Source organism: Hydractinia symbiolongicarpus, chromosome 3 (genome assembly GCF_029227915.1).
Source record: "Hydractinia symbiolongicarpus strain clone_291-10 chromosome 3, HSymV2.1, whole genome shotgun sequence".
Taxonomy (NCBI): Eukaryota; Metazoa; Cnidaria; class Hydrozoa; order Anthoathecata; family Hydractiniidae; genus Hydractinia; species Hydractinia symbiolongicarpus.
Genome location: NC_079877.1, coordinates 13,250,468 through 13,381,827, shown reverse-complemented (window position 1 = coordinate 13,381,827; position 131,360 = coordinate 13,250,468). Strand labels below are relative to the sequence as shown.

General features: G+C 33.6%; 8 protein-coding genes across 11 annotated transcripts; 3 read left to right on the top strand and 5 right to left on the bottom strand.

The window, feature by feature from the left end:
• The first annotated feature begins 11,337 nt into the window (after positions 1–11,337).
• On the top strand, positions 11,338–18,442 carry LOC130635832 (uncharacterized). 2 transcript variants are annotated; one of them, XM_057445321.1, is made up of 5 exons: positions 11,338–11,468; positions 11,635–11,664; positions 15,855–16,491; positions 16,812–16,958; positions 17,594–18,442. In XM_057445321.1, exons 2-5 carry the CDS (start codon positions 11,648–11,650, stop codon positions 18,047–18,049), a joined length of 1,257 nt encoding a protein of 418 aa, XP_057301304.1. In that variant the 5' UTR covers positions 11,338–11,468; positions 11,635–11,647; the 3' UTR covers positions 18,050–18,442. The 2 variants fall into 2 exon arrangements, with proteins under 2 accessions (XP_057301304.1, XP_057301303.1); XM_057445320.1 differs by lacking the exons at positions 11,338–11,468; positions 11,635–11,664 and adding an exon at positions 11,967–12,043.
• Positions 18,443–22,948: 4,506 nt separating this feature from the next.
• Positions 22,949–31,796, top strand: LOC130635829 (midasin-like). Of its 2 annotated transcripts, none has more exons than XM_057445317.1 (2): positions 22,949–23,395; positions 30,303–31,796. In XM_057445317.1, the coding sequence occupies exons 1-2, from the start codon at positions 23,245–23,247 to the stop codon at positions 31,742–31,744; spliced, it is 1,593 nt and encodes a 530-aa protein (XP_057301300.1). In that variant the 5' UTR covers positions 22,949–23,244; the 3' UTR covers positions 31,745–31,796. The 2 variants fall into 2 exon arrangements, with proteins under 2 accessions (XP_057301300.1, XP_057301301.1); XM_057445318.1 differs by lacking the exon at positions 22,949–23,395 and adding an exon at positions 28,607–29,064.
• A 3,183-nt stretch (positions 31,797–34,979) lies between these two features.
• LOC130635830 (ferritin heavy chain B-like) lies at positions 34,980–37,927 on the bottom strand. Its single transcript, XM_057445319.1, has 7 exons — positions 37,772–37,927; positions 37,217–37,312; positions 37,065–37,110; positions 36,483–36,583; positions 36,072–36,221; positions 35,574–35,699; positions 34,980–35,210 (listed from the first exon to the last, which is right to left on the bottom strand). The coding sequence occupies exons 2-7, from the start codon at positions 37,301–37,303 to the stop codon at positions 35,028–35,030; spliced, it is 693 nt and encodes a 230-aa protein (XP_057301302.1). The 5' UTR covers positions 37,304–37,312; positions 37,772–37,927; the 3' UTR covers positions 34,980–35,027.
• Positions 37,928–39,321: 1,394 nt separating this feature from the next.
• Positions 39,322–49,006, bottom strand: LOC130635828 (H/ACA ribonucleoprotein complex subunit DKC1-like). The gene is made up of 18 exons (XM_057445316.1): positions 48,869–49,006; positions 48,713–48,736; positions 45,150–45,166; positions 44,569–44,643; positions 44,243–44,334; positions 44,107–44,155; positions 43,899–44,034; positions 43,727–43,791; positions 43,231–43,357; positions 42,980–43,110; positions 42,750–42,813; positions 42,540–42,619; positions 42,259–42,379; positions 41,934–42,052; positions 41,361–41,461; positions 41,199–41,265; positions 40,156–40,296; positions 39,322–40,077 (listed from the first exon to the last, which is right to left on the bottom strand). The coding sequence occupies exons 1-18, from the start codon at positions 48,888–48,890 to the stop codon at positions 40,018–40,020; spliced, it is 1,491 nt and encodes a 496-aa protein (XP_057301299.1). The 5' UTR covers positions 48,891–49,006; the 3' UTR covers positions 39,322–40,017.
• Positions 49,007–52,304: 3,298 nt separating this feature from the next.
• On the top strand, positions 52,305–77,116 carry LOC130635826 (4'-phosphopantetheine phosphatase-like). Of its 2 annotated transcripts, none has more exons than XM_057445314.1 (22): positions 52,305–52,570; positions 54,659–54,787; positions 54,920–55,032; positions 55,246–55,381; positions 56,147–56,198; positions 61,780–61,972; positions 62,087–62,179; positions 62,841–62,900; positions 67,040–67,148; positions 67,260–67,324; positions 67,669–67,788; positions 69,582–69,654; positions 69,748–69,827; positions 70,441–70,596; positions 71,206–71,406; positions 72,813–72,964; positions 73,394–73,446; positions 73,583–73,737; positions 74,075–74,175; positions 75,087–75,155; positions 75,758–75,826; positions 76,216–77,116. In XM_057445314.1, exons 2-22 carry the CDS (start codon positions 54,673–54,675, stop codon positions 76,352–76,354), a joined length of 2,304 nt encoding a protein of 767 aa, XP_057301297.1. In that variant the 5' UTR covers positions 52,305–52,570; positions 54,659–54,672; the 3' UTR covers positions 76,355–77,116. The 2 variants fall into 2 exon arrangements, with proteins under 2 accessions (XP_057301297.1, XP_057301296.1); XM_057445313.1 differs by having other exon boundaries at positions 55,243–55,381.
• Positions 77,117–78,374: 1,258 nt separating this feature from the next.
• Positions 78,375–90,999, bottom strand: LOC130635827 (UV radiation resistance-associated protein-like). The gene is made up of 17 exons (XM_057445315.1): positions 90,838–90,999; positions 88,514–88,649; positions 88,032–88,066; positions 86,909–86,972; positions 86,719–86,822; positions 85,035–85,121; positions 84,662–84,727; positions 84,430–84,570; positions 83,752–83,833; positions 83,233–83,277; positions 82,930–83,014; positions 82,629–82,716; positions 82,351–82,426; positions 81,579–81,744; positions 81,237–81,315; positions 80,285–80,376; positions 78,375–79,350 (listed from the first exon to the last, which is right to left on the bottom strand). The coding sequence occupies exons 1-17, from the start codon at positions 90,910–90,912 to the stop codon at positions 78,762–78,764; spliced, it is 2,010 nt and encodes a 669-aa protein (XP_057301298.1). The 5' UTR covers positions 90,913–90,999; the 3' UTR covers positions 78,375–78,761.
• Positions 91,000–101,025: 10,026 nt separating this feature from the next.
• On the bottom strand, positions 101,026–104,176 carry LOC130635824 (uncharacterized). Its single transcript, XM_057445312.1, has 5 exons — positions 103,969–104,176; positions 103,526–103,582; positions 102,440–102,614; positions 101,922–102,049; positions 101,026–101,841 (listed from the first exon to the last, which is right to left on the bottom strand). The coding sequence occupies exons 1-5, from the start codon at positions 104,122–104,124 to the stop codon at positions 101,746–101,748; spliced, it is 612 nt and encodes a 203-aa protein (XP_057301295.1). The 5' UTR covers positions 104,125–104,176; the 3' UTR covers positions 101,026–101,745.
• Positions 104,177–119,240: 15,064 nt separating this feature from the next.
• On the bottom strand, positions 119,241–122,463 carry LOC130635823 (membrane-spanning 4-domains subfamily A member 4D-like). The gene is made up of 5 exons (XM_057445311.1): positions 122,224–122,463; positions 121,171–121,227; positions 120,586–120,760; positions 120,219–120,346; positions 119,241–119,521 (listed from the first exon to the last, which is right to left on the bottom strand). Exons 1-5 carry the CDS (start codon positions 122,377–122,379, stop codon positions 119,438–119,440), a joined length of 600 nt encoding a protein of 199 aa, XP_057301294.1. The 5' UTR covers positions 122,380–122,463; the 3' UTR covers positions 119,241–119,437.
• Between the last annotated feature and the right edge of the window lie 8,897 nt (positions 122,464–131,360).

The window sequence follows — 131,360 nt, the reverse complement described above, 5'->3', positions numbered from 1 at the left end:
TTCTCAGCGATGCATCCAATGTCCTGGGTGTCGTATTTTTCACCTAATTCTCGGATAAACAGTTGTGCATCGTACCCCAAGAAATTGTGGAATATCACAGGTATATGGCTAGGTATCTTGTACTTGAGGTTATAGCTATGCGCCGCACCTCTATACAGCCCCGTATAGTGACAATAGTCTCGAACTTTGCGGTTATTTTCACAGCCATCAAACGGCTTTTGGCAGATGTGGCAGTGCGTGGCCTCGTCATGTTCCCTTTTCAACACCCCTGTCAGTTCAGCCATGGGTTGCTGCGGGTAGGTATAGAAAAGTATAGGCGCTTCACCTCGTCCTCCAGGTGGTCAACGAACGTCGTCACGCAGTCCTTACCGCGGTACACTGTTAGTGGGTCCGGTACATCCCCATAGGCAAATGTACTATAGGTACACCATCCAGATGGTACATGCTTACTCATCTTTTTCGTGTTGGTGTTAGTTTCGTGTTAACAGCCTCGTGGTCCTTGCAGTACCCATAGTGCTTGTTCCACGATTCAACTGTAGGAAAGGCCTTTAGGCAGTTCAGGCAGAAGTGCATCGCATTCCTATTCTTGCAGGTCTCCTTGCCTAGGAGTCTAGATAGACTTTTGACGGCTGTGTAGTGGGTCTTTTTATCATCGGTGATAAGCAAAAGGTTTACCTGCCTGCTACGTATAATATTGTACTCCGATCGACGCAGGCTATTGATCTTCTTTCTCGTCACGTACAAGACGTTTACTGCAATGTCCTTATTATTATTCTAGAATTTGGATATATCTTTGATGCTTGTAGGGAACTCTATATCCTCCCAATTGTACAGGTCTACGTAGGACCTCATCTGGGATATTCGATTCGGGTTCCTTCCTATCTCTTCATGATGTAGGTATGCGATGACGCCCCACTTGAAACACTCCTTATCTTCTTTCACTGGGTTAATAACACCCTTCTTTGATGCTATCCAATTAGGTAGTTCTATGTATGATAAACCTCTTGTTAGACAGAACTTATGGAAGTCTACATCAAGGTGTATGATTCGACTAATCATGAATCCGCTTTGGGGTATTGCCGGGTGTTCCACATGTGTTTTGATTTGAGAGAACATCCTATCCAGCACGTCGTCTACGTCGCTACCCTGGAAGACTAAGGCCATACTACTATTGAAGGCCTTCATCACATCAATGTATTTGTCGTTAGCTTCCTGCGAGTTTGTTTTCTTCTTCCACATGATCCATAGGGACAACTGTACCTTCGCTGATCCCATATCTTCTACTTGCTCCTTAACCAATGTTTTCATGTTAGTTTGCACTATCCCCATATACCCCTCTACGTCGGCTCCCCCTATACCCGGAATGCAGAAACTTCGAAAGGTCCTGAGGTGAGCATGCTGATGTTCTTGAGGTGTATAGTCTTGCTCTGGCTGATCATATAGTTTTTGGATGTCCTCGAGGTGGTCTTCCTCGGCCTCTTTTTCTACCTCGTCATGAAGTGTAGGTCTCGTGTTGGCTGTTCTATTATAGAGCCCCATCATATTACGCTTGAAAGATGCATAGGTTCTCTTGACTCCCTCTTTTATAGGCTATGGAACAACGTCTACAAGCCAATTATACCACCTTTTCATCTTATCCCCACAGCCGAACGATTTTTCGACAGTTCCTGTATCTCGAAGAGGTCCATCTCGGATAGGGTAATACCCAGCTGTGCCATTCCCAGATTTTACTCCCCATGGTTGGACGGGTCTTCGCCATTTCCTGTCTCTCGAAGAGGTCCATATCCTCGGACGTTATAGGTTTAACTGTCTTTCGTACATTCTCCAACATATCCACTAATTCGACCTTGCGTAGCCTATAATACCCCGTAAATCCACGGCTTTTAGCGATATCTCGTAATTGTTTCACGGTATTCGTGATCATTCTTTATTGTATGAATTATCCGTGAATTTCATCTTGCTCTACTAACAGAGTTGTTTTGACGACGTCATCACTCTATAGGGGAATTCTCCTTTTACTCATTTTCTGTATGATAGGGACTTTACCTTGAACTACATGACTCAACACAGTATATTAGGGACTTACCCCACTAGTTCTTGGATGATCAGGACTTTGTTGGGTTTAACCATGCGTGTGCGCGATGTGCGTGCGCGACTGTGCTAGAAGGAACATTTCTCTATCTCTAGCTTTGTAATATGAAGCTTCGTTTGCCTCTTTTATTGTGCTTAAATGTCGGTACAGCCCACGTGAATTTATCTTCAAGAGTATATTTGTTCTGTTCTGCCCAATCTTGGGACAGTGCCCAATCTTTGACATAAAAATGCCCAATCTTAAGACTGGCTGGCCAGTCTTAAGACTGGGCAGGGCGTCACAAGATTGGTCAGGAGACCATGTTAGGCTCATCTTTAGACGCCTTTTAGATTTTAAAGAAGGGATGTGCCACACAAGTTATGTTGTTTGCAAGGCCCAACAAACATTTTCAGGCACATTAAAAAATCATATTCGGAGTATCTACACAAAAAACGAATTTAAAGGTACTGTTGAAACAGTTGAAATGACCAGGCCAGTTTTTGGACACCGTAAAAATTGTAGTTAAGCTGTAGCTGGCACATATATTATACATTTAGCTAGCATTTATATACAGTTTGCAAGTTTTAAAAATAAAATGTTTATATATGAAGAATCAGATAGATCGTATTCAATCATATTGTTAGTTAGCTAGCTAGCTAGCTGGTAACTTTATAACTTCGTTGGATGAGAAGTTTAGCTAGCTAGCTAGCTAGCATAGTCAGTCAATATGCTTAAATAGTTTACATGGTTTATCGATATGGTCCACAACAAATTCGCTATGTGTTAATTCTGCCAAAACTAAATACATGATGTGTTCATCGAGTAGATTGTCGGCATTGCACAATTTAGATGAATATTCATCTAACATATTGTTCAACAATTCAACTTTACAAAGAGCACGAACTTTTAATCTTCTTGGAATTACAATTGACGAACACCTTACATGGGAGAGCCACCTAAACAATATTATTTCATCATGCTACGGGACTTTGTCATGCCTACGTAAACTGAAAAACTACACTCATTTTGTTCTTCGAAAACAGCTGGTTGAGAGCTTAGTCATGTCAAAAATCGATTTCAACGACTATGTATATACACCTTCTAAAAACAGCTGAAAAAACTACTATTCAGAAAGTAGCATGCGGGTTTGTTTTTGGTAGATTTTGCAAATTGGAAGATATTAATAAATTAAAATGGTTACCAATTACAAAACGTAGAAATTTTAACTTGTTGAAAACTACACATAAGGCGTTAAACTCAGTATACTGGCCTTCTACATGTCATTTAGATGTTAAAGTGCACACAAGAACATTGTGGAACTCTGATACCCGTATTAAACCATCGGTTGTATCAGGAACTTTCCAAGATTTTGCTAGTAAGTTGTTCAATAAGCCTCCATCAAAACTAAAAAACGAAACCGCTTATTCCACCTTTTGCAAGAACGTTAAAGGCTACTTGTTAGATGTTGCAATGGAAAGATCCTTCTAAGATTGGACATGTACGTCCAAAGATTGGGCAGTCCAGTCTTAAGACTGGCCATTTAATTGTAACTGTCAGAAGATTGGCCTGGCCAGTCTTAAGACGGGACGCATTCCTAGATTCGGCAGAATAAATCCATTTCAACAAAATAAATCCTGTATTCTCAACAGGTTTGAAAATCATGTATCACCTGCTTAATAGGTTACTTGTTTAACAATGATATCAAAAGCCATCTTGATTAAATTTATATGCATGTATTTATCTATATAGTAATACGCCAGTTCTGTGTCTCTGTAACAGGCAAAGTGGATGTGTACATTTTTCTTTGATGTTGCCGAAAAATGCATGTCTAATATGTTACGTTTTCTGACGTTACGGCGCGACGTCAATAACACTACTTTAACGTCAATATCCTATATTAAATTAATGAAGCCATTACAGTGCACTTAAAACTTTGAGGCCAAATAACTTGAAAACGAGGGGGTGACGTCAATGTTTTTTCACCACGTGGGTAACTAGGGACCACCTGGGACCAATTTGGGTAAGTTTTCCAAACCTAGGTCCTCAAATCCGTTTCGGACTGGACGGGTTGATGACGTCATCAAAAAATCTTCAAACTCTAATATCTCTGCAACCATTTCAGTACATGATCCTATACATTTTCTTGATCATCATTTCAAGATCTATGGGATGACAGCAACAGGTATAAAAATTTCTGAAAATAAATTTTAAGGTTTTGACGGGTCTTTGCTGACGTCAGCAAAATGTTTTAAAACCCTTATATCTCATTAACCGCTCATTAAAACCACACGATCATATACATTTTCTTGATCAGCAGTTTAAGCTCTATACAATAGAGGCAACGTGAAAACAATGTACTAATTTTTGTGAATGGGTTGCTGACGTCATCAAAATTCAAATGGCGCTTCTTTCTCATTTTTATCCTGCCTCAGTGGATTTCTCCACGGGCCTTATCGACTAGTATATATATAATATACTTGTGCATCTCATGGCATTGGTTTGTATCTTTTTAATGGTAAAATTGTATTCTTGTTTCTTATTTTTAAATGTACTTTCTTTTTCAGATCAATTGTTATCAAACCATGCACGATCAGCATTTTAGAAAAATCTTTAACAAGAGAGTAAATTTTGAAGGATTTTATTGGCAAATAATTGAGTAATAATTCCTTGAAATTAAGCTTGTTCTCGAATCGTCAAGTTCATACATAACAATCGTGTATCCTAGAATTTCAAGAATTTTTCTGATCAGTTATTAAAATATCCAGTAAAATATATATATATGTAATAAAATTATTTCTAATTTTTTATTTATTACGTTGTATTTTAGGTTAGTGACAATAATAATTGAGAATTAGGATACTTATGATTTGTTTACCCCATTGTTCTCCTTTTTCAAAGTCTATACTTCAAATTGCAGAATCTTTCAGGCTAATGACGGAAATCTTCATGCCGCAGGGCTTTTTATTAATAATTTCTCCCCTGGGCAATAAGCTTATCCACAAGTCTTTTGGATTCCGCAGTTACATAAAACATCCATTATTTTCCATATTAAATTTCGATCCCGTTTTAAATTCGTATTTTTTAAATCGTTATTAGCAATTCGGGGCGCATTAGTGGTAACTATAGCTAGTTTATATTACTCACCTCATCGAAAACATCATCGTTTTCTTGTTGTACGAAGAATCAAGATTATTTACATTTGTGTGAAAATTTAGCATTGCTTCTTCAACAAGTTCACCGAATGGTTCGCGGATTCTTTCGTTTGTATTTAAAGTTTTTAATACACCGTTCCCAATAAATTTTTTGAGTAAGTACCTGAGTTTTTGCTTAGCAATTCTACTTTCTGGCGAAAAAGGATAAAACAAATAATGTGCATACCCTTCCGGATTTTTTTCTCGACTAGGTACATGGTATCTTAGAATATTTTGTTCTCTTCGTAAAGACAACATTTCTTTTGTGGAAGAGGTTGAGTTTTTGAATAAGAAGATTCCATGTGAATATCAGCTGTTAATTTTTCAAGTAATTTAAGTACTTCTTTCTATATTGTAAAAATGATAATTGCTTTCTTTATTTAGCTTTATGTTATCCACAAAGGCGATATATTCTTCCTTATTCTCGCCACGTAAAATTGTTGCTTAACAACCCGTAATATAAAGAGTGGATGTATGGACTCCTTTTGACATGAAACTCAATTCTGATGGCGTAGTAGTTTACTTTGCCTAACGTATGTTGACAATTAAAAAAACGTCTTAACTCTATTGGTCGAGATTAATTTTTAATACAGAGTTGGGACGTTTTATTCTACTGCAAAGTCGATGTTGCTTTTATTTTTACAGTCTTTAGATTCTGTTCAGATGTCATGTAATACACCGTTCCACTATAAAAGGATACAAAGAAGACTTGAGTGTAATTATAATATGTGGTGTCATACTTATTGTCATATAATTCTTTCGAAAGCAGTGATCGCGCAAATCTTTTTAGAGATGATTTACTTGAAGTGTTAAAAATGCAAGGTCAAACTGTGTTACTATTTTTATCTTTGACCTTTTTCTGCCCTCGATCCCTGTATCCTATTTATGTTTTAAAAATATCGTCAGTATTAGAAGATTTCCAAAAAGGAAAAAAAGTGTCGACGTTTTTTAATAAACTAAGCAAATTTCTACAGGAAAATATGTATCTACAGTTGACTCTCTCTAATTCGAATCCACAAGCATTGTAGAGAGATTCGGATAGTAGAAAGTCCCTCTTATTTGAATTTCAGGTTTGAAGGGTGAAAATTCGGATTAGAGAGAAAAATCGAAATTTTTTTGAAAAGTTTTTAGATTTTTTTCTTTTCCAAAACTTTGTGATACGATCTATACAGCGCTGAGAAAGTATTCAATCTTTGATTGTTTTAATCTTTGATAATATGTCCAAATTACGGACACGACCTGCGTCGCTAAGGGTTTTCCTCAAATCGACTCTAAGATAGAAATGGCATTCATGGCATGTTTAAAATCTTGCTTGGTCAATATTTCAGTTGATTTTTTGTTGTCCACGTTCACCCACTTAGGCAATAATGTTTGCATCAGATACGATACCAGATACGTTGATCTCGAAGTCAATATCAACGAGCTCGTCTGCGGTTATTTGAAGTCCACATTGAACTTTTCTTTATTCACTTATTTAATCTTCTTCTTCATTCAAACTAGCAAAAGGGTCATCATCATCATTTAGAGCCTTCTCGACAGACTCTTCGGAAATACCCGTTAGATTTTTTTGAATCGGTTCAAGAAGGTTTCATCAGGAATAGAACTCCACGTTTTGTTGTCTACATGGAGTCGCTTAACCATTTTGAACAAAAATGCACATAACACTTCATAAAATGGACGTGCATTTGCACAAACGTTTAACAGAAAATCGAATTTCGAAAAAAAACATTCTAAAGTGTTAACACCGCCTTGTTTCTACTCCGAAAATTCGAAGTACAGAAAGGATTTAGCGGAGGAAACCTTAAAATTTGTACAGATTATAGAGGATTTCGGATTACAGAGATTCGAATAATAGAAAGAAAATATAAAAGAGTTTCTTAACAAAATCTCCACGGTGACTTTGAATTCGTTCGAATAAAGATTCGAATAATAGAGATTCGGATTAGAGATAGAGATTAGAGACTCAACTGTATATGTGTTAATAAAGGATAATGTTACAGTTGCTTCGATTAAGCGCCCCCCTCAAACAAGGGCCCCGCTTCGAATAAGCGCCCACCCCTCGATCTTTAGAAATGGGCGCTTATTCGAATTTTTCGACAAAAATGAACTGGAAGGGTCGATTAGGGATTAAACGACACTTGTTTTAGTTTTCTTTATTGTCTATTTCTTCTTGAATTTCAATTTCCTTTTTCCTTTTCATCATGATCATAGATATAACTAGGATATTTTTCCATAAAAACAAACTTGATGTCGTTGGTCATTGTTGTGTACTTGGCTGGAACCATTAAACCAATCTATGGGAAAAGCTTTCAAAAGAAATGATCCGAGATTCGTTCGTTTCTTGCGCGGTTACTTGCAACACCGATGGCAGCGAAGATGATAAAATCACTTGCTTTAAAGAAAAAAAACCATGTCATGATGGACGCAAAATGTTGAAGGAACAGTTTGAATACATCAATTCAGACGAGACAAACCCGTTCGAAGTCTCGATTTATTACTCATTAATGATGACAAGGAGGACGACGAAGAAGTAGATTTAGAAATAGATATTCTTTAAAAGAAAAAGAAAAGTCTTTCAACTATTGATATTTGTTTTTTTGTTTTCCCAAATCCTCTTTTTTTGTAATAAGCACCTCCCTCGATTAAGCTCCCCCCTCGATTAAGCCCACCCTAGTAAAGGCTCAAAAATTTTATGAGCGCCCGGGTGCTTAATCGAAGCTTTATGGTATTATATTGTTTAAGGCTTTCAACAAGGAGAATATGCATTTGTTATGTACCAAAAAAGGGAGTATTCTTAGGGCTATGTCGAATATTATGGCTCATTATATTAGTTAATGCCTACCAAGGAATTATTATGTTTGTGTTTTGTCAGGTGTCGAATAAGTGGTTTATGTGTCGGGGTCCAATTGATTATTCGGTTGCCGTGTGTCGGACTTTCGGTTGTACGTCATGTGTTTGGTTGGTGCTAAATGGAGTCGTCGCCTTGTTTTTGCATAAACACAAATTTGTAATCAAGGAGCTGACGAGATGCAAGAAAACTTTTGCCTTGTGTGCTTGCGTATTTTGTGTGGATTTTTTTAATATATATTTTTAATTTTAAGTGAATTTACATTTGACTTCTGTGGTGTGCGGAAATCAAAACGTACGTATTTTGCACGAAAAGTGACCTGCTGGATTCAGACGTATCCAGACTTTGAAAATATATTAAACCTTTGGATATCTCAACCTCTTTTGTATGAACTCGACTTGTTTTTAGGTAGGCAGTTAACTAGGGTCCCAATCAGGCCAGACAGCCATCTCCAATTTCGAAACTTTCTGAAGTAAAATATCATAATGACTTAAAGATACAGCTAGCTAGCTAGCTAATAGCTAGGAAGCTTGTTATATTTTTTTATTCAAAGCTGTAATTCACTCCCCATCAAAATCAAAAAAATAAATTTCTCAGATAGTTTGCAGTTAGCTAGCTATATTTGAGGTATGGGTTGAGGTTAGTGTTATGGGTTGGTTGGAAATTATGGCATGCTTCCAGTTAAATTTTGTGCTCCGGTACCAAATTTGATGACATATACAACACTGTAATGACTTCTGACAAAGAACTAATGACTTTTGACGGAAGAAGTCATGACAAAGGACTATCATAATAAAAGCGAGCACCTAGTGTTACACCATTAACAGGTAAGAAATTGTTGTCAACGCAACAATCTGCTATTAAAGACAACAACTATGTTCCGTCTCTTGACAATTTTAGCATTCTTGCGCATGGGAATAGCCTTTACTCACTTGAAATCAAAGAGAGCATTTTCATCTTGCATGGCAATCTTGTACTTAGTAATAACATCAGGTCAGCACCGTTGTATTTATTTAATTAAGCGTAATTTTCCATTGTTTACGTTTTAATACATTTTGTATTAAAACGTAACCGAAATGTTGTCAATACGTTCTATTTATTTTTTTTTTGTTCGAATAATTTTTTTTTGAAATGATCTCTATACGAATTTGAAACGATTTTAAAATATTTTTTTGCCCAAAAAATTGCTTTAAATTTGTTTAAAATCGTTTCAAAATAGTTTAAAACCATTGAAAATCGTTTTGCATTCATTTCATAATCGTCCTAAAATATCAACATCAACTCTTTTCAACAATTAGTTAAATTCGTTTCAGTTCAAATTGTTTCAAAATGTCTTCAAATTTAACACCATTATTATTATTACAGTACCGCCTGAATTTAATGTTACATGTGTACGATAGTTATCACCGTTACATAAGCTTTTGGTAGCGTCAGAACTTTCGTTTTTATTATATATCCATTGTTAAATACATGATCTATTTTTGCATGTCAAAAACAATAGAGTTCATGTCTCACACATGAAATTTAACGATGGCATGAAATTTTCGTGTGGCTTATTGTTTTTTATAATTACCGCAGCTGCTAAGGGATTAACCCAAAAAAATGTTTAATTTTAGGTGCTTCCCCCTAGAAAAATGATACTTCAGAACAGTGAAAACCCTATTTTATATAACCCTTACATAGGTCAAAGGATCTCATCGGTTTGCTTGCACAAATATGGATACCAGTGGAACATATTTAAATCATTCACTTGATATACTATTAATATGTTTTAGTTTTTAGATATGTTAATATATAGGATATTACACTCTGATATACAGTGTAACAATTTCTTCAGCTTTGTTTACATCACTGCCATTTCTTTAAATAATAGTAACATAAATCACACAATTTCCGCTAAAGCTATTCATAATGATAGACAAGTAACAAAATGCAGAGTGTCATGAAGAATTGTCAGTAACCATTTAACAGCTTTTTCCTAATCGAAATTTATCCCTGAATCTCCCAATCCAATAAGAAAATGAAAGGAATTTTACATATACTAAAAAGAAGCCACCATCTTGGTCAGCAATCAGTTAAGGGCTATTTCCAGGATATCCTAAAAAACGGTCCCAATAGGGGCAGTAAGGTCCCAATTGGAAATTTCAAGATAACTCTGAAATGTAAATTGGTATCACACTCCTACCTTCTTTACACCGTATGTGCATTAAAAATGGACCTAAGGTGTCATACTAACGTTTAGAAAATTTCCATGATAAAAACGTAAAAGGAATCAAAATATTTTTGGAATATTAAAAAAAAGTTTGTTTTTCAGTTTGTTTGAAAGTCACACAAGGGTAACTTTCTAATGAAAATTTTCTTCACACTTTTCTTGGTTGACACAGAATTGGTAAAAAAATCTTTCCCGTTTAGAAAGTGTTGAATAATCTTCCAGACCACAAATTGTAATAGAGATCACTTTTTAATTTTTATTTGTGGTTCTTTTTTTTTTCTTTTAATTTTCACAGATCATCGTCATCGTCATCGTCATCATCATTCTCAGCTTAACGTTACTCTTCCAATCTGATCTAGACTGTGTTAGATCTAAACTCAACTTCCTCTGTATCAAGGCTGCCTCTGGGCTTTGCCCTGGGAACTATTAAGTCTCTACACTTTCTTACCCAATTATCCCCCTTCATTCTTTCCAAGTGCCCCAGCCAATTCAACCTTCTTAACTGGATAACATCTTCAATTCTACGGATACTTAGCCTGCTTCTTAGCTCATCTGAACTATTTCTGTCTCTCAGACTGGCGTTACACATCAACCCAACCATTTTCTCATATCATTCCTTTCTAAACGGTCAAGATCTTCCTGCTTCACTGTCCATGTCTCACTACCGTACAACATAACACTTCTTTCACAGGCCTCATACCTACTTTTTAACTCAATTGACAAGACTCTGCTAGTCAACAAAGGAAGTAACTCTCTTAACTTTTCCCAAGCAGAACATATCCTGCAAATAACACTTCTTCCAACACCCCATTCACTGCCCAACATATCGTAAACTTCAATAATTTAACAAGAAACCTAAAAGAGATTTTTAGAAAATTAAAATGCTTGTTATCATGAATATTAATATTAACCTTTGAAAGCAAGTTTAAAGCTTTAAAATTAAAAAAAAACACAAGAATATTATCTTGTGCCAAAAAACTATCACAAAACAGATGGCTTAGCATGAATACTTAATTGGGTGATATCACCAATTTTTTTTGATCACCTATTCCTTTTGTTTAAGCCTTATAACAATGTATTATATGTTAAAGAATAAATAGTGAGAATGGTTTTGGCTAAGAGCCATTTTCTCTAGCCGTGGTAAAGGTAAGGAACTTTTATTCCTTTTTGTTGCTTAACATTCTTCTCTCTATACTTTTTTTGTAAGTGTTGTTTTATGTTGAAACTAGTTTGAACTAAAATAGTTTCTGAAATTTGAATTTTATTTATTTATATATATATATTAATATTTATTTATTGTTCGTTCATGTAGAAAGCTGAGCAGGATGTTAATCAACATAATGTGAGATATATGTTTTTTTATATACTTGCATGCACTTGAATTGATTGTTGGGAATCTGTTGCTGGATTTCTAATTAATATAAAAAAGGATACACCTATCTTACTGAAATCGGTTGTTGTGCTTATAATATATAATATGCATTATTAAAAATTAAGAATGTTTAAAACTATGTCATTAATTATTGGAAATCCAGCTTTAGGGACTCCCGTTTTCTTGTATACATCGCATACAAACTACAACTATTGTGATAAGAACATGTTTTCTTGATATGTATGTGTCTAGTAAATTATAAAAGAATTGCTTTTTAGAATGTAAAAAAATAAAAAAATAGAAATAATTTGAAGTATAAAGAAAACATGGGTAAATGGAATTCTTCAAGGTAACTACAGGTACCTTAGAGTGGGGTGACTTGCTACATACAGGTGACTCAGGGCAGAAATTTTCACGCTGATTACTTCGAAAGTAGCACATGAAACACTGCAAAACATTTTGTTTATGTAGAACAAAAATTTATGTTTAAGACATAATTCCTTTCAAAAATGATCAAAATTTTTACTTTTTTTATTTTCCTTAGTTTTCATGGCCAAAAAATTTCGGTATCCTAGTATAAATTAACTTAGACACATAATTTTATTTTAAGTTTTCTAGTTTTGTTTTGACGATTGGTTTATAACTAGGCTTAAATTTGAACAAAACTGAAGTAATAAATAATAACACCAATATGAGTGTTTCTATCACATAAAGATTATCTAAACAGTAGGATATTTTTGTTGTTGTATTTGTATTCACAAAAGTTTTGAAATAATGCTCATTGAATAAGTTTTCGAATTACCTTTTGTATTTTTAAAAAAGTCATTGTGCCAAGACACTCAGCTATGCACTTGTTCCAAAATCATTGCTTTTCAATGTTGTCCCTCTTCACTCCATACTGGAGTGTTTTTGGGACAAGCATATGTTTTTTTTACAAAAATATTTATTATGAAGATAATCCTTCTAATTGCAAAAATAACCATTTTAAAGGCACAAAACAAAAAGGTGTTTTTGTCTATATATTTCTATGAATGTTCTAAAGCTGTTCACCCCAAGTAACCCCACTCTGCAGTATATTTTAACGTCAGTCACCAAATAATAAAATGTAGAACTTTGGCGATGCAATCCTTGTTGATAAACTCTTTGAATTATCAAGGATAGAATTTACATTGTTGTTTATCATTAAACAAAGTGCATAAACAGGCTCAGCTTATCAATGTGTGTGGTTACCAGGTGGTAACCAAGTTGTTGCTAAGGAGATCAATGAGTATTAGAGATAAAATATAGACCAGATTCAAATGAAATATTGTACCAGCGAAATGGGGTCATTTGTGATCCCAGTGACATCATTATATCGTTTTCCTTACCTCGACCATCTTTAAATGCTATATTCGTACGAAATTAAATGGCATGACCACCAATATTTGTTGAAAACACGATTTTTTTTTGTCTTTGTCTTTGTCATTATATTGAGAAACTTTTCTGTGAGTATGATGTCTTTTTCGATCCCAATGAGGCCACTAAGATCATTTTTTCATATGAAATAATTTTTTTGCTATTCAGTCTGCATTTCTACTAAGCATTAAGGCAGCAGCATCGATAACGAGTGAGTAATTTGGAAAATGGCCTATTTTAGGTGTGTGGTAGGTATTTTTTTTACATTGATTCTAGTTGTACTAGAAAATTGTTCAAGCCTGCTTTTATAACTTCTATAAATAGCTCCAGATTTATATGTTGTTGAATATATTAGCTCCTCACTTGTTACAGGTTTCTTGTCTACTGATACAAACTAGTACACCCACAGACCATACTTGGACTCTTTATCCTACAACTAAAGGAGAGTCTTGACTACAGCCCAGGTGGTCAGGGTAAAGTTAAGAACAGAACACCAAAGCAGGCGCTTTATGACACTGGTGTTACACTAGACATAAAGAGCCCAATGTTATTAGAATTGAGGTTTAAATATCGATTTGCCCCCACATTTTTCAGCACAATTCATGTAGTCACCTAGTCCTCGAAATTAACCAGTTTAATTTTATTTGGCTTTTTTTAAGTTTGTCTCTTGTTTTTAGACAATTAAAGTAATAGTTTTACACAAATTTTTATTCACTTAAATTTATTGTTTCAAATATCACAATTTGTTTTAAATCAGTAAAATGCATAACAAGATAAAACGTGATTTTCCTTACATGGTTCTTATCTGCGATTTCAAACCCCCCAAAATCTCTTCCCTACTAGCTGTTGGTAGTTTTTCATTGAGGAAACTGCGGTCTAAGTGATAACGCTATGCATGTTTTTACAACCTCTTCTGTGGTTTTGAGTGAGATTTCGTGACTAATACGTCAATACATTGAGAATACGTCAATAAAATTTACTGTCAAACCCTCTTCGTGAATTAACATATTATATATTACCACAAACGTGTTTTACACTTAATGCATTATAGCAGGGGCGGTTATTTCCAAATTTTTTCCTAACCTCAATGCGCTTATTAGGCACGGGGCGCCTAATCCGTGATTTACGGAATGCAACTCTGAGCGACCAAAAATCAAACAAATTTAATGAAGTCATAGAGATTTTCAGGTGTAAAAAACCCTTTTTCAACAAAGGATTTGAACAATACCAGATACCATTTTTTACTGCCCAATGCAACCACACGCAATTATGAAAATTATTATTTCAGTTTTTATTTTAATTGTGTTTTAAAAATACCAGATTAAAATAAATTAACCTCTTGGAAGGACGTTCATATTTACACGAAAAAATCCACTCCATGAATTTTGTGGAGAAGGACAAATAACTGGGAAAGCATGTGACCACCAACATAGCGTTCCACTATTTTGCACAAAAACATTCGGTTACAAACAAAAATATAGATTTTCTCTTTATAATTAGGGAGGATAATTATTTTCGGAAAATAAGAAATAATATCGTTGCTGCATATAAAAGAAATTATTTTTGTTGTTAATTAGTTGTTTGTAGTTTTCAAACCTTTCGAATTATGTGTGCTATTATAGCGAAGACGGATCGAGGGAGGGGGCGGACAGAGAGAGAGGCGAATGGATGAAAACTCTAAGTTAATGTTTGCATTCACAAAGCTCATTGGGAATTTGAACCTGGTCTAAAATAGCTTTAATTGTGATTTCTAGAGTCTGATTAGTTGATTAAACCTTCTTTCGCTTTAAACTGAAATTTGAAATCACTTAAACCTTTTTTGCGGATAGGAGCGAAAAAAAATAACAAGACAAAATAATAACTAGCATTAGCCAATAAAATTTAAGTATTTCTTTTGTTTCGTTCCGTTTCATTAATTGTAATTAATCTTGTTTTGACGTCATTTTAATTCCACTATCATGTGTGTGTGCATGTTATCTTATTCGTAGATGACAAACGAACAAGGGGAGATTCCCTCTTAAGTCCAAAATTGCGCAAATAATTTACTGAACAATACAAGTAACATACAACTGATTGCAATATTTTTTATGATTTATTGCTTCCGTGTGCCATGTTTTTTATTCAAATTAGTATCTAATAATTAGAATGCAGTTCCGTAGGAATTTATTTTGTTTTTTCGAGCGGAGAGCTTAAACTCAGCGTCGAAGATTTTGACAATTGACACTTCTAGATTGACGGAAAACGCATTAAAATCCATTTTTTCAAATCGTCTTTTTTAATTTTTCTTATTACATTATGCCAAGAGATTGCTGTCATTCGTTCTAAGCATTCAATATTTCTGTTTTCCCTGATTACTCTTTTCTGCTGTTGTTAATGTTAATCATATCCTTTTCCTCTTCAACATTCCACTGCAATGAAATCTACAAATTCACGATTGACTTGAATTGTTGTATTAAAAGAAAAGTTGTAATAAAAAAGCCAGAGTCGTCAACACAGTTAAACTTGAGTTGAATTAAACTAGGCTTATTCGCGCTGTATAAAATATTCGCGCGCTACTAAATATTCGCGCGGTACTAAATACTAAACTTGCACGTGAATGGAATTCATTCACGCGAAAATGTTAAGTTTTTCGATGCGCAATGACGGATTTGCTACATAAAGTAATTGTCGCGCCTTTTTTATTTATTGATTTATTTTTTGTCATAACTTATTTTTGTGTTTTAGCCATCGCAAATAATTTAATACAGAGGTTGTTTCCTCTTTAGACGTTCCCACCAGGGTTATATCGATCGTCAAATGACGAGTCGTCCTCTGCTGACAATGATGACGAAGATAAGAGCAGCACAAACTCTAGGAGCAGCTCTTTCTGATAAAGGTAGGCATACATGTGCCTATGATCTTTATCTTAAAACCATAAACCAAATGCTCGATAGTGACATGCAAACCAATTTTTCTATCCCACACATCATGAAGTTGGAGAACGCTATTAGGTTGGCGGAAAATGAAACTCAGAAGGAAAACAAGACGTGGTTACTTCGTAGTAATTTGGATAGTGTGTATGATGAATGCATCAGTATGTACAATGCTGTTGACAGTCAGAAGCCACCTAACTTGCAAGAAAAGATAAAAGACACGATCAATTCTGTCCTACCTGACGTCGATGCTGGTGACTATAAAGCAAGTCTTCAGAAATACACCGCCCTACTGAAACATATTCAAAATGAGAAAAGATACCGCAATCTTATGTCAGCAGAAGCCTTGAAATTGTTGGACGAATCCATTGAAAAAGCAGAGGCGTCAGATGATATGGAGCATTCAGTGAGTCAAGTTCGTGAAAGCCTCGACCGAATATACAACGAAGTTCGGCTGCCTAATGTTTATTCGCCTGAGAAATTCCGTCAGGTAAACTCGTATGTTATTTTGAGCATGACATTCTGATATACACAATAGAATTAACAGCGTTTGTGAGAAAAATAACATTTGTGATGTATTGGAAAAGGTGATTTTGTAGTGAATGTTGTAGAGTATCTTTATGTGAAAAGCTTTGTGTGTGCTTTTAAAACAAGTATACAGACTGAACGAAGATTCTATTATGATGATAGCCATCATCTCAGTATTCAAAATGTCTGCGGAAAGATTTTTCCCAGACATCCCACATGGTAATTCATACTGACGGAAGAATTCGTGGATTGAAGAAATTTTTTGTTTGTTTTTAATTTTAGGTTAATCGTCCGAAAGCAAAAACACAGAATGCAATGATGATGATAAACTTTCAGAAGAAAGATGATTCGCTTTTTGAGTATAACATTCAAGGTTTGGACGATAGAGTGATGAATGGAGAAAGTGAATCGAACGTTGAATTTCTGGAAGTAAGTATTTGTATTGTTCTCAGGTAAATCTTGCATCTTCAGAAATCTAGTACTCATCTTAACGCTGCTTTTGTATCGTTTTGAAATCCTGCAAAAATGTTTCAGATTGAAATTTATTGTATAGTGGGCCGTGCAAGTTTGGGTATTTTCGCTATCTTATTTATTGCTACACGACGACCCTGGTCACAAAGAGAATACAATTTTAGGATACGTTTTTTTTATAAATACATAGAATGAATGTTTGTTATTATTATTATTGTTCCGAATATTCATACAGGATAGCAACTTCAGTGTGTGTGAAACACTGTTATCAATGTGGGTCCTGTGTTCTAAATGTATACATTAGGGATACACCGGCATTGCCTACCTAATTTTCCTCACATGGCATGGGTAGACCCATAGCTATGGTAAAGAAGTTTGCTAAACATGCAGCCTTGTGGACCGAACCAAGGACCTCGTGATTACGGAGCGAACTCCATAACCACTAGGTCACGCGTGATTGTAGGAGATGAGTAATTTTGACTAATTAGTATAGATCTGTTTATTCGGACTTGTTAAATTCCGCTTTCAGAAATGTTCTACACACAAGTGTGGTTTTACCACCTGTATAATCGTCCACTTTTTTAATCTTTTAGAATGAAGCGTATGTTAAATTTGTCGGTACGATTTCGAGAGCTAACCGTGGTGGATTTGCTAGTTTCAGGGTGGTGCCGTCCCAAAAGGCAGAAATGTGTAAAGTACTAACGGGTACTCGAAAAATAATTATCGAAGTAAAAAATCTAGCTAAGACAAACAGTCGATACAAATTCCAATTGGCCAATGAAGCGCATTTGAAGTCATTTAATTGGCAAAGCGAATTTTTTGCGGAACCGAATGAAGATTTTAAAAAAATATCCCTTGATGTGCAGTCTTTTTGGCCCACCATGTTTGGTCACGTGCTGTCATCACCGGGTGATGTAGATTTTACTAAAGTTGATTGTTTGGGGATAATATTAAGTCATGTTACTGTTGATGGCAATAATAATCCTGATTTAGTTGAAGGCGAATTCGGCTTGGCGGTGCGTTCGATAAGTATCGTTAAAGACAGTTAAACACACACCATGCTATAGTGGTATATACTTGAATTTTGTGTATATTAACTTGAAGTAGATATAATCTCTTGCCTCTTTTTTTATTTCGCGAAATTTTTTCCATATTTATTTTATTTTTGTTTGTTTGTTTTTATTTACCATTTTCGAAGGATTTTCAGTGGGTTGGGAGAATTTCTATCAGCGATCAAAGATAAAGCTGTTAGGTTTATAGATTATTTGCTATCATATTAAGCACGAAAATTATTGGTGTCTCCGCACAAAAACATCTCAAGATTGCTAACTCCTTTTTTTTATTGTAATATTTTTTTTTGGCATATTCTTAAAATTAAACAATTTTTGTGTAAATTATTTTAGTAAATATGTACTGTATAGAAGAAGAGTACTTAATTGTTACCAGCGTGAAAAACTCATTTCAAGTTCGCCCCATGCCCAATGAAGTATAATGTAAAAAATTTTTGCAAAAGATTCAGATTTTATTAGTTCATAAACACTTATTAAAATGCAAAGAAACGTTTCTAAATATTTCAAAAGCAGTCAACTTTTCCAGACTGTTTGTTTTAGTATTTTCTTTATGCAACAGAAGATAATTATTCTAAGTCACAATTGTGAATCCTATAAAGTAGCAGAGTGGCTACAATCTTAAACCTCTTAAATAAACTAAAAGTTAACCCAAAATATTTCCTCGAACCAAAATTGTTTAATATGTGTATTATGTTACAACCAGAATTTGTGTTAGAAAAGGCCTCATTATTTTTAACTTTTTATTGCCTGCTTCAATTTTTGTCATAATGTGAAAATTTAAATCTGGGTCCACGCAAGATCTTCATATTTATACGACAAGGTTCCACAGTTAGATTTTATTCTGATATGGTGGAACATCGCGTATCTTATTTTTCAGCGCGAAACTAAAATATATTTAATTGTAGACAACCTCTTTTATACTTTAAAAGGTACGGTTGAAAATTGAAATGTACTATAGTCAAGAAAATGGGCTAAAAAAGTCTAAGAACTTAGAAATATAAATAATATTTAAATTCTTAAGTTCTCAGGTTTTTTACCAGTAATGTGTCCCACACTCTTGACAAAATGTTGGACGCATGGAATCTTCAGTATTATATTAAAGTAATATTCTTTTCTACCATCTTGTTTGTGAGAGATTTCAAGATAAAAACTGACCCCTTGCTGTGCTTACTACAATATGTATAATTTTTGCACGCTTCAACAATTATATTTCTTTGCAAGGTGGCTTCACAGTGTGTCAGCAAATTTCAATACGCACCAATGATTTTTTTTATATCAGAAAACTTTTTTTATTATTTACGAAGATTTTCTTCAAACACAGAATGTATTTAATCTATATTAGTTGCGTGTCTCTTCTGTTGCTGAGTGAGGCTCAATCTCTTGATCATGAAGATTCGGATGACGGGTCTGGTGGTGCTGAGTCGGGTGAAGAAAGCGGGGATAATGAAGAAATTAGCAAAAGAAATCAAATAAGTCAAGGCTATGCGGTAATACCTCTAATAAGATCTATAAATCCTACCTATCCTGAAATATTGAATGCTTCCGTGAGACTGTTCCTCACAGATACAACAGACGAAGCCGAGATTAAAGATTTACTCCAAAAATATTATTTTACGGAAAAGAAAGCAATGTCGATATGGCCAAAAGCGATTGAGGAGACAGTTAAAACGCTTAATTCTGAATTTTCCGAACGAGAGCTTTTTGAAATGGAGAATGATATTAAAAGTATCTATCGTCGAATGCTCGAATGTGATCTACTTGTAGAAAACAAAAGGAGAAAGAAATTATCGACGAAGTTACGACGCCGTTACGCGAAATGTTACCTAACTTTGCGCGATTATATCGATGATGGGTTTACGGATTTCGGATTTCCGCGTGGAACCATCGAAGGTCAGGCTCATATTCTACAAATGAGTTTAGCATACAATGTCATGTCTTTACTTGTGTTAAGAATGAGCCAAGTTATTGCTGAAAAAGCCAACGTACAACCAATGAAAGCTGCCAAGGCAATTTTCGATATTGCCGAAAATCTCGTAACCTCTGTTAAAACCGTAACAAAAGACACAATCGATGCAAGAATTCAAGCGATATCGCAAATAGAGATATGTTTAATGCAAGATGTTTTATGGCAAGAATTTCAAGTTTCGTGTGAATTTCGCATGAAAAGAGATGTGGAAACAGCGGCCGGTATTGGGGGCCCTGCAGATAAATTCCAACGAAAATACCGCGCCAAAGTCACAGACGAAGTCACAAAAAAAGAAGTTTGTAACATGGCCTTAACTACAGATGCAACAAATGATAAAGATGCCATTAAAGCCAAGTTAACAAAATCTTGCGCAAAATTGCGAGATTCTTACGCTCGCACAGTCAAGAAAGACATTCAAGACTTCTATGCAAAGAGAACTTTACTTGTAGTAGAAGAATTGCCAAAACTTTGGAGCTCAGACAGAAAAAAATTAGATGAGATTAAAGCCAGCCTGAGAAGAAAGAATTGATGATATGGTTGACAATGTCTGTTTAATGATTGACAGCTAAAAAAATCCTTGCTCTTGCTTGAGTCCTCATCTAAAATACTTTTCTGAAGAACACCGCACATATAGGCACATGGATTAACTTCCAGTCAAAGGAAATGCCAAGAGCAAAAAACTACTCTTCACTCATATGATGTAATGAATTTATATCCTAAGAATATCTTATAGTTAATACTTTTCTTAAGTTTTTTTCTGGGATTCTAATGCAACAAATTGCGATTAAAAGTTAGCATGATCCTCTCCTATGTTTAAATCATCATTCAAAAGTGTTTTAAGATAAAGATAAAAATAATTTAACAATTTCTCTCCAGGATCTTTCTCTATTAGTTTCCAGGATTCTAAACAAAGCATCTGCATGCCAAAACTCAATCTCACCCCAAGAGCTTCTTTTTAACCTTTTGGAGCGCTTGCTGGCGAGTTAGCCATCGGAAAGAAAAAAAACAACAACATATGAAGACATAAGATTGTGCTAAAAATAGCTTAAATATCAAAAATCCGATTTTGAGGAATATTCTGAAAATCAATTTTCCCTCTCAAAAATTCTATTTTGCCATATACTCGCTAAAATTTTATATTGTCTGCATAAACCTGTTGGAAAGGGTAGGAAGTAAAAGATATCACACAAACCCAGGGTCTTGTGGCTGCTATCAACTTCATCAACAAGGCAAAATGCCCTGGTTTGCACTGTTTAGTCTATTACACTTTTGGTATTAAATTCCGTTGCATTTGGCTTGCCAGCCATTCTCGACACAAAAGCTCTGGCTCTAGGAACGCAACTTCGACCCCAGGGCTTCTTTTTCTCCTTTTGATATAAGTCACAGCGGAAAGGAATCTGGGATCGAGATTGCTGGGAACGAGAATGCTTGTTGTATTTGTATTATTAGTCAATTTTCTTTCGTCTTGTTTGCAAAAAATAACTCTCGCTCTTGTTAACAACTGATTTGTAAAGATTTCATTTTTCCGTGAATGGGGAAAAAGGAATATTTATAAAAAATTCGCAAAAATTTCTTCAAGTAATAATGAAAACAACACAGCAGGAAAGCTGGATAAACATGAGAGAAAAGAAATAATATTATCTTGAGACTTGCTCTGAAGATAATTATTTTCTTGGCAGCTTTACAATGAGCGTCTTCGTCGTCCGTAACATTAACTAAGTAATAGTTCACAGTCTTTTTTCTGTGTTACACAACAGCGACGACACATCATCGTTGAACTGACTTATATCCAATACTTATAACCTATTTTCTTTTTTTTATGCAGGAGCAAAAGAACCACAAGTGGAGAAAAATCAGCATCTTTGACGAACGCAGAACAGATACTTCGACCATCACGGTTTTTCTAGCTGGAAAATAGTAAACGCACTCCGATTTGGCTCATGGAGAACAACTGCTTTTTTTAGCCCAGGTGGTTGTTAGTACTGTTCACCATATGGGGAGCTGATATTAAAATTACGAACTACGTATTTTGTCCGCGTGTAATACTGAAAACCAACGCGTGCCGCGTGTTATACAGAATACCCGCGTGTAAAACTCCGCGTGTGTGTAATACCTCCGCGTGTAATACAGAATACTAACTCTGCGTGTAATACAGAATACCAATCCACGTATAATACAGAATACCCACCTATAACAGAATAGTTTGTTTTTATTGTTACTTATTCCCTATGTTGTATCATGAATAATAAGAGACAAAGAAGAGAAGGTTCTGTAGCACACTGAGGACAAGTCAACTTCGTCCCCCCAGGGCATCTTGTATCTTTTCTGATATCAAAAAAGATACAAGGATGCCTGAGAACGAGGTTGGTGAGATATGGTTTATAATTATACAGGTTGCGTCAAAAAATTATATGTTAATGCACAAGGTCATGCAATTTAAATTTTACAAGGTAACAACAGCACAACCTCGTCAGGGCTCTTTTTTTCTTTCTGACGATCTTGATCTCAGGACCAGAAATAGGCCGCCTCAACCTTGTCCCCGGGGCCCTTTTCTACTTTAGCAATGAAATTTTCATTAAAAACAACGTCTGCTCCTCTGAACAGAATAATCTACCCGGTAAAAAACCGGCTTGGTGTCACCCTCATTCATCCTTAGGATTTTTGCCTTTTCTGTGATGAATCTAGTTGAATTTATGCTTTAGTAGTATTGAGCTAACATATATCCCAGTGGTAAAGTAAACTACTTTTCCCAATCTTGTTCTTTAAAGCCACCACAATATCGACATAATGTTTCTGGGGACGAGGTCCGGGCTTTAGCTGTGTCCCGACGCGGGGTATGAAAAGAAAATGACCCTGACCCCCCCGGACTGTACGCGGTTTCACGAACAAACCGTGCTACTATAATATGCTATGGAAACCGTTTCTATAAGCAATGGAAACATGGCGGTAGAAATTGTGTCAACATCAATTTTTCGTCATAAAACATCGTGCCTTGAATTGTAGTCACATTAAACGTCATTGCTTATGCAATCTACAGTTTACTGCAACTCACATACAAACAAGACACAACACACAAGAAGATAGCAACCGTAAGAACCTTAATTCATCTTACGGTCAGTAGCTACTAAACCAAGGAGATAAAAAAATCTTCATTCACGGCTAACATCTACAAAAGTTAACACTATCTATACACACACACACGTTCGTCATGTCAGTTAAATATGCTCCTTCGAAGCTAAGAGTACCCGAAGGGTTTCAAAATATTCTTGAAGGTTTGGCAAGAGAAGTTCTGAGAGAGCAGCCAGAAGATATCATTCTGTTTGCTGCCAACTATTTCAAAAATCAACTTGCTTTACAAGGTAAGATTTGTAGCTAGATCCTTTTATCCTAATTTAAAACTGTAGCTACCCATATTAGTATTGATATGCTAGGGTTCTTCTTAAAAAAAACTGATAGCTAGCTAGTTGCTAGCTAGCTTATTAGCTAACACCTAACCATTGTTAAATATTATTATGTGATTAACTAAACAATAGCTCTGTCAACCATATAGCAACTTTGTCTGCTAACATATACTATCCGTATTATGTGATTAAGATATAGCGTTTGATGAGAAGATCTAGGAACTTCGCTTGCTTCATAACTTTATGGTCTTAGATAGATAACTAGATGTCAATATTTTACATTACTAACCTCACATATGTTAAGGAATATACACTGTCTATTATTTTCATGTCTATTAGTTATGACTATAAACCATGCCTTAAAATAACTTTGCAAAAATTCTGGTCAACAGTGTTTGTGGGGCAGGTATTTGCGTTTTAGCTAAAACATTCACATGAATACTTATCAATTCCATGACGTGTATATTTCAATGTGAGTCCCCCTCTGCAAATCGTAACAATTGGTAAAATATGTTTTTTGCAGATGGTATAGTAGAATGGCTTCTAAAAGGGTTGTGATTCTTGCCAGTTTGTCTCAATGGCTGCTCTAAGCATTACTATGTAACTTTTTCTATTGCTTAAAATGTAAAAATAGCATTAGGAAAACTTGGTAAACCTGATTAACAAAGATGATCAGATTAATTTTACTATACCAGCTGTGAGAAAGCATATTTAATGTATTGTTTGCTACGACGCTATGATTGTTATATTTGCTATATTGCTGCAATGCCACAAATGCTATAATTGTTATCACTTAAAAGAATGAAGGCATTGCATTGTTGATCGAAGTGTCATAGAAATCGTAGCAAATGCGTATACCAAACATGTATATCAGTTTTTATCACAACACTGAATTTTGTACTTTCAACAATTTGGATTCAGACAAAAACACTCCACTCCACAAGCTCTTCAAAATATATGCCAAAAAATAATGGATGCCCTTGATAATGGTCAGTTTGCTCGTGGTGTTTTTGTTGATCTCCAGAAGGCCTTTGACACTGTTGATCACAAGATTCTCCTGAAAAAACTTTTTCATTATGGTATCACAGAAACTCCTCTTAATCTGTTTCGTTCTAATTTATCTGGCAGACAACAATTTGTATCAATTAATGGAACTGAATCTGAGCACAAACTTGTTAGACATGGTGTACCACAAGGATCTGTTTTAGGCTCTCTTCTGTTTCTTATTTATATAAATGATTTAAATTGTGCCATAAAATTTTCCATGGTTCATCACTTTGCTGATGATCCCAACCTAATGTGTTTTGATAAGTCTTTAAAATCTCTTCCTAAAAGAATCAACCTGGATCTGAAATTTCTTTTCCAATGGCTCAACGCCAGCAAAATCTCTCTGAATACAAGTAAAACTGAATATATCCTGTTTACACAAGCTTAAACCAACAAACAATAACTTCAAATTTTTCATCAACGGCAAGAAACTCTTCCCCATTAACTGCATTAAGTACCTTGGTATTCACTTAGATCTGATCTCAACTTGAAATCTCAGATCAATGTGATTGCGGTTAAACTCAAGAGGGCTAATGGAGCTATAGCTAAACTCCAACACCTTGTTCCACAAATTGTTCTGAAAACTGTGTACCATGCCATCTGTGGTAGCCATCTTTGTTACTGCAATGAAATTTGGGCCCAACCTGGTCATCACTATATTGATCGTATTTACTGTTTACAACGTTGTGTATTTAGACTAATTTCTTTTGCACAATGCAGAATGACTTCTACCCCTCTTTTCTCTAATCTTAATATTTTAAAACTTGCTGATTTGGTTTACATGAAAAATGTAATTTCTCTGTACAATTTATATCATGGATAACTCCCAGACGCACTTCTTGATACTAACAAAGTTGACTTGTGGATCTATTCTTGGTTTGATAACTGTGTCACATAAAACCTTCGGCTCAAACTCAATTTTATGTCAGTCCATTTATTCATAGAATTTTATACAAAACTCCTTTCCTTCAACTCGACTAGTCTCTCTCACCTCTACTAGACTAACTTTTCTCTGATCCAGTTCTTTTTCTCATTGTACAGCTGAGTTTGTCATCATTTGTTTTTCCTTTAATATGTTGCTGCGTTTTGCATATGTTTTTTTGTTTGTTTGTTTGTTTGTCGTTTTGTTGTTTTGTTTTTGTATATTTAGGGTGGCCAGCATCTTGTCATAGCTGTAGGCTAATAATGCTGGTCTCCTTACAGTGATAGCCTATTTTTTTTGTAAATTGATATTTATTTGACTTCTACCTTATGTATGCTATTACTGTAGAATAAATACTTCTTCTCTTCTTCTCCCTCTCTACATTGAACATTTTTGAATGGGTGAAATTGTAAAGTTTAACTGAGGTGCAGTGCAGTAAAAAAAATTTTCTTATAAATATTCTCCAGCCTGTCAAGTGTCATAATAATGTGATGGGTTTGTTTTGTATTCAATGATAGATTACAAAGATAACAATGGATTAAAAGGTCATGCCCCTTCACTCACAAATTTTATTATTGGAGAGCTACCCCAGTGTTGTTTGGGCTGCATATTCTGTAAGCAACACAAGTTTTGATATAAAATTTTCATTATTGTAGATGCTAGACTTAATGCTAAGGATGTCAAGTCATAACCATGCAGTGTTACCAGTAGAAAAAGAAAGTAAGCGTAATACGAACAATATACGCTACAATTAGCAAAGGAAATAAAAATGAAAAACCAGAGGGTAACTCTTTTGTTCAATCAGGAAAAGCACTAAGTGCAGAATCTGAATAACACGGTGTGTCGAGCACAGCAAATTCCATCAGATATTAAATGAAAGTTTTTGAATTTGTCTTCCAATTCTTTATAAAGTAGGTCTGCTAAAAGTTTTATTGAAAGACAAGACAAGTGTTCGTTCTTTCATCTTTATCAACAGAAATTAGTAAAAATGGTGTGACTTTAAAAGTATAAACTTTTTTAACCTTGCATATAGGTACCTTGTTTTTACCTTCTTTAATAGTCCCATATTTAGGTTTGTCCCAAATGGCAGCTGATATCTGACTGTTTAACACCTAACCTCTTCGTGAAAAATATCTGCTAAGAATGACAAAAGCGTTTTTGACTAAAATATCATGGAGAATCTTCTTATTTTGTCCCTTGATTAGTCACTTACTTCTTTTAAACTTAAAACCTTGTAATCTTCTAGTTGCCCTTGATCACAAAGCACCATCTTCCTCGTGCAGGCCAAAAAGAAGAACTTTCAAGGTAAAAGATCACACCCCATTTGTTACAGATGGACAGACAGACATATTAGTGCATAAGAGATACGCAAAATACAATTGTCGGGAATGGTAATCCAGAAATATAAACCCCTTGTTCAATGTTGATTGACAAAAAACCTCTTTTCCCTGCATCATTATTTTCTGTTTCTCTCTACTAACATAACGCAAAGAATTTGAACCTAAAGTTATTAAGGTTAATAAATTGGAAGTATTTTCTCCTCAGCAAATTAAAAGTTTTAGTGTTTGATGTGCACTTGGAATGTTTTAATAATTCCTTTCTACCTCTTTTTTGTTACAATTTATAAATTTGTTATTTATTCTATTTGAAATGTGAAATCGGATTCTTTTAACATCTCTAGAGGTTGAATTGAAAGTAGTGATTTTTTTGTAGAAAATGACATAGCGTATAGTTTGTTTTGACAAGTATCGCAAAACTTATCATGAAAACATTTTATTACATTTATTTTTAAATAATATTAGGATGGGAATATACAAATGTTTTGTTTTAATTATTAAATTTTCAAAGAAAAGTTTGTATAGAAAAGTAGTCGTTTTACTCATCAATAATTCATGTTACCATTACAGCAAAAACATAACAAATTCTATTTTAACAAAATTGAATTTAACAGCACCTGACATGGCCACAATTGGCGAACAAAATAATAACCTGGATGTAGATTTAAAAAACCGATATTTGTTCCGATGATGACTTTATGTCTTCAGCATAAAAAAATATAATAAAAACAAACATTGAAAAACTTTTTCTTCATTTTTTCTTTATTTCTGTTTTATTATTATTATAATTATTATTATTATCAGCCTATGCATGCAAAAAGTAGCGATTTTGCAGCCGTTTTAAATAAAAAACCAGCTATTTTATAAAGAGATAAAATAATCTCACTTATGGCTATACAGAAGGGTGAAAGACTGGTCAAATATTTTGTCTTGAATAAAAATAATATTTTTTTCTGCAAGAAGATAATTATTGGCCATCTAAAAATTTTTTAGATTGTACAGAACTTCAACATTTTAAACTGGACCTTGACTATACATGGTCTTTCAATATGCTCTGCAAATCCAGTGACCTTTGCAACAGCTCAATCAGTAATTCTCTGAGAAGTTGTGATGTATTTAGACATTGCACTGACATTAAAAGCAAATTGCTATTCGATATATTTACGGCATTGCACCACGGTTTTAAAACATCTTGTTGCTTTTAGTTGGCGAAGATTTCCATCTCTACTGTTTTAATTATAATAGCGACGCTTTTTTAAAAACGTAAGGTTATACCAGCAAATGAAATAAAGCATTCACAGTTTTTTTTATTTAAACATAGCCTGGAAACCCTCCCCAAGCATTACAAGGGGAGAATATCCATGTTATGTTTAAACTAAAAAAAACAGTGAATGCTTGAGTCACATTTTATCAACAAGTGAAAAGTAATTAGCTCTTTTCGTTGTAGATCATTTATAATGACAAAACCACCTGTTAAAAGTCGTTTAAAAATAATATACTGACGCATTCTTCTGACACACCATGGATCGTGTTTCTCTATCAAAACACGCAACTGTTTTAGAAAGCACGATGGAGAGCGGAATACTAGTCATCAAAATCTCCAGCGTGGTTATTTTAATACACAACAAAGATAGCCTTTTTCTGTTAGTCAATTTCATTGTTTGAGAAAAATAATAATCCATGTTGGAATAGGACCCCTTTCTGTCATGTATTAAAATTTTTTTGTGTTTAAAATAATGGTAAGCTACTTGATGAAATAAAACATTCGCTAAATAAATTTAACATTCATTTTTCTTTGTGTGGAAAATTAATGAACTTCGTTATTGCGTTCATTAATCTCTGCTTGCTAAAAAAAAGGGTGTACAGATTGGGTGTGATTTTATACAAAAGAAAAACATTTCGTGAACCATTAAAATTTTAATGTTGTTTTCACGACTGTTAAGTTCGTAGCTATATTAAAATTGGTCTTTTGCTGAAAGTATTGTGGGTCACCTTAGCCAGAATTAATCTGAAGTGATTATTCAGGAATTTTCATCAACAGATGTTAGTGTGAATGGAATTAGCGCTGCAATTATTTTGATCAGCATTTAACGAGCTCAAATAATTTATAACCGCTTTGGAGGTGCATCTATTTAACCTTAATAACGATTGCATACGTTTAAAAGAATTCTTGACGCGTCAATGTTGTGTTAGGAATATGGGAAAAGTTGCAAGCAAGTTTAGCAAAAGTTCTTTGCGAAATTCATTTCGGAGGTCAAAGCATAAATCTAAAAAGGATGAAAAGTTAGAATCAATATCAGCTCAAACTTCGGATCTCAAAGGTAGAGAAGTGAATTTTAATGTAAAGTGTTGTTTGTTTGTTTGTTTGTTTGTTTGTTTGATTGTATGTTTGTTTGTTTGTTTGTTTGTTTGTTTGATTGTATGTTTGTTTGATTGTATGTTTTACTCTATTTATATGCAAATTTACAGATCATACAGTATGGAAAAATCGTGTTTCTTTTTTTAACATTGTCTAAACACTAAACAAATATTATCACAATACTTTTTTATTTTAATTTTGTTGTTATTACCTTATTTGAACAAACATTTTGCGGGGAAAATTTTTTGTGGAACTTATGTTTGCGGATTTGACCCGAACCCAAAATTTAAATTTCAAGAAATATTTTTTCTCAAAATTTCTTTCATCTGCAACAATTTCTCTCGCAATTTATTTTATTTCCTTCGAACTTCAATTTTCTGTTGGACCCAAGCTAATTAGTTCTTTGATGTTGATTTAAAATCTTTAATTTTTTAAGGCTATGTTAGACAAAGTACCAATTTTCTGTTTGCTAAAATGACCGAATCCGCGGAATTTACAGAAAAAATGCAGTCAGCTGCAAAAATATATTCTGCAAAATAAAGCATATTGGTACCACTTATCTGCAAAAATATAATCCCCAAAAAATTATTTTGCAAATCATTTGTTTCCTTAAAAGTAAAAATGTAAGAAAAACTATTTATAATACTATTTTTGTTTTTTGTTTACATGTTGGATCATACTACATTTTTGTCCTCCATTTTTTGTTTGTAAATTTTCAGCTGTTGAAGCTTTAGAAAATTCTCACTACACGCAGTGTGCATTTCTATTTCTATTTGTATTTATTTATTTATTTATTTATTTTTTCATTTTTCATTATTTTTTTCTTCATTTTATGCAAACACGTTTGTACTATTTGAACTAAAATGGAATTTTTTATTTTTCGAGAAGTCGTGGTTTTATACCGATGACACGCTGGGTGTAAATATTGTTAAAAAATTTACGCGCGCGTCTTATATATCTAGGAGTCCTTATTTTGTACGTTTTAGCAGTTGCTTTCACAAGTGTTGTTTTTTGTTAGTTTCTTATACAGTCTTTGGTAGCAAGACGTTGTTTAAGGAAAACTTCGCATTTTTATTTTCTTGTTGTAATAAAGTAACCAAGAAAAATAGATTTTTTACATTCGCTTATATCGTCATTATAAATGTACATACAAGCGAAAAAAGGTGAAAAAAACTGCAAAAAATTATTCATTTTCTTTAGAGAATGGTAATGCAGAACCAGTCGACCAACCTGTAAAATCAGAAGCTTCTATTGCGTCAAAGAAAGATTCCGTTGCATCGAAAAAAGACTCCGTCGCGTCGAAGAAAGATTCCGTCGCGTCGAAAAAAGATTCTGTTGCTTCCAAAAAGACGTCAGTGGTTGCTCAGGAGACTGACGTGCAATCTGAAGCTGGCGAAGATGTTACGAGCGCCGATGCAACAGTGGAACCAAATGCGGTAGAGGAGGATTCATCTCCAGCAGAGGACGAACCAAAACAGACAGATGTAGAAGAAACAAGTGAGCCGCAGCCAAGCATGAGTGAAGAGGATGCTGCTCTTAAAATTCAGTCCGTTATTCGTGGTAACAAAGCGCGCGAGGAAGTAAATGCTTTAAAAGCTGCATCAGAAACACATGTAGCCACTGAACTTGCAGCGGGCGAGGAGACTGAAAAACAAGATACACAAAATGAAGATGCAGTAGAATCGACTACTGAAGAAACTGCAGTTGAGAGCACTATTGAAGAGCAAGAAGCTGCAGCATTAAAAATACAAGCAAGTTTCCGCGGACACCAAGCGCGTAAGGAAGTCGATAACATGAAAGCAGAATCCAAAACGCATGTGAGCGATGCAGAGAACGTAGATGCAGATAAACCAGATGCACAGAACGCAGATGCAGATAAACCAGTCGAAGAAAAAATAGAAGAAACTGAAGCTGAACCAGAAAATCAATCAAATGCTGAAGAAAAAGACAAATCTGCAGTAGTCGATGGAGAGGCTGGTGATTCTCCAGCCACAAATAGCGGGGAACCGCAAATGCAAGAAGAGCCCAAAGAGACCGGTCAGGATGACTCTAACCAAGAATTTGGTGCTAAAGGTGAAACAAAATCAGAGGGGAATGAAACTCAGGCTGATGCTGAAACAGATAAGACTCCTGTAGAAACTAGTAACCCGGAAGCTGAGACCACAGATGATACTCCTGTCGCTGCAGATGAAACAAACACTGAGGACCAAGCAGCTGGTGAGGTTGCTGTTGAAGATGCTAAACCCGAAGATGAAACGCCCAAAGATTCCGAACCTACGAATGCAAATGACAATACCGAAGTACCAAACGCTGAAGATGGTAATCAAGATAGTGATAAAAATGATGAAACTAACAAAGACGAAAGTGATGATCCCGCAAAGGTTAGTAAGAACCAAGATGAGGCTGAACCCACCAAAGATAATGAAAAACAAAATGATGTGGAAGCAACTAGCGTGGAACAAGATAATGGTGAGCCAGCCATGGACAGCGAGAAACAAGATGATTCTGAACAAGCCAAAGACAGCGAGACACAAGATGATTCTGAACAAGCCAAAGTCGATAGTGATCCAGTAAGTAATGGTGAGGCAGAGGCGAGTAAAGAGGCTAAGAACTCAGACAATGATACTAAGGAGACATCTTAAAAGTTCACCCGCCTTTTGTAAATATTATAATTTGTAACATTTTCATCGCTCATATTAATTTTGTTTTTTCCCCTACATACATTTTGATCGATTATGATGATATAGTGTTATTTCATAATTGATATGATTTCGAAGCAGTGTAAATATATACTTTATTCCAGAAATGATATATATGTATAGATAGATAAACAATCCATGTTGCCACACCATTTACATAAAGGTTTTTGTTTGTTTATATTGGCGTCATCTGAGCAGGTCTGTGGACAGGTCTTTCAATCTATTCATACTTCAGAACATTTCGACGGAGTGTACTATTTAAAATGGTTGTGTAGTTCTTGCCGCTAACCTTTCTTATTCGTAACTTGTAATAGTTACTATAGCAACCACCCCTTAACTCGAACTTTCAAAGAAAACGAAAATTTTTCGAGACAATAGAAGTTTGACTATCAGCGTTCGATTACTCCAAAAGATTTTGAGATGAAAGTTCAAGAAATGGATAGTTTTTATCTGCGCACCTGGAGCGGTTAAAGGATGGACGTAATCTAAGGACTGTAGAATTCGTGATCCATTGGCAAAAACATTTAGGCTGCGCTTTAAAATCAGGAATTTTCGCGAGCAGAAATTTTCGCCAATCATGTGCATCACAAAATTTTATGGAATTTGCGAGAATATATTTTTACGAATCAATCGATTTTTGACATTTCCCGTGTGTTTATTTTAGTAAATGCTCCTTTTCCATAAGTCAGGAAATAAAATTTTCAACTAAAAACATTTTTACTTCTATTTACATAACATAGGGTACTGATGTTCGCGATTGAACAGATTTCGATATTTCGCGGGGAATTTTTGGGATTGCTTATACAATGTAAATTTTTTATTATTTTTTACGTTCATATATTACGATATGGACTTAACATTAGTATGACCTATGACAGAAATTTTGCTCCACAAAAGGTATACTAACTAGGAATAATTAGTAGACAGAAAAGTTTTGTTAGTCCATTCTTGTCCCCAAAGCTCTTTGAGATAAACCGTTTATCTCAACAAAGAGCTCTGGAAACGAAAATGTCTTTGGCCGTAAATTCATACTTAGACAATAAAATTTAGGATGATAAGGTTTTCAACGAAAATAGTTGTAGGCGAATAAAAAGGTGTTTTAAACGTTCGATGCGCTGCTAAATAAATTTTAGTCATTTGTTGGGTTGCAGTGAACAGTTCCCAACATATCGTGACTTCAAGGCTTTTATTAAATTTAGAGGAGAATCGATGTTAAAATAATTGGTTCATTAACAAATATTATCGAAGAAGTTCAATTAATTGCAAAACAAAACACATTCCCAAACTAAGGAAGTGTAACACAAAAAGCCGAGAAAAAAATAACGTATTTTATATTTTTCAAGAATCGATCAATATTACTTAAAATAACTTCCTTACCCACAAAAAATTTCTTAAAAAGGCCAGTGACGTCATTGTGACAATAATAGCTAAAAAATCTAGGAAAGGGTACCTAAAAGTATGTGACTAATATTTTGATAAACGGAAATAAAAATAACAAATCAAATGATAAACCTGTCTGTCTGAGCGTTGTATCGGTTTTAATCAACCTCGATCCCAGGAGCTGTTGCCTCTTTTTTCATATCGAAAAGCAAAAGGAACATTTCGTTAGACCTGTCAATAAGTGCAGCACCGATGAGAGACAAAAAGACCTGGGGACAAGGTTAGGTTTTAATAAGCCAACAATCGGTGAGAATTTAATAAAGGGAGGATTGGAGATTAATTGCCGTTAAGGAAGTCAGAAGATGGGAATAAGGCTAATCCTCATACAAAATCTGTACATTTTTAGCCTGGTTATCTAAGCTTTCTTCAAGGACATTCAGGTTCTCTCATGGAAAAGCTTAGACGCAAACGAATATGTCGGAGCAATCCCTAAAACTTAAATCCACCGATTAACACAAAAATTATTTCTCAGAGCAAATCCCAAATTAAAATGAAATAAGAAGCACAAAGCCAGCGTGATCACATATAACCAGAGAATTAATTATAGTTGTTTGGGTAACCGAGGCCATTTGCGCTTAAAACAAAAAGATATTTCGATACTGATCACGTGAGTAAATAACAATGACAAATTAAAAAGCGCAGCCACGGCGACAAGTAATCTTTCTCACCTTAACTGTTCCGATTTCCCGATGGTTAGAAAAAATATGCTGGGTCTTCTGACTAGTATCTTTTAACAAAAAAACTATTTACATCAAATAAGAATGAAAGTATCTTAAGCGTAAACTTAAAAAAATTACTTCTTTGAAACGCGATCCATAAAGACCAAAACTAGGAATACAGTTGTGTTTGTCATTGAAAGCTTAAAGCTAAACGATTACGGATTCTTAGAAATCAAAGAACATAGATTTTATTGTTGAATATACTCTTGGAAGGAAGGATTAGGTAGGATCAGACTTACAAAATTTTATTTAATCTTTTATTTAATCTTTTTTTACTGTTACAAAGTTTGTTCAAAACAAATTTGAAATGTAACAAACGTTACTTTGGGGCAAGATTTATCTCGTATATTGTACCCAACCTCGTTCCCAGAAAGCTCTTTTTCTCTTTTTGACATTCTCGGACATTATAGCGTCCCTTAATCACTGATTAAAAATTTGAAATACAATGATCTTAATATGAATTTAAAAATGGTAGATAATAATAGAAAAGAAAGTTATTTGCAAAAATTGTCGATATTATATGGAAAAATACATTTGTTTATATATAAGAATATATTTTATATAAGAACTTGGAGGCTGAGAGTCTGGCAAATTCTAAGAATCAGCGTCTGATGGGTGCGTTGGTATAAAATTTTTTTGCATAAATAATGTTGATTTCATACTTTGAAGTTAAAAGTTATAACTTTTCAGGACCTTAAGCATTTCACAAATCTTAAATTGGGTGCTACGACCCTACTTGTGTTATTTGCACTTAAAACCTTAGGACATTTGTTGTTGCTGTTGTCATGTTTTTGTTTTTGTTGTTTTTGTCGTTGTTGTTGTTTTCGTCGTTGTTGTTGTTGTGTTTTTGTTGTTGTGCGGAATTTTTTATATATACTTGTCTAAATATATTTCTTTCGTTTGACGATTTCTAACAATATACTTGCTTGAAAAGATGTTAGTTTTGAGAAAATCAGAATGTGTTAAAAACATATTTATTTTTAAAACCAAAGTAAATAAATCCTTTAAAAATATTAGGCTACGCAAAATTATAATGTATTCTTGAATAAAAACGTTATAGTTTACAATTATTTGCTTGCTTTTAACAATTGATCAAAATGAAATTCAGCAATTCCATAATTTTTGAAGTCTTCTTTTCCCTTCGACGATTTTGATGATGACATTCTGGTCAATGTTTTGATTTTACTTGCCAGCTCTTTCATACCGGAATACTGCTCTGGTATAATTTCACCTTCCAAGAAATTGGTCAACTAAAAAAGTCAAGAGATTTTTTGTGCGCCGATATCTCCACAGTAATCAGAGCCTTTTGTCGTAATATTTGATCGCATGAAGAAATTTTTTACCCATAGTTTTTAAAATATTACTAGTGAAAAAAATAGTATATATTTTAGGGGCGCAATTTTGGAACTATACGATAAAGCGCGTTGAAGTAGTAGAGAGGGGCGTACTTTAAAAGGGGCGGCCATCAACTATCGTTCAAAATAAGCAGTAAAGTATAAACTGCTGTTTAAATATACGCCCACTTATGGGAATATTTGAGGTGTGTATTCACGAGATAAAGGCACTCATGTAAGCCTAAAAGAATGCAAACGAACAAAACATATAGTACGTACGTCAACGTCATTATATTTGTCGTTCGACATTTGATGAAGACACAACACTTCATCCGTCACATTTCTCTCCAGTGCAAGAGCTGCTCGTAAGACATGAAGAGCGTTGTTCCATTCTTGTTTGGATGGCTGAAAACAAAAACATCCTCCATACTAAGAAGTTTTTTTGTTCTATTCCGTTAAATATAACTAGTGAATCATGCATTTTAAAAATAATCTCCTAAAATACAATGCTGCGTTAGCAAGACAATACATCCTCCTCCCAAGCGTCTTTTGATGAGTTGTTATTACGGAGCGGCCAACCGCTGTAAGATTATACAAAAAGGAAAAATATCCTGGGTACGAAATTGAAAACAACAATTTTACTGTTTGCTGCTGAATAAGTGCATTTTTTTATTTAGCTAGCGATTAACTATTAAAATCATTTGCATATTTTTTCCTAGTTGAAAAATATAAGAAGTACAACTGCCGTAGAGAGGAACCACAAACGGAAGAACTTACCGCAGGTAAATTGTATAGCTCCACTCTCCCACCTCGTTTTGCTTGGTACTTCATAAACATTTCAGCATGTTTTAACTCCTCCATAGCTGCATCGTGAAAAAATTTAGTGAAGCCATCCATGTCTTGATCTTCACGTCGAAAGAAATACGACTATAATAATAAATCACATGTACGCTCAATCAAATTAACCAACTTATCCCTCTAAAGTCTCTATGCGCTTGTTAATATCGGGGGCAGCGTCTTTAGGTAGAAGGCCCTGGGAACGAGGTTAGTGAATTAAGAATTTTTATTATTATGCTAGCAGTGAAACATAAAAACTTTCGGCTTATCAAGCTAGACGTAAAGCAATTTATAAGTTTTTGTTTTAACATTGTTTTGGATGATTTGTTTGTTGATAACAGGTGCACTTACCATGCTGAGGTAATTGTAGAATGCGTTCAGTTCCATTTTTATTTGATGGTTAACCAATAATTCCAAATCAACTGTGTATGGATAGATTCTGGTGATTGTTTCTAAAAGTTAAAAGTATTTAGATAGATATTTTAGGCTTAATACTCCGTAATAACGGCTCAGGGGGGGCACAAAACCCTGGGGACGAGGTTGAAGAAAATTCATTGTTTGGAAAAAGTGTTCAGACTGGAAAAGTTAGTGTAAAAAACAATTTTAAATTTGTTTCCAAAAAACTATATTTTTGCCACTTACCATGTGTTAATCTATAAATGAGAGGTTGTTTACGAAGTTCCATAACCAAAATTATAGGCGAACAAAAAAAGAAAACCGCGTAAACCATCAACCTCATCCCCAGGACATCTTGTATCTTTTTTGACATCGTGCGCCGATACGAACGCCGTCGCGATAAAAAAAAGAGACAATGAGCTCTGAGAACGAGGCTGATAGGTCATTACTGTATAAAAAGATATTTAAAGAATAAGAAATTCAAAAATTAACAGAATAGTTTTTCAACTATTCTATTGATTAAATAGTATATCCTACCGGTGAAATCGCTGGAAAACACTGAAGATTTTTTCAAGTTATCTTTCTATAACATAATAATATATAAACTTCTTCGCATTACAAACACAAACAAAATAATATATTTATTTCATAAAATAAAAGTAAAAATTATTCTTTAATTTTTGTCTTACCAGCCTCTTTTCCATCCACTTGCAGTCTCGATTTCCTGCGTACACTACCACAACCATTAAGAATAAACACAAAATTTGGTTCTGCATTTTCGCTGACTAAAAAATATTAAAATAATTTAGCATTTCACGTCGTGACAAATTAGAAATGTCCTGAAAGATATCTAGTTTAAAGATCTGCTGTGGGGAGCTTTCTCAATATAATTGAAACGCCTCTACTTTTTTACCAGAGATAAAAATTATTTTTATTTACCACACCGTTCAAGGGAAGTCAAAAGCAGCGCAAACGGTTTTCAAAAATGACATTGCATCAACAATGTTCGCCCAGTATAACTTTGCATAAATTTGTTTTTTTGTAAAAGATCTTTATCATTTTTAAATTACAAAATCTATACTTATTTTGAACTAAGTGAAACGAGGCGAATTTAATCTTAAACAACCTATTCGGCCGTGGGACATCTCCGAGTCTCCTCTCAAATCTTCTATCGTTACATTTAAATAAAATCAAAAAATAAGGAAGCTGGTGAAAAAGTACAAAATAAAAGAATAACAAGTTACCTGCAGTAAATTTGCGAAAACTTTTTTGTTAGCCTAACAAACACTGTTGCTGAGTCTAACGCCGCTTTCGTCTCTCTGTTTTTATCACAAGATGCATTCTTATTGATGAAATGGACACCTTGTTGACAAAAGCATCAAGTTACAAGTAGAAAGGATCTGGGGACGAAGTTATAAATCCCAGAATTAATTTACGCTCTATAATTTTGTTTGCTGCTGTTCTACAAAATTTTAGCTATTCTTAAAAACGGTTTATATGGTTAGCAACCTCGTCCTTAGGGGTTCATGCCTTTTTGACATTGAGGTCGGCGATGCTGTTAGGCGTCAAGTAAGCGCTAGCGGTTTTGACATCAAGCATTTTTAAAAGTAATGGAAAATTTACTTTGGAAAGATGCTATGACAGAAACCCGCTCCTCAATCTTTGGAACAGAAATACATCCATATAATTATTTATATAAACGAAGTGCTACATTATGACCAATTTTATCCCCAGCATTTTTTAGTCTTTTTTACGGTATATTCTTAGAAGCGTGTGCACCACACACAGGTTTAAAAACAAACACAATAGGCTTTCAAGTCAATATTTAAATTAGTAAGACACGTGATACTTGATATAGGTTTTGTTCTAGCAATTATAAGAAAAGGTAGGAATAAGAGCCAAATATAACAACTGTAAGACAGTACCGGATATACCAACTTCGTTACTAATATTTTTTTTCTGTTTTGTGCAAGCCACATATTAAGAACGAAAAAGCCAACCTCGTCCCCAGGCTCATTTTTCTCTTTCTGACAATCTCGCCAAATTGCCCTGGGGACGAGGTTGCGAAAAAGCCTTTAAAATGCGATTGAGAAAACGTGATATTAATCTTTTCCAGTCCAAAATCACAGTCAACTTGCCTTCTTCAACTTCTGTGAACAAAGTTGAAGCACCGTTAGTCCTAATCATTTTTGAAAAAATTCGTCGATTTTCCAGTGCAGGAGCTCTAGCCAGAGACGAAGAAAGTGTGAATCTATAGGATTGATATCTCACGCTCTGTTTAGTTGAGCGATTGGTGTGTTTGCACAACTTTATTGGCTCAAATTGGAACTTTAAAATGCAATAGGACCCTCGTTGATAGCAGTAGGAACTGAGGAGGCTTTTTGGGGTAAAAAATTTCAACAATAATGATAATAATAACCGTTCTAAGTTACGAAAACAAATTTATGTGAAGTAAATCGACATTCCCTGATCTTGTAATTTTCTTGAAAATATTAGTTTTATACCAATAAAACTTTAATAGTTTCACCAAGCATGCAAATTTTTTCGAAACCTATTTTTCGCGTTGCGAAACTCAACCTCCGGCGGTATGGTACAAGACTCGCAAAACACGTGCAGTGCTCTAAAATTTAGAGGATCTCTCATCAGTCAGTATAATACGTCATTACATACACGTGCACAACTGACGGAATCGCCTAATGTGTGGCAATCGTAGATTTTGTAAGTTCCTAAATAATACCTAATGTAAATTAACGAATAACGAAGAATGTTCATGTCTACGAATAAGACAATGGAGTATCATAAAATCATATTTTAGTTTCATATCTTCTTTGTGTTACATAACTCAGTCAATCTTTGACGTATTGTTAAATAAACATGCGTCTAAGTTTTTAAGCCACGCCAAATAAACAAAATACTGTCAAAAATATATCACGCACGCACCATCACACGCCTGCATACTGAAAAAAGGTCTGAACACAAACAAAATACTAACAACGCTACACAATAAGACGATATTGAAAATTATGATGTGGCTATGGAAAACAAAAACATCACGTGACTGATTGATTCTAAAGTTTTGTCTTTGAATTTATAAGAATTTATGATATTTCATGAATCTTTGAACTTTTAGAATCTTAGGCTGGGATCCCTTTCCTGGTCACGTTTTAGCTAAAACAGTTTCGTGCCTTCCAAAAAGGGTGTGGCAGTTTCTTGGCGCTTTCTCGGCCTTCATTTTGTGACTATGGTGAAAGGAAGATAAAGGAAATTTGAAGCGTATCGCACACAAACACAAGTTCCAACCATGTTACATTTATACTCTGATAAAATAACACGTCTCCAGATTATCTAAAAAACACACATCGTATAATACGAAAGTTATTTACATGTAAAGGATAAAAACATCTATATATTGTCAGCGTATTCAACATTTCTGTTCACTCAACAAAAACGTTAAAAATATATCTTGGCTTATATCAAGTCATATCCATGTTTATTCGCTTTCGTCTACTTTAGCTTTCTTCTTCTTTTTCTTCTTCTTTTTATCTTTCTTCTAAAGTGAAAAATAAATAAATAAATAAAACACAACCGTGGCCAAACCCTGTATTTCTCGAACAACCAGTTTCATTACCTCATCGCCACTAGATGGTTCTTCCTTTACGACAACATTCTCTACTTCTTCTTTATCTGCTTGTTCTTTCTTCTTCTTTTTCTTTTTTTCCTTCTTTACTTTCACTTTCTCTTCATCACTACTACTACCTTCGTGTTTCCTCTAAAAATAATGGTTAGAAAATCATATTACAAGTGAAAGAGCTGTCAAAACACTTGACTAGCTCTCACGAAGCTATACTTAAAGAAACATCATGTGATGCCAGGGTTCAATAGGTCGACTGCCTTTTAGCAACAACAAATTCATTATGAAATTTTTGTGCGTATTAGGTTTAGTGCACATTTAATTTTCGCGCACCTCTAACGGGCAAAATATATATAAAAAACTTTCATGGACAAATTAAAGCATCGCTTTCTTAAAAATATAAAGCTTAGGAAAGGAGTAGCTTTGATGTATAAATGATGATTAAAAGTTTTATCGATCCTAAATTTGCAACAGAGATTACTAATGATTGTTTGAAGGTATTGAAGGTAAGGAGTCTATATGTCAACCGGATTCATCAGGGGAATCATAAGAAATCCAGAGACGTTTGTAAGGAGTACTTAACGCATTGCAATAAAAATTACAAAACCCAGGAACCAAAGGTTGGCGTAAAGCCATCATATAAGCTGTGGCCGGCCGAGCCAAACTCATAAAATTTTAATGGGTTTGTCTCGGTAAAACTGATAGAAAAATTTTTATCCGTGCCAAACCTAATTGGCTTGACTTCATAAAAACAAATGCGGAGTCCTGCTAAAGTATGGGCGTAAAGTTTTAAAACTGATGTTTTAAAAATGTTGTTAATTAATACAGCTAACCATCTTGAAAATCATTGTGTGATTCAGTTCGGCTGGGCTTAATTTCTGATAAAACAGTGAGTCGAGCCAGGCCGATTCAAGGTGTGCTGAAAAATTAAAAGTTCGTCCCCGTTCTTCACAGCTAATCTAATGGGCCTTAAATTGTTGTCTGGGTACTTGCAACACAAGTTTAGCGTAAATGATGGAAATGTTTCAAAAAGAAAGTACCTTATTATTTGCGTTGTTCTCTTCGCGTGCCTTTGCTTCTTCATCTAATTTCTCTGCATTTACTTGACTAAAAAACAAAATTAAAGTTTAACTCACCACAAACAAGCTCAAACGAATATATAACATTTATTTTTTAGCAGGTAATCTAGATATTTTACCTACCTGTAATTTTTGTAGTTTTTCCAATCATTTGGTGTGCTTTCGTTTGGCTTACCATACTTGTCTAACAAACCACAAGCAATTAACTTCTTCTTTTCGATGGCCTAAAACATGCCCGCAAATTAAATACCAGTATCTAATAAATTTAAATGCGCAATGGAGCAAAAATTCAACCAGGCAATCGCGATTAAAAAGGATACTAAACTTATTAACGTAAATAATAAAGTTCAATTATATATTTTGCTGCGATCATTTAACATTTGTGGAAAATAAAGTATAACATTTCATATTCGAATTCAGAGAAAAAGATATAGCAGGAAATTCTGCATGAACTGCCACCAAATTAATAATTCACATTTCATTAGATGTTTAAAATTACATTTCCTAAAATGTGAAAAGCTGCAAATAAAATTTGAAAAGCTATAAAAATATCCCAAAGCGAGTGTTGTTTAGTAAATACTAAACATAATTAAATTTCCCCTTTCAAATGCTGAATTGATATCAAGTTTTCACGAATTCCCTCATTCGGTGACATTCATGACAGCAAAACTTAGTTCATATGTATTTAATTAATACCTTTGGGCCAAGACCCCATTTTCTTGGATATGTATCTCTTTCCATGATGACTCGTTTAATCTTGGCGACTACCCCATGATCACACGTAGCTATGGTAGCTGTGCTCATAAGGGCATTGCCTATTTCGAAGAAAAAAAAGTAAATGTAAAGTCACCAAGAAAAGTTGTTGTCAAGCAAGTAATAAATTAAAATAGCTAATAATAGGACCTAAGAATTATGTGCCCAAAACTTCGATTGACAGGCCAAAACAGTAGAAAAATTTAACAATTATGTGGACATGGTTTTGTCCTATGTCATAAAATAGTAGCTCGAATGACAGCCTTACCAACTGCTATGGCTTCCCCCTTTGTTGTCATCATTACAACGTCTTCATTAAGTTCGATACCAGACTCATATCTGAGTATACCTGGCAACATAAGTTTGGCACCATAACAAATAGCATTTACCTAAGGTTAAGAAAAAAGTAGATTCACTAGTTATCAAAGGGAAGATATCAGTTTTACATTTTTAAATATAATATAGAAAGGTATACAAAAAAAAGAGAAAATAAATAGGTTTTCTACTTTATATGAAAAAAAAACATGACGGAGAAAGAATGTCACTTACAGCACTGTCTTTAATAACTAATCGTTTGTGAGATAACAACAGTCTTTCAAGTGGTTTAACAACTCTTCGTAGGTAAGACTCTAGAACAGATTTTTGAACAGATGTTACTGTGTTTAGAAAAATATTGCAAACACATTTCTGAAAAAGAATCAAAGAAAAGGCATATTTTACAGAAAACAAAAGTTATTCCAATTAAAATACTCAACTTACCATCTTTTGTATTGTCATATACCCACTGAGCATCCATAACATCATGCATAGTCACCAACCCTTCCTATATACAAATTTAAGTGTCTATTAGAACATATGCAAATATGGCTTATCGAAACTATAGACTAACAAAGATAGACTAACAAGATAGACTAACAAAGATAGACTAACAAAGACAGGCACTTCAGCATTCGAGGCTTGGGAAATAAAAAATGACTTAATTCACTTACGTTTTCTGACTGAATTCCAGAACGTACTCGACGCAATTCTTGCATATGACCACCAACTCCAAGAATCAAACCAAGATGAACACAAAGTGTTCTAACATAGGTGCCTGCCTCACACGACATCCAAAACACACCTATAGACGAAAGTATTGTTACTGTTGCTGTCTTCACAATAAGATAAAAGTAAAGTAAGCAGCTTCCATCTTTTTTTATGTAGTGTGATCATATTTCATTTTTTAAAAACATAAACCTACCTAAATGTTTTTCTTCATCATACTCTAATAATTTGCTCTCGTATATTGTCCTCACACGAAGCTGTCTTTTTACAGCTGAAATTAAAGGCGGTCTTTGAAACAAAGCACCTGTCAGCGTTTCCAAAGCCTAAAACAAATTTTTCTTAATAATCATTGTTAGTTTTATCAACTTCTGAACATAAAGCAACTCTACAAAAGGATTTAAAGTAACTGAAAAGACAACAAATTCTATTTTAACAAGCCTATCAATAAGATAAAAGCACTTGCACAATAAATTGTGCATCACAAGCTTTGATAATTTTGTTTGCGTGAGCGATTTCGAAATGTAAATATTATGAAAAAAAAAGTCTAAAATGTGAATTAACAAAATTTCTTTAACCCTGTACACTGCACAGGGGTTGCTGTTAATTTTTTTCAGACATAAAAAAAATTAAAATCAGAACAGCTGCATTTTGGAACATAACTCATTGACACAACAGACAGACTGCATACAAACCTGTGCTAGTTTATCTCTTCCTTCAATCGCATCATGAAGTCTAAGTATACCAACATATTCTTTGCCTAAGTTAATCATAAAACCACAGAATCATTTTTTGGGAATTTTTTATGAAATACTTAAGAAATTCTCAACATGAAAACTTAACAAGACGATACCAATAGTGATTTACCTGCACCCTGTTGTGATTTAACCAATCTAGTGGCTCTGTCAATACAAACTATCAAGCAACCAGTGACTTTAGGGTCCAGGGTTCCACTATGTCCTGTTTTTTGAACACGCAAGATCTTTTTGATCCATGCCACTACCTAAAATGTTTACAGATGTTTTAAAAGGTGGCAAAAAGGCAACGTCATAACAAAAAATTGAAGGAAACATACTTCGTGTGAGGATGGATTTGCCGGTTTGTCAAGATTAATAAAACCAGCTCTAAAAAGTAAATGTGATTAACAAGAATATATTCTATGTAAAAATTATAATACACATAAATCGAAATAAATAAAACAAAGCACTTACGCAAGAAAATCTTTTAAAGATCGTTTCAATGGTGAACTACCACATGGTATGGGTGTGTAGTGTCCAGTTCTAACATTTAATCTGTCATAATTCTGTAGACAAGAAAAGCAAGACGGAACTGACTAAACGCTATTGAGGTTGCTCATGTAAACATGGGGTTAAATGTTTTTAACGTACCAAAACTAATATGACTAGTGTTCTTGACCAATAAAACAAACCTGAAGCACTAGGTTTATGTACACAATCACTAAAGTGCAGTTACTGAATAGAAATTCTTAGTGGTACCATTTTTGAACACAAAGAGAGAAGAATTACCAGGAATTTACCTTTAGAAGTAAAGGCCATTTAGAAGTGTCAAGTTTTGGTATCACCGAGGTTGGCTTGATCATATACTCATCCTCCTAAATTTTTGTATACATTAAAAATTAAACACAATGGAAATGTCATGCCGTGTCGTGTAAAACAGGGTTTTAAAAAGTATACAGTTCTAAATTTAAAAACCAAAACATCAGAATGGAAAGGAAGAAAGAAAGAAAAAAGTAAAATTAGTGGTATATGCGATCATTTATCTTTATTATTTTTACTTGTAACATTTTCTTAGTTGCCGGTACTTTCGAGTCCTAATTCGAATCCTGTATACATACTTTAAATATTACGCTTTGTTTGGTTAAACTAACAGACAATATTTTTAACATCTGCTACTCAATAATCTTTATGATTATAAAAGATAAGATTCATGAAGTTTATTTTCCAAAATCAAAAAAAGTAATGTAATGTAAGAAGTAATATTCAAAATGGTATCTGTGTCTAAAGAGGCTACAAATACTTTTTTGGTTAACATTTGGAACAATTCTTTTATAAAGCATTCAACACTTTATGTACTACTGTAATTACCAAATAGACTTACCGATCCTTCATCAGCATCTAAAATAAAGAAATAGAAACTGAAAATAAAATGCAACACAAACATGAACACTGTTTAATTTTACAACATTTAGAAAATGTGAGAACGAAAAGAGATTTTTAAAAAATCAAAAGACTTGTTAACTAATTTTTTAAGCTCTAAATATATAAGTTCAACATTGTTTTATAAATTGGGTTCCCTTTAACTGCGTCAGTTTATTCCTGTAAAAATTCCTCAAAACAAAGAATTTTCACTGCAAAACTTTTACTATGCAAAAATCTCCAAACGTGAAATGAGACAAATGATTTATTTGCCTCTGGATGTCTTATTCTTCAGTATACTGAATACAATACTTATATTTTAAAAAACTTTTAGGCATATGGGAGCTAGTATGAGCTAATTAGAGAGATCAGCTGTAAAAACTGCTATAACGACCACCAGTATAACAGCCACCATATGGACTGTGCTGGTACCACATGGCCTGAGCATCATCATCATAACAAATAAGGCAGCTGTTACTACATAATTAGCACTTTACTGTATAACTATGTTCTTGAAACGAGAATGACTACCCTCAGTTTAAGGAAAAGGGGCTTTATGCCCTTATAAGTATCGATATGCCGATACCAATAAGTATCGATATCAAAAAAAATTGTAGAAATTTAAGCAAAAAATATCTCTACCACATGATTAGCTGTATAAGCAGCTAATTATACAGTACATGTACCTTATAGATGAATTCCAGTGTTTACATTTTAAGCAGTAAGCTCATTCGGCTCTGACATTTGGGTGGCAGGAAAAACAACCATAGAAATGCTCTCTCTCTCGGGCCAAATTAACCACTTGTGTATTGACAGGCAGGTATTTGTAACCCGAGGAAGATGACTAATCTGTGGGATTTCCCTCATTGGATAATATCCAGAGAGTCTGCCTTTCCCATATTAAATATGTATCTAAAGTCTGTTATTCCAGTTCAGAAATAACAACCATAGAACTGGTAAACATTAGCTATCTAAATGCTATTGCTGAGAGCATGTTTAAGACATTAAGGAGGACAGTCATGGTTCGTCGGATAATGTTTATTTTTTGAATTTGAGTTTGGTGAGCCAAATTTTTAAAGCTATCAAAAAATATTTTATGGTACTAGTTTCATTAATTTTTTTTGTGTCTCTCATATAAACTGTCAAGCTGAGAACTGCTTTGTTTCGATCAAAGTTTATTTTTTTTCTACTTTTTTTACCTGCCCTCCACTCCCCTTGCAAACATGGCGAAAAATATTGCAATGTTTATTTTTTCCTCTACCATTTTTTAAAGTGACTGCAAAAATAATTATGAGAATATTAAAGAACAATGATATAATAAAGCTAATATTTGAATTTTAAATTTTCAGGTAGTTCATCCCAAACTCTCTTTTTTCCCTTCCCTTATTAAAAATATCAAAAAAAAGAAAAATAATGAGTTTAGTTTACTAGAGGGGCGTTAGGTAAAACAAAGTAATCATCAGTCCATTTCTTCACACAAAGGCATTCTCAGGACTTTTAATGAATTCAAATAAATCAGAAGGCATCAATCTACACTCGATAATAGTTTATAACCTTAACAATATTTCCATGATGGAATCCATCTATAATTAACTTACATTGCTTAACGATCCTGTTACAAGGTGATTATCAGTATGTGATTTTAAATTTGTTTGTCCCACCCAGATAACCAGTTCTTACAGTTAGGGACAACTGAAAATTAGACTTTTTCTCCTAAATAAGCTAGTAGCTAAATTAGGAGATTTTTAATAGCTTAACTTGTAGAGAATAGTCTATTTAGGAGATGGAAAATTTTAATCAATGATATCTTCGCAATCTTTGTTGGTCGCGTTACTATTTTTTCTGTACTACTTACTGACTTAATCAGCTTTGCTTAGGTCAAATTTCATAGAATTTGCATGGCGGATATAAAAGTTATACATGTCAACGTGCCCACCAACCAAACTCGTTTCCATCGACTAGAACAAGGTCCAGGCAAGATTGTCCAATTAGCTTATTTTGTCATGATAGCATAATTAGGACATCATAGCCAAACATTCACCATCTTTTTTCAAATCAGAATAGTCTATTTCTGCGGTTTATAAAAACACACCGGAAGAAAACGTTGTGCGCATGCGGATTAGCGGCAAAATAAACTAAAACCAATATCTTCAAAACGCACCAAAGCATTTACGAAAATAATACTTCTACACCCGGGGGAGGTTTGTTAGATCATTTTACCCTGAAAGATCAGTGCGACCACGGACCAGTTAATGTTGATAGCCTAGTTTGTAGATAAATTTCGCCTAATTTGTCTATCATAGCCTATTTAGGCGGAATAGTCTAATTTGCAGTTGTCCCTAACTGTCTTAGCTGACTGATTAAAGCTTACCTCTCGAGAAAAATCAAGTTGACCTAAATCGATTCATAACATATTCAGAAAAAACAATTTAACATTTATTTTGTTAAAATCACTACAGTATTCAAGAAACCAGACAATGTTTACCTCGTTTTTAAGCCTTCATCTCACTTGTTTGCCATTTTGCAAGTGAGCATTTAAGAGTATAATTATGCGCCTGACGTCACTAGTTAGAACCTCACATTCGGACCACTCATTTTACTTCCGAGTTCTTTGAATTTAGAAAGAAAAACACAAAAAGAAGAGGGTTAGTAGATTTTTTCATTTTTATCGTCATTCACCGAACTCTAATTCGAATTTGTTTACATATTAAAACTCAATGATCAAATTAAAAATATTCACGGATTCTAACTCGCAATAGCAACGACACTCCCGCTTCGCTCGTCTTATCTTACACTTTCCAGACTTGCACCACGTCCTTACAGCAACAGCAACACGTGAAGCGACTTCTTCTTGAATAGTATCCTCATCACGGCTCTCCCAACTGAAATCCGAGTCAGTGCTTGGTCTAGTATTTCGCCTGCTCAAATTGAAATTTTACCACATTTTCCCTGTTGCTCATTTTTTTTTTGCTTAACAACTTCTGGGTATTGCAATTGAATGATGATTACTCAACCGAAGTTAGTATTCATTTTCAAAGTTTCCTGATATTTTCACGGGGGTAAAAATACTCATTACCAATGAATTTCACTATTAAAGTTTGAGTAAAGAATTTCAATGCAGAAGATGATTTACGATCTTCTAACAGGTGATGTCAGAGCACTTAAGGTGAAGAAATTTATAAAACAACATTGCGGATGTTTTACCTCGTGTCCGAGGTGAATTTTTTAAACTTTGAATAGGCATTATTAACTTATAAGTGCGAATTAAGGAAAATAAACTTTATATTCGTAAATCACGTATGAATATGAGCCAATTTAGGTCAACTTAATTTTTCTCGGGAGGTAAGCTTTAAAGGATAAAACCTGCTTTCTGAGACAGCTACCTGAGAGGCTGTTCGCCTTACAGGTGTGTTTTTATATAAGACCACAAATTACTTAAGACGAATACTTTCTTTCAAGTCCACAGATTACCGTCTTATCCAGGTTTAACTGTAGCTAGCTAGTTAGCAAAGACAATAAACTAACCTTGCTTCTTGCTTTTCTTTTTTTCTAAATTATAAAAAAAAGACTACTAATTTATACGCAGTTATTTTGTTATACAGTACGTGGGTATATATTTGTCAATATAACATGTAATATATGATTACGGTAGCTATGGGACATAAAGAATGACAATCTTACTTTTGACTTCAATATCCGCCATTCCGCGTCCTTCTTCACGTGGTAAATATTGCGCTGCAAGAGGTTGACTTCGTGCTCTAACTTTGTGTCTGACGCCACTTTACCAAAGCCGCTAAGCATTTTTTCCCTCATTGACACACTACACCAAAGCGTGGTCAAGCACATTCTCTCGTTCTCAGACTTCTTTAAGATAAACCTAAATTTTGAGGTTTATCTCAGAGAGATCTGGGGACAAAAGTGTTGTCAGCAGTATTTTATGAAGCAGTAAATACAAGGTCATAGCATCACTAAATAGTCGGGGTAGTTTCAGTTTATTTTAAAAACATGAGTAAGACGTTTCCTTATGTTTAACTTATATCGCACTGAAATCGAGTTAGAATACAGTGCCACGCTCTAGGTTTTTGTTTACAAAATTCTCCAAGAATCTCCGGAAATCTTCCACTCTATTGTCGACACGATACATATGGGTCTACAATCCCGGACAAAATATTTGGAACTTTTGAGGAAAATCCTCTTCTTGCCCCCCCCCCCCTTGCCAAATAGGGGGAAGGGTAAAAACATGTAAAATGTGAAAAGTTCCAATACATTTTGTCCGGGATTGTAGTACCCCCTTACCCACATTGGGCACAGAAAGTCCAAGTCAATGCAGGTCATAATCTGGAAGAATGGAACTTATTTTTGAGCTGTTGAGATACCTTTGATTGGTTCCGGACTTACTCTCGCAGAAATCATGACTAGGAACGTGACGAGCAATTCCGGGCTACTGCGGTGCGTGTTTAGGTAAAAGCGAAAACATCTCTAACAATAAGACCAAAATGTCAGTATAGTGATGATGTTACCTTCACCGATTTAAATTTCGAGCCGCTGTAAGTGCTAGTGTATAGCTGAATTACTTGAGAAACCGATTAAATACATTGTTTCATGAAATGGTGCAAAATGCTCTCACACTTTCTACAGCTGCCATATCAGCATCACCTTTGTAACATCGTCGCAAGAGCGAACCGCTAGGAAACCCTACCAAATTAGATCTTGTTCCTTTAAAACCAATACCCTCTTCGCTAGCGAATACCTCTTTCCAATTCATTGAGTTAAAATAACTTGAACAAAAAGTTTTCAGTGTTTAGCCACAATTGATGGGGCGAAATGAATTCACCGAAGGACGCATAAAATTAGCCCTGGCTAATTTCATGAACCAACTTTGCATGTGTTAATTTCCGACTACCAGCAATTTGGTACAAATATCCCACTGTAACATTGATGGAAATCACCACGTGCACAGACTCTTGGCCTCAAGCTAAGCTCTCGTCATGGATGACTTTATCAGCTGGATTTACAAATAACCTGTTTCCATAGAACTAGTCGCTGCTAACAAGCTCTCAGTCTCCATTGAAGATGTCATACTAATTCGTTTGGATCTTTAATTCCCACTTTAATTCTCATTGTCACCATGCCAAAATATACTCTCGCGAATTTTTTCGCGAGATGCAATTTTTCAAAACATTTTTAAGACAAATTTTGGGGTAATAAGTCGTTGCGTTTGCTTAAATTCGAATTGTGACCACCTACCCAGGTCCTGATAATGATGATTCTACTGGGATCTCGATTTCGATATTGGTGAAGAACGAAAAGCCTTTTTATAAAAAAAAGCGTATAGAATAAAAACATACGTGAAAATTATGTAGTAGAAATTGACCATTCGCGAAAACATATTCTCGCGAAATTTAATCAATTTGCGAAATTAAATTCTTGCTAAATTATATTCTCTCGAAATTATATTCCATCAGTGTAATGTAATGACCACAGAGGCAGAACTATGATACATTTTACCAAAAAAGCAACGGGGGATTCTACTTATTGAGAGTATGATGGACCTCGGTATCCTACCAGCTAACTTACCAGCTGCTGATAACACTCCACCTGTGACTGTTACTTAGCACCAAGCGAATAATCTTGCCACCCACACTAGTTGCATGCAAACACCTGCTAATTCACTTGCAGCTTGCTTCTGTTTATCAAGAATGATAATACCTGACATATCTGACAAATAGCCGTTTAAGAGCGTATTAGAAAATAACTCTAAATTGAAGCATCGGCTGCCGGATTATTATGCTTCTTTCACCTTTACAAATGCCTTTATATATCACTTCCATGTACGACTGGCCCACCTGTTAAAATTCATCACATAAACGAGAATGTCATCTCAAAAGGCTGTACATACACCTGAATTGATACTGCTTCACAGGCAGCAGAAAGTCCATAATGGCCACATTCGTATTGAAGCTTTACGAGTAATTAAAAGCTACCGTATGGAAGACTTGTCTTATTATGCGATGGGATGACCCTCGTAGAACTGTGAATCTGGCACCACTGTAAAAAATTGCAAATGTGGGACATTTGCTTCTCCCTCGTCGTTTTAATCAGGTTGAAAAGTTCTACCAAATTACATGGAAAATAGTCGTAGACGAATGGAATGGTTTCACAGTGTACTGTTACATAAATCCATGTTCATCACCCGCTTGGAAGATGGGTTCCCTTACCACACCACAAAGCTTCGTCGGGTTTGAAAATAGCTACAACTGCCGCTTGTACGTTGTCCGATTTTAAGCGCAAGGAATGCATCACTGATGGCTCCAAGCGTCGGTGGATGACAATACTCTCTTGCAAAATCTGGGACAGTCTGGCATCATCTAAAGCAAGCGAAATACTCCACTTAAGGCTGTCAAGCCCTAATCGTTGTCACTGATCACAAGCCTCTCGTAAAAATTCTTGTTTGTCGCACTTTGGACAAGATATCAAACAGGCGTATATTTAGTCTTAGATGTTTAATCAGCAAAGATAATCTTTGGAAGACCGCTTTGATATTTTTTCTCCTTTTTAGCGTTCAACAGAGCATTTTCATTCTCTTCCATATTTTAGACTCTGTTTGCTCTAACTCACAAACACGGAGGGGACGTAGGATTCCAGTTACTATCATATCAATTTTTTGAGAGAAATGTGAAGAATACTATTTCAGATGATTGTTTAATTTTACAAATTTCTAATGGCCGAGCCTCAACATTTTTTTAAAATTTAGGAAATCGATCCTTGATAATTTTCATTATTATGAATATTTTTTTTACATAAAAGGATGTACTATGACGACATGTTAAAAAAGATACAGCGCTGTTAACATCTTATTCGTGCAACAAGAAAGAAAACAAAAAAAGCAACTCGCCTCCTACTACTATTAGTCTATTGTAAAATTTTTTTAGTCGTTGCCCTCTTAAAATAGTTCAAAACTGATCGGCGCGTGAAATATTGCCAACAGCCTAAAAAAGATTGAAGTAGACTATCGCCTTTTAATGGAGTGTGTAAATGCGCCTTCTCAACTTGGGTGTGTGTCGCGTGTACGCCATATATCTGAAAAGAATCTGGAAACGAAAATATTTTATTCGGGCGGGGAACATGAAGCAGAGGCCACTGTAAAAATGAAACGGTACCGAAATCGTAAACAAACAAAATGGTTACTAAAAACTGACCATGCTGCTTTCAAATTAACTTTATTAATATTATTTGAAGTCTGAGAAATATTAATTTCAAAATAATTTTCCAATTGTCATTGAGAAACATAAGTGTGAAGTAACAAGCTAGTTTAACAATTAACGAAGCATCTAGCTATGCAGTAATAGTAGACCAGGCAGGACACCTTCCACACTTTTTAAGGTAAGTTGTTCACTCATTTTCTGTATTAGAAAAAAGAACTAAACAGAGTGGGAGCAACTATAGAATACCCCCCCCCCCCGTAAAAAAATTAAAACTATGTAACTCAGCAACGCAACAACGCACCTACTTAGCAATACAGCAACGTAGATGCTCAGCTACGCAGCAACGCATCTACTCAGCAATACAGCAACATAGTTGCTCAGCTACGCAACAACGCAGCTACTCAGCAATACAGCAACGTAGATGCTCAGCAACGCAGCTACTCAGCAATACAGCAACGTAGATGCTCAGCTACGCAGCAATGCAGGTACTCAGCAACACAGCTACTCAGCAATACAGCAACGCAGATGGCTCAGCTACGCAGCAACGCAGCTACTCAGCAATACAGCAACGTGGATACTGAGCTACGCAGCAACTCAGCTACGCAGCAATGCAGCTACTCAGAAAAATAGTTGAAAATGGTTTTAGATAGTTCAGAGGGATCTGAGCAAAAGCTTTGTTTTTATAATTAAACCAGTTTAAAAAAACATTATATAACATTATAAATGTTTTTTAATAACTAAAAATATTAAATGATTTAATTGCTCACGTAAATATTAACATTTTGAGATAAGTGCAAGCCTTTTTCTCGAATTGACTGGTCTTTTAAGTGAAACTAAAAAGTTCTTTGGTGTGATTATTTTCCACCCATCGTGCAAAACATTTCATTCGCCATTTTATAAAACGCGTGTGATACGGGCATTAAGGTAATCTTTGTTGCGCATTTATTTTGCAGTAGAAAAGTGGGGGACGTTTTTAATCATGAACCCCAAACACGATGATCGAGCGTCTACTGGTATAGCGACTCTCTCAATCTTAACTTCCTTTTCTACATGTCCGAAATAGTATGCATGACTATACTGTTGTTTTCATAAATTTAATTTTAATTTCTCAGGTCATTACAAGCAAATAGGAAAAAATATGCATCGTTTACAAATTAAAAAAAAATTTATCCACGTGATTCAAATAAAACTAATAAATAAATTCTCTTTTTAATAGGTACAGGTCAGGTACATAAAATTTATACAGAAAAAAAATTATACCGCACGTGGGTTTTGTTTTTAAAATTGTTTGAATAACAGTTGCGGCATAAAGAAAATAATCCATTAAATTTGGACCTGCTATTGTTTCCCATTGTTTCGTCAAATGAAGTAATTATCTATAATTAAATCCATGATAAATTGTCAGTTCCGCCTGTAAGTGCAGTTTTGCAGACTTGCTCATCCGTGCTCCGTCAGCGTTCACCTCCGCATTAGTTCAGAACCGCATGGCTGGATTTCTTGTGTAAGACCTGGTTACCAACGACGAAGGGGCCGGGCAAAAGAGATTTATGTCTACATAGTTTTTTAACTAAGTCAGGAGTCGGTGAATTAGCTAGGATGGTCAGGTTGGTTATGAATAGGCTTGCTTGTGGATTTAAAGGACCAGGACTATCCAATAATTCTGAGATCTAATAATGTCCCACCAAAACGGAAATCTATCGGACGTTTTAACCGACGAAAGTTCAAAACGAGCTACGGAGATGTCTGACCAAACTGGAAATGTGGCGGACGTTTTAGGTGTGTGCCCTGAAAGACTAAATGTAAAGTATTTTTAGCGAAAAATATGGCGAGCAAAATTGCTCGCGTAGACACTCTGACGCGAGCAATTAATTGCTCAGGAGGTTATTTGCTCACGGCAAGGCCTGTAACTGAAGCCGTTAACTTTTGGATACACAAGTTTACAGTTTTAAGATGATTTTTCAAATCATTTAAAAATGGTGTCAAAAATGGTTTTATTTCTCGTAGTCTATATAAAATTGTTTTGAAACATTTAATTCATTTCATAATACAATTATAAAACAATGCTTTTTGTTAATTTTGAAGTAACTTGCATAAAAAATCATTATTATTAAATAGATTTCATCATGATCGTGCACCTAAGTTTATTAGGACAATGTGAAGGTGATAAAAAAGTGGAGATTTCCAGAGCTGAACTTAAAGATTACTGGTTTATTTTGACAGTCCCTACTTTCATAATTGTGTCCCTATTCTTGTATTTAACTTGCAGGTAATCTCTCAACAATGGCAGAAAATACGTATGCCTTGAGTGACCAAGACTATGCAAGGAGTATTGAATTGCCACCTCATGATGTTTTTATGAATTTATTAAACGCAAAAAGATTTGCTATTGACATTGGTAATTTAATATTTTTAATGTTTTGTTTTTATGTTCTCTGGTAAGAGGTTGCATATGTAACAATTGTTTGCATTTACATCATGAACTTTCCTTAGTGTGGAACATAAATGTATTTGCTTCGATCATATTTAGGTGGCTCCTTGGCAAAGATTGCTTATTTATCTGAAGTAGAATACAAAAGACCTCGACACTACAGTACAGCAAGTGATGTTCCCTCCGATTCTGAATCTGAACAAAACAGTAATGTATGTGCATTTTGAAAGATTTTTTTGCTTGTAACAAAATGACATTTTACTGATTTGGTTGCATTTAATTTACATCACTTTAAATGTGAAAAAAATGCTTTTTTTTTCAATTTAAAAATGCTGCAAAAGTTATATACTTTTTTGACTAACTGTATTAAAATTATACCAAAAGGCAATAATATTTAAAAACGTTATTGTTTATGTTTTCAGCAGCCATTATATTCTGTGGAAGAGCAAATCGAACGCAGAGAAGCACTACACTTCATAAAGTTTGAAACAAAATATATCGAAGACTGTCTTAACTTTATACAGCAAAACCTACTTTCAAGCAAATGCATTAAAGCAACAGGTATAACAAACATTGTTTATTCATTGTTATCCTTATTTTTGTATGCACTTTGCTGTGCATTGTGTAAAATGAAGGGACAGAACTTTCGGTTCCTTTATTAAACAGTCTGCTTTTCATGATAAAGTAATATTTACTTAACAATTTCCTTTGATAATCCAAAAACATCCAAAAGAGTGCTTATTTTTATTTTTATTTTTGGTCAGGTTGATACCAACTAATTTTAAGTGCTGTCCTTAAGACTTAAAATTAGTTAACCCTAACTCCTAAAAGTCTTCATTATTTTCACACAAGAGTGTATCACCGCCTTCCTTCCTCCAATTGTTTGTATTAATATTTTATTGGCTTTTGATTAGGCCTCAATTCTCTGTTAACGTGGCCTCCAACAGCTCACAAAGTAATGAACATTGTCTAAAATTTCCATAGGTAGGCTATGAAAACGAAATTGGTATAAATTCTTTGATGGCAGGCTATGATTTAACTTACAGATCATGTTATACACAATAACAAAAACCAATTTTACATAATATTTAGTTTTCAGTTTTCTTTTCAGAAAAGTTTTATTCATTTTGCATCAATATTCATTAAACATGAAGAAATCATAAAAGAAACCTTTACTACAAAACAATAAAAACAAAACATTGTGTCTATCATATTTTAGTAAATAAATATTTTTGGTGGGTGATTAGAAATATGCTAGAAATATATAAATAGTTCAAGTTGGGCACTAGATACATATTGTTGTTGTTAACGTAAAGTTTTTTTTAGGTGGTGGTGCTTACAAATACAAAGAGTTGTTAACATCTAAACTTGATGTCAGGTATTTATGACGGGAGATTCAATACCCCTTTTCCATATCCATTTTGATGTATATAAATCAAAACAATACAAGTGTTGGGAATTTTGCAAATATAATGTTACTAAAGTTGATTTTGGAGTTATTAACCAGTTATTAACCTTTGGTGTTACGTTTTAGGGGTAATCCATTTTCTTCAACACTATTTTTTGACTCAAACTTTTATCTTTGAGATGTAATATCTAGAGAATAGTTAATTTTTTAGTGGTAAAAATCACTTTAAAATAAGAGTTAGCTTCAGCACTCCTAAGCGAAACTTTAATTGTTTTTAAAAATATAATATGGATCATGCAAAAAGTAACCAACGGAAAAGTGTTTTAAAGACTTTTTTAGATATCAACTATTTCACACTTTTGAGGCTATGAATATTCAGAAGGTTGTCCTTTTAAATTTTACTTTCAAACAAAATTATACTCAAGAGGATGTGTCAAAAAATTCACTCATATTTCCTAATCAACTTCAAGGTGTGAAAGACAGATCAGAGAATAAAGTTAGTTATTTGTAAGTCAAGTTTTCAATCCATTAAATAAATCAATGGTTTCACTATTGGAAAATTTATTGTTTTTGGTATAAATGGCTGATAATGACAATTTTTGATTTTTTGATACAAGGGATTCTGTTTCTGCTAATGTTAAAAAATACTAAGGTTGAATTTAAGCATTAAAACTTGAATATCAGCTTCCATTCCTAGTATTTACAGTTTGGTCACTGTAAAGATTGGAATTGGGTAGCTGTGTTTCTCTAGTTATAGATTTAGCTTATTACTGTTTATTTTAACGAGTTGTGTTGCTTTCTTAAGCTTGATTTTTATCTGGCGTTAATTCACGTCAAGTTGGTGCGCTAATTGGAATTAAGTTTATAGTGCCTAATGGAAAAGTTGATGAAATTTAGGCACCTTTTTTTAACTAAAAATAGTGAGCGGGTTAAATATTAAAACATTTTGATATTTTAACGCCAGTTAGTGCGAAAACACTTTTGTATAAAAAAATTGAGCATATTATGTGTGCAAAAGCAAACAGAGCACAAAAAAAGTTTGTATTAAAAGATTATACACTAACTCTTTCCAGAAAATAGTAAAATTTTCTATTTACCTGCTTTTTACAAAAATATCAATCTTGACCAATTCTTTTTTGATTTTTAATACTTTTAATTCATATTTCGTCAACGAAAAGAATTGAATCAGCGTTAATTTTACTTGTAATGAACTGGAGGTGATTAACCCTGAGGTTTGGAAATTAGTACGAAAAAATTACTGTAATTTAACGCTAGATTGAAATCAACCTTTTTCATACTTTCTGCAGGCAGGTATAAGTGCCCACTGGAAAAAAAACCCAAGTTAAACAAGAAAAGCATTTTTTGGAAATTTCTTGGGATTTGAAATGTTGGAAATGTTATTTACCACTGCAGATTTTACCACAAAATAGATCAAGGACTGAAGCTCCAATAATGATTGGATCCAATTCCACTAATCTGAAGTGTATGCCGTATAATTAATGCTTAAAATCACAAATTTATGTCCTAAATCTTGTGTTTTATTCATAAACTAGCTGCTATTGTGCGTCAAAGAACTGCTTTTCTTATGGAGATGTGTTTTGTATTGATGGTCTGGGACTGAACAATAATAATGTTGGAAATGTGTTCAGAAACAAAAAATTAAAGCATGCATACAGATGATAAGCATACTGGAATAAGCTGCTACTGTTATATTTGTTATCGTACCCAGTTTTAAATGTTATAAAACATACAACAAAATAATAAGTTTTTTTTTATGATGTTTTAAAGCCATGCAACTAAGCTGAGTGACACTTGAATAATTAAGGAAAATTAAAGCCAATATCGTTCAGCTAAAATATAATCTTTTTGAAATGTGTTTTCTTCTATGCATAGAAATAGTTATCCCTTCCCTCTCTTATAAAGTTGGATTACTGCAAACTATTCTTTAAAATTAAAACCTGTTGTATTGCGAAACTTTAAACAGGTGTTTCATATTTTGTATATTATTCTATATATTTTTGTTACAACTTTTTTTAATTTGTCCCATTTTTTTAAAATTCATTGCTGTATCAAAAATTTCTCAGTATATTTCTTACTGCATTAGCTAAATAGTGGTGGGCCGAACTTAGTGAAAATTTTGTATTCTTGTTTGGCACGGCACAGCATTTATAATGGTCTTTAATATTACTTTAAAGGCTTGGGGCCACGTGCAGCATTTTTCATCCACGCACAGCAAAGAAGAGCCCGCGCTGCACGTGGATGAAAATTGCTGCACATGGTGCACACTTAAAACATGCTGAAAAATTTCTGCTGAAAATTCAGATTGATTTGATTTTTCAGCAGAAATTTTGCAGCATGTTTTTGCTTTTGCAACAAGAAATACACTTTTGCAGCATAATTCCCTTCTGGCCTATACCTGCAACATATTTTTGTATTCCTTTGTTGATGTTTTTTGAAAAAACATGGGGAAAACGTGAAGTTGAGTGATGATAAAAAGTTTCAGTTAATTGTTTTTTACAAAGATAATGAAGAATTATGGGTTACAAATCAAGGGGTGACTAGAACCCGAAGATTGTTAAAAAAAGAAGAACTTGTAGAAGAATTTTAAGGGAGTTTGAGGTCCTTGAAAAGGTTTTTCATGGAATGTGAGCAAGCTTTTTGAGAGAGCACAAGAAACACCAGGAAGGGAATGTACCAAAGAAACCTTGGAAATTTTATGAAAAACTGTTATTCTTGAAAGAAGGACAAACCATTAAAGTTGCTTTTGATGATGAAGAACGAGAAACTTTGATCACATTTTTCAACAACAATCCAGCTTTATGGAAGGTTCAATGTGCCATTTTCTAGTGCTTTTTTCATTGGACTTTGTGTCCAATTTCCTCCGTTAGAATTTCTTCTGTTCATACCAACTATTGCCATCAGAATGATACTGTCAATTCCTTTATAGTTACGGTAATGTGATCCGGAATTATAGGGTTGCTGCAAAACTATATGCTTTCCATCGATAGCACCAATCATATTTGGAAAATTCCATCGCTGCGAGAATTTTTCTGACATTTCCAACCATTTGTTAACTGTGCTTGGGGTTTTTAAATATCGCTTGTGCCACTCTTAAAACTATTCTTGATATAGAATGTTTGCTTATTCGAAATTGATATTCCAAGGATCTAAACGATTCTTCACTTGTGACGTATTGTAAAAATAAACAACATTGTTCCCTTGGTTTGATACTCTCTCTCATGACAGTATCTTGTTTTTCGAGATAGGGGTATAATCTTTCTACAAGGTAAGCAAAGTGCATCTTATCCATTCGTATGTAGTCTTTAAATGATTTTTTGTCATCTAAAAGCAATTCTTGGAAGAGATTACTGTAAATCCCTTGCTCACCCCGTTTTTGAAGCCATGGTTTCACCCAGAGAGTTCGCTTTACTTTTTTATTGGCATTTTCTTCTTCCTCTTCATCATCAAGAAGCAGAGCAACACAGATTAGAGCTTGTTGTCTCTTCATGCTCATGTCTAATAATGACACAATATCGCAGAATTTTTATGATGGTGGGGCCACAGATAAAATTTGATGCAAGAATTTTGCAGCACTCTATTGCTGCACGTGGATGAAAAATGCTGCACGTGGCCCCGAGCCTTAAGTTGAATAATGTGTTTGCGAATTTTTAGCGCATTTCATCCATATAAGGAAACATTTATCTGCCTGAAAATACCTAAAAGGGTTGTTTTCGTTTTTTCTTCTGTAGTTATTTTCAGTGAATTTTCTTTTTTTTTTAGTTGATAAAAATAATGGCCAGCCTTTGCGATATGAGCAAGTTCAATTTAGGGCTACCTTATCTCAATAAATTAAAATTGCTAAAAAATACTACATTTGTAAAAATAATTGTTGAAATACCTTAACATGACTGATTTCAAAAAAGTTTTTTCTAAAATTAATCAATTTAACCCTATTCGGTGCAGGGTTTTTCGAACATACTATGACCAGGGGGTGGGGTGGGAGGGGTGTGGTAATCCGCCCCCCCCCCCCCCTCAATAACTTTCCATAGGGTTGTTTAAATTGAATCAAACTTGGCACACTTATAGTACGTCATAAAAGGAACAAAATGGCAGCAATAAATTTTTGCTTGCATCAGCACATTTTTGTGACGTCACCAGAAGCTTGAAAATTGTTAAAAATGCCACTATCTGCTTAAAATTTAATTACTTTTGTTTCAGAGCGAATTTTTGCATTCTAAAAGCTAAATAAAAATTACTTAACATATTTTCCGCTTTTTACGTGGCATAAAAAAGTGCCCAAAATTGCCAGAAAAACCGGTTTTTTCCGGATTTTAAAAACGTGTCTAAATTATGCAAAATGATTCTTCTTAATAAAACAATAGTTTCGAGTAATGGCCAATATCGGGGCCTCTGATAGGTATTGGACCTAAAAATTTTACATGCAGGTGTCTGATAGATAAAGATTGAAACTCAGTAAGTTTCATAGCCATATCAAATAGTAATAAGGAGTTATTAAAAAAAAACCGTCAGGGGGGGGGGGGGGGGTAATCCCTGACCAAATAGGGTTAAGGTACATAATTTGATTAGATTTCAGAATTGAATATGTTAGAAAAGTAAAGTCGGTTCGCAAAATTTTGGCACTCTGTAATAAAGTAAACCACCATCTAGATGTGGCCTGGGAACACCTTAGATCAATTACTATTTTTCTATCGCCCTTCTTCGTTCTTAAGTTTTTAAAATGCGATTTAAAATGCGAAGCTTTTTTATTGCCACTTTTTGTTCTTAAATTTTAAATTCGCAAAAATGGCATTTCGATTCGCAAATTGCGAATTGCTAGTTCGAACCCTGCTAAGAACCTAGAGTTTTTAATTGGAAATCTTGAAATTTGTCTATTAATCTTTAAAAATGCCTGGAATAGCCTGGAATTTTTATTGGAAATATTAGTGGCAACCACTGCTACAGAACTATCTGACCTTGTTTAACTGATTTTCAAAATTCCCTGTTCCATTGTTATACTATTTATTTTTGGACCTATGCCTGGTATAGGTGAGGTCCTATAAATTGACCTGTGTCCGTTTGTTCATTACCAGCTTTTCTCAGAATTGGATGATTAGTTTTTTCTGAGTTTTTGCACAAATATAGAAAACAACATGACAAAGTCAGTTTTTTTTGAAAAAATCCTATCGGCACAAAAATGGCAGATTTCTCAGTTTTGGATCTGTTTTTTTACACAATGACAGTGAACATTTGAATTCTGTGGCCAGTGTACATTTTTTACTTACTGAAATGAGTGTGTATGTTCATTTTTTTAATGAAAAATTAAAACATTACATCACCTGGAAAGTGGTGTGCAGCCTAAAGACTTGATATGTTGTCAATGGAGATAAAAAGTCTCAAAAGCTAAAAAAATAGCATTCTGTTGTTTTGAGCAAAAAATGGAAGTTTTTCTCCTTAAAAATTAAAGTTTAAAAAAATGAGTATTAAGCTTTTTTAATGAGCTTGGTATTGCTTTTTTAAGAACACCTGAGCAGTGAATGTGGTTCTTTTTCAGAGTTGAAAAGTTGGATGAAATGAGCTGCTTAATTACTGGTTGTAACTTTTTACTCACACATGTTCCAAATGAAGCATTCCAGTTCAAAAAAGATGAGCATGATCAGCCCGAATTCGTTTTTAAAAATTTAGATGGCAATAATATTTTTCCATATTTACTTGTCAACATAGGCTCTGGTGTTTCAATTTTAAAGGTATGCTATAGTAAAGAAGAATTTAGCTAAATCAAGTTATGCCACTCCCTACCCCAAAAAGTGCTAGAATGTCATTCAAAATTGTAAAATTCCTCTATTTTTCTTTTTGTTTAGGTTGAAGGACCAGATAAGTATGAAAGAATAGGTGGAACAAGCACTGGTGGTGGGGCGTTTTGGGGACTAGGATCACTTCTCACCAATGCAAAGGTAAAGATTTTATGACTGTATCTTCAGGTCACAAGCCAAGGTTCAAGGTTGAATTTAATGTAAAATTCTACTATAGTCTATGGTCATAATGTATATTTGGTTACCCAGGGTTACAGCTCTCAAAAGCAATATAGTTCCAAAGGACCTAAATTTGAAAAAATGAAAATAGTTATCACTAACTTTATGGAATGCTTTTTCCTCTACAAATCAGTTAATTTAATTAAGACATTGTTTTTAATTTGTTTCTAAGCATCACCAGCAAATAACTCTTTCCATACGGCTTAAATTACTTTTTTTTTAAATTTTAAACTTTGTTGGTCTATATCTCCAGCCTGCAAGGTCGAGTTTGAATTTAATCCAAAGTTCCTATATAAAATCTACTGATTGTGGCCTGTAAACTTGATTGTTCATAGTTACTGCTGTCAAAAGTCATAGGTCATGAAATCAGCCTTTAAGCTGTAAAACAGTTAAATTAATTTTATATACCAGGTCAACAATGTAACATACTTTTCACTAACTGAAAGGTTTTTGTGTGTGAAAAATATTTGCATATAAACAAGCTTTCACAAACATTTTCAAGTAGGACTAGACATTTCCTTTTAACAAAACTAGATTAATGGTAAAATTTAAATAAGAGATTTTCTGTAAACATTCTTTTTAGGGATTCGATGAACTTCTTGCAATGACTACGGAAGGTAAAACAAAAAATATTGACATGTTGGTAAGTGTAAAGTTAACTCATAGTGTCTGGAATGTTACTATTCGTTTACAAGAAACATTTTTGATCCATGAAATGCTTTTTTAATCTATTTAAGTAAGTGAAACAGAGATTTGAAAAGAAAGCAGAGAGCAAGAATACACATATATATATAGAGCAAAAATGTATATTCATCATCATCATCATCATTCTCGGCTTAACGTCCGTTTTCCATGCTAGCATGGGTTGGACGGGGTATATTAATGACCCTCTTCCAATCTGATCTAGACTGTGTTAGATCTAAACTCAACTTCCTCTCTATCAAGTCTGTCCTTATAACCTCCTGCCAAGTCTTTCTCGGTCTGCCTCTGCGCTTTGCCCCAGGAACTATCAAGTCTCTACACTTTCTTACCCAATTATCCTCCTCCATTCTTTCCAAGTGCCCCAGCCAATTCAATCTTCTTATCTGGATAACATCTTTAATTCTACAGAGACTTAGCCTGCTTCTTAGCTCATCTGAACTCTTTCTGTCTCTCAGACTGGCATTACACATCCACCTAACCATTCTCATATCATTCCTTTCTAAACGGTCAAGATCTTCCTGCTTCACTGCCCATGTCTCACTACCGTACAACATAACACTTCTTACACAGGCCTCATACAACCTACGTTTTACCTCAATTGACAGGACTCTGCTAGTCAATAAAGGAAGTAACTCTCTAAACTTTTTCCAAGCAGAACCTATCCTGCAAGTAACACTTCTTCCAACACCCCCTTCACTGCCCAACATATCACCTAAGTAACAGAAGTTCTTAACTATCTCTAACGAGCCACTGTTGTACATCATTACAGCTGGAAATACTTCATTCTCTATAATCTCACCTTTGCAACGCTTGCATACAAACTGTATGCGAGCTCTTAACCTTCCACTAATACTACTGCACTTCTTATGTACCCAATGCTTGCAAGTCTGACAAAAAATTGAGTTACTACCAACCCCTTTCCTGCAAACTCCACAAGGCCACTTTCCAACTACAAGGTCACACTTGGCTGCAATGCTACTTATCATGACTTTAGACTTTGCTGTGTTTACCTTCAGCCCTTTTTCTTCTAGTCCTTTCTTCCACTTCTCAAACTTTTCAACTAATTCTTCCATCGACTCTGCTATGAGAACCAAATCATCTGCATACAATAACTCCCATGGGCAACCTGTTCTGAACTCCATCGACAGCGCTTCTAAGACTAGAATAAACAACAAAGGACTAAGTACAGAACCCTGATGTACACCAACATTTACACTAAATTCATCACTAAGTGAATCGTTAATCCTGACACGACTTCTAGCATTGCTGTACATAGACTGAACCATCGTAACTAGCCACTCATCCACACCTAATTTTCTCATAGCCCACCAAATAACTTTACGTGGCACTCTATCAAAAGCTTTCTCTAAATCTACAAAGGCAAAATAGAGATTCTTTTTCTTTCCTAAATACTTTTCCTGAAGCTGTCTGAGTAAAAATATTGCATCTGTAGTGCCACGCCCTGGAACAAAACCAAATTGCATCTTATCTATATCAATTCTTTCTCTAAGTAACTTATCAATCACTCTTTCAATAACTTTCATTACTTGATCAACCAACTTCAAACCTCTATAGTTACCCCTTTCTAATGCATCACCCTTGCCCTTGAAACAATTCACTATTACACTCGACTGCCACTCACTCGGAATAGCACCATCCTTTATAATCTGGTTAGCAAGACTTGTAATAAGCTTAACTCCAATATATCCAGATGCTTTTACCATCTCTGCAACAATACCTGATACTCCTGCAGCCTTGCCAATCTTCATTTTCCTAATAGCCTCCACTACCCATTCTGTCTTGATCTGCATGGCTGGCCCTTCTACGACATCATCATCAGACAAATTACCCTCGTCCCAATCAAACTCAGTGTTAAGCAACCTCTGATAATGATTCTTCCAAGCTACCCTTTTCTCCTCCTCTGTGCTAGCCAAAACACCTTCATCATTACGTATACACTTCTCACCTACAATATCTTGATTAGTCTTCTTCATTTGCTTTGCTATCTTGAATACCTCATTGCGCTGGTCTTCCCTTCTTAACACATCTGCAAATCTGTTTCTCTCTGCTTCTGATTTTGCCTTATACACTGCTGTACGAGCTCGACGCTTAGCTTCTAAGTAAATATTTTTACTACCACCTGACTTCCACTCTTTCCAAAGTTTCCTCTTTTCCTTTATACACTGGTCAACCTCATTATTCCACCACCAGGTCTGTCTATGTCTAGCTGGTCCTTTCGTCCACCCACAGGTATCATCAGAAGCTTCTAGAAGACAATTCTTCAAAGTAGTCCAAGTACTTTCAACATTGTCACTATCACATTGACTATTGTAGGCTAACTGCTGAACTTTTGCACTAAATTGTCTTGCTACAATCTCTTCCTTCAGCTTCCAGACTTTTCGACGGGGCCTGTACTTTCCCTTGGCTTCTCTGACACTCTTCAAGATAATATCACAAACCAGCAACCTATGCTGGGAAACACACTCTTCCCCCGATATAACTTTCACGTCCTTCACCACTTTCTTGTCTGACTTTCTAACCAAAAAGTAATCTATCTGTGTCTTACAACCACCTGACTCATATGTTATCAGCCTACTCTGTCTCTTACTGAATGATGTGTTGCAAACCACCATGTCCGTTGCCATTCCAAACTCAAGCAATCTCTCCCCTTCCTTATTTCTGCTCCCAAATCCATAGCCTCCATGCACACCTCTATAACCTTCAGATGACTTCCCAACATGACCATTAAAGTCGCCGCCCACCATGACAAGTTCAGTGTCTCCAAACTTTGATGTGACTGCTATTAACTCATCATAAAACTTATCTTTATCTTCCTCACTGAGTCCACACTGTGGAGCATAAACTGACAAAAAAGTGACAATCCTATTACCTATCAAAAACTTTATCACTATAATACGACTATTAACACGCATAACATCTATTACTTTTTCTACCCACTTCTCTGCAACGAATATGCCAACTCCTCCATATCCATCACTATTACCAATCCAAAAAAGCTTATACCTTGCCTTCCTACCTTCCACAAATCTCACTGAAGCTCCTCTCCACCTAACTTCCTGAACACAACACATGTCAACAGATCTACGTTCTAACATTTCAACTACTTCACCTGCTCTACCTCTCAGAGTACCAACATTTACACTAGCCATCCTCAACCTAGTGTTATCTACCATTGAGCAAAATAAATTAAATTTTATGATGTAGTAATAGATTGACATCGGTATCTTGGTTTCAATAAAATGGTTATCATACAAAAACATGCTATGCTTAGTATAAGGAAGATGGACAATTCCCAATTTAAAAAACCAGTTGACCTTTCTAATCAGGCATCATTGTTTTTTTAAAGACTTTTACTAATTTTTAATTGTTAAATACCTGATGTATTTGTTTCTTGAAGCCTTCCTGACAAAGTCATCCAAAAAATCATTTATTAATTGCATATAAATATTTTTTTTTGTTGTTGTGGTATGGAACAATAAGCATACTTAGTACTAGCCATGATCGTGTTTTTTTTACATGGTTGTACTATGCATTGTTTGATTCTTTATATATCATTTTATTTGTTATTGGATTTGTCATCAGATTAAGTTTGTTTGTACACAAGGACTTGTAACAGCTAAGTTAAAAAAATTACTTAAAATCTACTAATAAGTACCATCAGAGATATAGGAGGCATAGGTTGATGACATTCTCAAACAACCGTAAATGCTCTTACATTTTACCGTTTTGCAAAAGCACAAGATCCTATAAACTTTTCACAGGCTTATTGACAAGAACAAACTATTAGTATAACACATGAAGTGAACACAACTACATAGCTTAAAACAAGAAAATTTTACACTAGGTATTGGAAACGAGATAAGACAATGATCAAATATAAGTTAGTTTCATAAATCTGCAGCCTTATTGAAGCATTTCATGGTACATATTTTCCATAAGAGAATAATTTATTTGGTATCAAATTTGTTATCTACATTACCACATATAGATTTTCCTTGGAATAATGCGTTAAGCAAGTTAAAGTTAAAAGAGATAAGTTGATCATGTATGTATTTATAGGTGAAGGATATTTATGGTGGAGGCTATACTGAATTAAACTTGCCAGCTGAATTGACGGCTAGTAGTTTTGGTAAAGCAGCGAGAGCTTCCAGAGATAGCCAAAGTGCAGGTTAAACATTAGTTATTGTATACTTTTGTTTTGTTTTGTTTTAAAAGTAAAAAGAAAATCAAGTCCTAAAACAGCCCTTGTATTTAAACACAATAATGTTTTGAACCATAGAACCGTTTCGTACTCAAGATATTGCAAAAGCGTTACTTCAAATGATCAGTAATGACATTGGGCAGGTTTGGATTAAAAAATTTCACATTTTTTCCCTTTACCTGTGATGTTCCTGGAATTCTGTGTAGGAGGCTTACAGAAAATTATCTCCTTTATCTGAGTAGGTTTGACAGCTTGTAGGTTTTCTTACTGGGAATTGCCACAAAAGGAGTTTATATAATTTATGCGTGCATATATTATGCCTACCTTTGACTATTTGAAAATTAAAAAAAAGATTTTGTTGTTCTTATTGTTGTGGTTGTAAAATTATGTTAATATGAATAAATAGGTCTATCCGAAAATATATATTCATAAAGAAAGTTTACTCCAATGTATGACTGCAATATTTCCTTGTTTTTTTTGTGTGTAGATTTCCTCACTCTACGCACAACTTTACGGATTAACAAGAATCTTTTTTGGTGGATATTTTATTCGCGGACATCACGTGACAATGCACACTATTTCATACGCTATCAATTTCTTTTCTAAAGTAGGTAAAGATTTTTAGTTAATAAATTGCGTTAACATGAATTGACACTGTTAACAAATATATAGCATGTTAATTTGTATTTTACTTTATAAATTAAAACAGAGGCCTCTCCTATGCACTTTATAAGCAAGCATTGCTCACCTTAGTTCTCATTTCCCTAGTTTCACGTCATTTTATATTTATCATGTCATGACAAATGTAATATGGAGCAACAAAGATGTACTGAACAAAATAACAAACTACAGATATTAAAACATTTTCTGAACATATATATGAAAAAACATTGAACTTCCCTTCAGCCCCTCAGTTAGTGTTGTTGTTGTTTATTTATTAATTTTTTTTTGGGGGGGGGAGGGGGGACACAGGGGGAGGGGAGTAGGGTGATTTGAGTGGCATTAATAAATTTCTTAATAATATTAATTTATAAGGATTGCATTAATTTTTTAAAGTAAGGTACTCGTATTTACACTTGTTTGTTTAGAGAGAAGATTTTTTGTTTAGAGGGAAGATTTTTTGTTTAGAGAGAAGAGTTTTTATTTCTTTAGCCTTCTGTGTTTTTCATAGAACAAAAAAAAATCAATCTACAATGTACTCAATTTCATGTATTTCATGTAGGAGGAAATTATTTCTTTATTTTTCCTCTTTTTAGTGCATATCACCTAATGCATGCAAAAAGTTTTAAAAAAGTTTTTGATTTTTTATCATATTTTGATTAATTTGCTATGATGTAAAAGATTTATTTTGAAATTTAGAATAACTTAAAAAACCAAAGTTATAAGAAATTTTTACGGAGGTTTTTTTTGAGGATAAGTATTTTCAAAATGCTTCGTTTTACAAAATATATTTTTGCGAATAACTACATTTTACAAATATTTTGAGAATTTTTTTTTTGATGCTAAAATTTTGGTCCCTGTGATTTACTGGTAATGAAACTATCAGCATGCTACCTTACACAAGCTTATATTTTAAATTACTAATTAACTGAGTGCTTGAATAAGTTCCCATTATGAACAACCACCCATGATTTGTAGAAGCAATTCTTGCTGGTAAATTTTTTAGTAGATTTTAAAGTTCTGCAAAAACAGTTTGCGAAAATTTCTTCCACAAATGGTTTGTCCCCTTTATAACTTTATAGGTTATGCATTAAAAGATCTATACGATTGTGTAGACCAGATAATGGTGTGAGCCCAAAAGTGTAGTCAAAATTCTTAAAAAATGTTTTTATATCACAGGCCTTTTCTTTGGTGAGGGTACATTAACTGTACCCATCCCTACATTACATGTAGGAACAGGTACACCTGTACATGCCCCTACATCTTAGATTTCATTGGAAATTTCCTACTTCCCTAGAAACAACGTAAACCTCATGGTTTATAAGGATAGTTTGCAACTTGTTAGATCCTGCCTGTTATGATCATCACTAAACAAGACATTTCGTCCTGAACCTAACAACCAAAATAATTCAAAGATTTTAATGAAATTAAAGACTTGTTTCCAATTCGAAAGAAACGCCTAAACATTTGCCTTGCATCTACCTTTTATGATATGCAGATTTTACTCAGGACGAATGTTATAGCCACAAGGGTTTTCTTGTTTACAAAAAATAAGGGGTTGTTATTATATTTTTGCTGCACTAAAGTTAGGGTAGAATTACAGGTACATAGGGTTTGTGAACGGCTTTGTGGTATTTCTTAAAGGTTTGGTTGTAAAAAACAAGGCAACGATAATTATGTTACTAATCCAACCATCTTAAATTTTATGACTATCAAGCTGTTACGTATGATTTTCTTCAGGGTACTCAACAAGCATTGTTTTTAAGACATGAAGGATATTTAGGAGCTATTGGTGCGTTCATCAGTTCTACTGGTAAGTATTATATTGTTTTCTGTTTTTATGATTTTGATCCATTTGTTTTCGCTTTTCTATTTTACACATTCTGCCGTACTTCATTTGATGTAGCCTCCCCAATTGATGATGATGTAAGTTGGAGAGAAAATTACGCTGGAAGTTCTGGTTTTCCTACTCGAACTCAATCAACAGTATGTTTATAAATTCTTATATTTGTCTGTATCAATAAAAATGGTTTTGTTAGGTTGCACACTGACCTGATGTGTTACCTTTATTACATTCAGCTTTAACACAAGGGTTGAATTTCGAAGTTTGTAACCACAAGGAAAAGCTCTTTCTATTCTAGTAACACGTACTCCAAACTTGGGTTTTATTAAGTCATTTGGTGAGATCTAAAATGTTAAACGATTCTAATTTTGCTGCTGTTAGTAAGCCCCAATTCCCCGCTTTTTCAGATCCTTATGCGCATTGTTCCATAATTAAGAAATTTTGGAAAGTGCATTTAGCGCATTTTTGACTTGTTTACACTCTTACCAAAGTAAAAACTTTTGCAGCATACCGACTGCAGAGTACTTGCCAAGTGATGCTGCTTCGAGAAGAAAAACCAAAAAAAATGTCTGTCTGTCTGTTACAGAAACATGAAATGCGATATATAAATGTAGGGCGACCCCGTGGATTTTCAAGGGTTACCGACTAGTATTTAAATATTTTTCGTCAACAGCCATGTGATTCCATGTTTACCTTTTGTAAATTTGCTTTGGGTACAAATTCAAATTTTAGTGTTAATTTACATGTTTTGTTTAGTGTGATGTTTTTGAATTAGACCGAGTCACGATTTCATGCAAACCATGTCCACTCCTAGCCGACCCTTCAAACTACAAACCAGATTTGATCGACTTATCTTTGGACAAGACTGCGCGTACATACTGGTTAACCATATTTGAAGATAATTTGAACCATGTGAGTATTTTTGATTGTTACGATGGGTAAAGATTTAAAGGTAAATAAAACCATGTGAGTATTATTGTGTTATGTTGGGTATTTCTTTAATGATAATTTGAACCATCTGAGTATCATTGTGTGTTATGTTGGGTTTTTCTTTAATAATAATTTGAACCATCTGAGTATCATTGTGTGTTATGTTGGGTATTTCTTTAATAATAATTTGAACCATCTGAGTATCATTGTGTGTTATGATGGGTATTTCTTTAATAATAATTTGAACCATCTGAGTATCATTGTATGTTATGTTGGGTATTTCTTTAATGATAATTTGAACCATCAAGTATCATTGTGTGTTATGATGGGTATTTCTTTGAAAATAATTTGAACCATGTGAGTATTATTGTGTGTTATGTTGGGTATTTCTTTCATGATAATTTAAACCATGTAAATATTTTGTAAGGGTTGGAACAGTTGTAAAGTCATGAAAGAAACGATATGGTGGGAATAATTTTTGTGACCTCAAACTCAAAATTTGTCTAAAATACTTGTCCCCTCAGCATATTTAGGGTTAACTCTGTCAGCCATTCTAAAAATGAGTTTTTCAATTCTTCTATATTTTCATAGTATATGGAACAAGCCATCTCAAGTCAATCTGGACAGCTTGATGTGCGAGAGAGAGGTGATAAGTTTCGAAAGAAATTTTTAGAGAGGCTTCATATATTAAAGAAAACACCATATGCATTTGGAGAGCTTACTGTACGAAGCTTACTAGACACGAGAGAGCAGTTTCTAGCATCATTTTCGTTCTGTGATCCTTACCTTCAGGTATTGTTGATGTTGAATCTATATTATAATACCAGTATACGCCTGTCTGTCTGTCTGATGTCTGTCTGTCTGTCTGTCTGTCTGTCTGTCTGTCTGTCTGTCTGTCTGTCTGTCTGTCTGTCTGTCTGTCTGTCTGTCTGTCTGTCTGTCTGTCTGTCTGTCCGTCCGTCCGTCCGTCCGTCCGTCCGTCCGTCCGTCCGTCCGTCCGTCCGTCCGTCCGTCCGTCCGTCCGTCCGTCCGTCCGTCCGTCCGTCCGTCCGTCCGTCCGTCCGTCCGTCCGTCCGTCCGTCCGTCCGTCCGTCCGTCCGTCTGTCTGTCTGTCTGTCACGTAAAATGGTACCGCAAGTAGCGAGACGTGCATAATGCGGTATAAAAAAGACGGGTAAACCCATGGATTTTTCCACGGACCTTCGACTATTTTACACAATAAACACTGATTCTCTAACCACATAGATTTAAGTGGATTTTAGTGATGCTGTCAGAATTGTTTTTATAAATAATTTGTGCCATGTTTGGTGATGCCATTTCGTCAGACTGTCCGCGGACTAAATTATTTCGGACCAAATAATTTGTTAAAAACATTTCTAGACATAAGTTTGGCAATATCAAGATAAACTCCAGCTAAGATTTTATGTAATTTTTTTAAAAGATAACAAACATGGGAGATTTCATGTTCTTTGAAACTGTCTGTGTGATTGTGTGATTAAACTTTTTCGATTAAAGAAAAAATGTTTAAGCATTTTCAGTTTTTTAGATTTTTAAAACAGATCTAAAGAAAACTAAACAATTTTAGTGTACTTAGAATAGATTTTCGGTCACCATGACGTCAGAGAAAGGTGATTTATGAAATTTATCACAATAATTCGTTAGTGTTACGTTTCCAGAAAGAATGAAGAAAAGTTTTTAATAATTAAATTCAACAACAATAGTGAGACGTTACTTCTTCAATGACTCCTTTAAAGTTTACCGCTCACTTTTTTAGCGTGGACAAAAAATACCGAAGTGAAATGCCGTTTGTCTGCCTATTTTGGTGGCACGTCGGTATTTGGGTTGTCGAGTGCTGGCTTGAATTGAAAATATGCTGAGCAAAAAAAAAATTCCTTTTACCTTTCCTGTTTTGAGCGGTAATAGCAAGAAAGTCGTTGGCTTTTAAGAGTACTTAACATCCTTTATTTCTTGTGATTTTTAATATCAAAATGTACTTATTAAATTAATAAGCACTTCAAAACCTTTGACAACTATTTTAGCCCATTGCGCATGGAGAATACTGTTAAAAATTAACTTGGGAAAGATCTGTTACTATTAGATAAAAAGTAGATTCGGAGTAATACTCAACTTGGAGACTCTATCTGTAAATGTTAATTTAGAAGCTAAAGTACTTTCAATCTGTATGCTTGCTTAATTAGGTGAAGCAGCGAGAGAATGAGATAGCGATTAGCTTGCTTCGCAAGAGATTGGATTATATTGATAATTTGGATGGTGAAATTCGACAAGTAGAACTAGTTGAGGGTTTAGCAGCTGGGAATATGTTTGATTGGGGAGCATACGAAAGTGTCAGGTAATACACAACATCCAACAATTTTAACAGTAGATTAAATCGCTTTTATGACGTAGTTTGAAGTAACGGGAAGTTCTTTGGAATTCGTTCCTAACGGTTGGCTCTTCCTCCCCTCTGACTGTAAATATGTTACATTACTCTCTGTAAAGCATTGCACTAACTTCAGAATAGGGACTCAAACCTGAAACTTTATGACTACAAGACAAATGTGTTGCCACCACACCATCGTTGCTTGTAACGTCTATCTTGATTAAATCTGATGAAACTTCACTCCTGTGTTTTATGCCGTTTGCTGTTGGTGGTAATCAGAAAAAAAGAAAGCTGTTACTCTCTAATGTTGTGTTGCAGTGTGCTCATGCATAATCTCTAATATAAATATGGCTATATTTAAGAGCTTGCTTTTTAATTTTAAGTTTAATTTGGTTTTAGATGTTTTGCTGATCCAAGTTTTGGCTTCGCAAAAGCTAAGGAAAAACTTCAGAGTAAGCATTGTTTTTTATTCGTTAGTTGTTTCTTCGTTTGCTTTCTGTCCGTGCTTTGATCGTCAGCCCCTTCGTCCGTTCGTCTGTCCCTTCGTTCGTTTTGTGTTTGTTTAACAGCCTTTCTTCACTTCCATAGAACGTCCGTGGTTACACGACGATTTAGATAAATGGTTAGAACGTTTGAAAGGACCTGAACATAATTTAGTTGCTGTGTTCGTTGATAACAGTGGATGTGATATTATACTTGGTATTTTTCCATTCGTTCGTGAACTCTTGAAACGAGGTTCGAAGGTACCTACCTACCTTTTGTAATGTTATTTTGTTTATGTACGTTTTTCATAGAGAACTTAATTCAAAAATGGCATTACCTGGCTGATCATGAAAAATGTCCAATATGAAATTGAGAGAAGGATTTTCTGAATGAGGATTTGTGGAACTTAAAAGCATTTCGGATTTTATCATCTCATGTTAAATATCAGAATAGTATTTTTTTTTTCAGATTTTCCCCATTTTTTTAAGAAAAGAGAGACGAATATAATTATACCCCCGTATTTCATTTTTTAGGAGAAATAATTTAAAGAGTATAGTGATGTAAAGAGTAATATGTGAGATATTGTTTGTGTTTTAGGTTATTCTTGCTGCGAATTCCTATCCTGCCATCAATGATGTAATTTATAGTGAGTTAATCATCCTGTGTGATCGAGTTGGTGAGATGTGTCCCGTTATAAGGTAAGTTTTTAAAGTGTGTGGTCTGACATCGGTAGCTAGTATCAACTGGTGGTCTTGTAGTAGAGTGTTTGCCTCTATTGCGGAAGGTGTTGGGTTCAAACCCCGACCGAATCATGCCAGGGACTATAAAAGTGTAAATCGATTCTACTAACGTTCAGCATGAGAATAGGATTGATGTCTTAGACGGTTGTCTAGTTAAGCGGCTGTTGTGCTTGCACGACTTCCGTAGCTCAAATGGGAGCTTTAAATTCACTAGAACCCCCTTCGCAGGACCGTCATTGATAACAGTTCCTATATATTAGGCACTAAAGAGGCGATCCTAGGTAAATAATAGTAATAATAATAATAATAATAATAATAATAATAATAATAATAATAATAATAATAATAATAATAATAATCAACATCGACAAATGAAATAACAATTGGCGATGTTTTTTTTCTGAATTATTTTTTACTGGCATTATTTTTGCGCAATGGATGGATGCAAGTATAATTTTATGTGTATAAGTTTCACATAATATTATATCGAACATTTTGAAACTTGGTATTTACTGAACACGTAGGGGGAACCCCCTAATGGGTAAAATTCGTCAAGGAAAACTTTGATCACTAAAAATTTTCGTGCTTTATAACAGACACACATATTTTTCTTTAATACGTTTTATTTTTCTGCAACTCATGTGAAATACTTTATTGTTTAGAAATTGTAGTGTGTGTTCCTCAAAAACATTTGATACTTTAAAATGGGGAAAGTTAGGTGATTTTTTAAAAATATTATTTGCGCTTTGTTTCTCTCTGATTAAAAACGTAGTTATTAAAGATGACATATCCTTGTGTGCAGTTGAATTAATGAAATTTGCAGATTCGCAGTTATTGTATTTTATGATGGAATGATTTTGTTTTTGTAGATCTGCTTTAGCTGAAGAAAGATTAATTGTCATGGAAACTGGCTCTAATTCATCGTGTCTAAATTTAAGGTAAACTTCGATTTTGCTCTCCTTTCTAATTTCTACAGTTCACAGACATGAGTTTCGTGTCCATTGAATTATATCACAGGTGTTAGTTCCAAGACCTAAAGTAAACCCTTGGTTAAAAGAAATTGATGATATCAGGATTTTTGTTAATGACGCCATCAAATTTGCTGAAATGGGGGTAAAAATTTGCTAAAAGTTTGAGCTTTGTAAAATATTTGTATAATTGCTCTGAACTTAGTCACATGTGGCAAACAAAAGATCAACCCCCTGAATAAAACACTCAGCATGAATAGGATTAAATACACAGCAGTATAAATCTAATCAATGACATTATAAAACAGTATCATCACTGTCACTGTCTGTCGACGAAAATTGTTAGTGCGTATCATAATTATCTGATGGTTAGTAAAGTCTAAACCGTCTGAATTGTGCCAGGGTGATTCATTGTCGGGAAAGCGCCATGCCTCCATACAGCTGTCCATGCCATGATAAATTATCCAATCTATGCTGGTCACATAATGAAGGAAAAAGAGTTCAGAACTTAAAATCATGTATTATATTAAAGAAAGGTTTCGCTTCGATTGTCATATTGTTTTTATTTGCAGGCGTATTGAATGCAACTTAGCTTCCAAAATGCAAGATGTTGATTTAATCGTCATTGAAGGGATGGGAAGGTATCTAATTGTATTTATATTTCACACACTCTCCCACACACCCTCCTCCTTTCTTACCCATATTTTGCTTATATACGTGTTTAAATTAAGCAATAGATTGAAAATAGTATCTAAGCTCAAATTCACTAGAATACGATTTTTCATTCACGAGTTTTAATTTTGTTCGCTGATTTTATTTTAAAAATGGTTGCTTGCTACGTGTAGTTGCTTACATTGTAGTGAGTGCGCAGGGGGTTCCACAATATCTTTTTTATTCCTATCGGAATCAACCTTGATGCTGCATAACAATTTTTAGCATTTTATTTACTGTTTCCACCCCGCTGGCTATAGTTTCGTACAACACTTTTTAAATTTTAGTTTTACACTTCATATACTTGTGTTTCGTTCAGATGTATCCATACCAACTACGACGTCAAATTTACCTGCGAGTCGATAAAATGCGCCGTCATAAAGAACGACTGGTTGGCGAAAAGACTGAACGGTGACTTGTTTAACATCATATTTAAGTATGATTGCCCAACCGGATGATGCTTGTCAAATATAAATCAGATAATATAGTCCAGTATGATTTGCAAACTCGGGGATGTATTACCAGATATGAATGTTTGAACCCAGTACTATGTCGTAACAGCAATAATAATATGTGCACAACATTAGGATGTATGGAATTTTTATAGAACACTAGTTTTATGCTGATTTTACAATGTTTAAATATTTGGAACTATTCGAATTGAAATTTTGAAATTTTTTACATCCCGATATATTTAAACATAAGCTTCGGAACAAATTCATTCATTTTAGTGAAATTCAATACTTCACATTTTTTAAGATAGGTTCTAATTTTGCGAATTACCCATCACCAAATTTGGTACTGTTAATGGTGTATAGAAAAGTAAAAAAATAAGTCCCACCTGCCAGTATTAAGTATGTGCAAACATACGTCATTCCAAAAAGGTTACTCTGTATACGAATTTTATCTCTTTTAAACTAATTTTTAATAAATCTATTTTTTTGCTTATATTAACTTTATCTAAAGAAATGAATGTGTATTATTTTTTAATTTGGTTACTTCTCTGTCTTGAGTTTTTTGTGAATACCATAGGGCTGAGACAGAATATTTCACTGGATGCGATTTTATGTCTTTAAGCAGAAAACTCCTCGCAGACGGGTATGTCCTATTTTTCTCGTATTTGTGGAAGAACTCTGTTATGACTTCGCAACAAAAATTAGCGAAATGTTGAGGCGAAGTTCTTGTAAATAAAATAATAAAAACAGTACGAATTAAGCAGATACTAGTATTTGTAGTCTAGCGTAAAATTCATGATTTATTTTAACCTAAGGATCGAGGAGTATATTTCACGTTGATGTATCTGGATAGTAAAAAATATTTATTCTGCTTCTTACTCCACGATTCCCGTCACTGCAGTAAACGCGTTTTTTTTGGCACGGGTTAAAAAATAATCCCACCCCATTTAATTATCCCGCCACGCAAAAAAGCGAAAAAGAAGTTTTGGGAAGGAGATAGACATTAACAAGTTGATTTTATAAGAAGTATTAAGAGAGCTCAGAATCCTTCGCAAGTAAATTGAAAATATTAAATTTCAACTCATTACTTGACTAGTAACTTGCTGTGGCTTAATGTGAAAAAATAAGCAACAACCCATAATGGCTGCAAAACGAACGCCAATACATTTATGAATACGTAACAAAAATATGAAAAACCAGTTATTGTCATCGAATTTATCATATTCTCCTATCTTTAAAAAAAATATTTATACATCGTATTTACAAAAAAATTCCAATAAAATTTCTAAATTATATAACTTCCATTTGTCTTCATATTACTGTGAAGATTTTTACGCACGGAAAGAAGAAGAAACATGGAACGTTAAGTTCTTAATTACATGTATTTTCTTATCACAAAGTTGAACAATTCCAAATATTATGAAAAATTATTGTTGAAATCCATCCGGCCACTCTTTATAGAGTCCAATTTGAGAAGATTCAGTGCGAAATCTTAACCTTTTCGAGGTTATGGTATTTTCATAAAGAAAATATAAATTTAGGGACATTTTCATATAATTTCTAAAGAAGTTAAGAACATATAGTGATGCCATGTGTGAGGAACAAATTACATTGTTGTATTCATGTAGCATTTCTATGCATTGTGAATATAAAAACAAGAGACAGGTTGGAAAATTAAATTTAGGACATTTAGGAGAAAGTTGTTTCAAAAGCCACTTTTAGTGAAGTTTTAAGGAGACATTTTAAAATGAAGAGACAACCCTATCACGATATTTGAGTTGATTTTAAACTCTCGTCTAAAATTCAGAAAATGGTTCCACAAAGAAATTACAATAACGTCAAAAACATTTTGCTTCTTTTATAATAGCCAAGCAATCTTTCTGATTTCCATAACGTTCCTTATATTAAAAAAAATACGTGTAACTAAAGAACTTCTTGCTCAAGTTGACGTAAAAAGTGACGAAAAAATTCTGTGAACGGAAATTTCACGAGACTATTTTGTCATCAAAAAAAACTTGAGAGCTCATCTCAAATAATTTTTGAAAATTTTTACAAAGCCTACAATTCTTTTAACAAAGTTTAAAACGTAAACTACAAAAATACAAAATAGAACGCTGAAAAAACACACACTTGACCTAATGATATAGTGACCAACTAATAGAAACCATGCCAACTTGTCATAACATCGTAGAAACCAAGTTTCCAATATTTTCTGCAATTCAAATATATCACTCTTGCAAGGATCTTTATTGTCGATCCCGTGAATTTTATAAACAAAACAAAGAACTCATATCAACTGAATGCTTTTTTCGTTTGTTTTCGTTAACAAACTGCGTACAAAACAAAACATATTTGAAAATTTGATAGGAAAATATACTTGTGTTAACAAAACACGAAATTTTAATTTATATCATACTAACATTTGATCTACACCAGGAGACAGAGGATCGTCCACTTCACGCTCAAACGGATCGGGGATGATCAAGGCATCACTAAATTGCTGACTGTACGATACTCGTCTCTGTTGCCTGTCTTCTTGGTAATTATTCTCTTCACTTAGACAATCCTCTCCGCAATCAACCGCAGATTCGCTCACAGTGGATGTGTTAGTAATCTTTTTCTTTGCAAGTGTACCGTCAATAGTTCTTTTTACGACATCCTCGATGGGAACTTCGATCAAATCAGGTGAGATAGACCCCTCGTTGGTATGTGAAGTATTCGATTTACGCTGCTTACGACCAGTGGATTTCCGCGCAATAAACCGATGTTGGTGATGTGCTTTTACATGAACAGACGGAAGGCCAGACAAAACTTCGCTCCTGGGACGCCTCAACGGCTGTTCGAGTTGTGAAGAGTTCTCCTCAGCGTCGATCGCATCGAAAGCGGAATGCATGGATAATCTTTCAGCGCTAAAGGATGATTCCGCTGGTAATGTTACCGTTCTCGTGGCCATTACTGCAGATTTATTAAAACCGGTGGATTCAGTTTGTTTCATAACACTGAAAGTTAAAGAACAGTTATTTACTTGAGCAGTAATATATCACTTTCTGTATGATGTTATTGACTCGTTTTAATTTGCCTCTGTTTATAACTGACCTTCTTCTAAGACAACCTTCTTCTAAGACAACCTCTTCAAAGAATTGAATACTACTACTACTACTAACTTAAGGTCATCAATTATTGCAGACGAAAACAACCGCGGACAATATTATCGCGATTCTTGCCAAAATTTCATCAATATCTTTCTTACGTTACCCGCAATAATGTCACAAAATTCGTAAGATTTTGCATAATAACACGGAACACAAAATTTAGACGGAGGCTCAATATTGCTTAAGATTTTTGTTAATTTACAGACTTAACTGTTGCTTGCGTGTTGCATGTTGATGGTGTACTTAGAAATCCCAAATTTTCGTGCCTGCCTGTGCAGTTAGGAAGGTGCTCCAATTTAAACTGTTTTCAACCACTTTTGTCCTCGTGTAACCCGTCGTATGACTTTTAGAAAAAAACAAAGTCTCGGAAACTATTGCAGTTTCTCTAATGTTTAACTTTAACTTTCTTGTTGTTTTTCTTTTTCTTTTAAGAAACTTAATTTAGGCTGTCTGTCGCTTACAAGTTGCTCAATTTTTCAAAGGTTTTCAGCTTTATTCTTAAGACGTTGCTTATATAGCACAGCTAGCCAGAAGAGGTTTTCCCCTCGCTATGCAAGTTCACAAAAGCTCCAACATGGCGAGGGGAGATGTTCTTGTGTAGATATAATCCAGTTTTACAATATTTTATGTCTCAATTATTTCTGTCTGCAATTGACGTAAGGTGAAGCGAGTAAGCGCATCGAAATACAACACTAATAAAACAGTTTCATCACTTACAATACAAAGCAAAAAATAACATAACTTTAGGTAAGTTCGTCACAAGCAAAGTCAAGTTACTTACACACGCACTCCGTATTTGGCTTCAAGCAATTGCTTTAAGTTAGGTAAAGTGTTACGTAAGTCAGCAGTTCCAAGTCCATTATGGTAGCGAAGCTGCGAAACAAAAATATTATATATTACTAAATACTGGATGTGTATAAAGATTCCGATTTATGCGTGTGTTGGTGTGCGCTCATTTTGCCTATTCCTATGTGACAAAAAATTGTTCCGACAGGGTTTTATAAACAACCTTGTAGTCTTAAACTTAAAAATGAAGATAAATTTTAAATTGAAATGTATAAGGTTTATATACGAGTATACGAGCTTATATGACTCATTTAAACATAGATTACTCATCTATTCTCCTAGGACTCATATACGAGATACAATTGACTATCCTTAATTCGAATTCCCACCTGGGGGGGGGTTGTTCCAATATAGAGAATTCGAACTTTTAGCTTCAGAATGAAAATTCGAATTACAGAGAGAAATTACGTTAATTTCAAAATCAAGAAAACTTAATTCAAGTTTCATTCAATCTTTATTTTCATAGTTTACACAAAAAAGAAGCTCTATTTGAAACGATTTCTTTTAACAATACGAGTGCACCAACGTTTTGAAAAGTAATGTTCGAAAGACAATTTTTAAATTTTAGAAAAACATTCGAATTTGTCAAAGCCCTGTTTACACTCTAAAATTCGAATTAGGGAGATAATCGTGCTGAAGGGATTGAAAAACTGTTCGAATTATAGAAAGTTTCGAATTTGAGAAATTCGAATCGTAGAAAGTTTTTTATCAAAGTTTCTTAAGGAAAATTGACGGTGACTGAGCACTCGTTCGAATTATACAAATGTTCGGATTATAAAGAATCGAATTAGAGAAAGTCAACTGTATATACTGTATTGACAGTACTGTGTATAAATAGTTTATATAGAAAACAGACATTTTGCCCGTCAATGCCCAATCAAGCTTACCTGAGCAATATTTTTATTCAGCAGAAACACGCCATAATGAAATTGAAATTTTTCTTTCCCTTTCGAATAGAGTGGAAATCTAAAGCACGAATAAAAAAATTAAGATAAAGTAACTCAGATAAGTGTTTGATAACTTGAAAAAAGAGGAAAATTTTTCTGTGGGTTATTTGACAGTTATTTGACAGTTCGCTTTGCAGCTAATTTATCCTTACGCAAAAACCTGGATTCGACGAAAACAAGTTCCCCTAAAATCTATTCCCTAAGGTATTTGTTGAAAGCTTTCTTATACCACCATTAACAACATAACCAGAAAACAACACAGGAAGTGAGATCTGCTCTTACTCTCTTTGTTTTTCTGTCAATTTGTCAGTGACGAAATCAACAACAGAGGAGCGTGAACCCAGCCCTCGAATTGGGTAACGTAATGGTAATTCTGAAAACTTTGCTATCATGTGCACAAGATGGCACACATTTCCCAAAGCAACAGACAACATCTCATCATCTTCACCTGTAAAGTAAAAAAAAATAAAAATATAAATGAAGTATCCCCGGAGGAACTTTCGCTATTTGCTCACATTTTTATTCGAGAGAGGACGCTAGTAGCTATTATCATTTAATATTATTATTTCTAAATGTTTGTACTGGATAGCCACTTTAAAATCGGAAACACTGTCATCAATGTTGGTCCGGTTTTTAAATTGATATATTAGATACAGTCAGTAGTACACTGTCATTAAACACCCAATCACCCTTACCCAGCATGTTTTGGACTTCTTAAACATGCCCACATTGTTTGTTCAACCACAGACCCAATGATTACGAAGCGAACCCCATAACTACTCGGCCACGCGCCCATAAAAATCAAGCATTTAAGATCAAAGTTAGATCTTTTAACAAATATACTTATATAAGTATCCAAAAGGCCTTTTAGCTGAAAAATCATACAAATATATGTTTTGTTAACAAATCTTTTTTAACAAAATTAAGAATAAATAAATCAAAAGTTCTATTTTCTGTTGTTTTTTCTTTTCCAAACATAAAATTTAGCTGAGAGTACGATACAGACCTTGCATACTATTTGTCTAAACAGATTAGATAGTTTAGGAGTACATACCAATAAATTCTTCAGAGTTTGGTAAACGAACACCATTTACTGCGAATTCACCTTTGTGTCCATCTCGAAGAGGTAACTACAAATAATTTACAAACATTACCTACAAATCTCAGAAAACAAAAGATGCTTTTTTTTTTTCTAATTTGGTAATAATATGTTAAGAGTTTATTTCTTGCGAATGTGGAATACAAATCAAATATAAAGTGCTAAGTTATCCTTAGATTTTATTGATGTTTTCAGTACTTACCAAAGATTACAAACTGTAAAGAAAAACTCACCCCCACAATAGGATATATATAACTTAATTCAGCTGCTAGTTGTCGACGACGAAAGTTTAAATGCGCGTTAATTTTAAGCAACGTTTCTCTGAAAACAAATCAAGTTGAAAATGAGTATAAATAACGGAACACTGCATACATAATTTGCAGAACTAGTAAAAAATTCTGATTACCGCGGGTGTGCTGTGGGTCAACAATATTTATACTTTTAAATTTGATTATATTATAGCCAATGCCAGAGCTTCATCAAAAACATTCACTTTGAAAGAATTTTCTTTCGTAAAAAAGTGTAAGCACCTACCTACGCTCAATGTGAGCTGAATGGCAAACTTTCATGTCAGATATATACTGCTCCAACTCATATATACGATTATTTAAATCTTTTTCTGAAAAATAAATTGGAAGTGTCAAGTGAAACAACCATACAGTCTAACACTTTCTTTGCTCTAACTCACAACGCAATCGACAATTAACAAAACCACATTAGCTATTTCTTGAAATTACCAAATAAGATCAGTTGGCAAATACTCTGTAGCCGGTAGACTGTGAAGGTACTGCTGTGTGAGTAGAAGATTCTAGGTGTGGGTCCGAAAAAAGATTTTACCTTGCTGTACGACAGCTTCCTGCTTAGTTGTAACTGACTTTTTTTCTACAAAAAACACGTTGATAAATAACGTTAATTCTTATAGTGGAAACAGTGATTCGTGGCACTCATATAATGAATCTCATAACTTCTCTTAAGTAAGGAAAACAGACATGTATGAAAAAAAAATTATAAATACTGTATATACGATATACTAGGTGTTAGCCCGTTGAAAGTCAACGGAAATTCGCTCGTCGCAGAGTCAATAAAAATATTTCGTATCAGTTATTAGTAGCTTGAAGATTTCGTGCGTATTTTTTGCATGAACCAATTTTAACCGACAGACAGACAACGGCTATTATTAATATAGAGGTAAAGTTTTAAAAACGCTTTTCATTGTCATTCAACAGATTACTAAAAATCAAGAGTTTTTGCTGCTTTAAAATTTGTAAAAACAAATTCTTTTGTCAAAATTTTTACCCATTTTTTGCACACAAACCCAACAAGTATAGTGTAACAAGAGTACAACAAGTAACAAACCGTCTAAAAGTTTATCTCGAAGTCGAGCCAATTCTTTCTTTAAAAGGTTATTCTTAAACACAAGGGCTTCTCGATCAGCAACCTGTATAAATAAAAAGAGAAGCTATCTCAGATAATAAAAATAAAAAAGAATAAGCAAAAAACATAGAAGATATTTAAATGAAAACTAAACCACTATATACTAACATTATTCAAAACTCAAGTAACTAGTCGGTGGCCCGTGGAAAATCCACGGGTTTGCCTGTTCTTTTTAAACCGCATAGCGTGCGTCTTGCTACATTCGGTACCATTTTGCGTGAGAGACAGACGCATATGGGTATTATATTATAGACTAGGGATACACAGGATCGCCTGTGCTATAAATTTACCCGTGGTAACAAAGTGGACAAATATATATAGATTTAATATTCGTGTTTCCGTAGCACGTTTTTCTAACTCAGCGGGGGGTTCGCGCAGAGACAGACAGACGGAATACGGCTATTATTAAAGAGACTAGTCGTTGCCCGTGGAAAAATCCACGGGTTCGCCCGTCCTTTATATTTATCCGTCGCAACAAAGTGGATAAAAATATATCGCATTTGATATTCGTGTTTCCGTAACATCATTTTCTAACTCAGCGGGGGGTCCGTGCAGAGACAGACAGACGACGGCTATTATTATAGAGATGATTTTACACACCTTCCTCCTTCGGAGTTTATTCTGCGCTAAATTTTCTTCCATTTGCTTTTTAACATGATCGACTTGCTGACGGGTTTGATATATTGCTTTTAGTGTAAAATGAGCTCGTAATAATGAAGCTTTTTTATACGATGCCCGAACCTCAAAATAAAAAACATATAACTTATAACATAAGTATAAGATATGAGATATGTTACAGAAGATTAGTATAGGTAAGTAAAGAGGAACATACCTGATTTTGTTCCACTTTGATGTATCTACTGAGCAGACCTTCATCGCTTCTCAAGTTTAAATCATTCTGTAATTTAAAAGTTTAAGAACTCGCTGTTACTACAAAGAAAGTTTAAAATTTCAATGATAAAATACGATGTTCTATGCAAGCAGTATTGGGAAGGAAGAGGGGCTTAAGGATGTAGAGCACAAGTTGGGTAACAGAGGGTTTTAAGCACACTTTTGCAATGCTCCAGAATCTAGGTTCCCATATCTAGGATGATAATTGTGTTTGCAGAACATCAAAACGCACATTTCAATTATTTCGAATTTTCCACCAATCAAAATGCAAGTATCTCAAGTAACAGCCAATCAAAGTGTGATAAACCTCTCACCTGATTAGCACATGCTGTTTTATAGTAACCACCAAACATTCGAAACATTAAACAGTTTGTTTCATACGATTGGTCGTGTGAACGAAGCTGAGAAAAGTCAATAATAATTATCAAATAAAACAGAATAAACGTCAAATGATTCTATATACAATTCAGAGTGACCACAGATAATTCATAATTATAGGAGAATTTAGGAGGTTTCGGGGTACAATTTTAGGTGAAAACACTATAAAACATGCAAAAAATATTCTAATATTTGCCAAAATATCAGAGGAAATAAAGAGTTACTAATAATCAAGCCTTTTTTTAGATGCCAGATAGACTGTTCATTTTAAATTGCAGTAGCCATGTTTACTGCAATTTTACTATATAAATATGATTCATCAGTGCTGTTGTAAGATAAACATAATGCTTAATACAAAAAACAAAACAAAAAAATTGGATGTCACCAAATGCAATTTTAGAATATTTTAGGAGGAATCAATACTTTGGGTCTAAATTTTACATTATTTAGAACATTTTAGGAAGTGTGGCCACCCTTCAATTGCATTCAAATCAGTGTTTCCATCTGACAGACAATTAAAGGGAAAACAAATTTTACAAAAGGTTTAGGTTTCTATTTACAGTAATAGTAAAGTTGTGCCAGGATTAACGATTAACTTAGTGACGACTTTCGCACAAACGTTGTTGAACATAGTCCTTTATTATTTGTTTTAGTGTTAAAAGCGATGTCGAGTGAGTTCAGAACAGGGTGTCCAACAGATGACTTGGTTCTTATAGCAAAGTCGATAAAAGAATTAGTTGAAAAGTTTGATAGTGGAGAAAAGGACTGGAAGAGAAAGGGTTGAAAATGAATGTTGCAAAGTCTAAAAGCACTAACAATAAGTCAAGTGTGACCTTATAGTTGGCAGCCGCTTAACTTTTGTCATAAGCACAAGGTGAAATATATAGGAAACGAAGTGTTTCCAGCTTTAATGATGATCGTAAAGATAGTTAAGAACTTCTGGTACTTAAGTGATATGTTAGTTAGTGAGGGTGAGTTCTGCTTGGAAAAAGTTCAGAGAATTACTTTTTTTGTTGACTAGCACAGTCTTCTTGATTGAGGCAAAAGTAAGATTGTATGACGTCTGTGTAAGAAGTGCATGTTGTACAGCAGTGGGACATGGATAGTGAAATAGAAAGATCTTCGCTGTTTAGAAAGAAATAGGAGAACAGATAGGTGGATTTGTGACACCCGTTCGAGAGACAAAAAGAGTTCAGATGAGCTAAAAAGCAGGATAAGTAACCGTAACAATTATATATGTTATCCAGATAAGAAGAGTAAGTTGGTTACGACGTTTGGAGGAGGATAATTGGGTTAGGAAGTGAAGAGACTTTGGGGCGATGTCCAGAGGTAGACTGAAAAACTTAGCAGGAAAAAATAAGGACAGACTTAATACAGAGAAATTTTAGTTTAGAACAACACAGTATAAATCAAATTGGAAGAAAGGTCCTTAATACTCTGTTCAACACCAATGCTACCTTGGAAAACAGTTCTTAATCCGCAAATGATGATAAAGATTTGAAAAATTTGCATATTTATGGCTCTAAAATTACATTTTAAAAAAAATTATATTTTACCAGAGATTATACGATTAAATTCTAAAACTGAAAATATGGATTTACAGCCTGTCAAGTAACCTACCTGTTCTCTACTATATATCAATCCAGAAAAATGAACATTGTAACTTAAAATAACTTTAAATTCTTTTGTTCTTCTTGCTCCCCAAACATGAACTAATATAGATGCTAAAAGTCATTAAGGAAACATATGATGCATGCACTCCAGAATGAATTTAAAGTTGCGTGTAATTCACAGATACATGAAAAGATACAAGCTTTGTTGATGTCTGGATGTTGAGAGAACACCCTCGAATCAAATTCTCTCCAATTTGGATTCTAAGAAAGACATTGCACAATTGTTAAAAAAACTTGATACAAGCATTTGCAAGTTGTATTGTATTTAAAAAACAGTCCTGAAACCAACTGAGAATTCTACAGAGAACAAATAAAGAAAAGAAAAGTTTGTAACTTGTCGGTTATTTTTAAATACGTTTACACAATTTCTTCTTTTTTTTGCAAATCCTCTTTTTACTATAACCAAAATAATTTTTATAGTTTTTTCCTTTTCTTTCCAATGACAAAATTTCTAAAAATTGACAAACGAAAGAGCGCATCCTGTAGAAAATAAACAATCTACATCAACAAGAAGAAAGATACAAATAAAATTCCCCCCTTATGTTAATGTAGACATTCTTTTTCACTCTTTTGGTAATCCAAACCATAATGTCTATTACGCCTGTTTACAAAACGTACATTTCCTGCCTTTTACGGAAAGGCAAGTTGTAATGTTAACATTAATATTTAACAAGGACAACCTTAACATTGGTATTGTGTCTAAGTCTTCCTTTATTTTTTTATGAATTACTTTGTTGGACAGTCCCATGATTTCAAGGATTCTGCCAGCTATTTAGCCATTTATTTTGCCCATTAAAAAATAACTACTAAACTTAACTGAATTGATTCAAGATATTATAACATTTATACCCATTTTATATAAACCTGTTGCAATAGAAAACAGTTGCCAAAATGTGATAATACTGGTGTCCTCTATAAACCTCGTAAAAGGAGAAAAGAATTTACAAACCATGAGCGCATTACAGTGAAGAAAGTTGCATTTGTGAACAGAATGCCACAGGCCACATGCAGAGAAGTTTTAAGAGCAAAGAAGTGTCAAAATACAAAAAAAAGGTGTTAAAATACAGGTGAGAATTATTTGAATCATAGAAGAAAAGTGATTTCAAATTAGAAAAAAAGTCAGCCATCATAACAAAACATGTAATACACAACACATGATAGTTTCATAAAAAGTATCTTGCTTTTTTTCTGTCTTTTATGCCTTATCACGCTGCAAACGTAAAGGACTGATAATTTTTTTACAAAACACTGAAGACTTACCAGTGTATCATCAATTGTTTCACTTTGATACAAAACTATAAAAAAGATTACAGTAAGGTATGGTAAATATTCATGGAGAACACAACAAACTATTCAATTTTAAGTTGAACTGTCCTAACCTAAAAATGCCATTTTATTGCGTTAAATTTTTAAAATAATTATAACGTAATTCAGCTAAGACATTTTATTTTTAATGTTTAATCCTCAAAATCCTATGGCATCGACGGCATCATGTTTTTATTTTACTATTTATTATATACTAAATTTTCTAGAGTTTTATTGTCTACATTTTTTACCAGCAAATTTTTAAATAATTGTTCTTAAAACTGATGGCATCATGCTGTCTTAAAAATATGCACAAGTGTAAAAACAATCTGAGTTGAAATGCACCTTTACGCTCAAATAATCAAAACCGGAAATAATTTTTTACCAGCAAATGTCTAGATAAACACATAAATTTGGCTGGCAAATATAAAACATACTTGTTTCAGGGTTATCTTCTGCATGTATAGTAAAATACAAGCTAAGAAGAGAACATTTTGATGTTTGTCTTGTGATTGGCACTAACAAAGAATCAATATTACGACCAATGATGCATGTCAAATGACGTAATCGACGCTAAAAAAATAATATGAAAAACACATGATAATTATTCAAAAGAGGTCTGGGGGAAAAACAAATGCAACCACATTTAAACACATGCATAAGCTTATAAGACTATAGGATCAAGTATAAAAAAAAACAATGATTTTTAGATTCAATATTGCATAAATAATGCATTTTAATGTCCAGCAGAAGAGATGAAAAACTCTGACAAAAAAATAAAAATTTTATATTTAGATACAGTATGTAACCAAATTATATAAGCTTTTCTAGAATCTACCATTTTAAAATGTTAAAAATAAAGAATCTAAGTTTTTGTATAAAACATTCAATCAAATAGCTCCAGCAAGAAAAGATTATAAAGAAATTTAATGGGATACTATAATTTATTCCTGGAAGTATAATGGCATTTTTAATACAAAGTTTGCACGAGTAGTTGTACTTCTTTATTTGTCACTTCAAATTTTTTTGTGGCCCCTGTATATCTCATTTCCTTTGTTCTCTCTTCTTCTTATTTCCAATTTCTAATTTTTTCTTATTTCTAATAAAAGTTATAGGATTGGACAGGAGTATTAACCCGACATGTAGAGTTTTATATTCCATAACTTAATATAGACCACACACCATTACTATAGTTTGTGCATACATGATGCATAAATATAGTTTTGCAGACTTTAAAAAAAGTTTTAATAACTGTATTCTGTTAGCATGACAGAATTGTCAGTTAGCATTAAACTATGTGCTAATCTTTCAACCATTTTGTACCAATTTTTTTTAGGCATTCTAGATGTGCTATGTCATGCATGCCATGAGCAAATTGTGGCGTGCATGTGTGGTTATTTGCACGGCACTCCTGTTCAGGCCTGGGTTTAAGTAAAGAAAAATAGAAGTGTGAAAAATGTTATTGTTAAAAATAATGACAGCCATAGTATCAATTAAGAAAAATAAAAACATTTTATTTTTTTAAGAAAAATTAATTTTTAAAGCAAAAGCAAATTAAGAAAAAAGAACTTATATAGCGACTCCAACTTAATTAGTTGCTCTACTCTACTTAATTAGTAGTTTACGGTCGGTCGGTGGGCGGAAAATTTTTTTTTTGGCAGAATGCATGGTCGGAACAACAAAAAAAATAATAAATAACAGCGGCGAAGAATGTTACGACAAGCATATTTTTGGATATGTTTGGATAAATTTGTTCTCTCTTGTTATGAATTATTAAAATAACTGGCTGTCAAGCTAAAAATTTAAAATACTTGCATGCTCAACAACTTGTTTTTAAAAGTTATGCAGCAAGAATATTTCTTGCGCTGTTTTGAAAGTTATACAGAATATACTAGTGATGTTTTGAAAGTTATACAATAAGTTATATTTGCGCTGTTTTTTTATAAATAATAAAAAAAAACAGAAAAGTGATTTTGAAAAAAAAAATTTAGTGTTCCTTTAATGTTTTTTGCGCAGTCTTATAAGAAAATCTAAATTTAAGTGCAAAATGTTTTTCAGACTATAGTTTAGTTGAAAATTAAGTCTTAAGCAGCATTGAAATGATTTATTTAAAATTTAAAACGGAGGAGGGTATTCTACCTTGGTTTTATAATTTTTCCTAAATGGTATCAACTATAAGTCTTGCAGTGTTACATTTTAGCAAACATTTATAATAATTTATAATAGGAGGGTGTTACGACAATAATAATCTGTCTTGTTTTTCACTTGTATTATAACTATTTTTAGCGAAAGTAGCTAATTTTTGTTATAAATCACATAACTATTTTTGTGATAACAAAATTAGTGCATTGCGCATTTTAGTTTCATTGCAACAAATTACCATGAACAAAGAATTAATTGCAAGTGGCTTTAACAATGGTGGTCCTAAATTAACGTCATTGATTCACTTTGTTTGTTGATTATGTTTTTGAACTCATTATATTTTCACAAGATGGGATGAAAAAATGTTTTTTTTTTCAAAATCTTTTGCTTGATATTATTATTTTTTTGTTTTCGTAAAAATTAGGGTTGGTCAGGCCCGTAGAACAACTATTTAAGTTGGAGTCAGGTAATTAAAAAATAAAAATAAAACTGGTTAGATCTTTCAAGATAATGGGACCTTGAGCATAAAGGAGGTTGTAAAATTTCCTCTATTATTATCACCCATTAGGGTCATTTGCATCACCATTAGGGTCATTTGCTGTTGAATGTTTCAACATACCTGCTGCGTGCAAAGATTGGTATGCCTTCTAGCTTCAGATCTTGGTCTGTATCGAGATTTTCCACTACCAGACATGTTTTTGCTTTTAAGTCATGAAGATTTATGATATATTTCTAAACATCGTTAATAAATAATAGTAAATAATAGTTTCTAGCAATAAAAAAAACACAATTATATACAACAACAACGTTAGGGAGTCTATATGCTGGCATTAAAAAAATAAACCTTATATTTACAGTTGTTAAAAACAAATATGATTTTATACAATTTTCTATCAGCAGTTAAAGCATTCAAAAACAGTGGCAACAGGTTAACACATTTTTTTAAAACACTAATTTAGTGAAGGGTCATTGCTGATGTCATCAAAATTTAATGGATCTTATCCATTGTTCTTTGGCCTAAATGGAATTCCATGGGCATAAAAGACTAATTATTACTCTTCCACTAATATTCTTACCAGCAACTCTTTGGTCATACCCAGGGTTTAAATAAGTGGATAGCGAATCGCAATTCGCGACATAATTTCCTCTTTCTTACATATCACATATGCTATTGAACATAAAACTCACAGATCAAATACTGATATTGCAAAATATGCAACTGGTTTATGACCTGTTGTAATTCAGGCCTACTAAAAATTGTAAGCGATAACTTTTGTGCACACTTTTTTCACTAGTTTCAAATTAAAAAATAACTTTAAATGGAATAACGATAACGATATATTGTCTGTTCCATTTGTGAGTGCAATTATGCAAACTTGTTTCATTTGCGTCTCATCAGTTTTCCGTATATACCAGTGAAGGATCACATGACTAAGTATCAGCTGCAATCGGCTGTAACCCGAGTCTACGTAATTCTTTATTTAGGTCAAAAGTCAGCATATTAGGTAGGACGTACAGGTCAGCTTTAAATAGGCTTGCATTGGTTAATTTCTTCACAATAGGACAAAAATTATTATTAATCCTGGGATGGTGATCATAATGTTTCTTAGGAAAGTATAATCGCTGGGATTTTAAAAGTATATAACAATCTTACAATTCTCAGGTTTAAAAAATAAAAAAGTTAAAGATAAAAAGAATCTTTGACAATAATGGAATATCATTTTAAGTATATAATGATTTTTATGATCCATCGTTAGCTGCCATTCAACTTTCCTTAATTTAAGTTGCACATAAATGTTGTTTCTTCCACAAGTATATATATATATATATATATATATATATATATATATATATATATATATATATATATATATATATATATATATATATATATATATATATATATATATATATATATATATATATATATATATATATATATATATATATATATATATATATATATATATATATATATATATATATATATATATATATATATATATATATATATATATATATATGCGTATGAACAGTAGAGTACAACACTGATAATCTAGATATACATTCCAAAACATATGATAAAATCCTATCATATATCTAAAATAGTATTATCACGTTGCCACGAACGAAAATCATCATCAACAGTTCCGATATTGCCTCGGATATCAATTCTTTGGCATGTCAGTACATGTTGTGGGGTTTGAATTTCACCACAGACGCAATTTGGGCTATCAACTAATCCAATTCTATGCATGAAGTTAGCATATCTTCCGTAGCCTGAGCGGATACGATTTAGCAACACTTTTTGGTACCTGGGTTAAAATTCCCAGCCACTCCCAGCTTGTTCCACAAGTAGTCATATAAATACTGTGTGTTTCACAAGAAGTCACAAAGTTTAATTAATGACTCAACTTAACAACTTTTTGGTACCTGGGTTAAAATTCCCAGCCATGAACATTGCTGGAACTTGTGCTATGCTTGTTCCCAAAGTCTAAACAGCACCCCCTGTACTGCACAGGGGTTGCTATTTTGGGATAAAGAAATGTTGTTACTTCGCATTTTTTTTGTGATTTTTATATTTCGGGATCGCTTCACAAACAAAATTATTGATGCTGAGGGTGTGTGATTTATTGTGCAAGTGCTTTTATTGCTCTTATTGATTGGTCTGTAATTAAACCTTTTGTTGTCACATGTTACATACTTATTTTTTTATAATAAAATATGACAAAATTTAAGGGCACTTTCTATTCATTTTAGAATGAAATACGACAATGCATTATGCTTAATATCATTTTAGAAGGAAGTAAGGCAGATCTCCCCTAGGCTGGTTTTCTTGTCATTTTAAAGCAAACTAAAGTGATTTTTAACAATCCTAGGATCAATTTCAAGTCATGTTAGAATGAAATGTGGTGATTATTACACATCTCTATTTAAAAATAATTCACTTTGCTACAACAAAACGTGATGAAATAGAGCTTAAACAACATCATATTTTGTTTTAAAACTATCAGAACGAGGCAGGTTGTATATATAAAACTTAAAAAATGCCATTTTATGTTCAATGTAAACTTCATAGAGGGAAAAACAAGAAAAAAATATCTATATTTCACAGATCATATAATGTCTCTAGATCTGACTATCTATATGTGCAATGATAAATTTTCTGCTAGATTCCTTAATAATAATAATAATAATAATAAATATTTAAAGTGGCTAGCCCAGAAAATCACAAAAACCTATAGTTAGTGGATTGTTTCCACTGGGGGCCACTAAAATAACAATAATTTAAAGGAGTTAGAATATTATTGTTTTACACATCTAAATCAACAATTGAATTTTTTTTGAAAACAAATTTAATTATATATAGAAAACTTAAATTAATTTTTTGATTTTCTTATTATTAGAAGGATCAGAATTTTGAATATCATAATGCTCAAATGGTAGTAGGTAATGGTAGTCAAAATTTGACAAAAACATGTTGCAGATAAACGGTAAACATTCTTTTTTATATTATTTGATAACAAATGCACTATGTTTTGTACTTGTTATAATTTTTTAAACTTTGGAGGCAAATCATTTGGTGGCATCCACTAATGTTCTGTTCAGTTACATTTTAACATATCTATACTTTTTGTGAGTTTTGGTAAATTAAAAATTCTAGTGTCAAGGCGTAACTGTGAAAAAAAAACCATAACCTGTTATAATATGTTTATATTTTCTCCCTGCAAAAAATTGCAAGCTCTATAGCTTTTGTATGCATTGGCAAGTCATCTGTAAGGATGAGGGGTTCTGAATTTAATGAAGAAAATCCTGTTACATAAAAGTATATGTCTAAAATAAATTTTAAAGGCCACCTATCTCACATACTGCCTTTAAATTTACTATCATTTCTCTTTATGCATATGGGATTTCTTGGGTGACATACCATGTGGTAAATCGCACACAGCTTGTTCAAACCAACGATTTGTTTTAGAGAAGCTATAGCTAGCTAGCTAGCTAGCTAGCTACCTTTTTTTCTTTACAGAGAGAGAGAGTGATTGATTGTGTACAGAAAGAAGGAAAATGAAATTTAACCAGCTGTTAATTTATTCACGTGATGACCTCGGACATAACAAAAAACTTATAGCTGCGACAATTGCTGGTTGTTCCATCTGTGCAATCACTGACGTCAAAAGTTGTAATTCTATCTTTTAATTTCACAACTACCTCCACCGCTGTAAATGTGCCATTTTTAAAAATTATGAAGACCCTCTTGTTTATGTATTTATTTTTATCTGTCAATGCCAATCTCGTTCCCAATTTCTTCTGTTTTTAGTGGAATCACAAATATGATGCGTAGAAAGAATTTTATTCCCCAAAACCAATTCCGCCTTCTTGAGAAAAAAAAGTTTATTATCGGATGCCAATCGAGTATATCAAAACTTTAGCTGTTCTTTCTCCAGATTTCCAGACAATTTTCATTGCAGAAAGGGTTAAGAGACAGAGAATGGAGGAAATGTTCAAATTCTTGTTCAAAATCTCTAAATCCTGGATTGCCAGCAGTGTGATCTCCGCAGCTATTATGGATCTGCTTTTAATACTTACCTCCATGATAAGAAATGTCGAAGAAAAAAAGTGCTTTTAATGAGACTTTTTACAAAACATTTACTATAAATGCAATCGCGTAGAAACATCAGTAAACGCCATTGCATAGCTTTAACTTTTAGGATGATTTCGTCCTTCTCAAAATTTAAGTGGGATACAATTTTTCCTTTTTGAGAAGCTTGATAAGTTTTTTAAATAAAGAAACAAACAACCTACGTTTTAGGATTGTTCAAATTAATTTTAATCGGAAGTTTCAGTAATAATCGATGCCTAATTTCTTTGAAAAAGGAACGCTGTAAAGTTCTAAATTTAGCAATTTTTTTACTTTTCCATTATTTTTTTTTCTTTTCTTTAGATTCTGTCACAAAGGAGTAGATACTTTGCTTAGTACGTACAACTTTGATATGTTAGCCAGTCAAACAAGAGTGATACTGCCGCTTAAAATCACCATTTTAAATTTGTGAATACACCTATTAAGCGCTTTTAATATTGTGTAATATACAAGTATTGATATTAACAATATATTTGGGGCGTAATTGGTTTATGGGGATAAAATTTTCCAACAAAGAGGGCTGCCGTTTGGGGGAAAATAGAGAGAGGTAAGGCAAAAAATTAAATCCTCACTGAAATATTGAAGACAAACGCAAACGGAACTTTATCCGACAACATCGAAAAGGAATCGACCCACAAACTTTCCCCATGTAGACTACAAAGAAGCATTTCTGAAGTTTGCTACAATTAACACATTTCAAGGATTTCAGTTTAACCAAATAATCCACGTTCTATATCTGCTGTGACAATCTATACTATAATTTTTCAGAAATTATTTTGCCTGCTCATTTTATTGTGTAGGACTTGAAACACTGATCAAAGTAATGTACAGCATCACGTACTTTGTTCGAATAAGGACATATGAAGTTTAGAAACGAATTTTGAAAAAACATGTGCAGGAACACAAAGGAGCTGTTGTACGCAAAGTAGATCCAGGCAAAAGTGAAATTGCGGACCATAGCTGGAAGAAAGTTCATATTATTGACTACTGAGACAAATACAAAGATCATAGACCAACATTCCAATTGGACAGCAAAATAAAGGAAAAGTAAGAGACTATAAGTAGTTTATCAGAAATACTCATATCAGTAGCATTTTCTATCAACTTTCAGAAATAGGGTTACCTGTACTTCAGAAAACAAATATTTACAAAAAGTGCAAAATGGTTCGAGACAAACGTAACATCATAAAGTGAACTTTTAAAAATAGAAAAATTCTATTGCTTCCATCTAGGTCCGTAAAAAGTTAATTACTTTAATTGCTATGATCTGATTGGTTCATTTCGATCCTCTTATTTTCTGCCCAACTAATAGTAGCCAAAGATAATTAGGGTCATTGCCAATCGATAACAGCTGTAGCTGTCGAAACTGAACTACAATAAATGAACACATAAGTGATAACATTTCTGAAGTTATAATAGACTAGCCGATAAGCCCGTTGAAAGAACTCACTTAGGCAGAAAAACAATGAAAAAAAAGACGACGTTAGCAGTGCATATAAAAAAATATTTTAGAAGATTTTTTTACCCGCTGCCACTAATGTTTATAGCTTAAAATGCCAATGAAGAAAATGTAAGAATCATGAGTTGACGACAATTGAGGACTAATGAAGGCATTATTTTTTGTCCCAGGTTGTCCCTTATTACCCACGAGGTAAAAAATTAATATAGTCCTCACTTATTAATTTAAATTAGGATACTGAAGTTAAATTAATTTTATTGATGTCGTGACGTTTATTTTGTCAATTAACATTTGAGATATTTTCGTCACCAGACAGAAAGACACAGTCTTCGTTTTATTATACTGTTCCAAAACGGGTGGGTTAATCCATGTGTAGGAAAATGGTTCCATTTTGGTCGCAAGTGGTCCAAGTTAACAGGAAATGACGTCAGTTATTTTCACCCTTTTTAAAGTTATTTGACCCAAACTTAAAAGTGTAATGCAATGGCTTCACTAATTTAATAAAAATCATTGACGTAAATCGTTGCTACGTGAAAATAAGTAATTTCTCGGTGAGAAATTAAGAAATAGTTTATCACTTATTTTCACGCAGAAAAAGTGAATGTCTCAATTGACCCTCACAAACACACTGCTTTTTTGTATTATTATATAAGACTAGTCAATAAGACCTGTGGAAAATCCACTGAGGCAGAAGAACAATGGAAAAGCACTGTCACTGCACTCTTTGATAGATAAAGTCTAAAAGAACCCGACAATACTCAAAAATAATTTTGAGAAACTTGTTTACTTATTGCCTCTGTTGAGTGGAGCTAGAAACACTGGTCGAAATAATGTATAGTATCATTTGCTTTCGGGAAAAGATTAGGGAGTTATAAGGGTTCGAATATTTAGTGACGTTATCAAGGACCCACAAAAGTACAAAAAAATTTTTTGTTCCATTTACCTCTTTTTTAAATAGAATTTGAAACGCTGCCCAAAAAAATGTGCAGAATCGTGTACTTTTGACACGGGGGTTAAAAAGATATTGGGGTTTAAAGGTTTTTGATGACGTCACTAACCTGTCCTATGTCTGGGAAATTTGTCCTGTTTTGTTCTCAGGTGGTCCATAGTTGCCCACGCAGAAGCTTACCTCATTGATTTTTACCCGTTTCTAAGTTTTTTGGCCTCAAACTGCATTGGCTGCAACATCAATTATAAGTTCTTTGCAATGGCTTCATTAACAGCTGTATTGACGTCAAAATAATGTTTTAACATCAAATACATGATTAGAGTTAATTTGTCACCAAACAAATGCGACAAAAACATCCTCTTTGCAAAACTCACATTATTATGTTTATGTTTTATGACAAGTTTTAAGGGCTTTGATGAGATCTACTTAGGTAGAAGAACATAGGAAAGGTTTGAGGAATTTTATGACGTCAGCTAAAAGTGTCTCTTATAAAAATTGGAAACTCGTTGCATTCATTGCAAATAAAAGTTGTTGTGCAGAAGTGCACACCAATTAAAAGTATAGAATCATTTGCTTTTGACGAACAATTACAAAGATATTGGGATTTAAATGTCTTTTGTGACATCATTAAACCATCTGTTTCAAAACAGGTGGTTTGACCCAGCTTTAAGAAGATGGTCCTAGGTTAGTCTCAGGTTGCCCCTAGTTACTCACGCATATGATGACGTCAGTTATTTCCATTCATTTCTAAGTAATTCTCCTCCGTTGATTAATTTTCGCGATTAGTTTTTGCGAGTTTCACGAAATTTATTCGTATTTCCATATTGAATGTAAACCTTATTAGGACAGCATAAATATATGCAGCCACAATTTTATAAAATGGCTTATATAGATATGCGTGGCTAAAAATATGTTAAAATATCAATAATGTGAAAAAATAAATAATGAGACTGCACAATTCGTTATTTCAGAACTACTTTTTTTGCCAAACTCAATCACGACAGTAACTAACTCAGTTTGAAAAAGAAAATGAAATAATAAAGAAAATGAATGCGTTATCGAATTCACTTACGTATTTAATTTTGATTAATTTTTTAAATATTTACGCAGTATTTACACAGTACTCTTTCTTTTCTTCAAATCTTTTAGACTGGTGTTGAGTCGTGTTTCGTAATAAATAACTCATTTTGTAAAACCTGCCCGTTTTGTATTAAAAACGGCTCATTTTGTAGTACCTGCCCGTTTTGTATTAAAAAAGCTGACGTGTTTTGTAGTACCTGCCCATTTTGTGTTAAAAAACCGGCTCCTTTTGTAGTACCTGCCCGTTTAGTATTAAAAACGGGCTCATTTTGTAGTCTATCCTTTTTGTATTAAAAAACTGGCTCATTTTGTAGTACCTGTCCGTTTTGTATTAAAAAACCGGCTCATTTTGTAGTACATGTCTGTTTTGTATTAAAAAACCGGCTCATTTTGTAGTCTGTCCTTTTTGTATTAAACAAACGGGTCATTTTGTATTAAAAAAGCTGACGCGTTTTGTAGTAAATTATCGACTAGCTAGTGAATTGAGGGGTCTTCACATGATGAAGAAAAACGTTATCCTTTGCATTTGTTGCACCAGTTGCACTTGTTTTACCAAAGCAATGAAAAACATATGCGCTGTTGATTCTAATTATGCGACAACTAAGACGGTAACCGATATTGTTACAAGAAAATTAATAAATGTTCTAGACAATAACAAAATATAGTGTTGGCAAAAGCAAAAGAAGTAGCTGCGATTATAGAAGTGTGTGATGTTATTGAAAAAACTGGTTTTTTTTTAAGATAATGATATTTTTTGATATAAATTCATTTTTTAGATATCCAGATAATGTTTTCAAATTGCATTTGCTTCGTAAAACCTTTTCATTGAAAATCGAGCTGAGCAGTACGGTTTGATTTTTTGACCAAAAAAACTGGTGGTAGACCATCTGTTTACTTTGCAAACAGGTACGTTTAATTAAACATTCAGACCATCATTTTATTATCTTACAAATGGTTTTAGGCTTTTTAAAAACATGAAAGGCGTCATTGGAGCAATCGACGGAACCCCCATTTCCATCATTGGCCAACAACAATATAATATAAATTATATTAATCCAAAGGGGTTTCCATCCATTATTTCGCAAGGAGTCTGTTATCCAAGAATGAATTTTACAGATTTTTTTGTTGGATGGCAAGGCTCCGTCACGATGCCAGAGTCTTCTTAAATAGTGAATTGTTTCATCAAATTCACAATAATCCGTTCACAATGACACCTGGTGGCACGCACAAGACTTTAAACAATATTTTTAAAATTTATCAATTAATTTCTAAAACAGTTTCATCTGCTCACAGTGCATCCTTTTTAAATGTAGTTCCAGCACAGCTTCCCTTTCTGTCTCACGCTGTTTTTAGCTTTCCAACAACATTAAAACTGATTTTGTTTATTCATTCATCAAATTTTTGTTACACTTCCTCTTCGAGAAAGTTGATGTTCCGCTTGACGACAACGTAGCTGTCCGAGTTACGTTATTTAACCTAATCAATTCCTTAAAAAGAAGAACAAATTTTTACGGTTATTTAGTAAAAGATAACTGTTAGGTTAGGATATCTTGTTTCGTGTGACATCTAGTATTTTAAAGAGAATCTATCACAAATGTGTATTAGCAACGAGGAGTGATAAAATTGGAAAATATGCATATTCCACCGGATTATGTATAAAGGCCAGGGCTAGTATTATTGTTAGTATATGTAATAACCGGTTCTTAACCAGATTTCTGACTTTATCACAACCCTGGTAACTTATACATGTAGAATGTGATCAATTAAAAATTATCCATATTTCCTGGAATATGGATGATTATTAATTAGGGTTATTTATATTATGATAATAACCAGCTAATAAGCATAATTCCAAATCTATCACAATCCACGTAACATATGTATAACAAGAGGTCTTATGGTTAAACGGGTGTCATACAAGTGACCCCATAATTTGAGCATTATGCTGTTTTACATCGAAGGACATAAGCCTTTAGGTGCACTTTTGTCGTGTCACATTCGTCAACACCATCTGAATTTTAACATGTCTACTTTACAAGCATTACAAAGCAACACAAAATTTTAAATAACATTGTTTGCAACCGCGAAGATTGGTAGATAAATATTGGTAGCAGTAGGCTGCAAGAGCTCTGCTTTGGAGTGTATAGGAGAAATAAACATTGTTGAATAATCTGGTCGTAGTTTTATGAATAAATTCATTATGAACCAATTCACTGCCCGTTAGTCTGCCACATTGACACGCGTGTGTGTTAAAAAGAAATAATGTACACGATCACTTCTGGTGATAATTTTAAAAGCCTTTTCCTTGAATAGATTAAGTCCGAAATTGTTTTTTTTTTATCTCAATATTAAGCAGATATTAAGCAAGGTAAAATCGGATATCCGTAACTATTCAGTCGTGTTTGTGATGTTCGACGACGCGCAGCGGAATCGAATATAAAGAAAGCGAGACTTAATAATCACGATATCCGATTTTACTGCACTGAATCTCTATTCTATCATGCACCATTGGAAAGGAATCATTATCTAAAGTGGTGTTCTTGTTTCTTGTTGTTTTAAAACGTTCGCCTGATTGCTTATCCTTTGTGTACTGCCATCGAAAACAATAAAAGATGGAATGCGATATAATACATCCTCTGTTTGATAACTTTTTTCTTTTTAATTAATTTTAACTCTCCATCTGATTGACTTGCGTGTATTTTTTAAAGCAACTATATATATATAAACGAAAGATAAGCGCCAGAGAGACTATCGAATATTTTGAGCAGATATTCGATATCAGATATCTGCTGAGATATTCTAAAGGCTGCACGAATATCCAAAAATATTCTGTCAGACCATCCCGCATGAGGTGCATGATAATATATATTATTATATTTATTATTATTGCTTTTTACTGGTTATTTAATCTTTTTATATAGAAATAAAAAAGTGCTTCCAAATTATTACATGCGTTCAAAGGAAATATTCGTGTTGTTATGTTTACATATAAATTAAAATAAAATAAGAAATTATTCTATTTTCTTATATAAAATAAAACTAGAAACTACTTTTAAACTCAGGTTATTATATTTTAAAAGGAAAATTATGCAAAAGTTATTTAATATTCAAATCGAAGGGGTAACATGGCTAAAATTTATTTCGATTTTCAAAGGAAGAACTTCGACTTAGCTCATAGTTATTTACGTCAAAAACATTCAAAAATTTTGATCAAAAAGATGGCATCAAAATTTTTATTAGCTGTGAGCGCTAAAATTAATCACGTAAATTTAAACTAAAAGTTTTTAATCCGTGAAAATTACTTCGTTAAATTTTTCAAATTTTTTTGCTCTTAAAACATTTTTCCTTTAAAAAAATGCACACACTATATTATTGAGAAAAGTTCTTTTTGAGATATTTTTTATTGCTTTACTGGGTACGGTTGATATTGCTGTTGAGGGGGTGCTTGCATCATTACTCCCGGTTGTTGAACAATCACTGTGGAAGGTGGTCTTGACTGAAATAAAAGAACATAATGATTCGTCATTATGTACAAACAGTAACAGGAATTAGTATTTTACAATAATAAGAACTTACTGTGCAGCAGGTAGCCGCACAACCAAGGATGGAAGCAGCCAGTGTCACGATAGCACCAATGACCAAAAAGATGACGATGACGTAAAGTAAGGTAGAGATCGATTTCAAGTCATCACAGTTTGAAATATCTATAAAAAAAGAACGATTTATTAAACGAAAATCCCTATATTAAAAGCCGTGTGTTCAAAATGGTTGCTGTGTTAACAGTAGATCAGAAACGCACGAAATGCTGATGCATATAACATCTTTAGAAGCAGTGGATCTGTGGATTATTCCACGGAATAAGGAGTAGTATCTCTATAATAATAGCCGTCGTCTGTCTCTGTACGGACCCTCTGCTGAGTTAGAAAATGATGTTACGGATACACGATTATCCAATGCAATATATTTTTATCTACTTTGTTGCAACGGGTAAATATAATGGACAAGCGAACCCTGAATTTTTCCACGGGCAACGACTAGTTAACAATATTTTTCGATTTAAAAAACAGAAAATTGTTTTGTTTTAAAATGGATACCAGTAATAAGTTTCGTTTTTCCATCAACTGTACACCTGCAAGTGTTTCCAACCTGTATGCATTGATCTTTCACGTTGGAAATAGAAGCCAATACGGCCAATGCAATTGCTACTATGATCGTTCCCAAACCTTGCAGGATGAAGCACAAAATGTTTAAGATCATAAAAGCAATCATCTATAATTGAAAGATGTATAATTGTATTAAAGCTAAAATTAAAGGAGCTACAAAACGGCTGTTGTTTTTCGATTTTTCGAAACTTACACGAAAGTCGAGCCTAACGACATCTTAAATATCATATAGGGCATCCAAATATACTTGAAAATGAGAAAAAAGTTTTCTACATATCATGGATATCCATAATTTATTTGATATAAGCACTAACTTTGCTTTTAAATCCAGTTTTCTAATAAAATAAATTAAAACTTTTTAAACTAGTTAGCCAGCTACCTCCTTTGAAATTTTGCATAGAAACATACGACTTTATTACACATAAAGCCAGTCTAAGCAACAAATATGATTTTAAAATCTTTTTTGAGGTTTTAATTACCTTCTTAAAGCTAGTAACATATCATTTTTTAACAAATACACTTTCTCGTGTCGTCTCTGTTCCCTCGTCAAAACAAACCTTCGATTTACTGATAATTAATACATTTTTCCTTGTTTGTTGTTCCTTGTTTTACCGCCAAAAATAATACTGACTGAATAAAGATTTACCTTTTTTTTAGAAAATAAAAAAAAAATAGTGGCAAATTTGTCATAAAAAAGTTATTATTCATAAATAGGTTGTCTAGACGTGTATGTGATTCTAAAGTGTGTACAATCTCTTGCACCTAGGCCTTTTGAGTGGTCCGTTCTTTACACGCCATTCTTCAAAATATGCAGGGATTGTGCTTACTAAATCATTTCGTAGCCCCTTTCATAATCAAATGAACTAATGTCACAGATAGCTTTGAAAATAATGTCTTAAACTTAGCCTCGTACATCTTTAGGTAAAATTTATCACAAATATAGCGTTTTTACTATGTTTACTTTGAGCACTGTCTCTTAAATTACTTAACACCACTGAATCTACTGACTCTACTTACCGCGCACTTGTTTTTCGTGAAGCCTGTTACAAGACCCAAGATTCCAGGCACGATAAACTAATATAGAAAAACAATTATTATGCTAGCAACCAAGTTGCTCTTCATAAGACGAAGTTTGGGAAGGACTAAAAAAATAACTAAGAAAAAAATATTCGGGTTAAGGGTTTTGAATATCTATTTACTAACTCCAGAAAGTCAATCCTAAATTATTAAGTTAAATTCAAGTTTTTGTTTGTTTACGTACAAACCACTGCATGAAAAAATATGCAGCCATCTGGGTTATAATACTTGCACTTATGTAAAGAAGAGAAGTTGTAAAAAGCAAGAAGCATATTGGTATATCAGCATTAGTACACTTAGTAGAATTCCTGGTACAGTCCACATTTCATTATACAATGTTTTCTTAAAAATAAATAAAAGAAAATACCTAAAAACCAACTTACAGGTATTCCAGCCCAATATGGAGTCAGGCTAGTGCTCATTTCGGCTTTTCCCACCATTACAAAAGAACATATAATGATAACAAGGGCAAGAACGAGTTCAATTGCTCCAAGAATCATACCTCCCAATGCATGACCTTTTAAAATCTCTCCAGCCATTTTTAATATTTATTTTAAAAAATAATCTAAAAAAAACTTTTTTCTTTAAACTTTTAATTACATCACAACTAAAGCACTGGTAAAAAGGGACTGTCTAAATAATGCGCAAATTTTAAATACTAATCGTGTTTTAGAAAAAAAGAAATAACGGCATAATAAAATCATCAGGGTTTTTTATAACAATGAAAACAAACATCTATAATGAATAAATAACTTCTGTTATTCTTCTTTCTCTTTTCTTATTCAAAGTCAAACTTTTTTAAATTATAGCCGATATCTGTTCTTTCACTGTTGTTGTACGTCTGATCACTTATAAATCATTATCCATTTTTTTTCTTTACTCGTTCAAACAACAAATCCATAATGAATACATAACCCTATCTATGAAGCTGGAAAAGGCTGTGCTTCCTATAATCCCTAAAAGACTCAATTTGTTTTCTATTCTTCTATCTATTTTTTTATGGCAACTGTATGCAACGCTGCTGTTGACTCTATATTTCTTCGAACTAATTTTCTTCTATCAATTTATATCATATTGAACTGAGTAAACATCCTAGCGGGTAACTACCTGATATACCAACCTTTTACTTAAATCTTGTGTATTTTTTCCCACCTATCTTTTATATTACGACAAAGAGTCCTCGGTACGAAGAAGGATAATAAGATTTATGAATGACGAGTATGTAAATTCCCATGGACATTGGGGAAATAACTACAAATAATATTAAATATTTTTTACAACAAATAAAAAAACAGAAGTTACATCCGCAATCGTTTGTTGTTGTCATGGTAATGTTGCATTGTGGGCATTTGTGGGAAGTATAATTGATTAGATTTTTAATGTTTCATTCTGACTATTCATTTAATTGTTTTTTCCCTTGACAGATCAGCAAATTTTCCAGTCACGTAGCAATCCTGAAATAACTGTTGACAGGAGCTTTTACAATTACCAAACCAGCTTCCAGCGTTTTTTAACATTTTGAATATGCTTTTTACATTATATCTATAAAACCAGGGATAACAACAGGTGGAAGTTTTAGCAGCAGAATTTGAGGTATAAGCTTTAACATAACCAGCAGCAGTAGTACTGCTTTTTGCACAATTCTTAAAAAATTCATCAGAACTAAGTAACAAAAAAATGTGTGTTTTCCTCTGTTTTTGGCTCACCATAAATTTGTTACTAGGATCATTACTATAAAACAGATCTGAACAATCAAGTCCAAAAAAAAAACATCTAGAGCTTGTCTTTACAATTGCTTTGCCAGTTCTAGATTTGATGATTATAATTTTTTTCTGATTTTTTTAACCCAACTAGCTGATTTAGAAATGTCTTGATCTTATTACACCGAATAGATTAATTCTCGGGAGAAATAATAATCGCAGTCAGGCAAAACAAATGATTATCTCTGAAAAGTCAGGTCGTATAATTCTTGACAATACGAAGATCTCTAACGCATGGTTTGAAGTTTGGGCACTTGCACACGTCCCGAAATTGATACAACATTAGTAATGGTTTCGTAACGGTATTGTTAAGTCAGAGATGTGGTTATATTTCTGAGAAATGACTCAGCAACATCCACGTACACATTCGACATCACACATTCGAGTACAGCAACGACAATACAGCGAGAAAAGCTAAAGTTAAGTATCGCAACGCAAACGAGAATGTCTTCCGAGAAACGTTTCGTTTGTTGAGGAATTTGGTTACTATTCATCGTGTTAAAGAAACAATATGAAAGAAATTAGACGGGTGTCAGAGGAAATAGATTTAGTGGTTGACAGCTGTTAATAGTTGCATAAATTTACATCTCTGCCCTTCGCGGGGGAATGTAAAGTTTCGATGTAATGTTTCGTTATCATATTGTCGAGTCATTATTATTTTTTACGTCAAACGTTTTTTAATGTGATAATATTATCATTAGAACATAACAATTTTGTTATAAATAGTAGTGAGTGGGCGATAAGAAAAAAATCTCTAACAGTGATAAGAAAAATGCTGAGGCACTTAAATCGCCCTTAATCAATGTAAAATTTTACTTTAAGAGTCAATTTAGTTATATCGTATTAGGACAGCTGGTAAGCTTCTGGGTTTTTTTATTTGTTCGTTTTTGTTTCCCTCTCACCGTTTTTCGCAGTGGCTAGGCTAGTTTTTGGTAAATTTACATCGAACATCTTAATATAAATTCCTCCAATTGTTTCTTACTGACTAGTATTTTCCCTACTCTAAGCTAACTTCCATTTTCCTCATTTTTTTTAATTAAACCAAAACAGGAAACCAATCTGCTGCTCTATACATAACTAAAAAGACCTGGTGTTTTTACGACTCAACGAAACTAGCCCCCAGATCTCTGCTCCTACATAGAAGTTCAAAATGGCGCATTTTAATTGTTGTTTGTGTCGTTGTCTGGATTTCTTATTTAGTATTTGGATTTATTGTTGAATTTTTACGATGCCTGATGATAATTGTGCTATATTCCGATGTCCTACATCAGGGAGAAACAAAGAGCTCAATATTTTTAAAGTTTCACTACCGAATACTGATGTACACAAGAAATGGGAAAAGAAGAAATTTTAGTGTCGTTACAAAAGACTGTGTCATTAATAATCAGCTGAAAACACGCGTCGTGTTAAAATTATGTATATGCGAACTTACGATGAAGGGTCACACTTCCATACAAAAAAAATTGAGACTTCTATTCAAAAAATTTAGACTTCTGTTTAAAAAAGCAAAAACTTCTATACAAATAATTGAAGTAACTATTATTGAAAAAAATGCAAACTTCTATTCATAATAATAAAAACTTTCATTGAAAAATTCAAAAAACTTCTGTAAAAAAAATGCGAACTTCTTGCGAAGCAATTGAGCTTTGCGAGCGAAGCGAGCAAAGCGAAATTGTGGAGCACGTTTGCTACACGCGAGGTATACCAAGAGAATTATTGTGATTCTCAAAATTTCGATAGAAAAAAAATCATATAAAATCAGCGTAAAGAAATAGGACTGATATTTTTGCACATAAAGCTAGGGTATTTTTTTTCTAATAAAACAAATAAGTTTGGACCGAGGGGTTAAAGTATAAGTTTAGTAAAAAATGCAATAAGTACGGCTCGTACCCCCCACCCCCGGATTTTGACCCCCCCCCCCCGTCTTTTGGTCCGGATTATACGTCCGCCGAACTTGAACACACAAGGAGGAATATGCCGTGAACAAGAAACGGTAGTCGGCATTTTAGACACCTATATTTTACAGACCCAAAATATGCCCTATTTCTTTCTATTATAGCTAATTATTGTATAAATAATTAATTAATTATTTTGCAATTTTGCTTCTAATACTATTATAGTTGTATTTTAATGAAACATAATAGTATTAAAACGGTTTTCTTCTTTTGAAAAATTTATTGCTAGTCCTGTTTCTAATCGACTTTATTTGTGTATTTTAAGATTTTTTGTTGCTGTGCTTTTTCTGGAGATTTTAGGTGGATTGGAAAGCTCCTGTGTAAGGTACCCTTTTCTAAAGAATTATTGAAGTAATTTGTACAATTATAACGCGCCGAGCTGTCTTTTATTTTATTGTTTCTAAGAGGATGTAAGAATACAATATTATCAATTTTAATTGGTTTTATCCAAATCAAGGTAAGGCTTAATCACACGAAAGGTAGCTAGAGCTCAGTTTTGTATAAAAGAATTGAAAGTAATTTGTAGAATACATATGGAGAAGCTGTATTACTACCTAACTGATAGCCAGATATAGGAAAACCTGTAGATAGGGCGCAGACAAAACAAATAGCTCTGTGTGCTAGAGTGAGCTGACGAACTGTTTTTTATCACAGTTTTTTGTTTATTATATAAGTAACCTGTTACAGTAACTAAAAAAATATCCACCTTTGCTATCAAGCCAACAGCAATGTAATTGTCAATAGGAATTAGTTTTCCGTACAGCCTCCCTGAGAACAAGGTTTAAAATGACATTAAAACATTAAAACTGTCATTAAACAGAACTTCAAGGATGCCCAAGCCGCACCACGTCCTCTAAACGGCGTTGGCATCTTCGAAACTGATTGTAATTTTAGAACAAGGGTGCTGATAGCTATATACGCCGTATAACGTGCAGGCGTTTTTGGGCAAGTTTAGCGTTTTGCAAAAAAATTGAAGTATTCACCCGAAAAAACCTGCATAGACCATAAAATAAACTATGTGGTAGCAAAGTTCTTAAAAGAACTGTTTTTGATGGTTTTTGATAAAATTTACTTGATAAATAACTTTTAAACTTTATTATTAACTTTATTTTTAAACTTTATTATCATTCCGTGCTTAGCTCTCGTTGAGGTCGGACGTATCTAAAACGCTCCGGTCTTGGCGCGCTAAGTCGAAGAAGGAAAAAAGAAGACTAAAGCTTGAAGAGCTCCTGCTTTGACAGCTAAGTCCTTTTTGATTTAATATATATTGTACTGCCTTCTTTACTTCATTTATATCTTTTCATTTCTTTAATTTGTTGTTTTGTAAGTTTTTAAATTATTGTTTTTGTTAATAAATTGTTTTTATCCCAGTCAGTTTTTTATCCATCTATCATCTAATATGGTAGCTTTGCTGTGTTGTGGGTTCCTGCTGCTCCTTCTGTGTAACATCGTAAGGAAATGGGCTCCCCTCAGATCCTTCAAACAAAGTTTTGGAAGAGCACATAACCGTAGATTGTGTACAATGGGAGTGAGTGATGTAATCTTCTAATGCGTGTGGTGAAAAGAAGACGAATCCGTTATTGTTTTTCTGCCCAAATTTAAAGCTATTTAATAAATCTTGATAAAGTTAAAAAGCTGTTTTGATTTGTTTGTTTTTGTTTTAATTGTTTCCCGTGAGTTTTCGAAATTCGTTCCAGCAGATTCTGTGGCTTCTACTGCCGGTATTTTTACGTGAAAAAGGTACTGTTTTGTTGTAAGGTCATTTACGAAATCGTTAACGTTAGGACCAACTTCTGCGGGTTGTACAACTCGATGTATTACATGTCTTTCGGAATACTGCTAAAAGTGTAATTTTGTATTGCGCTCTTTACTTTTATCATTCTGTGGGAAAAGGCGGTACAAAATTTTACCACGCGTTATTCGTTTTTGTTAGTTTCGCGTAATCTAATTTTCTCGCACATTTTGAAAAGAATATCCCACGCACATCAAATACTCGCGCAGTCTATTCGCAAGAAAAAACTGTTTTTGCGCAACGAATTGTTCTGCAGAGCGTTCATTTTCCTACCTCGTCCCCAGGGTTCTTCTATATGATATTCAATTTTGATGTATTTCGGAAGATGTTAGCACCAAAGAAACAAGAAGAGCTAGGGACAAAGTATTGAATAGTTTAATTTTGCTTGCAACTTGCGAAATGCTTTGCAACCTTTTTTTTAATTTCTAGTATAAAAAACTTTGGAACTTCTATAATTTTTTTTGAAAGGTTCTATCGGCTACCGTAAAATTAATGATACTAAATTATAAACAAACATGGAGGAAGATGCTTTATCTAAAATGCCATTCCGTTGTTTAAAATTTTAAAATTAACTCTTATTAAAAATCAGCAGCCAAGCTTTTTCTTCAAGACTCTTCCCGAAAACGCCGATTTTTTTGTTTTGGTTTTAGGAGAGGTTGGAATTTTTTACTTAAATATATTGATCCTATAACTTTTGGTCTTTCCACAACCAAATTGTCTTCCTAGAGATAATAAAATGTATGTTCTGGGACAGTCGAGCACGCTCATCATACAGCAAATGAGTAAACTGCTCTAGAAATGACGTCACGCTTCATTGCACAATATAGGGAAAGTCCCCTAGTCGAAGTATGTCCCAGAAATGTTGTTGGTTGAGCTCTAACATTCATATAATAAAGAGGATATGAATGCATATACCGTGAAACAATTAAGAGATGAGGCAAAGGCCCGCGGGCTTAGGGGATATTACAGGCTACATAAGATCGTTCTACATTTGGTTATCTTCCAAAGTAACCTCCTTGCTAACAACTTCATGACCCAAAATGAAAAAAGGAGATAAAGTGTATCGCGACGACAAAGATTTCCAGGATACATCTGCGATACATCTATTGCTACTAATGACGGATAGGATGTGGTTACAGGGCAACAAGGTTTTACGCCAATCCAAGCAAGTACATGACGGATAGTTGTTTTCTTCACCCAAACAAACCGCTTAGTTATCAGCTGGGACAAAACTTCGTACCAAAAAGTTTTTTTTCCAAAGAACACAAAAGGAGTTCCGGACCAAAGGATTTGTTGGGGTGACTCCTTGTTCTTGATTTCTTCGAAGAGAATCTTGTGATTTTTTAAATTAATATCTAAAAAATTAAGTTGGTAACACACACAAAGATTTTCTTTTTTAAAGAAGACTACTGCTTTTTGTTTTTCTTGGTCAAAAGATCAATCTTTTTTATTATAACTTAAAACTCACCAGCAACTCCGAATGATTTATCTTTTTGATAAACAGAGAAATGATAATGATTTTATCCCGAGATTTCTAACTGCTACATCGACATCTTTTATGGATTCGAATATATATATTTCTGTTTTTCTTTACAATCTACAAAGTATCCAGTGGAAAAAATTTTTCGATTTTGATTTATTTCTAGCTTTTATTTTTTCTTTATAATATCCAAGAATAATAAAAAAACTTTGACCATCTAGATTTTCATTGTGCCTCCAGGCTTTTTCCGCGAACTCCTGGTATACAGGAGTTCGCGGAAAAAGCCTGGAGGCACAATGAAAATTTACGTAAATGCGCCCCCAATGCATTTCGGTATTACACAACAATACGTCATATTTGAATGACGTAATTCTAATAATAATTTAAATTTAAAACCACGGAATCGCATTTTGGATAAAGCATCTTCCAAACATGGACGCCGTGCTGGAGCAAATTGTACGCAGCCAGGTGGAATCGTACATGATGAATACTTCACTAGAAATTAAAAAAAAGGTTGCAAAGCATTTCGCAAGTTGCAAGCAAAATTAAACTATCCAATACTTTGTCCCTAGCGCTTCTTGTTTAATTGGCGCTAACATCTTCCGAAATACATCAAAATTGAATATCATATAGAAGAACCCTGGGGACGAGGTAGGAAAATGAACGTTCTGCGGAACAATTAGTTGCTCAAAAACAGTTTTTTTGCGAATAGACTGCGCGAGTATTTGATGTGCGTGGGATATTCTTTTCAAAATGTGCGAGAAAATTAGATTACGCGAAACTAACAAAAACGAATAACGCGTGTTAAAATTTTGTACCGCCTTTTCCCACAGAATGGTAAAAGTAAAGAGCACAATACAAAATTACACTTATAGCAGTATTCCGAAAGATATGTGATACATCGAGTTGTACTACCCGCAGAAGTTGGTCCTAACGTTAACGATTTCGTAAATGACCTCACAACAAAACAGTATTTTTTTCACGTAAAAATACCGGCAGTAGAAGCCACAGAATCTGCTGGAACGAATTTCGAAAACTCACAGGAAACTATTAAAACAAAAACAAACAAATCAAAACAGTTTTTTAACTTTATCAAGATTTATTAAATAGCTTCAAATTTGGGCAGAAAAACAATAACGGATTCGCCTTCTTTTCACCACACGCATTAGAAGATTACATCACTCACTCCCATTGTACACAATATAAAAGAAAAAGAAAACATTTTCATATAGTGAAGCTTCCAGTGCCTTTAAGGGATGGCCAAGTCAATGGAATTGAAAGCACTGTTTTTCATCTTATAAATAATTAAGGCTAATTCGGAAAAGTATAAAAGAAAAAAACTAAATAATTTGGCAACTTTACTAATTTTATACGCAAAGTTCCAACCATACCAACAGTTTCCAAATCTGACAAAATAATTTTAGAAGTGTTTATTTTTTCAGAATTTGATTGATGCAAGGCCAAGGGAAATTAAAGTTTATTGTCCTAGACCCATTTAAAAACATATGCTTCTCATCATTCGGTTTTTTTTCAACCAACATTAATGTAATCACCCAGAGGAAATTATAATGTCTCTTGTGTGTGTTTTAGAAGCTGAGTACACAAATACACAAATATTACAAGTGCTGAACTTTGGCAATCATATTTTGCAACTATGCTGAACCATGTCAATTATTAAATTCAGCAGTAATAGAAAAGCACCTTGGATAGGATTCTTTGTTGGGCGAATAAAATGACTGACAAATGGTTTATCGTGAATGAAATAGTAATTTTTACACAAATAATTTAAAAAATAATGAACTTTGTTATGTGGGTTGTTCTCAAACACACGTGGGCGGTGGACAAAAAACTGTGATGTAATTTCTCTTGGTCTATTATTCCTGAGAATATTCTAAAATAAGAGGGTGTCAATAAGCTGCAAACAGCCACATATATAAGGGCGAGTTCGGGCAACTTTTCCAATTAAATTAGTGATTGTCTTCCAAAACCGCCCGCACTTTCCCGAACTTGCCTGGAGCATTTTCAAAATTCAATTCCTTGTAACATACCTTGTGGACGATAGTTGGAAAAAGATGCTTTAAGAGAAAGAAGTTAATAAAAATTAAAAGTTAGTTATCAAGTAAATTTTATCAAAAACCATCAAAAACAGTTCTTTTAAGAACTTCACTACCACATAGTTTACTTTATGGTCTATGCAGGTTTTTTTGGGTGAATACTTCAACTTTTTTGCAAAACGCTAAACTTGCCCGAAAACGCCTGCACATTATACGGCGTATGCAGCTTATCAGCACCCTTGTTCTAAAATTACAAGCAGTTTCGAAGATGCCCACGCCGTTTAGAGGACGTGGTGCGGCTTGGGCATCCTTGAAGTTCTGTTTAATGACAGTTTTAATGTTTTAATGTCGTTTTAAACCTTGTTCTCAGGGAGGGTGTACGGAAAACTAATTCCTATTGACAATTACATTGCTGTTGGTTTGATAGCAAAAGTGGATATTTTTTTAATTACTGAAACAGGTTACTTATATAATAAATAAAAAATGATAAAAACGGTTGGTCAGCTCACTCTAGCGCCCAGAGCTATTTTTTTTGTCTGCGCCCTAGCTACAGGTTTTCCTATATCTGGCTATCAGTTAGGTAGTAATACAGCTTCTCCATATGTATTCTACAAATTACTTTCAATTCTTTTATACAAAACTGAGCTCTAGCTAGCTACCTTTCGTGTGATTAAGCCTTACCTTGATTTGGATAAAACCAATTAAAATTGATAATATTGTATTTTTACATCCTCTTAGAAACAATAAAATAAAAGACAGCTCGGCGCGTTATAATTGTACAAATTACTTCAATTTTTGCGAAGCAATTGAGCTTTGCGAGCGAAGCGAGCGAAGCGAAATTGTGGAGCACGTTTGCTACACGCGAGGTATACCAAGAGAATTATTGAGATTCTAAAAATTTCGATAGAAAAAAAATCATATAAAATCAGCGCAAAGAAATAGGACTGATATTTTTGCACATAAAGCTAGGGTATTTTTTTTTCTAATAAAACAAATAAGTTTGGACCGAGGGGTTAAAGTATAAGTTTAGTAAAAAATGCAATAAGTACGGCTCGTACCCCCCCACCCCCGGATTTTGACCCCCCCCCCCCCCGTCTTTTGGTCCGGATTATACGTCCGCCGAACTTGAACACACAAAGAGGAATATGTCGTGAACAAGAAACGGTAGTCGGCATTTTAGACACGTACATTTTACAGACCCAAAATATGCCTTATTTCTTTGTATTATAGCTAATTATGGTATAAATAATTAATTAATTACTTTGCAATTTTGCTTCTAATACTATTATAGTTGTATTTTAATGAAACATAATAGTATTAAAACGGTTTTCCTCTTTTGAAAAAATTTATTGCTAGTCCTGTTTCTAGTCGACTTTACTTGTGTATTTTAAGCTTTTTTGTTGCTGTGCTTTTTCTGGAGATTTTAGTTGGATTGGAAAGCTCCTGTGTAAGGTACCCTTTCCTAAAGAAAAATTGAAGTAATTTGTACAATTATGAAAAGGGTACCTTACACAGGAGCTTTCCAATCCAACTAAAATCTCCAGAAAAAGCACAGCAACAAAAAAGCTTAAAATACACAAGTAAAGTCGACTAGAAACAGGACTAGCAATAAATTTTTTCAAAAGAGGAAAACCGTTTTAATACTATTATGTTTCATTAAAATACAACTATAATAGTATTAGAAGCAAAATTGCAAAGTAATTAATTAATTATTTATACCATAATTAGCTATAATACAAAGAAATAAGGCATATTTTGGGTCTGTAAAATGTACGTGTCTAAAATGCCGACTACCGTTTCTTGTTCACGGCATATTCCTCTTTGTGTGTTCAAGTTCGGCGGACGTATAATCCGGACCAAAAGACGGGGGGGGTCAAAATCCGGGGGTGGGGGGTACTAGCCGTACTTATTGCATTTTTTACTAAACTTATACTTTAACCCCTCGGTCCAAACTTATTTGTTTTATTAGAAAAAAAAATACCCTAGCTTTATGTGCAAAAATATCAGTCCTATTTCTTTACGCTGATTTTATATGATTTTTTTTCTATCGAAATTTTGAGAATCTCAATAATTCTCTTGGTATACCTCGCGTGTAGCAAACGTGCTCCACAATTTCGCTTCGCTCGCTTCGCTCGCAAAGCTCAATTGCTTCGCAAAAATCAACACCAAGTAGTTATTGTAATGCAAACAACCCCGATGACGGTTCTTCAAGTTCTTCGAGCACTAGTAGTGCTAACAAAAAACGGAAAACAGAAACTCGTCTTGGCAATTTATTGTCAAGAGTTCGTCAAAAGGACTCATCATTCTCTTCGAAAAGTTACACACCTCGAAAGATCAAAAAAGTACAAGTGAAATGGGAGCGATATAATCCATCGAGAGAAGGATGCGAAATAGTAAAACAGAAAGATGGGGGTGGATATCGACTCATCAAGGTGGAAGTTGGAACACCATTGAATTTTGAAAAGCTTAAATACAAAGCTTTGAAGTTGTATTTTGACCAAAATGATTGTAATAGTTACATGGAGGCAGAATCAGAGTGCATTAAGTCGTTATGTGGTCCAAATGGGGAAACATTAGATGAAGATGAAGACCTTTGGGCATACATTGAAAGGAAAGGTTTATTTTTATCGAAGTGTTGGTTTATTTTATCAACTAAATCTGTAGCATATGACCATGATAACGAGTATGAAGAAGCTGGTCAGGAAACTTTGAATAAACAAAATGATTACGTTGAAACTTTCACTGAGAACTTTTGCCATGCAATAACAGAACCAAAGGAAATTAGCAGGCGACGTATATGTTCTGTTTGTAATTGCAGCTATATTGGAAACCAATGTATTATTTGCATCCAAAATAATGAGTATAGTGCTTCTTGTATTGCAGATAGCAACTTGAACTTGTTTGGCAATTTGTGTGAACCTTCTTGTGTTGATGAAACTTTCAAATGAAAACGAAGAAGAAAGGCCATCTTTAAATCAATTGAGAGAAAGAAGGATTCAAACTTTAGCTGGAGCTTCAATAGCTATAGCAACCGGTGAGAACGAGCCTTCGAATTTGGATAATGCAAGCGCAAGTTCTGATGTTACAGACGTAGTACAGCACATTGCTAAAATACACCGCATGACGATAAAGAAAGATTTGATGGATTTATTTATAACTAAGCAGGTGAGACCATTTTGTATTTTACAATAATTACGACCCTCTCTGAATACAATAAAACAATAATAAAAACACATGTCTTATTGAATTAGTTATCTTCTATAAAGTCCAGGTATCCTAAGTCATAAAGTCTAAAGTATTCAGTTTATTATTTTATGTTGCCCGTCTATAATAACAGTTATCTTGTTGCATATATAGAATATAACACAATGACACAATGTATTTTGGTTTTCATCTTAGATCAATGTGACAGATGACATCCGATATATATGGATTGATCCTCGTGGCCAAGAAGAAAATGGTGCAGGGTCACGTGTTTAAAAATGTCCATACGAGTAGCGGTGCTGAACAAGACTCATTCAATTATTTGAAGCGGTATGTGAGAGGTTTGGAAACCATTAAGTTGAAAAAATTTATGAAGTTCATAACAGGCTCAGATAACATGGTTGTTGATACAGTAGAAATAATTTTTACGCGACAGGAATCGAATTTTAGTCATAGACCAGTAGCTCACACATGCACACCAAGCTTAGAACTTCCTTCAACTTATAATAATTATTGCGAACTCTGTGAAGAATTCAGCAATATATTGCAGTCATCTAAATGGGAGCTGGACATCATTTAAACTGATTTTAGATCCTTTTTTGTTTTGTTGTTATGTTTGAACTGACAGACAATAGAGTTTCCAGTATTCGGTTTTGTTAACACTTTTTTTATACAATTTTTAAGAGGGTTTTTAGGTCCAATAAAAAACTTTGTTTCGATTTATTTTTATTGTGTTTTTTTATCAATTGTATAAATATCTGGGAAAATTGAAGAATGCCTGAAAATTATGAAGGGGTCTGTTTCATACTTCGATATTAAACACGTAATACTAAATTTGGATTAAAAAAAAGAGTTAAAACAGTTAACTATGTTCTATGAATACTGTTCGATCTTTGATAGCAAGTACATGTAAAGACGTAACACATCTGAAACAACATAAGGAAAGTCCCATCCATTTTGCTGCATCAAAGTTTGTGCGAACTCCTTAAACTCGGGGGAAACATCTTCAACTGTGTTGTGGGTAACGCACGGATAAAATTGTTCAATTTCATCAGCATCTACGTTTATTAGGCAATCAGTGGAATGATACAAATGTGGCAAGTAATACATTACATCCGGTCTTCCACGAGGGCCAGAGTTCCTACTCTTAGAAATAATGTGTGAATTCCACTCATCCCGAACAGTCTGTAACTCCTTGCGGATCAACGGCATAAAGCAAAAACGTATGCAATCGACTAACACAGGATCCGAACTCGTAAAAACATTTAGGTCGGTCATATCTCTGAAAAATGATTTCCACCAACCAATGCGATCACGCTGTAAGGTAGCAGTAGGACTCAATTCTTTGATTTTCCGGGGAAGAGATAATACTAAACGAACCCAAGCTGTTTTCACTGTCAGTTGAACTATGTAAAAAAACATGAATTGGCTCAATCAAAGAATGTTCGGTACCGTCATCTGCCTTGATCTGACTGGGTATGCCTCCCATTTTAGTCTAAATAAAATTTTGCTACGATTTCCGGGAGTTTATTGGAGGATCCCACTTCAAGCCAGATTAATTTTCTCGAGAAGCCATCAATACAACCGTGGATCGAAAAACCAAAGGGTTTCAATTTGTCATGACCGTCAATGTGCCATGCGTAATTAGGCCCTCGCGAAACATATTTGCGTCTGTGAAGTCGTCTGTTTTTTCGAAGAATTACTCCTTCGGGGTTTAACGATTTTATTATCAATCTTACGTCTTCGTGACGACAAATAATTGACCTAGACATCATTGCTGCTCGCATTCTACGATAACCTAAGATGGAACCACTACCATTCATCTCCTGCTGGATTGCTTGAACAAGTTCCTGATTTGAATTACGATTTCCCTCTACAGCTCTACGTTTCAAGCCATGCTGTCTGAGTCTTCGTTTAAGAGTCGATAAACTAATTTCAATCCCATGAACATGTTTCAATAACCCAATTATTTCAGAATATGAAAAGCCTTTTACAAAATAGTCTCGGATGACATCCATCCTTCCTCTTCAGCTCTTCCTCATATCATCTCTATTTGGCTTGATCAAGAATTTTCAAGTTTTAAAAACCGTGAAGAGTTTCAAATATTTATGAAAAAAATAAAATGTGTTATAAAAGTTTCAAAAACAATTTGTAGAAGTTCCAAAATTTTTTGTAGAAGTTCCAAAAACGTTTCTAAAACCTTGAGAGATTTTATAAAAGTTTCAGTTTTTTGTATGGAAGTTTCAATTTTTTTGTATAGAAGTTTCAATTTTTTGTATGGAAGTGTGACCCTTCAGTGCCATCGTACGAACTTTATTTTTCTCCAGAAGAACTAGGAGTTTTTTGAAAAGTTGTTGACGTCATTGATGTCAGAAATGACGTTTTTCGCCAGATCGATATTTCTTTTAAATTTTAAAACCTTTTAAATCTGGTCTGTATTTTACCACTAGGACCCACATATATTTTTTATTTCTTAGTGACCACATGGTAACAAACATACATGGTATAAATAATAACAAAAAAACCAATATGATATCTTCCGACATTCTTCAGACATGCAGGTCAGCACTTTTTTTCCAAAAATTATTACCCTGTCTGACAAATGCAAAACCCCTCGCAAAGTATAAAACTTTTCTAAAACCTTTTTTCTTTATTAAAAGCTGCAATTGCATGTGGAACGAAAGCCATGCTTGGTATAAAATGGCGCGGGCATTTTATGCATCCCATCACAAGATACTTTCATCTCTGTTATGACATTTTACATCAAACTTTGAGTGGATTGAGCCAAGAAATTAATGCCATTGCCAAAATGACGCAACTGCGTTTAAATCTTTTATCCTTATAAGGGAGGTAAATGCACTTTAGAATCTAAATCTAACCACAGTTTGCTGCCAGCTAAATTTAGTGTGGAAGAGCTGTTGCAAACGAGTGACTAAAAAAAGTAACTTTACTGTCCACTGGGATGATTAGACATTTCTAGCTTCACAAAGTTTAAAAGGGTAACAATTTCCAGCCTTTCATCTCTAATTAAATACTTTAAGGTCAGAACAATTCCCGGTCAGAAAGTTTAGCAGGAATAAACTACAGCGGATAGAGGCTTTCCAAAAAATTCCCGGAAATATACTTTCGAGAGAAAAGACAAAATAAAGGTAAAATTATTTTTACTGTTCGTATAACTTCAGTCAATCTCTATAACTTTACTTTCCTTTTTTATTTTTGTAACAATCAAGATGACCTGGGGTGGAAAAAGGACGGACATCTTTTGTTTTCACTTCTTTCTTTTTTCATCATTACTTTCCCCTTTTTTTTCTTCGCCGAATTAAATTCCGCCAATTCCGTCAAATTTTCTTTCCATGAATTTTTTTCCCTTACGGTATAAGCTTGTGTGGAAAAAGAAGAAAACAATCTACTTCACACCATAGTGCTCTTCTATTCAAATAAAATTTTTACATATAATATGAATATAATATAAAGACCTAAAAAAAAAAATTCTTCTTAAAAAGTGTGCAATCTTTTTCTTTACAAAATATGCAAAATTAACTTAAATGTCTACATATTTACAAAGATATCATCTACAAAAGCCATTCTCCTCTAGCAATTCTCACTGCTACTCTGGATAGGTTTGTTGTTGAGGTGGAACTTGCATTACCATTCCAGGTTGTTGTACAATTACTGTGGTAGGGGGACTTGACTAAAATAAACAAGAGAACTTTGTCAATAAATAATTTAGATATCTTATCATAAACAACTACCTAAACTAACTGTAAATGGTATAAAGAAAGACTCAAAAACAATTTCTAATGCGATAGTCTATATTATAATATCCGTATGCGTCTGTCTGTCACGCAAAATAATAGCCGCAGTAGCGAGAAACACAAAATGTGGTTGATAAATGACGGGTGAATCCGTGGATTTATCCACGGGTAATTTAATAAGAATTCACACTTAACATGGTCACCAAGGAAAGTAGTGAAACAGAGCTCATTTTTTCAGATATTAAACGATGAATATTCCACGTTACTTATTTGCAAAAAATCTGTTATGATACGTCTAGATTCCAAAAAACAAGAGATTATACGTAAAGATGAAAATCTCTATAGCGTATGAAAAAATGCTCGAAATCAGAAAATTATAACGCCAAGGCAATAACCTTCAATCTCAATTTCGTAATACTTCATTTTTCTTATTCCCACAAACAATTTGTTAAAATCTTCAATGCTTGGCCCAATTGAAGCTTTTATTTTAAAAAAGATGTGGAGTTTAAAAAGCGTACTTAATAGCGGCATCAAATGTTTTCTTTTTCAAAACTTTTAGCATAACAACTAATAAAAGAAAGAACAAATTATCAAGAGAACCAAGGAATTACGAAACCATTGAAGAGAACTTACTGTGCAGCAGGTAGCCACACAACCAAGGATGGAAGCAGCCAGTGTCACGATAGCACCAATGACCAAAAAGATGACAATGACGTAAAGTAAGGTAGAGATCGATTTCAAGTCATCACAGTTTGACATACCTAAAAAGAAAAAAACATTCCATACATAAAAATACCAGAATGCACTACAGATCCAGGAATTGAAGTATCAAAAGACTTATCTTAAAACCGGATCTTATACGTTTAACGTTCTTGCAATTGGTACAATCGTGATAGGCAAAACTATTTTATTGACGTGAAATTATACCACGGTTCAAATCCTCATTTCATGTGACTTTTATTTTGCACCCACATGTAAAAAATACCCTGCTTTTTCTTACCATGTATAATTTTTAGTTCCCCATTAACGTTGCAGTAGCAATCGTCTCCAATTTTTCGGCAATCGTCAACGGCGCTTGCATATGCAGCCCATATAGCTACTACAATTGCAACTAAAATAGTGGCCAAACCTTGGAGGATGAAGCACAGAATGTTTAATACCATGAATGCAATCATCTATAATTGAAATATGTATTAGTATCAAATCCATAGTCATTACAACTGAATAAGTAAATATCAAATAGTGGAACTAATAACTATTGACCATTCACAGTAGAAAATGGACATACGGATTTCCCGTGACAAAGTATTATCTACATATATCAAGCATGTGGATCGCAAACATATTAGCGCGTATAGTGTGCTCGTTTGCCGTTCCAAGTGTTTGAGACTGCGGATTGAATCACTGGCAGGTAATAACATGTATTGGGATTCACACATGTACTTCGATATGACTGCACTGATTCTACACGCCCGTCATGAACGAAAGTGTGATCGGGGCGAACTATTATCAGTATCTTGGTATAATATCTAAATCCTAGTTTTTGTTTCTAAAAAATTATTAACATTATTAACATTTAACTTACCGCGCATTTGTTTTTTGTTAATCCCGCGACGAGACCTAAAATTCCAGGGATGATGAACTAAAAAAGATAAAAACAGATAGAATAAAAGAGATAACAATGTCTGATCGTTTGTAAAGGTGCCTTTAATACAACCTTCTTGCATGAAATAAGTCTTGGTGTTTGTTTTAGATATTCTATCGACTTACATGCTACTTCTTCTAGGAAAGCGTATAATCATGCTACCTTGTAAAGTAAATGACACTCCCATGCTAGATGTAACAAGCAAGGGGTCCAAGAAGTCTGATCGCCTGTTGCAATTATGCATTTTCAAAGTGTCAACTAAGGCCACATTATTATTAACATTTTTTATGGTTCAGTCGAACACAAAGTGTACTTTACGTCTTTTACTATGTCACAGTATACCTGAAAAGATTGATTATCTATACTCCTAAAATATACGTCGCCGTCATGTAAATGTCTTTCACTACGTCACAATGTATGTTTACTACGTCACAACGTATGTGGTATTTCATTCAGTTGATTGCTGATGTGGTTTAAGAGGTATATTAGCAACTTACCATATAAATACGTTGATACAAATAAATACATCAGTGGTTTTAAAACTTTAAGGCACTTTCATATTTATTATTTGAGAACCAGGATTTATGTACTGGTATTTAAAAAACCTGAAAAACCTCATCTTAACATTTCAGGGGTTTTGCAGTAACTTTAAAATTTAAATAAATGGCGTCCCATAAAAATAATATTCTTTTATAACCAAATTTATAAATGAAAACAACTTTAATACACGTAAAATTGGATATTATAAGCAACAAAAAAGCCTTGGTTATTATAGGTCTTCTTTTTAGTCGTTTATGTATACATATAAAAAATCGTTGCGGAAATCAGAATAGTTTCTAACGTGTGTAAGGCTTTAGCTATTTTTTTAAAATTTCTTAACTGGAATATCTCTTACAAATTTTGAATTCTTATAATTATGAAATATGTATCACTTTTCGTTTTCTTTGTTTGTTTGTTTAAAATACGACTAAATAAATAAATAAACCAACTTACAGGTATTCCAGCCCAATATGGAGTCAGGCTAGTGCTCATTTCGGCTTTGCCCGCCATTACAAAAGAACATATAATGACAATAAGGGCAAGAACGAGTTCAATTGCTCCAAAGACAAGTCCTGCCAATGCATGACCTTTTAGAATCTCTCCAGCCATTCTCAACTTTTTTTATAAACTTAAAAAAAAAATTTAAGTCCTGCTTTAAGCTTTAATCGCAACACAATAAGAAACCTTAAAATGATTCACCGTTTTTAAAACATCAGGTAGCAACCGAACTTGTTTGTGTAAATCCAGGACTCACTAGGTACTGCGTAACTTTGTTGAAACTATAAAGATCTTAAGAGGACTGCGAAACTATAAATCAAGAGTGTAAAATTAAGTAGACTTAAAATTCAGTAAAAGTTAATAAATCACCAAATTATAAATCTCAGAAAGTATGAAAATGAAAAAAATAGTCCGTGAATTTTTAACTTAATTTTATTTACATATCCAGGGTGAAAAATTTATGTATCATGTATAATTAATACTCAAATTGAGTTTGTTCACAACAATTCACACGTTCACTGGCTAAAAATAAAAATTGATATATCGTAACATAGCGACAAAAAAACTGAAATTTAAAATAACAGTAACCATAGGGAATTTTAAAATTCAACGAAATTCTATATTAAAAATAAAAACATTGCGTTTGCGGTTGTTTCATTCTTGGAAGAAAGTTTTTGGGATACAAATAAACATTTTCAATATTTATCAGCAAAACTGACTTAAGAAAGTAGTGGTTCGAATATTTTCTTGTTCATCAATATTTCAGGTGGACAAAGATTATTTTTTTCTTGGAAACGAATTGTTTTTATCTAACATAAAACTTAAACTTTATAACCAAATATTATTCCTCTACACGAATCTCGTGTAAAACCCTAAAAATATCATTTTGCTTTTCTTCTGGTGGAATTTCTCTAAAGCGGACGCTATCGGTGCGAAAAAAAAATTGTCTGCTGTATAAGGATGTCCGCTTTATTGAGTATAGTGTTGGCCAGAATTTTGACTTAAAAGCATTTTTTTAGCTCTACCTAAGAGACCATGTGCTTGGGCATAAAGCATTTCTCATAACAAGAAATAGACCGTGAAAAACAAGAAGATTTTCAATTTTTCTGGTAATTATTGGCAACCTGTAAACAAAGAAAAACATATAAAAAAATTTTTATAACGTAAATAAAAAAATTGTTAAATGTATGATATAGATGAAAGAAAAAATATCGGATATTTTTTGTCGTTATGTTTTTATAATTTCCGCTTTATAGGTACCGTTAATAGTGAGAAATTTTAGTTGGCGCAAAAAATTGTCCGTCTTATTGAGTGCCCGCTTTATGGAGATTTTTTATATGAGTTTCACCTAAGATCTATCCATTTTAAGTACTGTCCGATCTATAGAGCTGTCCGTATTACACCGTGTCAGCTTTAGCAGGATTCCACTGAATTACGCATAATTCTAAATACATTTTTGTAAATCTGTCGCTTCCAATGTGGACCATCATGATAGGCATGCTTTGCAGGTTTTTTTCGAGCAGAATAATTTTGAACATTTTGATTGCTTGGCAGGTATTTTGTCTGTTTAAAGTTAGAATTGATTTCTATCAATAGCAAATAAATGGACAAAGAACCTTACCTTAAATTTATACCCTATCAGTAAAACAATTTGGCAAAAAAAGGTCGATAAAAAACTTTTATTGGGTACAACTATTAATCACTTGAACAAAATTTAGCCCGTTTGTACCGAAATGTTTTCTTTAGTTAATAAAATATAAAAAATACATGTACGCGGAATTTTATATAACAATTTAAAATATTATTGTAAAACTGGAAATATCTAAACTGTAAACCCTTATTTTTGAGACACTCTAGCTCTCAGTAAACAAAGAAAAGTGAAAAGCAATAATTAATGAGAAACTTAATCGGTAAAACATCTTGGTAGATATAAATTATTAGTTACTAAAATATTAATCGCAAATTTGGTTATTGTTACCTACATTCTTAACTGATTAAATTTTAAATTTATTCCGGCACATCAAAAAACTCATGTGTTCATTTACTTCCATTTTAATTTCTTTTCGTAAATTTTTTATCACTTTCGGTAAGGGTGTTAAATTTTTTTATGTTTAAATAATTTATGCCGTAAAAAGCGAAAACAATGGAGTACCTTGCCTAGTAGTCAATTATTTCTATTTTGATGAAGCAACTATCCTAAATTTACTAAAAACGTCCCCAATTTGCTTTGAGCAGTTGTAGAAGTGCCATTGACAGCCAAATCGTATTTTTTGCTTGATTGTTATTCGTAGTAATACCCGAAGCCTTTTAAATTGTTGAGGTACTTATCTCCAACCTGTGACTATAACTGACATAAATTTTTAACATATGGCAAGCGTTTTTTTTAATTTTAGAGTTTACATTTTGGACAAAAGGTGATAAATGTCCATACCAACAGAATCAAAAGATGTGAACATATAAAATCCTTCAGAAAAAACAAAATCCTACAGATAGCTGTTAAAGATCTTACATGCAATTCAACATCGTGCAAATTTACATGAAGTCCTCAAAAATCAAAATTTGACCAAATCCAGTATTGTAATGAATTCCTGTTCGAATTTTTACCTTCCGTCACGTTCGTGTTCAATAGTTTTTGACAAATGAATGGTGATCGCTTCTGTATGTATGTGGTTATACATCGCATGTCTAGTCAATGCATTCAAAATGCTGTTACAGTTCTTTAAGGAAAATGACATGGAAAAGCATTTTCTGCACAAAAATCATACGTAAATACAGATTAAGGTACTTTGTATCACAAGGGGCAAGCTCTAATATCTCATTTCATGTGTCTAATGGAAGAGTAAAACTTTCAGAGGCTGGTTTTCATAACTGATCTACACGATTTGGCTGTGTCTCTAGTTCAACATTTGTGTCCACTTCAAGTTCAACATTTATTTATTTCTTCAAATTTAAGCAGAGCAGTCTAAGTGGCATTTGATCTTTATACTGATGTCGCTATGAAGTTCGTTGTTTATTCTTAAATATTGCAAAGTGTTTTATATTTTGTAGGTGAAACAGCTTCAAAATATGCACGACCTTCAAACTGTAGAGGTTTTTTTATATTTGAAAAAAAAATTATTCCATGAGAACCTGCAGACTTTGATATAATATTCAAAGAAGAACCATTTACATCAATTGGTTAATTACATAATGATCAGCAACTTTCTGGCATTTCACCTTTTGCCATAATTATTATAAAATAACATTTTTTTTTGAAACAGGTATGGTTAAAACGGTTAGGGGGTCCACTAAAGTTAGTTTTTTCTGGACAGCTTGCAAGGAATCAAATCTTTTTTCAATATGGATGAGCATGCGAGGCAGATGTAAACATTTTCGTCAGCACTATATACATGGGTATTGAGTAAATCAATTATTTTTGGAAAATGATCAATTTAAATTATTTTTTTGAACTGAGATTTTATACAAAGAACGGTTACATATCACATATCACACAAACTATTTCAGGCTTCAATAATATTTTTGATCAGAAGTTTTCTATGCAAAAAACTTTTTCATGAAACTTCCAAAGCTAGTTACGGAACGGCGGTGTGTATCAACATTGTAAACAAAATCTCTTCAATTTAAAATTAAAAAACAATATTCTTAACAAATAGAGATGTTTCCAATATGAGGTGTATTATGTATCAGATTATTAATTAAATTAAGGAGGCAGAAAATTTAAACCTGCGTGCAAAAAGCCAAAAACAATGTTAGTGAAAAGTAAATTTGCATTTACATGCTCTACCATGAGTTGGCATGAAAGTTCAGAACCAGATAAAAGTCCTATGCTACCATCATTTTTTTTACAGAATATGTCACCTTGCTCAATTACGTATTTTAAATCATTAGCATTCTAAATATTAGCTTTCTTGAAAAAACCGAAAGCGATACAAAAAGAGATATGCAAGAACAATGTATACTGTTACTTTTGCCAACTTTCTCTAACTACATTTATTAGTAAGAAAAATGTTTTTTAAGTTATTGACCAGTTGTTGATATCAAAATTTAAGAGTACGTGCGTGAAAAGTTCTTAATTTGCTCGCGATGTTATTGGGCAGTGTAACTGTTGAATAGAACAAAAACACTGCATTAAGAAAACACTGCAAATAATAAACAACAAAAAAGCTGTAACTAGCTTAATCTAGTCATTCAAAGTAAAGAAAACAAAATAGTAAAAAAGATCAGTAATACAGCTAGCTGGCTACCTCATTTTTTCAGTTTTGTTCTATTTAATTTTGGTTTTCCACACTACACTGTGGACATTTTCAGATAGGAAGGTTTTGTATGTCTTCTCTTTTTTAAAAAAAATAGAATTGATCTAATTATTAGGAAAAGGACGAGTGTGTCCAGAGTTTTTCGCTGTTCTAGATTTGACTTGGCAAATAACAGTTTGAATTGATTAGGAAATAGCTTGTGCGTAGCGGGTCAAGGTGAATTTAAGAACTGGATTTTTCCCAGTTAGTCATACTTAAAGAGTTTGTCTGTATAGTTGTAAAGTGCGTATAATTTTCTTTTATTTGACCTTTCCAGTGGCCTGTTTATTTCGTACTTTTTCAAAATTGTGCGAGGATGAAACTAAAATCAATGACGGAGATCTTTCTTGAATCGTTCTTTAAATGAGACAGTGTTTGTACCCACAGTTACTATTATGTTGCATTGTGCTTTGTAAACCACTTGATAATGATGTACAGCATATCTGTAATATTGAAATATATATTAAATGCGCTTTGAATATTTATAGTGCTTCTTTCTGATTCGACTGTGTTGAAGGTGTACAAGCAGTTCATACAGAAATGAATCGCCTTGTGGTTCTTAGATACTTCGCTTCCTGGTAACCATGAGAAATTTTTCATGGTGGTGTAGTGCGTCTTGATGAGAAGTACGTTCACCTGTGCGTGTTATATTATGGTCAGACCGTTGCAGGGTGTCAATGTTCCTTTTCGTGGCATACAGTACGTTCCCCGCTATGTCTGGGTTGTTTTTCTCAAACTTGGAGATCTTGTGCACGGTTCTTGCCAGTTGTACCGGTCGAACTCCCGTAGTTTGGATATCCTGCGGGTGTACGTCAATTTCTTTACGGTGTAATGACGCAATAATGCTTCACCTAAAGCACTCTTCACCTTCGTTCTTGGTGGTGATGATAGCCTTCTTTCTAGGTAGCTCTATGTATGTTGCATATACTCTCTGTTCGGGTCTTAAGTAACCCAAAATCTGAGTCAGTTGCTTGGTCAGTTGATCGGCACAACATTGGAATTTGGTGCCTTTTTGCTAAACAACAAAACAAACAGGTGCAATAAACACCAACTAGCAACAGGTACTAGAATTGTACAACGGCTAAAAATCCGAGAACAGTAATTTATTTTTCCTATGACGTGGTGCATAAATTATAACGAAGTTTGCCTAAACATTTTGAGTGCGTAGAAATTAGTTATTTGTTTTTCACTTATTCCATTTCATTTAATTTACGTTATTTATCTAACTTAGTTGAAGGGTAATGAATGTGGGAAGACAAAGTATTATTTCATTCTAGTTCCTCCACCAGTTGGTAATCACAAAATAAGGTCAGTTAAGTTGTGCTTCAAAACCAAATATTTGTGACGTACGCCTGAAAGAACACCACGATTGGTTTTCGTCACTCCTAACACAGAGCAACCCAAAAAGTTTACCAACCTGTCATATTAGATTATTCAAATTTGTTGACACAGTGTTGGTCACCGGAAACTGAGCAGGAAAAATTTGCAATGTCCGCCTATCGTTGAAGCTAAAAGAATTACTGCCACTACTTTCCACTGCAACTGCTATGGACAACAAGTATGTAGCTAAAACCTTCCCTAGCTAGGAAAACAGAGAAATCATATCAGTATTATGCATTCTAGAAATACTGATTGATTTAAAGATAAATGTTCATAGCTAGCTACTTATCACTACACTCTTTAGTTATAGCTGGCTAGTGATGTAGCTTAGTTATGACAAAATTGAGGTGTATTGTTCTGAACAAATAATAAAATTATTACTAAAAGGCATGAAAAAGCTTCAATTGATGACAGGTGATGATAATTTTAGCCTACTGTTTTTTCTACACCTTGAGCCTACTTTAAACTTTTCAAATGCATATTGAGATCCAGGTGTGGAATATTCCAATCCGGACACATTATTATACCGCAGGAGACTAGGTGTAACTTTCTACGCCTGTTTTCTGCCCCGTCCATGTTAATTAAATTAAATCCAGCAAAAGTTCAACACAGCGAGTGAGTTCACGTTGAACGCCGAGTTTAATGTTTTTAGAAACATGTCTAATTCAATTCTTCATTCTTTCGCTTTTAACATTCCCGTCGTAATGAACGAAAATTTAAGAAACGAATGTGGTAAAGTGTTACGATATCTGGAAATACAGCAGAGAAATCAACACCATATTGTAAAATCTAATATGTTTACCTAGTTTACTGGAACTTCATATAACTTGGGATATAATTATTCTCCTAAAAAAAAAGAAAAAAAAGGAATGTGCTGCCCAGTAATGTATCGTTATTATATTGTCACACATCCCTGCTAAAATGCTTTTATCTTTCCATTTTGTATATTTTTATAATAAAGATTTTTCTGGCTCAACCCAGTGTTTTCAGTAATCACGAATTGTTTCGATTTGTCTGTTCAGATTCATATTAGTATTGTATTTTTATCATTTCTTGAACATGTTGAAAAAATAATAAACATACAATACTAACCACAAATGTTGGTATCGGTTCTGGCATAAATCAAATATTGCAGAAGGTGAAGACACCACTAAACACATTGCTCTTCTTAGGAAAATGCTTTTGTCGCAGGTTACACATTTACATGAATAAATATATATTTAGTAGGTGTAGTGTTGCTCTCTTCTTTAGGAATATAGGTTCAAGGTTCTTAAAATTGTTCTTAATCTCTTTTGATATCAACTTAAAGGTCAAGATTAGGCCTTTTTTAACTATTTTGATAATAACAGTGGTAAACTTCTAAGGCTAAGTTGAAAAATAAAAAAAAATAATTTACTAGCTGTAAGACCATCCATATATATACTTAAATATTTCTTAACTTTCTTTGACCATCAGGTTAAGTTATTGTGGTAAATCGATCAAGTACTAAATATATGTTAGGGAGAGCTACCAGCTTAACTAGCCAAATATGTTATTGCATTTAAACAACATGTGTCTTGAAACAAATCATGATTGGTATGTACAGTTCTCTTAGCTTTTAAAGGACAGTTTCCCCCTTCCCCCAAAATGGCTATTTATTATTATTTGATTAGAATACATAGTTCTCTTTATAAAAAATCTATCGCTCTGCAGTAGAATGCTTAAATTCGGAAAAAGAAGAAGCATATAATAAAAAAAAGTATGTTAATTCCATCAGATTGGCTGAGAAGAGCCTGTAAAAAAATATTTTTACATAAGTTAAAAAAATGAAATCAGAAAATCTCAGCAAACGGTTAAATTGTGGCAAGACCGCTAATATCTTTAGCTTATGACTTTAGCGCAATGCTTTCCCATAGGTTTTTCCTAGTTTGGGTCTGATTTAAGGATTTTGTTGATACCTTTGGTAGAAATTATGAGAGTTTATGTCTGGTATTCTTTCTCTATATATATTCTTTTTTTGCAAAAGTGTTCATTACATATTGCGTTTTTTTTTTTGAACATCCGCAAAAGTAGACATGTTTACAAAAAATTGCCCCATTTATACATAATGTGATGCTTCACCAAATTGATCAAAATTAATACAACAAGAAAAGACGATAATGTATGTTTTTCCATATGACACTTTAGTTTTACAAAAGCTTTATATTAACGTAAAGAGAAGTAATGATAATGATAATTTCTTATGAAAATGCTTTTTGATCGCAAACATTAATTTTTTTTCTTGCATACCAAACACACGTTTTGTACCTAGCTACCTCTTAAATAAGATTTGCAAAAATTTCTCACTTGAGATATTTGATCTAACTTTCAACATAAACAGTTTTTGTGAAATGTCAAATACAGGATATCAATTCTGCTTATTGTGTATCACAAACAAAAATTGTTAAGGTGACCACATTCAACATGATTGTAGCCACATTTAACAAGCAGAGCACATGCCTTTCAACCTAGCACTGGCTTGCCAAAGTGATATTATATGAATCGAGTCAACCCACCAAGTCAACTCATCCAGAGTTGGAAAACGAAGAGTTGATTCGCTTCATATGATGTCAAAGAGATTTTTAATAGTGGTTTACCGTTATTCCAAGCTATTTAGATTAATCATGCTAAACAGTTTGCAGGCCACAAATGGGTCAATCAAACTTTATAATCAGGCTCTAGGCTGGTTCAACAGTTCTCTCAGAAATATCTAGCTTTGTCTATAGCTAGACATAGATAGCTAGATGGCATTTTTTCAGATATATATATTTGCAGTAGTAACAGCCGTTTTTCAGGTCATAAATAAAATTATAAGCTCGTGATTGAAAGCACAAAATGGAAATATAATGATAGTTGACTAGCTCGTGTGCTAAATATGTATGTATAATGAGACTTTTATTTAGCTAGCTAGCTATAGCTAAAACTAGCACCTAAGCAAGATACACAACAGAGACTGACTGCGTAAGTAAGTTTTAAATTACATGCAGCCTAAACATTAAATTGTTTTAATAACTTGAATAAGTGATTTAAAGTCATAATCAAATTAAATTTCTTATCAAGATCTTCCACTGTATTGTTAGATCCGCTTTATCAAGATATGCTAAAGCACGAGTCCAATTAGATCTCCACAAACGATCAAATCTAAAGCAAGAAGCCTACAAGCACAACATTATCTAATCAGGTGACCAGACGGGTCCAGAGCTACTTTTGAGGTTTTAATCTAAAAAAGTACTGGATACAAGAATGTGTCTTAACTTCAGTTTAAATAGAAACACAGTGTGCAGCTACAACAATCACTTAGCAATTTAACTTTGTAGAAAAGTTTTTGAAAAATTGATAAAAACAAAACACACAGTGTACAACCTACTTTTTCCTTGATAAACCAAAATCAATCGTGCAGCA

Bases quoted from the DNA above. Each gene is read 5' to 3' on its own strand.
- LOC130635832 (XM_057445320.1), top strand. From the start codon at position 12,021: ATGGGTAAATGGAATTCTTCAAG. The intron at 12,044-15,854 runs GTAACTACAGGT...TTTCCTCTTTAG, and splicing joins GGTAAATGGAATTCTTCAAG to ACGTTCCCACCAGGGTTATA. The intron at 16,492-16,811 runs GTAAACTCGTAT...TTTTAATTTTAG, and splicing joins CGCCTGAGAAATTCCGTCAG to GTTAATCGTCCGAAAGCAAA.
- LOC130635829 (XM_057445317.1), top strand. From the start codon at position 23,245: ATGTCAGTTAAATATGCTCCTTCGAAGCTAAGAGTACCCGAAGGGTTT. The intron at 23,396-30,302 runs GTAAGATTTGTA...CATTTTCTTTAG, and splicing joins AAATCAACTTGCTTTACAAG to AGAATGGTAATGCAGAACCA.
- LOC130635830 (XM_057445319.1), bottom strand. From the start codon at position 37,303: ATGCAGAACCAAATTTTGTGTTTATTCTTAATGGTTGTGGTAGTGTAC. The intron at 36,584-37,064 runs GTAGGATATACT...TTTAACTTTTAG, and splicing joins GTTTTCCAGCGATTTCACCG to AAACAATCACCAGAATCTAT. The intron at 35,700-36,071 runs GTAAGTTCTTCC...TTTTGTTTTCAG, and splicing joins AGCTATACAATTTACCTGCG to CCATCCAAACAAGAATGGAA.
- LOC130635828 (XM_057445316.1), bottom strand. From the start codon at position 48,890: ATGGCGGATATTGAAGTCAAAA. The intron at 42,814-42,979 runs GTAAGTGAATTA...ATTTGTATATAG, and splicing joins CTGGAATTCAGTCAGAAAAC to GAAGGGTTGGTGACTATGCA. The intron at 40,078-40,155 runs GTAATGAAACTG...TTTTCACTTTAG, and splicing joins AACCATCTAGTGGCGATGAG to AAGAAAGATAAAAAGAAGAA.
- LOC130635826 (XM_057445313.1), top strand. From the start codon at position 54,673: ATGGCAGAAAATACGTATGCCTTGAGTGACCAAGACTATGCAAGGAGT. The intron at 62,180-62,840 runs GTAAAGATTTTA...CATTCTTTTTAG, and splicing joins CACTTCTCACCAATGCAAAG to GGATTCGATGAACTTCTTGC. The intron at 67,789-69,581 runs GTAGGTAAAGAT...GATTTTCTTCAG, and splicing joins CTATCAATTTCTTTTCTAAA to GGTACTCAACAAGCATTGTT.
- LOC130635827 (XM_057445315.1), bottom strand. From the start codon at position 90,912: ATGTCTGGTAGTGGAAAATCTCGATACAGACCAAGATCTGAAGCTAGA. The intron at 84,728-85,034 runs GTGAGAGGTTTA...TTTAAATTACAG, and splicing joins AAACAGCATGTGCTAATCAG to AATGATTTAAACTTGAGAAG. The intron at 82,427-82,628 runs GTGAGTTTTTCT...AATTATTTGTAG, and splicing joins ATATATATCCTATTGTGGGG to TTACCTCTTCGAGATGGACA.
- LOC130635824 (XM_057445312.1), bottom strand. From the start codon at position 104,124: ATGGCTGGAGAGATTTTAAAAGGTCATGCATTGGGAGGTATGATTCTT. The intron at 103,583-103,968 runs GTAAGTTGGTTT...TTTCTATATTAG, and splicing joins CATATTGGGCTGGAATACCT to TTTATCGTGCCTGGAATCTT. The intron at 101,842-101,921 runs GTAAGTTCTTAT...CTTTTATTTCAG, and splicing joins GTGCGGCTACCTGCTGCACA to TCAAGACCACCTTCCACAGT.
- LOC130635823 (XM_057445311.1), bottom strand. From the start codon at position 122,379: ATGGCTGGAGAGATTCTAAAAGGTCATGCATTGGCAGGACTTGTCTTT. The intron at 120,347-120,585 runs GTAAGAAAAAGC...TTTTCTTTTTAG, and splicing joins GGAACTAAAAATTATACATG to GTATGTCAAACTGTGATGAC. The intron at 119,522-120,218 runs GTAAGTTCTCTT...TGTTTATTTTAG, and splicing joins GTGTGGCTACCTGCTGCACA to TCAAGTCCCCCTACCACAGT.